This window comes from Rhamphochromis longiceps, linkage group LG11, assembly GCF_057381845.1.
Source record: "Rhamphochromis longiceps isolate RC_006_pf linkage group LG11, R_longiceps_female_GT1.1, whole genome shotgun sequence".
NCBI lineage: Eukaryota > Metazoa > Chordata > Actinopteri > Cichliformes > Cichlidae > Rhamphochromis > Rhamphochromis longiceps.
The window spans coordinates 31,269,373-31,413,551 of NC_140567.1; the positions used below are offsets into that span (position 1 = coordinate 31,269,373).

The window sequence follows — 144,179 nt, forward strand, 5'->3', positions numbered from 1 at the left end:
AATGACATAAGTCTGTTGGAAACTTTCCTCACCATAAGGACGAACGCTACACATGTCAGTCATTTATAATAAGGGGGGCGAAAAAAACAATGCACAGCTGCACAGCACCCATAAGTGTAGATTTCTGCTTGACCCCATCTCGATCTCTGAGTGGTCTCAGACCTAAATTAGTAGTTCCTTGCTGTTTGCACTGGCATTAGCTGACTGCAGGCTGACTGCAGAAAACTGTAACATTCATCTCCAACCTGTACACCCCGGTTCCTGATGTCCCTCCCTGTTAATCTGCTGTGTGACTCTTCACTCCTGATTGCCACACTTTAGCCCTAATTGAAGGGTGCAAGCTGAAGAGGTGTGGGGGCGTTTGTTGGCTCTGTTGCCATGGACACTGAGTGTTGCTAGGCAGCCAGAGGGATGCTGTGGAAGCGGAGTGCAGCAGAGCAGTGGGTCACTGTGGAGAGAGGGATGTGCACCCACACACACAGACCAACACACAAAACAGAAGGGGGAGACTAATAGGGAGAGAGGATGGAGAGGGAAATGAGAAGGGATGAGATAAATTGGATGAAGAGTACCTTATACTAATTGATTGGCTGCTGTGAGCACCAATGATTATTTAATATTGCAATTTAAAGCTGCACTCTATAAAATATGGTAAAATTGAATCAAAGTAGAGACAGAAAATAGGAATTCACTTTAAAAAGTGCCTCATCTTCACTGGCAGAGATGCTGGAGTCATCTTTTGCAAGGAATACACTATGCACATATGATGCTACATATAACCGGTCAGGCCAGATTAAAGTCTGGTATTTTCTGTATAGAGGAGCTAGGAAGTTTTACACAGTGTATCGAACAGATACAGTGAGATTTCTGTTCAGAAAAAGACAAAAATTTATTCGATTTCCTTTTCATTATGATCCCCAAACTTTATGATCCTGTGCTTAATGATGTGCACCACACCCAGCACACAGAGCTGAACGGGGAGACTAATAGGGAGAGCAGATATAGAAGAAATATGAAGGGATGAAATAAATTATATGACAAGTCCCTTATACTAACTGATTGGGTGTAAGGAGCGCCAATGGTTATTTAACTTCAACCTAAAGCTGCAACCTGCAAAATAGCCTAAACTTTGAATCAAAGCAGAGACAGAAAATAAGACTTCACTTAAAAAAAAAAAACAGGATCATTGTCTCAGTTATTGATAGAGTTAAGATAAATGAGTTAGTTAAGATAGAAGAGACAGGAAAAAGCTGTGCATTGTGTTTTAAGCATATATAAATGTCCACCATGTCAGACTGTGTAAATTCAAAACCAAAGCTGCATTGATAAATATAGTTCTTATTCACTTATTGGAGGACATAAATCCTATATTCTCTCTGATTTGATCTATGGTTCTGCTTCCACACACTACTTGGAAAAAATATCTCCTCTTTTCATTTAATTTAGCTACTCTAGCGCTTTTCTTCAGCGGTTAGTCTGTGACTGTGTCTGTTTGCAATGTCAACAGGCGGTTTCTGAGCTTGGCTGCTGAAAGGAGATGTCTGAGTCACACGGAAAATGTGCTGTGAAAACAAAAGTATAGGCTATAATTTGTATGAGCTACACAAGTCCCCAAAACATTTCCTGATAATTAGGGGCTGACATTTAGGTGCTAGACCAAACATTAGGCACAGAAGTTTAAATGATTTGCCCCACAGTCTTTCAGCAAATCAGAGTAGTTAATTTTTCCAGGCAGAAAGACAAACAAATTATTAACAGACAAAAATTCACATCTCGTGGTAAAAAGGTGCAGTACCTGTTTCTTGAAAAGTAGCTTGTTACGAGTATGTGAAGCAAGATTGGAGAGACTAAAATCTTTGATGATGTCCATGTATGTAGAGGACAACAACATCGGAACTTTGTGCTGAGAGTAAAAATTTTATTTCTAAAGATACTATATCAGTATATTTCTGTTCAAATAGTTAGAATTTCTTGTTTTCCCACTGCAGAACTGAGCAAACAATTCTGCAAAACTGCTAAATAAAACCCAACATGAGGAATTTCAACAACAAAAAACACACACACGACACCAAAGGCTTTGAAAATCACTCTGAGCAGGCTATGTGAATCTGAAGAACAAATCTACTGTGAAAAAGAGGAAATCTGGCTGGATTTTCACAGGCATAGCGAGCTTGGTGGTTCAAAGAAGACCCAACGAGAAAAGCAAAATCTCCAAAAATCATCATCTGGCAAGCAAGTAAAAAGGCACAGAGTAGAGAGACAAGTAAACAAGGAGGGGAGAAGATTAGGGCAGACAGATAAGAGAGAGATCAGGAGAGGAAAGGGAAAAAAACACGAGAAGTGAGACTGACAAAAGATAAAGAGCGATAACGAGTGACAGAGAGAGCAAAGAAGATAAGAGTGAAAAAGAGAAAAGATGGATGTTGAAAGTAGGGAGTCAGACTGGAAGCAGGTTCAAGAAATAAGACAAGCCTTAAATTTTATTATTTTTAATCTCAGTTCAGATTTGCTAGGCTTTTTGGTTTGTAGTGACAGGAGCAAAGTTGCAAATAATAACCAGAAACTCAGCAATATCTACATAGACGGAACAAAGTTTCGAAGTTGACAAAATTCCTGATTAATCTTTTTAGTCACCTTTTCATCTCTGTGCCTGAATCTTCACTGTCTTCTTTACTTGTCTTTCCTTAAGTTGCTTTCCCTTCCCAGTATTTGTCCATAACTCGGTCATGAACTTGTCACAGCAATGCTGTTGTGGTAGAGTCACTGCTGACGCTTCTGTGTAAATGTTGTCACTTTAATATACAGTTAGGTCCATAAATATTTGGACAGAGACAACTTTTTTCCAATTTTGTTCTGAACATTACCACAATGATTTTTAAGTGAAACAACTCACATGCAATTGAAGTGCAGACTTTCAGCTTTATTTCAGTGGTTTGAATAAAAAGATTGCATAAAAATATGAGAATCTAAAGCATTTTTAACGCAATCCCTTGATTTCAGGGGTTCAAATGTAATTGGGCAAATGAAATAACTTAAAATGTTCATTTTTTGTTTGTTTGTTTGTTTGTTTGTTTGTTTGGTTTTTGCTTTGTTTTATTATTTTCTTCAAGCCCTGTGTACAGGAGCTGCATACAAAAAGATATTTTGTGAAAAGGGTTGGCGTAATAAGCAAATGCTTCAGCCAATACCTTTTGATTAGCCTTGTCTCATGCTTTCTTTCTTTATGGTAGATTTTTGTTCTGTTTTCACTGTTTTTTTTTCACTGTTTTCACTGAGATTTGAATTTGAATGCTAAACAATAAAAATCAAAATGTATGTATGTATGTATTTCTAATACTTGGATAAAAATCCCTTTGCTGGTAATAACAGCCTGAAGTCTTGAACTCATGGACTCATGGACATGACCAGATGCTGTGTTTCCTCCTTCCAGGCCTTTACTGCAGCAGCTTTCAGGTGTTTGTTTGTTTGTTGGCCTTTCTGTCCGAAGTTTAGTCTTCAACAAGTGAAATGCATGGGTTAAGATCAGCTGAGTGACTTGGCCATTCAAGAAAATTCCACATCTTTGCTTTATGAACTCTTGGGTAACTTTGCCTGCATGTTTGGGGTCATTGTCCATCTGTATAAAGAAACTAAGCCCAATCAATTTGACTGCATTTAGCTGGATTTGAGCAGACGGTATGTCTTTGAACACCTCAGAATTCATTCGGCTGCTTCTCACCTGTGTCACATCATCAATAAACACTAGTGTCCCAGTCCCACTGGCAGCCATGCACACCCAAACCATCACACTGCCTCCACTGTGTTTTACCTATGATGTGGTAGGCTTTGGATTATGTGCTGTTGCACGCCTTCTCCATACTTCTTTCTTGCCATCATTCTGGTCGAGGTTGATCTTGGTTTCATCTATCCAAAGAATGTTTTTCATAAACTGTGATGGCTTCTTTGGATGTGTTTTTCTTTTTTTAATTTTTAAAAATTTTTTTTTTAGCAAAGTCCAGTCTAGCCTTTTTATTCTTGAGGCCTATGAGTGGTTTGCACCTCGCAGTGAACCCTCTGTATTCACTTTCACGTAGTCTTGTCTTTACAGTAGACTTGGATATCGATACACCTTCTTCCTGGAGAGTGTTGTTCACTTGGCTGGTTGTTGTGAAGCGGTTTCTCTTTGCCATAGAAATGATTCTGCAATCATCCACCACTGTTGTCTTCTGCAGACATCCAGGTGTTTTTGTGTTGCCAAGTTCACCAGTGCTTTCTTTCCTTCTCAGGATGTACCAAACTGTAGATTTTGCCACTCCTAATATTGTAGCAATTTCTTGAATGGGATTTTTCTGTTTTTGCAGATTAAGGATGGCTTGTTTGAGCTGCACTTTTGACTGCATGTTGTCTGTTCACAGCAAAATCTTCCAAATGCAAGCACCACACCTCAAATCAACTCCAGGCCTTTTGATTATGGCACAGCAAAGGAACTGCACACACCAGCCTATTAAATAACCTTGAGTCAATTCAATTACTCTTGTTCCCTTTTAAAAAGAAGGTGGCACATGTTAAGAAGCTAAAACTCCTAAACCTTTCATTTGATTTGAATGTGGATACCATCAAATGAAAGCTGAGAGTCTACACATTATATTCATGTCTATTATATAACTATAATTCAGCTTTAGCTGCATCTGACCAGACAAGCATATGTCTCACGAGGAACAAAGGATCACAGATGAGAACTGTGTCTTTCTATTTTTCATGGTTTTGAAATCATCACATAAATGCAACTTTATTCTACTCTTGCATTTCCCTCTGCATAGAAGTACCAGTAAATAATACATGTTAAGTCACTGAGGATGAATTATTGCAGTCATTCTGCTAAAAGGTCATTCGATTGCAAGGACCTACAGTGCTTAGATACTTTTCTCAGTGCATAAGAGGAAAACATATAGCATGTCTTCCTAACATGCAGATGAAAACTCTAATCTACCAGCTGGGTACTCTCAGGACCAAATGGTGAGGTCATAACCCATGAAGCGTCAACACAGAATCCAGGCTCGCAGCTTAAGTCTCGTGTTGGGTAAATACATGGACATCAAGGTCTGTGCATCTGTACTGCACATAGCATGTTTTATACTGATTTAGATGAACTGGGATGCCATACTATGACATTTATTTTCACCATCCGGCTCCCTCAAATGTTCAATAGACTACACAAGATTAATCTCCCACTGAATACTGAGGCAACATTTCCTCCTGTTTGAGTAAAGTTTGGTGAAATAGTTCCCAGCTTTGCTAGGAAAGTCTTTAGAGGACTGGAACAATATCATTCCCATGTTTCTAAAGATTTACATCTTTAGCTGGAACAAATAGGTCCAGCAATAAGAAGCAGATTAGCACAATGTTGATTTTAATACTTGGATTTCTTTGGAAAGGTCATGCGTCTTAAAAAATAGTATTAGAGAGCTCTAGTTAAAGTTAAAGGGACATATATAATGTCAGTTATAAATCAAATCATCCAGTATAAAGCTGATTTTATTTCCTGTACAAATATGGGATTTAATCGTGTTTGTGGGAGATCTTAGGCGAAGCTTTTTAAATCATCATGACTCATTCACTATTGTTGTTGTTATCGTTGCCTTGTGTACTGGGGGGGAATCCACATTCATTAATTTCTACACTCATTCATTCAACCTTTTCCATTAATGTATCCATTTACATTGACACTGCTGAGTGTTTTCATAAATTATACCTGGGAGTGAGAGAAGCAGAAGGTCAGCAGAGCGGCTTAAATTTGACTTATACAGACGCAAACAAGTCGTCCATCTGTGCAGCGATGTTTCACAGCGTGACAGGACTGTGAGAGGAAATGTGTGAAAATGAATGGAGCCTTAAAGATCAAGCTGTGCCAGGTTATGGTATCATATCAGGGTCCTCATATGGTGTCACCATCTGACTCTGACCTCCAATTATCATTAATATTATTAAAAGTATAAATAATAAAATTTTTAAGTTTGGAAAATGATAACTGTACAATCAGACCTTGACATGTCTGGTATTGTTTATTTGATTTCCTCATAGGCAGACTGTGGGTTGTTATAGTAACCATGCATCAGTTCACAGGCTCTCAACTTTACAGTCCCCTAACTCATGACTGTGTTACTGAATGCAAATATTTCCCTCTGTTGAGGAGATTATGATTTGTATAGTTTTAATGTTTTATTTGGGAACAGAATGGTGTGTATGTGTAAGTTTGGTGATGGAGTTTTTATTATGAATGAATGATGATTTTTATGAATTATTATGTCTATTTTTTTTATGCTTAAGGACAACAGATGGAAATTAGCCCTTGGCTATAATCTGGTATGTTTACATTCATGTAATTTTTTTTTACATTTATGTTCATTAACATGCACTGTCCTAAATAAAATAAATAAATAAATTTTGCATTCATGCCCTTCTGTCTGTAGTCACAATAGTTTTGAATGAATTCTGATAAAACTTTGCAGGGGTGTAGAGGGGATCAGGTTAATAATCCTTCAAATTTTACTTACATCCAATAGATTGAGCTGAAGGTAATTATACTATTATAGTTTTAAATAGAACTATGTTTCTTACTGCCATTGTTTGTATTGGCGACATATAAGCCTATAGGGAATGAAATATGTGGATTCTAAATATCATTCCTTTAGACCTCTGAGTGCTTCTTCAAGGTCAATTAAGGTCAAATCATCAGAAAATGTCTTTTATCTTCAAAACAAATTTATTGAATAAGTGCTAAGGAGGTGCTAACATTTAGGAAGTTATACTGGAATACATGGATTATAGATATCACATTATAGTTTGCATCCAAATATATTGTCGCATGTCACCTCTGATTCCACTTTTATATGTTTCACATTTCTTTCAAACATATCTTTAAATAAGTTCTTGTCAAGACAAAGAGAATAAGCTGCCTGCTTAGTTAGAAACATACTGTAGTATAATATTACATAATATCCTCAAGCTATTTAGTCCATTTGTTTACAAATGAATGGCTCCATTACCTACTCCTACATAATGTTTGTGTAATCAAAGCAAACATCTGTTATGGAACTCTTATTTGATTTTTACTGCACAACAAATATCTTAAAGTACATTTAAAAAAAGAAAGAAAACAAAATGAATATGTGGAAAATACAGTACTATTCCCTTAAAATTAAATACTGCTTCTTGACACTTTTGCCTCTTGGTCTTGGTCAATTTTCAGAAATGAATTTGTCTTGTGCTTATTGGGCTCCAGGCTGCATATTAACAAGCTCAATTTTATTTATATAGCATTAAATCCCAACAGCAGTTGCCCCACAATAATACAGAGAAAACAGAGATGATCAGAGTCTGATTTGATGATGGCACTATTTGAAGTGAAACTTCCATCCATCCATTCTCTAGCGCTTATCCTTTTCAGCGTCTCGGGGGCCAGGGTACACCCTGGACAGGTCGCCAGTCTGTCGCAGGGCTAACACATACACACAGACAACCATTTGCACTTGAAGTGAAACTTTTTACACATAATTTTAAAGAAAGTACAAAAAAAATCACATTTTAAGACAATCTGAGGAGAGGTTAAGGGATCAGCAAGCTCAGTGACAACTTTTCTCAGAAAGTCTTAAATCTTGATATAAACTTTTGAAAATAACATCCAGTAGCTAATTTGAGTGCAGACTAAAGGGGTTGTCTGACTAGCAATGAGCCTCACCTCTACACACCAGTACAGAATGCTGTCCATGCCGTCTTTTGTGAATACTTTATACACAAAAGATATTCTAATTTTTTATTCAGCACTCTGATTATAAGATTTAATATGCCAGCTCAGTAGCTTCAAAAATACTAAGCTAATTCATCATTCTGTCTTCAAAACATGCAGTGCTCTGAGAGGTTAACAATTTGGAGCTAGTGCACAAACATGGAGCAGTTGTCAGTATTCATCGGTTCATGAAAGAAGAGTCTTCTTTTGATTGCATAACACCGGTCATTTTCTGCAGTGTTCTCCAGCCATAGTGACCTCATGCCCTCCCAAACACATTAGCAGTCTTCAGGAGCATTGTGGGTTGGGAATTCAAGCTGATGGACAGTAGAGGGGTTACTGAATTCCTGCTTATATCTCTGAACTTTCTGCTAAATGAGACCAACTGAGCCCAACTGAGCCCTTTCCCCCCCACAACTGCAGTTTGCACAAACACGAGCTCAAGCAATTAAAATACCATGGCAACATGAAATATAATGTTGAGACACTGGCACAACTGACTGCAATCTTCAGATTCACATTAAAATAAAGGCATTTCTACAACTAAAGAGATTCTGATGTTTTCCTGTTTGTCTCTTTGGGATCTGGGACTCAGTGAAACATGCTTCAGTGTTTTGCCTCACCAGTGCACCAACACCAATTTTCCACCCCTTTCATTTATAATAATGACAAAAATTACAATGACTAGCCTACCACCTTCCCATAAGTAACCTACTTACGGTCATTGGTGGCCACCTTGAAAGAAGAAGCCTACTACAGTACAAGTACAGTACAAGACAACGACATGCCTATATTAAAAATACATTGAAGCAACTCTGAACTATTGCTTATAGGTTGTAGCAATTAATTTAATTTAAGTTTTGTAGCTTTTCTCTCCTTTGAAGTTGTTTATACAAGCTTTCTAACACATGTTAAACCTGGTGCAGGGATTTACTTCCATTCACACCTCAGAACATCAGTGAAACCCACTTCAGTTCCTCCTAAAGGTGAGGTTGAGATAACAGCTGTGTGCAGATCAGCCACGTTTTTTCCAACACCAGAGTGAGAAAACTGTTTTTCATGTACGACTACTGTCTAAAATGTCAGTGCATGCTGCAACAGCAATTTGTCTTCCCTGCAAAATATAATCTACCACAGACCAAAAATAGATAAAAAACAGCCACAGACAGGTACTGCATGAAGATAACATTTAACACCGGACTAGTGCTCAGTAGCCAGTTTGTTCAGCTTTTCTCAGTGTATGTGTATGTGATGCAGGTCTCTTTGTGCTTCATCTGTTTAGTGCTCTATATTATGGAACTCCAAAGTGTTCAAAATTAAATAAATAAATAAAGAGGTCAAGATGAAATAAATAACTATGTGAATAAATAAGACACAGATATGTAATGTGAGAATGATATTGTGAAATAATGGAACACATTTTGAAAAAAATGCTCATTATTGTGAAATATATTGCATTCTGCTATATAAATTTACTTATTATTGTGAAATATTATTTCATGGTCATTATTTTTCACAATAACAGAGATTATTCCTGAGGCATTTTATTTATTTCCAGCCGTTTTTAGTCCAAAATGACCTTTTTTCAAAGTCAGTCTTTATTTCAAAATCCCGTTTTTCCCGATGGTCTATTTATTTCATAATGCGACTTTTCAGCAGAATGACTTTGTCTGTCAATCAATGTAAGTGGGCTGGACCTTTGCACCTATTGGCTTATCGTTTACCATCGACTAGTTTTCCTGGATACCGGCTCCGCGGACGGCTGCTACAGCTAGCAACAGCGTGCTAGGTCAAAAGTCACGGAGGATGGCGGACTGGTGTGAACTTCAGCCAGTTCTGCTCATTTAAGCAAATCAGATAGAGAGGGATCATTTACCTGTAGATACTGTTTTGAGTCGTTTAGATGTTTCTGAAATGCTTGGGATGATAATTGCTCTTCAAGATGTTCGCATCGATGACAGCATTGTCAAAGGTTTAAGATCAATTCAGCACCGTGTTCGTTTGGAATACGCCGAGGAAGAACAGTCTTCAAATGTTGGCCGTCCACGTCTAGAAATCCCGGTGCAGCACTCAGGACTTTAGTGCTGTCCGGGATAACCGTCGGGGTAATTGCCGATACATTTTCTGTCTCCGAGCACAATTAGGAGGAAAATGACGGAGGATGGTCTAAGGTAAGTTTATGCTGTAATTGAGCACCTGTGTGATTCTGTACACAGCATTGTTTAGGTGTTGACCTTAATTATGACGTTTGACAATGAATTATTATCGCTTACTTTTTTTTTGTTACTGTCTAAACTAAGTGGGGCAGCTACGGCTAAAGCTATCGGCGCCATCTCGGCGTTGAGACACGTTTAGCAGTGTTAGCTGTTAGTGTGTTAACTCGGAGACTGGGGTCAGTGGAGCCTGTAGGAACCTTTTACACAGAGAGTAGACCCACCAGCTTTCCACAGTCTACTTACTTATCACATCTTGTTAGACAACAGGGTCATTAGTGCTTTAAATAGTACATAGTTGAATGTTTCATTGCTGTTTGCAGTTGATTGTTCTCTGATAACGCATAACAAGGTTGATGTTAAATAGCGAGTTTATTGAAATGGTTGTGTCTATTTCAGCAGCATTATAGATATACTTTCTCTGGTGTCTTCGGTAAAGCTAAAACAAGAATACATTTACATCCTTGGTTCTTTCAGCATTAATTGGAAAACTTTGAGATTTGCTGTGCGCCTCCCAAGCCATTCTCTTTTATCCCACCTGTCAGGTATAGATGGCAATACTTTAAACAAAGTTAAATTTGTTATACCTGAAGAGAACCAATCCTGACCTAGAATGGGTGAATGAATAATTAGTTGGTAGCCAATGCCTAAGCAACTCACATAGGCCCTGGCAGACTCAATAAGTCCATCTAGGAACAGCTGCAGGAAACACCTCTTCAGTTTAGATTTAAAACATGTGCATGCTCTTTCAGGTTGATGAGGATTATGGTGTGGACTGGACAGGACAACATAATCGCTGCCCATCAAATGAGATCACCATTCCTGAGATTCAGCTCCCAGATGCACTGAATGAACAAGACCCTGCTGTGCTACCAATACTTCAAAATCACTTGTAGAAAGACATTATTACATTTAATCAGTTTCTATGTCAGGAGGATTTTTTTTTTTTTTAATTTCTACAGCTTTGTAGCTAATACTGACTCAAAACAGCATAACCAATTTCATTTTCAACAAAACGGTGAGTGGCTATAAAACAGGATTTGTTTTATACAGCTGTCACTTTAATGATATTCATTTCTTGGTTGGATATACAGTACATGTCAACTCTGAGCAGATTTAATACAATGAACACAGTAGAGTAGTGTAACATCTTAATTCAAATAATTTTTTCTAGAAATTTTTGTATCAGTAGCGAGTATAAACAAAACATATTGTGTAATTTATAATGTACAGTGAACAACTGATTTTGATATCTGAACTCTTCATCAGTTTATATTAAAAAAGCCATAAATGCACACCTGTACTCTGTATTTTTCACTGTCAAGTGTATTAAAAAGAACTAGAACTCACTAGATTGTCCGTTTCTTTGAACACCGAGTACAGTAATGTGATGCAAGAAAGAAGAAATGGTCTAATTTTACCATGTGGTTATGGAATCAATCGTAAACCAGACCAAAACCTGAGTCAGTAGAGTTGAGACACACCTGAATGTCCATTAGAAATGACTCATAGGTACAGTAGTGTGCAGGAAGACGTAGTACTTCAAAACCGGTGGAAGACTTTGGAAGATTGCTGTTGACCACTTCCACAGTCATTTCTCGGCAAGACTTCCCATCCTGTCCAAAACTTGATGAGGGCTTTTTGTTGTGCACAAGATGTTGCAACAGAAGATTGTTTTAAACTATGACATCCTATATTCATTATTTTGAATCTTTTATGGAGAAATACCATAAAAGATGACCACTTACATACAGGGCACCAGACATTTTTGCCCCACTCAAATTGCTGTTGTAGCTTTTATAGATATTTTTATGTTAACAAAGCTAAAAGTAGTCTACATACAATTCTAGTGCAACTGATAATGCCACCACTCTTATGTATTGCATGGAGCAAATAACAAAACAAAATTATACTATAGCGTAGAGCTGGGCGATAGAACGATAACGATATGTATTGCGAAATAACTTTTTCTCAATAGAAAAATTAAACTATTGCGATAGACCTCACCGCTCTTGTCCTTTTTATAAAAAAATAAATAAAAATAAATATCGTGATATGAAAAAATCTCATATCGCCCAGCTCTACTATAGTGTACTTTGTTAATGACCCAAGATCACTGGACTGTATGTAATTTACCAAAGTATAATCAGAGAAAACCAATGGCAAAATACCTATCGCAGCAGACTTACCATTTTCAATGAAGGACCGAAGGTAACCTGCCACTCTGCATTTATCCTCGAGAGCATTCCTCTTCTTCCTCATCTTCATCTTCTGTGGCAGGCCACAGTCATTTTATAGCTTTACTTATCTTGTAGTCTTAAGAGCATCAGCAACATTAGGTGTATTTTTATTAAATGTAACCCAGCTGTTCAACTAACCCACGCATACAAAACAGTATATTGGTGTTTTGTGTCAACAATTAATGTTCATCCTTCATAAATTAACCAAATAGCTTTACTATTCAGATGTTAAAAGATGTGACCTGATCTTACCTCACAACAGGGAGCAGTCTCTGATTCCCTTGGTTAAAAAGTTGGAATGATGTCTGATCTTTCTGTCAGAAGCGGCCATACCATGGTTTCCTTAAGCCCTTTCCTCAGCTGCTTGACTTGACGACTTGTTTGTGTTATGACCTACAACGGTGAGACCAAACCAAAACTGAAGTTGGAGTCTGTAAAGTGACACACACTTTAAATGTTAAATATTTAAAGAACATCCACTGTACTAGTAAAAGCATTTTCAAATTATACCCACTTACAAAATCACTACGTTGAACTAAAATTGCTTTTTCTTTCACATAGATTACTTGTCTTCCATATTAGCACAGAAGATAAGCCACTTTAAAACAGTCATGAATAACTATTACCTACAACAATGTAAATAGTAATACAGACATTAACCCAGAAGACAATTATTTTCTCTTACCTAATTTATAGAATTCTTTGCTATGATAAAAAACAGTATTAAAAAAAATCTGTGACTAAACTGATTAAAAAGCTCATTTTTGCCAGACAGACAGACTAACCAAGCAATAATAACATATCGTTACTTACCCTGAACAGCGTTTCGTGGAGTGGAGCTAGCTGTGATAGCGTTAGCATTTGCTAACGTTAACACTGTGCGGTTGTGATGAGAACTTGGACCAGGGACCACTTCATCTCCAGTACACTGCTGCAATACGCAGACTGAGGTGAAGACGTTCAATCTAAGCGGTTAGCAAGTTCTCTGAGTAACTCAGAAACGGACTTGTTTCCTGCAGCCATGCCCTTCACAAGAATTGATACACCTGTAACGTTATTCGCGCCCAGTGTTTTGCATTTGTCGGTGCCTTAAGTTTATTTTGAGCTGCATACTGCCGCCAGCTGCATAGGAGATGCATTGCACCATTAAACCTAAATCGACAATTCATGTGCTATTACTTATGTCTGAGTAAAGGAGCAACCAATCACACAACTGGCTCCGCCCTGTCTTTCTTGATTGACAGACAAAGTCATTCTGCTGAAAAGTCGCATTATGAAATAAATAGACCATCGGGAAAAACGGGATTTTGAAATAAAGACTGACTTTGAAAAAAGGTCATTTTGGAATATAAACGGCTGGAAATAAATAAAATGCCTCAGGAATAATCTCTGTTATTGTGAAAAATAATGACCATGAAATAATATTTCACAATAATAAGAAAATATATATATAGCAGAATGTAATATGTTTCACAATAATGAGCATTGTTTTCAAAATGTGTTCCATTATTTCACAATATCATTCTCACATTACATATCTGTGTCTTATTTATTCACATAGTTATTTATTTCATCTTGACCTATTTATTTATTTAATTTTGAACACTTTGGAGTTCCATACTATATATGATCTCAAATGAATTATCGAATGAATTACAGTTAACAGGGCCTCGTGTAGTTAGCGTATTGTCTGTCTTGTCTTAATGTTGGTTTAAAATGGAGCACTGTAACAAAAAATAATTTCCCCCAGGGATCAATAAAGTATTCTGATTCTGATTCTGTAGCATCTTTGCTTCAACAGGGGGCGCCAAGCTAAAGGTACAAGTTGGATTGAATGAAAAGCTCTACTTACTTCTATTATTGTGAGAAGAAAAAGTCCCCACAAAAGCAGTTTATGCCGCTACAATGGAATCTGTGCAATCCAACAACGACAAAGTTAAACTTCTAAATAATGCAGTAACTTATATGTCAGCAGGATCAGTAGCTTTGATTATGCCACTTGTACTGCCTGACATGAGCTGCGTTTCCTGTTTTTATTCCAGACTCTATGGCTGCGATTGTTTGCTGTCATTTTTCCCGTGGCATTTCGCTGACCCCGGGGGCGAGCAGCTGACCGCTGGACTACCCAGCTGTAAGAGAGGAGGACAGCGGGACGTCCATCTGACTACTGCAATTCTCCTCCAAAAAACCCCACCGTATAAGCCTCTTATGTAAAGCAGAAAACACTGGGTAATCTCTCTCTCTGTCACTCCCTCTCTTAGTGTCTGAGCTGTTGTCACTATACTGCTACTAGTGTTTGTTAATTCATCACTTTGGTTCTTCCTTATTCAACTTTATCAGTAACAAGGAAATCTTATCTTCATCTTAAGATTTGTGATGTTGTATAATAAGCTTTACCAGCTATTCGGCCTTACTTTCCCTCAGTATGTTTTTATGTGAAATATTGTTGCTCAACATCAGCAAGTTTCACTGAGATAAAACACTGCAAACTAGAAGATTCCTGAACACAAATTCCTTCCCCTTGTGGGAAGCATTTCCATCTTGCTGCTGTGTGAGAGAAGTCAGCTGTCCACTCCCTGCTGTGTGCTGCTGTTGTCATATGTGGCATTACCATGCAATGTGACAGTGTAGTCCAGATTGTGTGGCACATTCCCTCTGCATGACGCCCACACATCACATTCAGGTGTGGGCCCGTGTACAGGAATACACTCACACACTCTTGGCATGCAGATGGTATATGCTGGTATGCTACATCATATGTTTTGTTCATCTTCAGTTCTTTTTTGTTATTCTATTTTAAATTATTTTACCTGACATTCCACTGATTTATTAAATGCTGGAAAGTAACAAATTACATTCATCCCAACATTTAGAGAAGTATTATTTCTTGCCAAGTACTTTATATTTCGCCCGGACTACATTTTAATGAACATTTTAGCTGTCAGTTACTTTGCAGGCATTTTGCAGATTTTTTATTAGTTTGTATGACACAGAAAATTCATCAAAGTGGGTCTTTTTTTTTAAAGTCTATTTTCTACGTCTCTAAGTCGGACTTTATTCCATTTTATAATTTCACGGGTATTAAAAAGTTACTGACAAACCGCTGAACTAACTTTACAGGACCGTGACGTCACCTTTTGTAGTCGTAACGCTATCTCATGCACGAGCCTTATTAGCCGACTTCTCGAAGCCAAGCCATTTGCGCCGTGCTGACGTAACGTGACGTGGTCTAACGCACACACGCCGTTGAAATTGGAAAGAGTAAAATGTTTTAACATAGAAAGAAAGAAGTCTAATCGGGAGGGTGCAAAAGTAATCTTCATGCAGGTGTTTCTCCCGCTGCTCCGCCACAAGCGCCAACTGACTACATGTGTCAAGGTAACGTCCCTATGTCCCCACTGTAAACATCGTGTTCCTCCGCCAAGAACGGTTAAGTAGGGCGGCGGAAAGTTACTGAACCCCACTCGGTGGACACCCAGTACAAACACAACTTTTCCACGCGGAAATCAAATAGTTAATTTTTATTCATTTAATTGCAACATGTATAATAGGACTGCCTATGCGAATAGAACAAATAAAGGACGTAGCCTAACATTTATCCAGGGACTGGATATTGAAAAGAGGCAGTATTTTGGCCTTTCTAGGTAAATGTACAACCTAAACATCTATTGTGCGAGAGAAAAAGATGGCACTCGATAATTTAAAACGTTTGTTTTTATTCGTTTCCCCGCGAAAATTATACGAAAATCTCCTAAATGGTGGGAGATCTGGGAAAGGGGGGAATTCAAAGCAACTAAAGCAAGAATTGAAAAACAATCAAAATATGCTTAAGTCGCATAAGCTCCAATTTTCCGGTTAATGTAGCCCACAATAACAAGCAGTGAGAGTGTCTTTGCTCTCAAAACAAGACAAGCGGAGGGATATAAACTCTTAACACATGATGTCGCCATCAGCCCTTCCTACTTCTCAGCTCACCTTCCAGTAACTCCGCACCGACAATTTCATTGGTCGAGGCATCGCGGACAGCCGCCCCCCATTGGTCGCGCACCTGTCAATCTTAAAGCAATGCCACTCAGGATAGATTAGGCACCATTTGCCATAACTAAATAGTTACATTGTACATCAAGTAGGAAGAATTGTTTTAATTGGTAGTCCACCGCGCTCGGCGGAGAGTTCATCTTCGTCCAAACCGCCTGAACGCGTTGAATGCAACGAAGTGTAACGCTTGAATCTCCCGTCTCATCCAACAGATGTGGACACTGCCCGGGTAAGTCACTCTTTACCAGCTTGTGTCCGCATTTCACGTTTGCCTCATTTTTTTCCTGCCTCTTCCTGTGTTTGGGCAGTTCTGGCAACTGCGTGTCCAGTCGCCGTGTTGTTTGTTGTTGTGGTGTTTGCATGTTTGTGTCGGAGTTGAAAAACTGCCACAGAGCCGTGGTTGTGGTAACTCTGAGGAGGATGTGCACGGTGCTCGTGTAAAACCTCCCAAGTGTCTGTCAGTGTTTGTATCAAGAAAACAGTTCTTCGTGTAGTTTGCTAAGTTAATGCCAGTGCCACAGTCAGAGCTCACTTCTCACTGCGTGCTCGCACGTTTCAGTCCCACAGACCTTCAGTAAACAGCATCTCTCAGCTGGTGGATTTGAGCGTTGTGCGCAACAGTAATAACACTCCATTAAGAGCTGTCAGAAACGATTTACGACAAGTGTCAGCCGGGTTTTGACGTGATTTCTCTTCATTTCTTCAAAGCAATTTCATTCCATGAAAAGAACGCATGTTTAGTTTATTGGCAACTTTTATTGCGCCATCAATTTCGTTTACGTGTTAAATGACAGGTTTACATTGCGGAGAAAGTGGGCAGATGAAGAGAGAAGAGCGCAGTTTTTGCTCTAGGAAAACTGTAGTGATTGGTGAAATTGTGTTTCTTTATCAAAAACCACATCGGACGCTTTCCCTCATATCCTTTAAGCTATCGCGGCTGTTGAATTATTTTATGTCTCTTTCATGAGCCCATTTCCGACAATTGTGCTCTCATTGCCGTGCGTAATTGCTTCTCTCCCGGGAGAGAGTGCCATCAAACTTCTAATTTCCCCCTGAAACCCGGAAACCATTTTACTCGTGGAAGCAGCCCGTAATGATGGCATCAATAAACCCAAATAAAGCTGCTGTCAAGTCAGCTCTGAGTTTTGCTTGAAATCAGAAGGGGCCCGTCTGCCTTCTTTTCCCACGCACAGCATCTCAGAGAGGCAGGTGATTGGGATTAGAGGGCAGCAAGACAATGAGAATATGTCCCTAGAGACGAGTCTGGCATGTCAGGAGGCAGGAGGAACAGTTATCTATTACATCATTATCTAGTGCAGCAGAGGAATGCACCGCAACACTGGCAGATGAGCGGTTCAACAATGCCTGCAGGTAAAGTCCAGATTGCCAAAAAGGTGTCAGTGGCTCTCCAGGGAGCCAGTCCAGGTAAGGGTGCTAGCGAGCGTCGCAGCAGCCAGAGGAGAACAGATTAGGTGTTCTCTGTGAGTCTTTGTCAGTAGGGCATGTTCGCCTTAGAAGCTTACACCACAGATGAGTGTTTGTCCTGATAAGACAGGTAATATGGAGATGGAGGGCAGAACTGACTGTGGGCATTAAACCACTGATGAATATATAAAAGTATCACGAATTGCAACTAAATTCCTCATTTCAAGTAACATCACATCAGAAAGCTAAAAAAAAATATATATATATAAAAAAAACCTTGTTAAAATTCACAGAAGAATTTGCTTATTTACTACTTAAGACCGAAAATAGATTTTATCTTGCTTTTTTAATCTTAATATGAACATGTCGTGCATCAAGACATGAAAGTTAAGTTCTAAGAAGTAACAAATTACAACTCTCAAGTGAAATCAGTCTTCAAAACAGAGTCAGAACGTCATCCAGAAAACTGGACCTGCCAACATCAGATCTTCTCCTGGTCTCCCTCAGCTTTCCTTTGGTCTAACATCTTAAATGTGATAGCTGCCTGAAAGTTTGCCGCTGTTTTGAAGCTGCCAGTATCCCAGTTTAATTCTTAGTATAGTTTAAGTCTAAGACGTAAAGGTGGTCACAGGTTTGGGTGTAACTGCAGCATCCCTAGCTTAACACCTGTATTGTATGCTGTTCTCCCCCAATCTCTAGCTTAGGTTTTGTACTAAAAACACTAACGTTTACATCAGCCATATCTTTTTAAAAAGATATGTGAGTAAAATCTGAAGTTGGACTGATTGAAAGAAATGCTTTTTGTGTTTCTGACATTATCAAAATGTCCAGGCAGCGATTATCCCCCTTACTAATGCATCACCTTATCTCTCTTATCCTTTTACTTCCATGCGAGATTGTGAGGTGTGACCCTGCTGGCTGTAATCCTGATTCTGACATTATCAGAGGTCCTATATAAAACATTGCCATCTCCTTCAGAAGTTTATTCCACTGCTGCACTCTGGTGCACCTTTAAAAGGAGGCAAAATAGTTGCTCTTAGGTGTGCAATAGAGTCTCAAAGTACTCTCCCCTATGCTTGTGTGGCCATATAGGAATACAACCCATGAATTGAGCAAAATTTATTTTGTAACCGGACTTGTTCAATGAAAAGAGGCTTATGCTTCAGATAACTTACAGTATAGGCTCAACTGTCATAATGGGCTTTTGTGTCCCTGAGAACTGTGACTGCCGGCAAATCTGTACATAGCTCTCATTCCCAGTCAAAACACCATCCAAGCTAGGATAGAACTTACAGAGATGACTTTTATCGTTGAAATGAATTATCTTGAAATAAATTTTGCTGAATCCAAATTAAGAGTTGAGATTGAGAACATGGGGAAAAACAAAACGAACAAAACCAGGTTTGGTTGAGGTTTTCCATGCCAGAGCTCTACCATGTGCTCCCATCGTGTGCTCTGTTGGACACAGTCAAAACACAGTGGGGGGAGTGTGCCCCCTCCTTCTCTTTGCTTCTGCAAATTCGAGGAAGTACAATCATTCTCTCCTGGTGCAGCTTCCTGCTGAACTGCAAACACAGGCAGTCAGCCGGCGCATTTTCCAGACATTGCAGAGATTGTCGGTGTCTGTCAGAAGCACAGTGACATAGCTGAACGTGTTTAAATACACAGCCCTGTGGTTTCTTGTGTGTACAGCATTTAAACATTCAGTTTGATGGCTTCGTAGGACGTGTCCTTATATGTATCAACGCATGCAATTGCATTAATGCTGAGGCTGCTGATTGTTTTTTCATACTTAACTAAAAAAAAAAGTTTAGTTAAGTGTTTGAAAATTGTGAATTGGCCAAATAATAAATTAATTTAAAATGTTAATTTAATTTTCAATATGAGAAGCTGCAAATCCTCCCTTTGGAGAAGCTGTGAGAAGAAAATGTTTTGATGATAAATGACTGAACCGACTGAGTTATTCATTAATTTCATTTGAATTTAGTCAGCTAATTAGTTCATATTAGGGCTGGGGTTGGACGACGTGTTAAAACTCTCCAACCTGCCGCTGTCAATCCAACAACTGGTGATAGCTGGCATGTTTGTGGACTTCCACACAGCGCTTTGCTCTGCAGTGCTCAACATTGACCAGCTCCAGCTCTCAACAGCTCTCCATTGGTGAATTTTACATGAGGCTCAAAAGCAGCAGTTCACATCTTCTACAGGGGACCATCTTCAGCAACTGGTCTTTTAATTATTGAATATTTACTTATTTTAATTATCAAGGAAGCAGAACACTCAAAAAGTAAAATAAAGTGGCAAAAATCTTAAAAAAAACCATTCAATGTTATTTTAATATATAAATTTATGTTTTGCATTGAACCACTGTGGTACTGATGTTACGTGTTATATTCTTTCTTATCTCTTGGACATAGAAAAGGCCTCTAAAGTTTAATTCTAGCAAATGCATAAATGAAGCAAGCCACCTGCTAAAGACACTAGTGCGCACGTAAGGATTATGTGTTGAAATAGCCAGCAGCAACCTTTTTAATAAATGACTCACGCTAGGCGGATTATTTTTTTCAAAATGATAAGCAACGTCAAAGGTTGTTGACAGACCTGCCTGTCATATGTAATTCCTGTGTAATTACCTCTAGGACCAGCCTGTTGAAACAATAAGAATGCCTAACCGATTGAACCTCACCTCTTTCTGCGGAGTTAAATTTTTTTTTCCCCTGATCAACTGGCCAGTCAACTCAATCTAGAAGTTATTTAACATTCAGTTCGTTAACATCAAAGGGGTGTGACTAGTGGAATAATTCACAGTATAATGAAATCAAGAGATGTTATCTAACGATGCCATCACAGTTTTATGAAGAAAGAATAAAATGCCTCTTAAAAGGAATGAGTTCTGTATTTAATCATTCATCAGTGCTCTGGTTTCCTTTTCACCACTCTCTGCCATTTATCCAGAAGGACTCAGAAGGTTGACTAATTTGAAATCAGTACTAACCAGCAAGTTGGATAATGTTTGTTTACCTTGCCCCCATTTACCATGCCATGTGGAGATTTGAAGTAATAACTTTTTGTAATCTTTCCGAGCACTTTAAGGAGGCATGTTGGTCTTAAACTGCAGGAGGAGGCATGAAATGTCATTAAAGTGCTTAGAAAAAAAAACCTTCTATTTACCAAGAATTGTAATGTGATATGACTAAAAAATGCACGAGGTACTAATGTTGCAAGTGTGTTTTCTTAAATTTATGTGGGTATTTAGATAATTGGGCTCTGGCAGTATGCCTGCTAGTTAATGTGCTAGTTAAACCTGATCATTAATTGAAGCAGCAGCTTTGATAAAATACGACCAAATTCTAACACTTCTTACCTACGTTGGGATAATGAAAGCTTAGACACTGTACCAGAGATTTGAATTAAACTAAGGAACAAGTGAGCAGCAGTGCATTTGTTCCCTGACAGATTTTCCAGAGCCCTCCATTAGTCAAGACCTTCCTGACTTTCATAGTGGAAAAGTCTGAGGTCTAATTTTCATTAATCAATTTGTTTGTTGGCTGGGCTGGGTATTGATGGGCTTTAATCACTGCTGAAGCCAAGGCCACATTAGCTAGTGAGAGCAGAAAATTACATCAGCATGCCGTGGAACTTAAAAACCCTGTTTTATATTTCAGCACCAAGGAAACTGAAGAGAAAAGAAATAAGAAAGTTGCTGAATAGAGGCAAGCTGTGCTACTGTAGCTACCATGTTGTGCAGGGCAAGTCACCTGCCATCTCATTGATTTGCCTGTTTACCCTTTCAGCTCAGACTTGGCCTTGTATAATAGTAGTAAAGCATCTGTGTTGGGTATGTGTTTTCCCTGTGTTTTCACCCTCAGCTGACCCACGCTCTCATCCCACGATGGCGCAAAAGCCTTTCTTGTAGGTTGGGTTAGATAAGCGTCACCCCTTCACCGTTGTCAAACTGAAAGCCTTGCACCACAAGCCATGCTCCTTTTCAAACTGATGGAGCATTTCAGCAGAAAGGAGCAATTACTACCTGCTCTGGTCCTGTTGCTTTCATGGCCTCTTTTGTGTGCTGATTCCAGGGCAGATTCTATCCATGGCTGTTCCCACGCTGAGCAAGGAGAACAGGAAGAACTCAGCCGCACAGCAGGCCTCTGCCTTCTGCTATTATGGCCATGATTCAATCATTGCAGGGCAATGCTTTAGCCTGGCACATTGAAAGAGGAAAAAAAAATGTCCTCACTCCCGCTCTGTTAATGGAACTTAAAGCCAAAGGTGTTTTTGTACCAAGAGGAGACCATCAGCCTTTTAATGTGGGAAGTAGCAGCAGCAAGCTTCACCTCACAATCCACTCTCCCCCTGCTGTGATTTTTAAAATGGCCTCCCTTCTGTGCTTGCAGCCAGAGAAGCCCCACGTGTAGTGGAGGAACCAGCCCAGGCGAGATTTGCCACTCCTCGCGCGGCTCATCGCGCCTACTGTTTGTTGTCTTTCCCCTGACCTCGAGTGGAAGAGTTCAGTGTGTTAGATTTTTAGATTTGATTTATTTTTAGTTATACATGCTCGGATTACAAGCAAAACAAAATAAATAGGACTTATCGAACAATGTTACATGACACAGATACAGTTTGCTGTTACTTGCGCTAAGTATTGCAAAAATCCATTTAACCAATCAAGCCAACATTTTCTTTGGCAATCTGGGGGCATCGATACTTGAAATACAATTTAGTGGTAGTAAATCGAAATTAAATCTACTGCAAAATTTCAAATCTGTGTGTATATCTCTCTGTAGTAATGCTGTGAAATATTTAAAATTGATTTTAACTTCACGAATGGAATACCAAAATAGCTTTTATTAAAGCGGAACATTTCCTGTCTACTAATGGAAGACCACGGGATGTGGCTGAAAGCACTGGAAAAAAACATGCGGACCCTGAGATAAGGCTTTTTGTTTGTTGTTGTTTTTTTTTGTCAAATTGCTATTGTCGTGGTTTGGAAAACAGCCTTTATGTGCAACTGACAAAGAATTTGAATTACAGAAAACTATCAATTGAACATTGCTGTATTTCTTAAAATGATTAAATAAAATCAGATATCAGGACAAACGGTAAGTATCTGCGATCGTGGGTTTGGTTATGCCAAAATTTGAATTTAAACAAACTTTCCAAGAAGTGTTACGTCTCCTGACAAGAACTACTGGCGATAAAGATATCAGGGAGATCTGAAATGCTTTTTTTGGCAAAGCATGACCGTGCTCGGCTCTGAGCTCTGCTGTAATTTACCAGCTTTTGTTTTCATACCAGCTGGGAACACTTGGATGAAAAAAAGAAGAGAAGAAATCTGATTATTCGTCCAGCATATGATTATCTTTTGGTCCTTTTTTTTTTTTTTTTTTTTTTTTTTTTTTTTACAAAAAACAAAACAAAAAAAAAAACAGGATCCACCTTTGTATTTCTTAAACTCTTTGAAACATTTACGTGGGATTTAGGATATTTCCTCATGGTTTACACGTGGCATTGAATATCAGTGTTCCAGGATCTCAGTGAAGTGAGAACACCATCTGTCTCCCCTTGTTAAAAGTACTATACCACCCCATAAAAGCATGCATTTATTATTTGGTTTCAAACATCGTCACAGATTGTTTAGATTTTTGTAATTTCTATTTTATGCGATGTTAAAGCAGTGAAAAATAAACCTCTGAATACATCAGGGAAAAGAGATATTTCTAAACTTGAGTTATTTTATTGGCAGGAACTAAAACTGTTTAAGACCTGAAATATCTTGTTTAGCCATATCAATTTTTACGATCTTTAATGTACCATTTAACATTTTACATAATTTTTTGTGCATGCAAAAGGTCTGCAAAGTCACAAAAGATAATATGTATGTAGTTAACCTTTGCCTTGCTCGCATGTCCATAAAGCTATGTTTAAAAAAACCAAAACAAAACAGAAATAACTGCAAAACAGGCAGACTGTCAGAAACTTTACATCTGATATGGAAATCAGTGTCTGGGTTACTGTATTTTCATGTCTCTGACCTGTCCTCAGATGGCTTGTTTGTGAGTAATCCATGACAATATAACACATATAATCCAGGAAATATTAACGCCATCCTGTAATGTTGTGACTTGTTTATGGCTCTGGCTTGAATGTGTGCACATGAATGGTGAGGTTTAGTTACCAGTTTTGTGTAACTAAACCTCACTATGCTATGTTCATAAAAATATGCAAACAATGTTTTTTTTTATGTCGCTCAGAACAGACTGGGCTTTTATGCACGAGCGATTTAAAGAAGCCAGAAGGTGAAAAGAGCTGCTGCAGCAATGGCGTGTTTTGGTTGACCACCAAATTAAAATCATCAACCTGTAAATTAAATTGATGTAGGCTTCTTAAATTGAAAAAGATATGGTTGGTGGAGTCTGTGTTGGACGTTTTTATTTATATATATATATATATATATATATTAGGGCTGGGCGATATGACCCAAAATTCATATCTCGATATTTTTTAGCTGGATGGCGATATAAGATATATATCTCGATTTTTTTTTTTTTTTTTTAAAGCCATAAGTTAAGAACAAAAAGAGAGTTCTTAGTCACACTGTGTCCCAGATGTCACACGGGCACTTTTATTTATATACAGCGTAGATGTACATGAAGAAATTACTCAAAAATAAATTATCAGCATTTATTAAATAATCATGGTCCATAAATAAAAGAAAACAATGTTGTTTTTGTGCATAACAAAAAGCTCACAATTGTGCAGTCAAAATGTAAACTAATAGACGCTGAGCATAATAACAAAGAGACAGATTTCACAGCTGCACCACGTCTCTGAACAGGTGCCATTTGTGGTCCTTATACACACACACACACACAGTACGTATCACTCCGCGAGGCTCCTCCTCGGTAGCCGTAATCCTCCGACAATCCATCAAGCGGTGCAGCTCCGTAGAATAGCAAAGTCATATTAAAACATTTTTTGACAGATTGCTGAGCGCTGTGTACCACATAAAATTGGTTCGCGGTCAGTAAGCACAACCAGAATTCATACATAAGGCGCACTGTCGATTTTTGAGAAAATGAAAGGATTTTAGGCCGTGCAGCCCCTCCTGGCTGCATGTCGTTAGCGCGGTTAGCTCGCTAACACGTTGACGCCGTCCAGCCCCACGCACGGTAACTCGCTAATGGAGATTTTCCGCTTTCATCTTGTCATTGCCTGCAGGTGAAGTTATGGGGGAGGTGGAGTTGTGTTCAGTGAAGGAGAGGCGAGGCCGAGTAACGTTGCGTAGAGACAAAAGTGGACGAAAGAGAGGCAAACCTGCGGCTCCACAAGTATAATTATAACGTAACATAGACTATATCGATATAAACGATATTGTCACATCTTATATCTCGTATGAAAATATATCGATATTTTTAAAAAACTCGATTTATCGCCTATATATATATATATATATATATATATATATATATATATATATATATATATATATATATAAATATATAAATAAAAAAAAATAAAATTGGGGCAACAGAGAAAAGTGTTTTCACTGATAATGAAACTAGTCACTTTGGGCAGCACTGGACTCCACCGGTATATGATGCATATGGTTCGAACACATGAGTGTTTTTTGTTTGTTTTTTAAATTAATCTTGGATGGTACTGAAGCTCTTATGTTGTCAACATGCGGACAAACAGACAGTTGTGGGTCCCCTTGGCCACCCAACTTCTGGAGTCATTCACTCATGTTGACAAAATTTCTGTACAGACATACAAACACCTGCCAAAGTACTCAAACCAGAACCAGGTCCCCTTCAGGGCCACATTTGGCACTGAAGACAAATGTACACAGACTCACGAGCTGAAAATATTACCAGCTTTGCTGTCGTGACTGGTGAAAATTCCCTAATGTACATACTGTAATTGTTTCCTCATGTAGCCTGTAAGTACTTGCCAACATGGTCTCTCTGATTTGACCCTTAAGGCCAAAGTGAAAAATCAGGGTACACAAAAGCTGTAACTGCAGGCCAACAAACTCCCTTACTTACACAGGACTAATCCCTGTCCTCCAGCAAGCTCTTAATTGGGCCACCATCAGCTGCTGATCTATGGGTTAAACATCAATTAAGGTAATGAGCACATAGAGAAGAGGGAAGAAGATCGGGTTGGGGAGATGTGGGGGGAGTCAGTCCGGAGGGCAGGGAGGTGATCAGGGCCCACCCTGAGGAAGACTGAAGTGTGTGTGTGTTTCTGTGAAGAGGTAGCTTAACGAGTGGAGTGATTTTCGAGTCGTGGAGTGGAGTGTTGATTATGGCTGTGCGGGATGGAGGCTGCTTCAAACAGCTCAATGGAGACTTCTTGTTAGTTTAGCTGTGTTTGTGTTGGACAGGCTGTGGTCTGGGTGAGATCCTCAGCATGTTTCAGGACAGTAATGTCTAATCTGCTCTTCAGAATGCAAATACTAAAATAACAATGATGTAAAAATCTTAATTAAGTTAAGAGCTAAGGTACAAAATATGACAAATAATATCAATTGGCTAACTGTTTTTAATTTGAGTATTATAAATTATTTAATTATTTTATTGCTCCTTACTCAGAGATGTCTTGTAATTTTGGAATCAAATATTTTCTTCTATGTAGTTTTAAACATTTACTTATTCTGTTTTTTCCTCTGAGAAACATTCCAGTAAGAACAATTGATTTGATTGATGATTTTATGATACTCTCTGAAAGTTCATTGAGGAGGAGACATCATTCCCATCCATACTGCTTGACTGACAGATGATATCTAAAAGGCACAGGACAAGATGGATATAAAATTAAAATGTAAGTTACTACTTGAAAAACCATTTTTCATCAAAGAGTACCAAAATAGTATAACATTGTCTAGTACTTTTGAGAAAATTAGTAGCTACATTGTAAAAAAAAAAAAAAATTCACATTTGTATGTAACTAGGGATGTGATTAGGAGTGTTGTCCATCTCCTCCTCAAAGTGTTAATACTATAGGTTGTTTATTTGAGTAGTAGTCCATGAATGTTAGAAAGGAACCCAAAAAGCCTTTGGTATATTTTTGTTTTGATAAAGGTAGCTAGCATTTGCATAAGGTTAGCATTAAACCTGTTTAAAACCTAAATACTTGAGATGGTCATTAGAGAAACATTCTAAGCTTTTGATGCTGTAATATACTGCAATTTGTCTTTCTACTTGTCTTCATTTGACTGAATAGTGAGAAGATGTTGTATCACTATGTGAGAGGTCAATAAAATGTCAAACATGTCTGCAAGAATTCATTTGAAACACTTTTGCCCCGTTAAATTCACCATTCAATATTTAATAAAACAGATGATTCAATCTTCAAAATACATAAATATTTTATAAGCAGACCTCTTAAGTTCACTTGTAGATTTAAAAGAATCCTAGAATGTGCTTCTCTTTCATGTCAGCAGTCATTTTTTTATTGCTTCACATCAGCTTGTTCAAACAGCAACCACATTTCTTTCTAGAATTAAAGTTTTAAGTTATAGTTTTGAATGCAAAACTGCAATCAGTCAATCAGAAGTGAAGTTTCTATCTTTTTTACTTTCCAAAAAATGAAAACATTTTCAGTTATGAAAACCAGACATCTCAGTATATCCAAGAGCTGGTTAACCTAAGTTTAAATGCATTAGTAACCCTCTATCTATTGTGCTGTGGGCAGAAATGTCATATTTTAGGTTCTGATTCTGATTGGCCAACTGGATCAAGAATCAAACTATAATCTTCTAAAAAATTATTTGCCACAGGAAATAGAAAAGTGCAAGTGACCATCAGAAAAAAGGTATATCAATGACTGGAACTATTAGAATGGACTTTCTGGGGCTCTGGAGCTCTCACTGTCAGTAACATATGAAACAGAAGCTCCAAACTGCAATGACATGTCTACAGACTCATCTACATGCAGGCGGCTAGGAAAAAAAATCAATGCCACTGCTGTTACAAATACCAAAACTAACCTTTTATTTATAGATTTTTTTTGTAACTTAATGCCTGTTTCTCTACAAAAACAATTTTCTAATTGCTTTTGAAGTAAAAGTAACTTTGCCTCCATCAAATAGATTAAAACTGGCAAAACTCTAATTTGGGATCCATTCTAAAATCACACCATCAGGTATTTAATGGTAGCTTTGGATACAAGACTATTTTGATACTTCTTTGCAGTTGATACCAAAACTTTCTAGCACTGAATTAGGTTTAATGGCAGGTGTAAGGTAATATTCATGCTGACAATGACCAGTTTCATACAGTGTGTTCAGTGCAGGACTGTTGTGATTATATTCTGTATGTGTTTTGTGTGAAAGGTAAAGGAATGGAATAGGCAGATATTGTTGTTGCACCTTTAAGCCGGCACCAGAGTCAAGTCCCAGAGACTGAATCAATGTCTGTGGGAAAGGGAGATCCAGTATTATGGTGCACTCTACACCAGACACCACGACTCTGTTCTGTTTCACGTCACACCTCTGATTCGGGTACATCAGCATGTTATCTGAAAACACACTGGAGCCTCAGTGCCATTTGTTCCATTCGCTGTGAACAAGCAAAGGTGGCATAATGAGAAGTTAGTGTCATTATAGTATGAAAGGGAGTTCATTTAATCCATTATTGATCCAATTTGCCAACCAATCAGTGTTTTCAGTTGAGCTAATGCTCTCGTGTTGGTTCCTGAATTGGTTTGTGAATAAGGTTCTGGGGATATTTAGTTCCCGGGGCCATTTAATCAATATGGCCATTACACTTTGTCCACTGAAGAGGAAACCTGTGAGATATACCTCTGCTCTATACTGATCAGCAAAATATGATGCAGAATATTTGGAAGTTTTGTTGCTATGAAAACAACTTGAGATGTTGTGGCTTTCTATATGGAAGGTGACTGCTGGTCTCACCTTTATATGTCACTCAGGGACTCTGATCTTATAGAGAAAGTTGGATCCCAAATTCCTGTTTGACAAAATTTGCTCTCTGTTGATTCTAATTATGACCTAAATCATAATCAGCCCTCTGTGGTTTACCACAGACTTTCCATTCATCTCCCTGATCAACAGCAGCAGAGAATTTCTCTTCCTTGTCCTCAGATGACAGATTCTGGGGAAGTAGAGCAGGAGGGTGGCCTGGACTTTAAAGAGACCTTCTGGTAATCTGAAAGGTCACAGGAGCCTGAGTGTTCTGCCAGTGCCCTTGAGCTAGATGCTGAATCCTGAACTACTTAATAGCACTGAAAAAAAAAAAAAAAAAAAGTTTGGTTTCAGCGCTGATAAAAATGTGCAATAATTTCCAAAGGTTGTTGATGTATACCGTGTTTGCTCGCTCTGTGAGATGCAATTATTATGTGAAGGTCTGGTGCATAAAAGTTGAAGAGAAATGGGAAAAAAACAAAAAAACTGAATGGTAAATCCCTCAGTTGTTGGCTTTTTTTTCCTTCTTGGCTAAAAATATCTTGTTCAGGGTGCTAAATATATTTGGTCTGCCTCTGAAGAAATTGCTGGAAAACCAGCTTTGGAGCCAAAATGGAAATCTGGGCTGACCTCGTTTTGACTACGAGGTAGAAGCAGATGAGAAAATAAAAACACTGAATGCACGTAACATTTGTTTTGATCAGGGATTTTGGAGTCTGCAGGTCTCTGCCCCTCTCATTACATTTCATCTCCTGGAGTCTGTGGTGTTTTGTGATCCCACTCTGTTGCCTTGTGCAGTGTGCTTCACTGTAGCACTTTATCCAGATTAAGTTGTGTTTTCCTTCTTTTAATACACTTGTTACCAAAGAAATAATCTAATGCAAAACTAGCCAAATGGATATTGTACAGAGTGTTCAGTGGGATCAAAGGCCACTGGCCCTGGATCAAGACACAGCCCGCTGCTTCTCTGTAGGTTTAATGCAACTTAAACCCAACACAATTTGCAGGATTAACCTTTAGTAACAGGGCTTGATGGGCACTTGCAGCACTCTCAGGGTTGCACTGCAGAAAACCAATCTTGGTTTGACCTTGACAAGGCCGTACTATCAAAATCCACTTGCGTTCAGTTTGAATCCATTTAGTTCAGCTTCTGACAACCTTCAGCATTACAGCCTTTTTATTTAAAAATTCTCCTATGCACTTAGTAAGCTTGGAGTTCTTAAACAGAGAAAAAAGAAAGTGAAAAGAAGAGAAATGATAAACTAAACAAACAGCACTTAGTAAAAGCAGAAATAATCAAATAAGCTGCTTGCACTGTTGCTTATTTAATCTAAATAACATTTTTGTGTTTATGAGATCAAAAAATTAGATGACTTGGACTCAACATATTTAAACCTCTAATATTAATGAACATTTGATTTAAATCCATAAACTGGAATACTTCTAATGAGTGAAACTTTATTAAATAAGGTCAACTTGATCTGTATTGTCTTGCTTCTGACTTTAATTCAAAACTTAATGCTTTCATACTCACTCCAGTGTCCTACTGATGTTTAAAGGAAATAAAAAAACAAGTGTCCTAGTTTGGATTTCTGTCTCATAGTAATGGACCTTGCTTTCATAGCATCACAAAATCGGCATTTTATAACACAGCTGGAATCGAAGGTTCCTGACTTCGCCAGAAATCCAGTAAGAGCAGCAGATACCAGGAGGATTACTGAGAATCAGAATCAACAATGGCCAGCAATCCACAGCATTATATTTAGCTTAGATTAAGGCTTCTCTGTTGAATGACTCAAGCTGCAGTCTCCTTTGTGCACACTGATGGTTCACTGGAGGTCTATCTGGTATTGTTGCCAGAGAACTCTGAGAACAATCCCTCGCAAAAAGATTAAAAAGGAAGAAGCAAGCAGAAAAAAAGATGAAGTTGGGACATGGATCAAGGAGCACACCTACAAGACCGGAGGAAGCTACAAGAGGGAAAAAAAAGATGTATAAGAGAAGAGATTTTTGTTTCAAATGTCATGCATCTGTTTTAGGAAAGTGTACTACCTCAGATGCATCATTCAGTATTCAGAAACACGGATCATTCTGCCTCCAGAAACAGAAATGTTTCATAATCAGAAGTCTTTTGCTGACTCAAAACTTTTGCCAGGAACTGTTTTGTTAAAGTGAACGCCAGATTTTTCAAACTCTTCGCCTTACAGAAGGAAGCAGTTGAAATGGGTAAAAAAAAGAGAAAGAAATAAAGTCACTTGTGGCTTTCATGGTACCGTCTGAATAGTTGAATTTACTATACACTTTTAACCCTGAACTATTTTGCATTTGGTGGTGTTGAGGGGGAATCATGCGTGAGTTCATTGTATGAACGATAAACTTGAAGTGACACAACCGCCTTGATGATACCCAGTGATTTCCATACTCTAAATTTTAAACCCACTATCTTGGCTTCAACCTTGTAAGCTTGATTTTCATAAACCTTATACAGTGGGGCAAAAAAGTATTTAGTCAGCCACCGATTGTGCAAGTTCCCCCACCTAAAATGATGACAGAGGTCAGTAATTTGCACCAGAGGTACACTTCAACTGTGAGAGACAGAATGTGAAAAAAAATCCATGAATTCACATGGTAGGATTTGTAAAGAATTTATTCGTAAATCAGGGTGGAAAATAAGTATTTGGTCAATAACAAAAATACAACTCAATACTTTGTAACATAACCTTTGTTGGCAATAACAGAGGTCAAACGTTTACTATAGGTCTTTACCAGGTTTGCACACACAGTAGCTGGTATTTTGGCCCATTCCTCCATGCAGATCTTCTCGAGAGCAGTGATGTTTTGGGGCTGTCGCCGAGCAACACGGACTTTCAACTCCCGCCACAGATTTTCTATGGGGTTGAGGTCTGGAGACTGGCTAGGCCACTCCAGGACTTTCAAATGCTTCTTACGGAGCCACTCCTTTGTTGCCCGGGCAGTGTGTTTTGGATCATTGTCATGTTGGAAAACCCAGCCTCGTTTCATCTTCAAAGTTCTCACTGATGGAAGGAGGTTTTGGCTCAAAATCTCACGATACATGGCCCCATTCATTCTGTCCTTAACACGGATCAGTCGTCCTGTCCCCTTGGCAGAAAAACAGCCCCATAGCATGATGTTTCCACCCCCATGCTTCACAGTAGGTATGGTGTTCTTGGGATGCAACTCAGTATTCTTCTTCCTCCAAACACGACGAGTGGAGTTTATACCAAAAAGTTCTACTTTGGTTTCATCTGACCACATGACATTCTCCCAATCCTCTGCTGTATCATCCATGTGCTCTCTGGCAAACTTCAGACGGGCCTGGACATGCACTGGCTTCAGCAGCGGAACACGTCTGGCACTGCTGGATTTGATTCCCTGCCGTTGTAGTGTGTTACTGATGGTGACCTTTGTTACTTTGGTCCCAGCTCTCTGCAGGTCATTCACCAGGTCCCCCCGTGTGGTTCTGGGATCTTTGCTCACCGTTCTCATGATCATTTTGACCCCACGGGATGAGATCTTGCGTGGAGCCCCAGATCGAGGGAGATTATCAGTGGTCTTGTATGTCTTCCATTTTCTGATGATTGCTCCCACAGTTGATTTTTTTCACACCAAGCTGCTTGCCTATTGTAGATTCACTCTTCCCAGTCTGGTGCAGGTCTACAATACTTTTCCTGGTGTCCTTCGAAAGCTCTTTGGTCTTGGCCATGGCGGAGTTTGGAGTCTGACTGTTTGAGGCTGTGGACAGGTGTCTTTTATACAGATGATGAGTTCAAACAGGTGCCATTCATACAGGTAACGAGTGGGGGACAGAAAAGCTTCTTACAGAAGACGTTACAGGTCTGTGAGAGCCAGAGATTTTCCTTGTTTGAGGTGACCAAATACTTATTTTCCACCCTAATTTACGAATAAATTCTTTACAAATCCTACCATGTGAATTCATGGATTTTATTTTTTCACATTCTGTCTCTCACAGTTGAAGTGTACCTCTGGTGCAAATTACTGACCTCTGTCATCATTTTAAGTGGGGGAACTTGCACAATCGGTGGCTGACTAAATACTTTTTTGCCCCACTGTAGGTGCAACAGACTAATAACATACAACACTGGAGCACAAACCTCTTGGACAGGATGTTCCAGACAACACTCTACATTATTTGTAAGATAATTCCATTAAAATGCTCCAAAAGGCAGCAATATCACAAAGACTTTTTAGAGGTTGAGTTCAGTAACCTAAATTAGAGGATGAGAAGCCTAGCAGAAAGCTCTGGGCTATAGCTGCCTGTGCTAGTATGTCCTAAGATTAAGCACCCCATAAGGTTGTTCTGAAGAGAGAAACTAGCTAAAAAGACCAGACAACTTAATTGTACCAGGCTGTGAAGAGGACATTGGGTGATATTTTGTTTGGGCTTCCCCACATTCCTTTAGTTTCTACCTTTAGGCAACTCCATGATTACAAACTGATTAAGTTTTTGGTTTTCATTCCTGCTTTGTTTTGTCTTTGCTGTTGGTGGCTCAGTTTAGCTGTCATGTTACCAAAAGGTCTGGGTATCATCACTGATAAATGACGTGAGATTAACTTGGTCTCTATGGTCCTTTTTGAGGATTCTAATCAGAGTCTGTGAAGGCTATAACACATGGGGATCTGAGTTGGTGGCACAGATCTGTGTGGTCTCAATTGGGATTGGAAAGAAACTGTGACTCCAGTCAGCATTTTTTTTTTTTTTTTTTTTTTTTTTTTTTGCCAGTCACACCAAGGAGGGAAAAATGTGATCTTTGTAAGACGGGGGGGAAGTAGAAATTGGGAGACTCTCAGTTGTCAGTTGTGAATGCAACCGAATTGCTGTGCCACCATACTGACGGGGTTACGATGGCGTGAGAGCAGGGGCTGCTGGCCAGCACTCCAGCACAGCTGAAATAGCAAGCAGCAAGAGCCAGGAGCTGAAACGCTACACCCAGGCTTCTCACACTCTCCTCGTCTCTCACTAAGCCTCTCTCCTTCTTTCTTTTTCCCATTCTCTTTCGTGCTCTTTCGGTCTTTTCCTATCATCTTTCTTATTTACTCTGTCTGTCTTTAATCTGAAATCTTGCCATTTTCTTGCTCTCCGTCATTATCATCTAGCCTCTATCTCATCGCCCATTCTCCCCACTCTTAATCAGACACCTCCCACACCTCTCATCCACTTCCAGTAAAGCCCAACGCGAGGTTACGGCCTCATTTGAATATATGAATGCATAACAGCCTCCTCCTTGCTGGGGCGTGGCATCGTTTTACAGTCACACAGCTGTGGCAGTGTTATGGGACCATCTGCACAAGGCTCATTAAGATAGCCATAAGCTAATGTGGAGAAAGAATATGCATGGAGGGAGGGAGGGGGGGGTGTTTATTCATCCTTGTTCCTCTTCTTTTTCTGTAGAACAGCCTTACCCCAGTTGGGATTATTTCCAGAGAGAGAAGAAGTAGAGGAAGGAGGAGCTTGAAAAATCCCCTTTCCACTCTTCCAAAGTTGCACACTTCCTTCTGCTTGTGTATTTGCATGTGATGTCGCTATGGCTTCAGGCGTGTGTGTGTGTGTGTGTGTGTGTGTGTGTGTGTGTGTGTGTGTGTGTGTGTGTGTGTGTGTGTGTGTGTGTGTGTGTGTGTGTGTGTGTTTATGCACAAACACTGGTATCTGTCAGTGACTGAGAGCATGAGGTTCAAAATATATCTTCGTATTGAAACTGTGCTGCTTCATCTTTTTATGACGTTTAAGATTTTATACTGTTTTACTAAGGGGAAGTGCAATGGAGCAGAATTTACCTTGTGAGGCAGCGGAGGTCTCATGAGATCATGATCATGAGAAAATCCATTAGCTACACACTTGAAGAAAAACCAAGTCACTTCTACTCAATCATATATGGGGAACTTCCAGTTAAAGGACAGAATGATTAGTACTTTCATACCACCTCTGAAGTTCACTATAGGAGACTGGCTAAAACTACAGGAAGTGAATAAGATGTTTCCACGTGATGATGAAGATGGTGAGATTTGGTTAAGAGATAATGGGTAATTAAGCTATTTATGCTTTAGTTGCACACTTTTTGTAATCATTGGGTTTAAATACACTGTGGGGGATTGATGTATAATATACTGTTCATGATAATTAATTTTAAATCAAGTTCAAGAGGTGCTGATGCCAGCCATTCTGTAATAACACTTTTGCACAAAGGAACAGTTTTTGATGCTGCTCCTTTTCTTGGATCTTTTTGTAAGAAAATAGTATTTTTCTTGTTTTTGGAGATATTAGAAAGGTCTTAAAAGTCACTAAATTTGTTCTTACAAAGGCTTCAGATACTCTGATGGCTTTTCTAAGTGCAGCTGAAATCCATGTCTCTTTTCTGATGTGCAAACCCAGCTCACGGCGTCAGCGAGGAGTGTTTTCGCGGGCAAAAGCACAGCCGTGTTTTCAGTCGATAGAGAGTGTACTTGTTTTCTGGCGGGCCGTGTCAGTGCAGGCATTAGATAACATTTTATTTGATGGTGTTCAATGGCTGACTCGTCCTCACCTCTCGCCCAGGCCTCTCCTGCTCTCCAGCCCACATGCGCTCCCATGTAAAGCCAAACACACAGACATCCACCCACTGACTCACACACACGCACACTCACAAACACACACTCCCGCTCTCTCTGCATCCTTCCTCTGGAGGATTCTGGCAGTTGTTTATGTTATTGAACTGGTTATCACATTACAGCTGGAACACCACCAGGCTCAGAGAGAAAGAGTCCTCCCGCTCTCTTAAGAAATAAAAGAAAGGCGGCGAGAGTGCAAGGGAAAAACAAGAGCAGAGGGAAGACTAGATAAGAATATGTTCAAATGCTTTTGCAGTGCACTCATCAGCATCACCATGTTTCTTTACTTGTTTTGTGGAAACAGAAACCATGTCTGTCTGTGATCTTTCCAGAATACTTTAACTACATTTATTAGTGATTTAACAACAGCCTTTAACTTCCTCTAAACTGGATAACCAGATGTGTGACTAACTGAATTGCCACTGCAATAGTTAAAGTTCTAATGAGTTTATCCACTGGTTAGTTGTTATGGCCAGACTGTAATTAATGACAGAAGAAGCAAAACTGGAATTCTATATTAGTGTCTGATGTCAAAGCAACAGATTTTGATCATTCATCACCCATTGATCCATCCTTCCTAAGTAGCTGTAGATCTATAATAATATCCAGCTGCTTTTCTATGTGCTTGCAACTGTCATAATTCACATACAACAGATACAGCTCAAAAATATTATTGTATTGTACTGTAGTTCGTATGTGTACTGTGTCACGGTCGCAGTGGCAGACCGTGTAGAGAGTGTGTGGAGGACTCAGGTGCAGACACAGGCGTGGACACGAAACTGAGTTGAACGAAAAGCGAGCCTTTATTGTGGCTGAAGACAAGGAGTGCAAACAGGGCAGAAGCGCAGTGACAAAACTAAACTATAACTAAACTGGGAAAGTGATACCAGGATAAACTATGAAGACACAGGAAATCATAACTATGAATACAAAAGACTGGCTGTGGCAACATGGAGGGTGGGAACACAGACGACGCGACACAGACTGCATGAAACATCGAGACTAAATACACATGAGGGATGATCAGGGGAAGTGGCCACACATGGGAGCACAGCTGACACACATGAACCTAACGACAGGACAGGAGAGGTGAAATTAAATACACTGACATTGAATACAGACTTTCAAAGTAAAACAGGAAACATGGAGATTAGACATGACATGAACTAAACATAACCACGCAGACATGACTCATGACAGGTAGACGCACGAACCAGGGAGACGGAGTACAGGGGAAGATGACAGAAGCGACAGCATGAACTTGACAACACAAGACACACATACATAAACACATGAAGGGCAAGGGAGGCTTAATACAAGGGTAATATAATTACAAATGAGCTGGAATAACTTAATGAACCTAAACAAACAATAAACATCAAAATAGACTAAACACAAAACACTGGGTCGCACAACCCAGGACCATGACATACTGAGTATGTGTGTCAGAAAAGTTGATACTCTGACGCTGACTTATATTAAAATTTGTCAGATTAGATACTCAGTTGCCACAGTGTAAATACCAGGAGTGACACCTTTGCCTCCTCCTGCTGACACAGAACTTCATAAAACACGGCTGCAAGAAGGCCCATAACCCTTTCCCTCACTAGCAGCTGAACACATGAACAGTAGCGCAGGTATCTTGGCAAAGCATCTTAAAGACTGAGGGCCTTTCACATAGGATGCATGTGCTGTGTTGGACTTTGCAACCAATTCTTTTCTATGCACTGTGCAATAGCGGCACCCTGCTGTGTCCAGCAAAGCACAGCACAAGTGGGCTGCCTGTGGAACACTTGTGCATCACACCATTTGCTATACATTCAATAGAAATGCAGAATGATATGGAGCAGGCATGATTAGTACATGTAAAAATCATGAGTGGCTACAAAAAAATACATAGTACTCCCCCCACCTTCAGTCAGTGCACGTCGCTTCCTTTATGAAAGCGACTTGGTAGCTCAGTAAAGCTTTCATTTCAATAACAGAGATTAAACAGTCATCATAAATGTTAACCTGGCCAGCACACACGCTAACGTTAGCCATTGGCGGTAACTCACATTAGCCGGCTAGGGTGTATAGCTGATAATATAATGATAAAATTAATGTCTGAATTGAGCAGCTCTTTATCAGTTCTGTTACTTGTTAATTTTCTCTTAAAGTTCCTGATTGAAGCCTGAGAAAAGTCTACCAGCTATCTCCTATCTTATGTGTTCTTCTCCTATTAAGTTATACAATCAAATATGACTGAATATTGGTAAATAACTCCCTGTTGTAGTGGAACCTTTTGGATGAAAAGAGAAGAAAAACTCTGCACTCGAAGTTATGGAAACTTGTTTTCTGCTCTGTTTTGCACACCCAGCAAGAATACATAATCCAGATATGTGCTTTTTCTTTTTCTCTTTCACCCCATGGTTTCTCATCCAATCCAAAGAAGTGCTGCGCTTTCAAATCCCCTCTCTTCTTTCCAGCTTTCCTCCTTTTTACAAACAGATACTTGTCCTAAATATCTCAGCTGCGCTTCACCACAATTCACTTTGGAGAGAACTATGTCTGACAAAAGCGTTTGGAGAATGTTCAAGAGGGGTGGTATCTCCAAATTCCTGAATAAGGCTTGTGTGACAGAGCTTTTCTGTCTCCATCAAAGGAAGAATTGCATTGTGTGGCTGCAGAATCTAAAAGCCCGAAAAGTTTCTCTCTCAACAATCTAAAGAATATTAATACTCTGTGATAATAAACAGACTTTAATGTGACCTTAGGATTATAAGATCCACATACAGTCAAACTGTTTTTACACAGTGGTGATTGATGTGAAAACCAGGGTTATTGTGGGTTAAAATGATTATGGATTAACATGACAGCATGGTTTTCTCCTCGCTGTAATGCCAGCACCGGCTTCACTGAAGCAAGGCAAAGGAGCTTAGTGCTTTTAGCCCGTAGTTCTCTTCTCTGGTAGCATCTGTTGTTACAGTCGGACAGAGCAAACACACACTCGAACCACTCAAACACATGCTGAAGGGTCATAAAGCCCTGTTTTTAATGTACTGAGGGGGAGACAGAGTGTGTGTCTGTGAGAGTAGGTGGGTGATACAGTATGAAGTAAGGGTTTTCACAGAGGACAATTCCTCTGGAGTCACAACAGGTGTGTGCGTCTCTGTGTGTGTGTGGATTGCAAAGGGGGAATTATGAGCCGGGTACTAAAAGGAGGAGGGGTGGGTTAGAGGACTTATGAAGGGTCCCCTCTGCCCCACCTGTAGCCTGTCAGCTGTTGTAAGCCTGTTAAAACGTCAGCTGTTTCTGAGGAGAAGTGTGTGTATGTGTGTGTGCGCTTGTGTGCATGTCTGTTAGTCAATGTCAGGGAGCTTGTGGAGGTTGGGGGGAGGGCTGGCTCTGTGTGGCACTCACCGCCCCATTGCACATCAAACGCCTTGTCCCCTCTGGGGATTTGTTAGTGCACAACACAGCGGCTTGTGCTTACGTTGCCTCTTTTCTGTTCATTGCACTTTGACTCAATTGTTCAGTTTAAGAAAAAAAAAATCAGAATCAGAAAGCATCTCTGAAACAATGTCTCTATTTTGTCTCTTTATGAGCAGCAAGTTTGATTCCTTACATGACAGATGTCTTTGTTTTGTTTGTTTTTTTGCAATTGAACCAAACCCTAAAACTTTAAATATAATTAAGATCTTACTGTACAAAAATGAGTCCAAAAGAATCAGTCATGATCAAAAAACTTCAAGTTTAAATGTTAGGAAAGTAATTTTCAATATTTAGTGCTATCTAAACTTTTATTTGTTAGACAGTAAGAAGAATGTGGTAGCAACTTTCAAAGGTGTGACTCATGACCTGACAGCGTGGTCCTAGAGCTAAGCAGACTGTGTTTCAGTTTGACATTGTGGAAACTTTGATAGCGCTTTGGTTTCAGCTGTTGGCTCTGACACTGATCTTTTAGTGTCGAGAAGTAATTTTGACCACGTCAGCTAACTTCCACTCTTTCATCTTTGTGCTTGATAGAATAGCTGCATGTATCATTTAAAAAATATGGTAAATTAAATCACATTTAATGTTCATCTTGAACTGCTTTTCTGTTTTCCTTTATTCTTTCTGTTTGGCAGTAGTTGCGTGTTGATAGATTCTTTGTGCAAGGGGGCTTATTTTGTTTCGTTTTCCCCTAACCAATCAGTAGCAAATGAACCGACAAACCACAGCTGAAGAAACGGTTTTAGTAGTTTCTAGGAGCAGTAACCTTCGAGATCTAAGCTGATTTGAATGCTCCTGAAACACTTATAGTAATGTGAAAATAAAATAGTGATATCTCTGCTTATCCTGATGTAAGAAGACATTGTTTACATTTGGCCCAGTAAATTCAGATTGGTTCATTTTTATTATTCCTCCTGCTATTGGTATGGAGGGCTGGGCCACTATATCAGCCAGTTTGAGCTTATTGTCAGTCCAGGTGGCATGAAATAATCCTCTCTGTGTTTGGCAAAAGGCTTTGTAACACTTCAAACATTTCAGTAGTACAATTACAGGTAATTATATGGCAACATGTAGTGTTTACCACAGGCATGCTTTACTTGCTTCTCCAAAGAGGATCTTGTTTCGTGGTTACACCAAGTCCAAAGCATGGACTGCAGCTCTGCTCTGGAGATCTGGAGGGCTCCTCTTACCAGAACCTGCAGCAGGTGGGGGCTGGTTTATGTGCTCACTGCAGCTCAAAGCAGAACAAAGACTGCCATTAGCAGCTGCAGAGCAAAGCGGTGTATGAAGTTGTGAGATTATCCACAGGCTGAGAGAGTCACAGAAGAACCAGCCCACACCACACCCCACGCCTCCATGTGTTCTGATTTTTTTTTCCTTCTATTCACTCAGCTGATGGGCTTCCAAATAATAATTTATAGTAAGTACAGACATATAATAAGCTCCCAAGTCACCAACATCACTAACAACCAATCGTATAGATTACAGGAGGTCAGAGCAAGTGAGCTTTGAAATCTGTGGTAATAAAGGTCTCTTGTTATGTAGAATGACCATTTAGGAGATAATTTTCCTCCTCCAGACCTCTCGATCTCAACAGCTCTTTGAAATTAACATAGGTGATCTTTTGATTCCAGATGTCTGCTCTTGTTGTGTGGGGTTTTTTTTTTTTTTTTTGGTTTTTTTTTTCCTTCAGGGCGTAAGCTGAATGTCTGTTGTCCTGCACAATGCACTATGTCATGCTGGTGTGGGAGTCACAGGTGTTGAGTGATTTATGGCTTTAATTTACTTGATAGATTAAAATATGATAAAGTTTCACGCACAGGTCATTAATTAGAATAACTGAGCCAGCTGTAATTTTACTTTAAATCGCTTGGCAGGGACATGGAAAAAGCTTACTACTACACTTTACATATTAAAATGTATACTGTACACAGGAAGGCATGTTGTTAGTCAACAGGGATTGATTTCCCTTACGAAGGCAATGGTACTTCATTGATTACTCCATAAAATAAGCAGAAATCAGAGCGCTGCTTAATTTAGTGCTTCGTGTTATATTAAAGACAGATTCAAAGGGGAGTTTGATGTTAATAATCTGTCCCTAAAACTGTTCCTGTGTTGGGCAGTGACAGCCTGGAAAAGCGGTGCGCTTGGAGCTGCAACAAGAGGCTTTTATGGGGTGGGGGGGTTGCAGCCTTTGTGGAGCCAGCTGAGTGAGGCAGACAGTTGAAGGGAACAGGTTGCTGCGTCTGTTGGGGCTTGTCTTGCTGCTCTTGACTTCTAACCTATAGCTGCGACAGCTCCAGGGGCTAGGAGATACCAAATTTCCCCAGATTGAGTGAGCAAGGGCTAGATTAGATAAAGACAAATACAATACTGGTCGGTACTGTGACATACAGCAGTCCCTAAAGGTGTTCCAGTGCAGTCTCGTGCTATTTTTAAGTAGCTCACATTCTGTGTGTAGTTTAGATTTATTTCTTTGAAAATGTTATAAGCTTATCCAACCATGGATATGCCTGAAAAACCTCAGTGGGTGGCCGCTTCTCCCTACTTTCCCCTGACATGTTGACAGTGCTGGTGTACAGTCACTCCTGCTCTGGTGTATTTTCAGAAGAGTAAAGCAAAAGATGGGATAATTTACATGGAAAAATATTGGCAGATACAATCTGTGGGCTACATCGTTGAGTCGTTGCAGAATTTTTTACACACGCCCTTACCAAAACCACTGACGATGCCAATTCTGACACCAGAGCCAGTGAATTTATGGTGTTGTGGTTGGTTGTAGACTGGACATTGACTCTACTTTGGTAGTGCCCAAACTACCTCAAATAGATCCTTCTGATGCAGAGAAGCTCCATGGCTTATCTCTGAAGATGTCCACAGAGGAAGTGATGACTTTAATTTCGCAGCTAGCAGAGACCATGGAAAGCAATTGCTGGCGACGCAAAGTGTGCAGGTCCCGAGTTAAACTTTTTTATGACTTGAAAGCAAGAGATTGAAGCGACTGCTAGTGAGAGTGCAGGATACCATTGATTGACATATAGCAAAGTTTTAAATGTATTAGAGGGTTACCTAGGCGACTGGAGTCTGGAATGTCTGGCAAACACGGTTGCCAGCTGTCAGCAACAAAGCAATGCATGACGAACGAATTACTTCCTGTGTGGACGCGCCTTAAGGGTGAGCTCAGGGCCCTATCGGAGCAAGCTCATTTCTGCAACTTCTGTATCTGTGATCTACGTGGCCGCATGTGAGAAAAGGAAGGAAGGCAGACTGATCAGTAAATGAAAAGCATTCCCTTTGAGCTCAGCCACAACAAACTGGAACAGTGATCATATCCGTCTGGATTCTGTACAGAACTCCTCCAGCTTCATTTAATTAATTACATTTTTAAAATTTTTGCTAATCTAATGTGTTTCAGTTGGAACTTGCTCATTTTGAAGGCAGTTTTGAATTAAAGTAGAACTCTAAATACTAGAGTGCCAAACTGGATCTATTGATTTATTAAGTGGCAAACAATTACTTGCTTTACAAATCATTTATCTTTTTCGTAACTTCTTGACTGATATATTGATTTACATTGTTAAACTGCACATCTTTATTGGTCCCACAAAAAGAGACGTCAATGGCTGCGGGAATTCTAACAACAGATTTCAACTGTTTTTGTCATTATGATCTCAACAATTAACCAGTTTATTATGACATAAAAGGATTTAGAAGAGTTAATGGTTTTGCCTCATTGTTTTGTACTTCTTCATTTGCATCACATCCCTACCTTAATGGCTAAAATCAGATGCAAAGAAATGAAAGCAAATTCAATGTGCTTATCTTATATTTTCTGAATAGACATACGTGAAAATAAATGGTGAAAATTGAATTGAAATTGGTTTGATCCACTCAAGATGCTTTAGGGCATCTGAAAACCTGCTGGTTTGAAATCACTAGATTTCTAACATGAAATGTAAGTAAAACGAAGATTGGCTCTGGATGCTGGCACAGATAATGTGGAGTAATTAGACAGCCTCATTGTTTGGATGAGTACGTTCTGTTGGAAATGTTCATCTTCTGAGCTTTATTATGCTGTGAGATTTGTCGTAAGGATGTGAAAATGTGGAAAATTCCTTAATAATGTAGGTCACATGCGAGAAAATGGCTCACACTAGTGCCACACCAAAGAAAAGCTTTGTCATTTTTTTTTAATTTACCCCATCCTCGGGAGGGAGGCAGATTTGCATAATCAGGGTATTCACTGTCAGACCCTTGAAAGCATATCATGCTTATTCACAAACCTATTAGTCATTTGGTACAAAGACAAAGTACCAAATAAGCTTGTCTTCAACAAAACCTCTTGAGTTTTTCTTTGTCATGGCACATCACTCAGGTGGCACACCTTTCACATTGAACAATACGCAAAAACAAATCTTTTTGCCTTCTCTGCAGCTGTTCCAAGGATTTGCAGTTACATGGATGGATGTTTATCATTGCAAGAGCTGAAGCTTATATGCTTTTGTGTTTCCTTTAAACATAAATACACTTGCCTCTGGGCAAAGGAGCTGCTTTCTTTTACTGCTCTGCTAAAGAGGAGAGAATAGATATCCTTTGCTTAGTGTTTGTGCCTCCCCCACCTCTCCTCAGTGCCGGATCCCCACCACATGTAGCCAGCACCACACAGTCTTGGCCCGCGCTTGCAGTCAGTTGTCAGTGAGAGCGGAGGTAGGCTCATAGATCCCCATTTTAGGCTCCGGGCCAACACCGTGTGTTCAACACGGAGAGCCCCCAGGCAGTCGTGCACACGGATGACAAATGTGGATGGCAAGCGGGGGAAAAAACCTGGAGAACGGGGCAGAAAGATAAGGCCATCTGAGCAACCGTGTTTGTTGTTGAAGTAATTGTGCCCTCAATACTCTGACATTAGGATTGTTGGGTTTAGTAGTGGTGTATATTTTCCTAACCATGGGCAGATTTCCTGTTCCAGATACACAAAGGGAAAATATTTTTTCTTCTCTCCTTTTACAGATTTATCCATATAAGTTACTGCTGCAAGATGAATATGGCCTTTGGAATTTTTGCCCCTTGTTTAACCCGTTGGGTTCTTGGCACATACGTGCCTGCACCCATACATGTATTCACTGTGTGTGGAAACTCAATGACACAACTGTTTAGCAGACTAGTGGCCTCCTATTTCCCACACCCTCCGGCCCCCCTTTGGAGATTTCAAGGTCAGGAAAGGGCACGGGCTGAGATTCATGTCTTGGGAAGCAGAGTCGCTGTTGCAAAAAAGTCACAGAGAGCGAAGCGTTCCTTTTACAGTGGTTGCTGTCAAACAACCGTATCTTACCAAGATCAGATCTTCTAGGATTTGGATATGGCATCAGATAAGAACCGTCAGCAGTGGTCCACATTGGAGATGATGGGAAGGTGGAGATGTTGCAGTGTAGCTGTTGAAGTTTAACAGCAGAATTTCAAAATCGCATATTGAACGGTAGGGCAGAAGGGCACAAGACATTACCGCTGTGTTGAATTCTCCGACAGCTGAGCATTCGAGTATATGTGTGTATTGCATTGCATTGCCTTTGTGTGTGTGTATGTGTCCAGATTTTTGGGGGGTGGAGTCCTCAGAGAGTCCAGAGGATCAAAAGGTATGTAGGCAGCTGCCACCCTGTTGCTAGCAGCTTATGATCCAAATGGAAGATGTATAGACACACGTGCACGAGGGATAGACTGGTGTGCAACAAGGATCTCACACCCTCAGTTAGGCAGCTAGTGACTCCCTCACTCATTTGGGACACATACATATAGCCATATTCTGTTTAGCCTATAAACTGGGAATTACAATAAACACTATGTCAGAAGCTTAGTAAAATTAGGTTTAGTTATCAAAACACAAGTTATTAACTTTTGCATTTGTCAGCTGACGATTTCAGCATTCCAACATGTTTTTTGGGGGGGGCATATTTTTCCATTGTTTGTTGGCAGTACATGGAAAAAAAAAATCTCACTGTATTATTTTACCATAGTGGAGCAGATCAATCTGGCTGTGATGATCACTAAAGTGAAAGTTTGAGTAAAATAATCAGATCAGATATGAGATAATAATAATTTTATGCTGAACAAAAATGCAGATTTTTTTGATAGTGTACTGCACTGTTTTTTTTGTTTTGTTGTTTTTTTTTTGTTTTTTGTTTTTTTGCTGTGGCATATAATGTCAAGTTTCGTATTTTAACTATCAGTTTAAACTTCAAGGAATGAGATTTATATTTAGAAAATAATCTATTGTTCAATTAGTTATAATTCAATAAAGTTAAATTTTGACCTACTAAAAAATTGGAAATGCAAGGATTTGCATTAAATGTGCTGAAATGCGGGGAAAAAAATTCTTTAAAGAGCTGACCAACACACACCTCATTTGCTAACATAGACTATGATGAATTGGTGGCAGTTGCTGAAGGCATATTAGGGCAAAGGGTGACCTGGGAGGGGTTTATGGGTAGAGAGTGGGATGAGTGTACTGTTTAATTGTGAGGAGTGAGGTAGAGTGACAAGAAGCAGCAGCAGAGGAGGGGGCTTGGTGGTGCTTGGGGTCCAGTAAGAAGGGTAATTTGGGGCGTCCAGAGTGAGGTGTTCCACCAGCAGTTGTCACTTCGGCAGTCGATGGTGGGTGGAGTGGCACATGTGCTGCTCTAAGCCGGACTGTCTTTCTATTCAGGACTTTGTATACCTCTGCAATCTTTGACTTGGACTACTTTGGAACTATTGACCTCAACATTGTGTTTTGTTTTCTGCTGTGTCATAGAACTTCCAAAACAACTTTTTGGCACCAAAAATCTTCGCTGGTAAGAGCAGTCGATAGAGATGTTACAGTTGGTTTGATTAAATTGATTTGATGTGAAATGAATGCTATGTTTCTTAAAACCATGAAGAGAGAAAGTCGTTTTTTTTTTTCTTTTAAGATTTCACACTACCTCGTCTCTGTTTAAAAGTCACGTTTTAGCTGAAGTTCTGAAAAAAGATGTTTTTCATGAACATTCAGAGATTTCTCGGGTCTCTAATCAGTCCAGGAAGCAATCAGTAGGTCTTTACGAGGTAGATATGGAAGAGTGCGAGGTGACTTGCTGTGTGGCCGGCTGTCCTTTGTCAGCTGCTGAACTGACATCTACCCAAGTCCCCAATGTGCTGAGAGAGGCTCAAGAGTGGAGGGAGGGTCTGTTGTAGTGATTTATGGTCGAAAGCTTGTGTTGTTGTGAAGCTCATAACGTCACACCTGCTCTTTTTCTTCCTTGAATTGAAGGCTTGCATGACCATTAATGGTGAGTTGAGTGCCATGACGCTTGTGCCCTTGACACCTGTTAAAACTATGTTCTGTACTTTACGTATGGTGAGATATATCGCATTGAATACAGCTGCTGGGGTTCTTTAACCTTTGCGATTACCCTGTTTTTACTGTGCTTTTTCCCAAAAAAGAAAAGGAAAAACACAAGGTTAATAGCAGGAGGTTGTTTTATCCTAGAAATAATAGGCTTATTTTGATTTCCAGGCTTAAATTGATTTGTCTGCCTTTGTGTTGTTTGTAGAAAAAGAATTACATCAGGAATTTGAAGGGTCTTGTTCTACAGATGGGAGATTATTACATGGATCGTGCGCTGCACTGTTGTTGGTTGCTCCATAGTGATCATCATTTAATTTTGGGATGATGACAGGAAATAAGTTTTCCTTTCTCAACATGGTTGTGATGTTTTTTCTCATTTCTACAAGTTTTATTGAGTTGGATTGGTGCCTTCTGCTTTTTAAACCAGTCAGAACAAGAGTGGATGGACTTGCAGGTCTCCAAGCAGCTGCTCCGCACTTGTTTTGAAAGGTTTCTTGACAACAAAGCCGACCTGGCTCGATCTCCTGTGACTAGATTGAAAGATGCCTCTCTGAGCTGAAGGAGCTTGTGCTTTCTAATGACCACACACACACACACACACACACACACACACACACACACACACACACACACACACGCGCAATCATGACTGAGTCTGTGTATATCTGTTACCAAAAATGTTTTCTATAGGGAGAGTGAAATTGTTGAAAGGACTACAGTTACTTCTTAGAACAGTGGTGTTTGTGTGTGTGTGCCACACTCCGTGGAGTGTTTATTATTACTGAGTACCTTTAGCATACTTGCGGTGCCCACATTACACAGTTAATGACAGATAAATAAACATAACGTTTGTGGTGGATGATAAAAATAGGTAGGTATTTTCATGCTGAAAAAAAAAAAAAAACAGAATTCCTCCTCCCACTCACCTGCATTCATGAAAATAAACCTGACAGCACTTGCGTTAAAGCACTATGTGTTAGAGCCAGCCGGTTGTCTTGATCTTACCTGTCTGGCTCTTGCATAAGGTCCCATTGATGAAAACATGTTCGACTAGTGATGTCAAACTATCGTACGCACGCTGACTCGGGCATGCACGCCCTTCGTCCTCGAGTGTCACATTGATGTCATTAGTGTTTTGTCTGGCGGGCATTCTTCTTTGTCACATACCTTTTGTTATTGTGCCGCAGCACATTTGAAACGATGGGAAAAGCTTTCAGGGAGGAAACCTGGATTCCACCAGACATCTCAAGAGTTGCATTTCAAAACTATTTGCCCTAATGAGGCAGATTATAGATTATAAATGATCTGATCTCAAAGACAAACAAAGCCCAACGTAATGGGTAGTACTTGAATGAATAATAAATTCATTAAATACTGCCGCTGCCAGAATAACTCTCATTTATAAATCAAATTGCAGCTGTTTAATTTGCTGTGATCCAAAAAAACAAAACAAAACACTGTATGTAAGAGCTAGTTCAATGTAATGGCACAGCGTTGATTGATTAGTTGTTTATTTAGTCATTATCATACCAGTTTATCATGTCATTTTTTTTTTATGTCCTAAAACTGTCAGTAAATAAAGAAATTTATGATCACAGGAGTTCTCAGCCTGAGGGGAAATTATCATGTCTGAAAAACAAATATATCCAACTTACAATTACACAAACAGTAAGAAGAAGCAAATTATGCACATTTGAGTATCTCCAAGCACTACGTATCTGAAGATTAAGTCATTTTAGATAAGGTTATTTGATCAAACAAAAATAACCATCAATGGCATGTTTAGCTGAGATTTTAGACATCGGTTTCAGTTCTTGAAAAAGCATCTAGAAGACTCAATTTGATTTACTTTAAGTGACTGTAATACACCTTTAAATCGATGCACGAAAACTTTAGAACTTGTAGTGACCTCTTATACATGCAAGGCCACAGCAGATCTTCAAATACATTTAAAAAATGCCTCAAGCCCTTATTAGATAATCTGAAGGATTTCTAATCAAGAAACAGTTTCACATTTTTCCTATTTGTCACAGTTCTTACGCGGTTACAGTTTATAATTTTAAACTCTTACCACTGGCTCCTCTAATCAGTCCACACCTTTCAGGAACAGGAGTGCCCCTGAGCATGTTAGGAGGTTTTATCTTTTGGTCATGATGTAACCCAACAGGCCAAACCACATTGTCCATGTTGGTGATGCAGTGACAGGGGTAGGTCTCAGATCGACAACAAATTACAGTTAAAGTATTGTATGGCCTGCCAACAAGTCCCCTATACTCCACATGGTTTCTAAAATTCAGCACAAAAGACATCTTTGTGAATCTGTGTTTGCACTCGCATACAGTATATACGTGCATTATGGGTATTATCGGGATATTTTTGCTGTATTCATGCCAGAGGCTATGAGCACAAACAGCAGATCAGTGACAGTTAGGGCGCCCTGTGTTAAGTGCGTAGGTGTGTTTTTTCTTTTTGTGCGTGCTGTTGTTTGTTTTTTTGTATACGTGTTTGGGAGTGTGTGTACGTGCTCGGGCAGACTGCAGTATTGATAGCGACCCAGCAGTGCGGGCGTGATTCACAAGCCATGAGGCACAGATCTTCTTACTACCCCTCCCATCCCATCTCATCTCTTGCCCCAAACCACCACCACCTCAGAAGTGCTGCCCTTGCACTGCATCAGCCCTACCCACTCTTTCCCACCTCTCTAAAGTCTCACCCATGATTGGTTAAGAGGAGAGGGGGGAAGGGGAGATCATATTCCACTGCCAGGGTTGGCAGCGCTGAAGCACAGGCACAATCACAATCATAAGCCAGGCTTCAGATACGAGGCCAGCAGCTCCCTCCTCCTCGTCCATCTCCCTCTCCTCCTCCACTATTTGTCACCATGCCCTCCCTTTACTCCACCTGCTGATATTCCACAAAATCAGCCATAGGGTTTTGTTGATATTGTAAAGATGCATGCTGGGTGATCTGAAGCTTGAGTGTGCTGGGAGCTGTGTCCAACAGTTGCCCGGGAACATGAGGCAACAGGCTGTAAATATCACACAGCTGGTGCTGGCAGAACACCCTCAAGGTTGGGCTCGCCGGGTCACATTTTCAGTGGCCCAGTTACACGCCAACCTTTTCCCAACCCCCAACCCTTCACTCTCAGCCCCATTGATGGTTCTATCTGTTTCCCAGCGAGGAGCAAATCTATTAGACTTTTCCTCCTCCTCTTACAAAACCCGATTCATTATTGTAATGCATCTTGAAGCTGGTGTGCAATGCATGAACCTTGGCATTAATGCCTTCAAGATGTCAGTGTCTCAGTGCCTATATGTGTTTGCAATTAAGACAGGAGGGGGGGGGGACTGGAAAAGACCAGGGGAAAAAAGTGGTTAGAATCCCAAGTGGATGCTTTTCATTTGTGCAAGAAAAATGAAATGTCTTCAAATTAATTTTCAGCTTACGAATTAATCAACCGATTAACACTGGTTTGAGCTCAGCCTGCCATTTAACCTTCAACCTTTAAATGCCCCTAACACTGGAGAGTTTATTTCTGGTCCTTCTGTTTTTAATGAGGCAGAAGAGCATGTTCATTTTGATCACTCTTCTGGTCTGCTACATCTTTTCTGTTTTTGGTCAAATTAAACCACAGGTGCAAGACCACCTCAGACACCTGCTGATTTGATTTCATTTGATTCCCAGTTGAACAGCGCATCTGATTGGATCATTTGTCAAATTGTATTTTGTCCAACTTGTCAGACCTATTTTGATGGAACCTTGAGTGATAAATGAATATTGGTAAATTATTGATCCATGTCTACCTCAAAGTGAGCCACAGATCAGTCATTTTCCAAGCCTGGTGCAGAGGTCATGACTTCAACAGCTATATCCAGGCAAACTGCACACATCTTGAAACATGAAGCCCTGAACTCCTGTGCAGATATTTAGGCTATGTCTGTGATATTTTGCCAGCAGGGCCTGCTTAATGATATTTTTATATATTTCATTAGCAGTCAATATAATTTTCTTATATTTATATCATGACAAACAGTCACTGTTACTGATAGTGCACTTTAGCTTAGCTTCCTTTAGAGGATCATGTATCTTTTTGCCAGTGATTGCAAAAACCAACAAGTTTGCTGGTTTGATTCTTTTCACGTAAGCTGTGCTACAGAGAGCAATTTGTGATACCTAGCTTTCTACTGATTTTTTTTTCTTTTTAAGTTTAGTTCTATGAGGTACTCTCTTATAGTCAGCATATTATGCATAGTAAATTGTGGCTGGCACATCACCAGCCACCATTTGTTACCATTTCCCTCCTGTCAGATCTTCTGGGAAAACTTATTTTAGGACCAAAAAACAAAACACATTTGACATCAATTGACCAGACAGTCCTGTCTGACACAAACTGACTATCAATCCCAGCATCAGTAAGAGTTATCGAAGTGTAATTTGAATCGAATCTTTTACGCTATTTAAAATTCGTGTTTCTTGACTGTGGCTTTAAAACACCCGATACTTTTCCACTTTGTGTTGTTAGCCAGAAGTCACATGAACCTCCCCGAAGTGCCAGCTACATCAACATTGGTAAACAGCAGCCAGTGATTCATGGGGCATTTTTTGGATTATGTATTCTTCACTTAAATGCCACTGGCTGGTGATTGTGTACCTCTGTTCAGGGTCACTGTCTGTTGTCTGAAAAAGACATTTTTTAGCAACTTTAATGGATGCTTTTTCTCAACAATAAGAGAGTTTATTGCCTCAGTAATTTTCTTTGAACAACTGTGTGAACATTGTGCCAGTGTTGTTGGTTTTTTTTTTATTTTTTATTTTACTTGGTCCTTAAGTTCAGAACAGCCTGTTTTTACAGCTTATTTTATTTCCTGTGTTGAATTTGTTCTCGGCTTGCATTTTTGTGCTGGTTTAACTCCTGGATTTGTGTTAGTTTTTTCATAACCATTAAACGTTATACGTCTGCTGGGTATTTAAATTGACCCTCATTACAATTGGTATAAGCACATACATATAGGTTTCAGACAATTCCCATGACATTGGCAGCTTTCTGTCCATAAAGCGTTAGAAACTGATTTTAGTCTAGGTTGATGTAATCATAGCTTGGGCTCGAATGGACAGCACATAGTGGGTGTCTGCAGTGGAGCTGGTTGCGATCAGCTTTAGCAGATGTTGGTGCTGAGTGGGAAAAGTAATGGATTTCTCTGTAGTCCTTTGGCAAGGCTCCAGCAGCCGAGAACCATCTTCACCACCACCACCACTACTCCTCCCCCTGACGGCCAACCCTCTACCGCTGACTGTTATCTCTTTGCTCCAGGCTGCTCCACTGCCACTTTACACACCAGGATGGTAAAGAATGGACATACAGGAAAACACACATAAACACAGACAAGCACAGAGACAGATAATACTCAGGCCTGACCAATATAGACGCGCTAGTGTTGTACTGGAGATTTATCATATGGGCATACCGATAACCTTCCCCCAAAAATGTTTTAAGCTTAATGACTAATGTATTTTCTGTTCATTATGAGCGAGTAAACATTCATCAGCTTAAAGATCATTGGGGAAAACAATGGTCATAACTTTTCTTAGGATCATCATGTTTCTTTTTAACCAGGCGTATTCTGTCTCAAACTCATTTTTAAAAATTAACTCAGTACAATGATATAAGAGTCAAGTTGGGGCAATGTCTAAATTAGCATTTTCTTACATGCCACGCAGTCTATGTTCATTCACACTAGTGAAAATGGCATATAACATACATTTGTAGTTATTAGCTGACATTGCAGGGTGCAGTGCGACACTAAAAAACCCGTGCCTGAACCCATAACAGCAGGGAAAAACTGCTGAAATAAAGCACTTATAGTGTATTTTAATTAAAACTGTCCTGTTTCAGGTTTTGTTCTGCTTGAATTATCACTCATTTCTGACCCAAATATCTCACAGTAGCTGTCAGACTTTAGTGTGCACACACAGAGATGGATCATCATCTGATTACATCATGCCGTCCATCGTAAAAGCCAACAGAATGCTATACTGACAGAGATCATGTTTAACCCAAACACCCTCTTTTCCTGCTACATTTTGTGGCATGCAAGTGTATCTCTTTCCCTCCAGGTTCTGGCACATTAAGCCCGTAGCAGAAACATTGGTCGTATTGAATTGGAAATATCGAGGGCAGTGTTAGCCTCGGGGGCAGCCAGGCAGGTTGTCAGAAGGAAGGTCAGTAGTTCACAAACCTTGACTGGCTGGGAAAATCTGGATGGCATGCCCTTTAGCAAGTCATTTAACCCCTGATTGCCCAAAGGAAGATTCTTTTATTTTTTTATTGTCTGACTGTAAAAGACAGTTGCAACATGAAGCTTCCAGCTACGGCTCTGCATAAAAGTGAAGCAAGTTATTGCAGAATAGAGCATTCTTGTCAACTTTTTCCTCATGAATAAATGTTAAAATCATAATATAGCCCCTGTACCTCGTGGGTTTCCACCCACATCATTGGAATAGAAGATTTGATGCTTTGAAATGTTTAACAGCCAGTAGTAGATGTCAGGGATGGTGATGCACTGCAATATTTTCTAACCATTCTTTTTATGGACTAATCTTTGTTACAGACTGTCCTAAGGCTGTGACCTGATGTGCCCTCTCTAGAACTTAGCTGACACATTTCTACAGTAACAGTATTTTTCATTTTTATGCTCTTTATGATGCTCTCTTAAGGCTCTTTAATTTGATGACCAGATTCTCAGTTGGCTTACTTTTCTGCATTGTGCCTTTTTTGTCTTTATGAAACAGCACATTATAATGGATTGCATTTTTTTTTTTAAATTGTCAGATATTTTGAGGCTGGTGGGTTTTTTTGGTACATACTATAGAATGTAGTGTGCATCTTCAAAGGACACTGAATACAACCCCAAACTGATGTAATTAAGAAGAACAGAAAAGAACTGACATCTTGTACGAATACCGTATTTCCCGGACTACAAAGCGCACCTAAATATTAGCCGCACAAGCTAAAATCAGGAGAAAATCCTGTTTTGTACATACATTAGCCGCACCTGACCAAAAGCCGCAGGTGTTTCAATGTTGACTCATCATATGTAAGAGAATATGCACAAAGGGAATTGTCAGGAAAGAGATGGCTGTTTGGAGACATCACTTTTATTAATATTTTGAAAAACAAGTTATGGGTACATATTTGCACATGTAGTACATAACAGTAGCCTACAGCACACCAGAAAAATAGATTCGGCCTACCTTTTAGGCTCAGGTGCAGTGACACAGCTTTAACAAGAAGAAAAGTCAGTCATTCACCACCATCTTTCTCTTCTTCCTACGCACTAAAACCACCAAAGTCCTCTTCTCCAGTGTCGGATACAAACAGGCTCAGGATGGCTTCGTCATCCACTCTTCTTCTCTCCTTCGTTGTCACTTTCAAAACCAAAGAAATCCTCATTGTCAGTGTCAGAGTCGAACACCCTCAGAAGGGCCGTGGCGGTGTCCTCCTCTCCATCATGCAGCAGTCCAGCCCTTCAAAATCCGTTGGTGATCGTGGATGTTTTCACACTTTTCCACGCTGTCAGAATCCACCGGTGGAGTTGGGCATAACTTGCTTTTTGGGCATAACTTGCAAGTTTATCGCCGCTCATCATCCACGACTCCCGCTGAACGCGTAGCGCTACTTTGAAGTTTGTTTTTCGCGCTACTTCGTACGGCACTACGTTGCCTGGCGGACGGACATGTGACTAACATACCACTCTTGAACCCCGATCCTTCCGCCAGGCAACGTAGTGCCGTACAACAGCGGAACACACAAAACAAATCGTCTTACGATATGACAAAAATCATGGACAATCTATAGAAAAGCCGCACCTGACTAAAAGCCGCAGGGTTCAAAGCTTGTGCAAAAAGTAGCGGCTTATAGCCCGACATTTACGGTACTTTTTTTCATTTCTAGATTTCTTGTGTGGTAGGGCGTCTCTGCTTTGGTACAAAGTGTATGAAAACATCTCGCATTAGAAGCCACAGAGCTTTATCAACTTCAAATTGCCCAATTTATCTAAAGAGATGATGAATTTTTCATCAAACCTGAACAGCCGATATTTGTGCTTAAAAACTATAGAAATGTAGCACAGCTGTACTTTCAATGATTGCAGTTTCCTTAAAAGTTCTATATTCCTTTTATTCAGTTTTCCTAACTCCAGCCATAATAAATTGTTAAAGACTAGCCTTTCAATGGCCTCTTGGGGAATAAAGCATATAAACGCATTAGGCGTTCCCCAGGGTGCTAATCTGGGTCCACGGTAGATTCCTAATTATCAGTGTTTATCTTTTCATTGTCCAGAGCCTCTCTATCACTCGTGTCTGCTCAGTGAAGTAACAGACACACTCCAGGCTCTCCGCTTCCCATGTGAGAGCAGAGATTCTGCCTGACATCAGACATGGGAAGCGAGCTGCAGCAGCATGAAGGGTAAAAGGTCGAGACTTGACCACCCCAGGCAGATAAAGCAGCCTTTTCATGTGTGATCAGCCCACAGCCTAAAGACAAATCCCTCAGTTTGCTGCCTTTGAACTTCACTGCAACTGCAGTGAGTCCCCTACTCTCTCTGTGGCTGACAAAGAGAGAATGAACGCACACCCTATTATTTTATTAAAATATTTCGCCACCACTTCTTTACTTTCCTTCATTTGAAGCTGAATGAAAGGAATGAATGTGCAACATAAAGAAATGCCTGCTCTTTCCAGGAGTACACTAATTAGGTGATCCAGGTAGAATTCATTATCCTTTGCTAGTTTTCCTATTAAATTGGTGATACTGAAAATGGAGACGAGGAGGATGAACGAAAGCGGATGAGATGGATTTTTATAAAATAATTTTGTTTAAGGGGCTGGAACAAAATATGTGAAAGATCTTGCCAGTATAATACATTCAGTTCCTGCAGCTCACTGTAGATGCTTAGTGTAAAAAATCGGGCTCAGGCAGCCTCCAGTTCTCCATCAAGCCTTTTTACAAAGCAATTATGACATTCATAACACTCTTTCTTCAGCCCCCTTCCACTCTTTCCCATCAGTGCATAATTCATAGGCAACTCATCTCCAAAGCTAAGCCAATTGCATCCTCTCTAAACGAGCATGCAGTGCAGCTCCCACAGCAGCACAAAAGGAATGTCAGTCTCATGACAGACTATTTCACGTTCTTTGTTTCATAAGAATGGATGTAAATAGAGGGCGTTCTTCTGCTGCTGCTCTCCCAGGTAGAGGGAATGCAAACAATGCTGCGGACCTGATGTGTGTACTTGCTGCTTTCCAGATGATTTAGCTCTGTAATTCTGCCACTTGGCTGCCACTGTGTGTGTGTGTGTGTGTGTGTGTGTGTGTGTGTGTGTGTGTGTGTGTGTGTGCGCGCACGTGCAGGCTGTGCTGTGTGTCCACACAATCTGTATGTATGTATATATATATATATATATAGAGTGCTATTTTTAAAGATGAACCGTAAATAGTAGTAACAGGGCCTAAAACGGTCTTTGCCTCTGTTGCCATTCCTGGGCTGCTGCCGTCTCATTCATTCATGAGTTTGCATGAATTTGCAGAAACACTCTGGGCTTTCTTGCTCTGACTTGCCCTTTTAAAATATGGACTTCGTGATGTACCCATCCTCTGTTTTTGATCAGGCACCGTAGCGTATCCCAGACCACCCTTATTTCATGGTTAGTTAGACGTATGAGTGAATTAGACACACGTTTTTACACTCGTCATCTTTCGCTGTTCTGCATGGAATTAGGTCAGCATTCAGTTTAGGTAATAAGGCGTAATGATATTAATGGTCAGAAAATGACATTCGCCATCCTGTCTTTTAAATATGAAGTGTCACTGGAGATCTGCCCACTCATTTTGTTTGCAGATGTGTCTGGTATCTTTCGTGAGAAAATCTGTTTGAAAAGACTGAAAATTGCATTTTAACCACATTGATTATTTATATGGATATTTCATGGATTTAAAGGGAGAATAATTCCCTTTAGCATAGTGCAGATCGTCATATTGTCTTGTCACTACTGAGCTTCCTGTAGAGAAATGATCAATGCATAAGACGGTGTTTTGAAAATGGGAAATGAGCAGAATCCGCAGACTCTCTAATGTGCCTCTGATCGGGGATTCACATTCGGCGTGTCAGGCGGCCTGGGCCGGGCAGCCGGTTGCCGTGGGCGACCAGCAGATCAGTGATGTGGCGGTGATGCCTCTAATGAAGCTGACACAGCACAGCCTCCCGACTCGCGGGCCCCTGAGGGCCTCTTGCTCTGCATGTAGAGCCACAAACACTCCCACCCCCCTCACCTACTCTTCATTTTAGCCAAATGTGCTTCTGATTTGATAGTGCCTCAAATGGATTGCTGCATCATTTATTCTCTTGTATATGTTGGGTTTGTAGTAGCTAAATAAGGTCATAATATACAAACAAAGCCTCGCTCTCCTTGCCCTTTTCAGAATCTCTGTCTCTCTCAGCCTGATAAATGTCTCTTGTGTTGTTTTCCAGAAGCTGCCCAGCTGAGGTGAAGGGGAGGGCAGAAGATCCTAGTTCAGCTTGAGTGTGGATGACCTGCCCCCAGAAACAGGACCATGATCTGAAAAGCGTGCTGTACACAGAGCCCCGTTCTTCCTTTCTTCCTTCTCCCTCTTTTTTTGTTTTTGTTTTTTTCTATCTTGCTGGTGAAAGCCTCCCTGCCTGGGTCCTTCAAACAGGGTCAGTGTGCACAGCGAGGGCAAACTGAAAGCGAATAGAGATTCAAAGAGGAGGAAAAGTAACAGCAGCCATCCGTGACCTCACATCTTGTCACTTTCCCCTGATCCTCCCACTGCAACACCAGAACCATGGGGAGGAAAAAGATCCAGATTCAGAGGATCACTGACGAACGCAACAAACAGGTTAGAACAAATGACCTGAACTGTCATGATATGGAAAGAAACTCCTGTTAAACTTTCCTGTTTCAGAAACCAAAATTAAAGAACTAAAGTTTTCAACAAAGTTAATATAAGTAGCTGGATAATTATAAATAGCTGGATTTGTGGATCAGTCCTGTGGTATTTGAAAATGAATCCTGTATTGACCCTGTTTCATGTGCATGCATAAGGAAATCCCAGACGCCCTTGTAGTGAAGAATATGATAAATGTCATGCAGTGTTAGGTAATCAAGATTTAATATTGAGTTTTATTTAATTTTTTCAGGAGCTTAATTTCATAAAAACTGGCATAATTATTGTAAGGAACTTGTAATATAAAATGAACACATTAAATAGCTTGTTTGCAAATGTGGTCCATTGCTATAGACATTATGTTGTTCATATAAGAAATGAATTGCACAGCTTATACATTATGATGTACATTTATAATAAAGCTGGACCTTGCAGTTGTTAAAATGGGGTAAGTATCTCTGCACAGACAACACTAGATGACTTTGATATGTCGCCGAGTGGGTTTCTTCTGCTGATAGCACCACTGTACCACAAGGCAGTTGTATTTGACCCATCTGGAGTGATCGTGGGACAGTTTGTGTCATTACTTTATCTTCTTCGGTCTCAGTTTCCACTTGCTTGAGAAACTTGCAGCAGAAAACACAGGCAGCACACAGTCCAGACATTGTTGTTAACTTTGTTAATGCACTCATTAGCTATGCTGTAGCTAAATGGTTACACTGAAGGCTAAAGACAAAATTAACAACCACACACATATTTGTTTAATTTCTGAGCTAAACTTCACGATCCAGTCGGGAGTGTTAAATGACCCATATATAGCCAGTAGATGCAGGCTTTCACTGAGCTGATTTCTCTGTATAGCTCTCATCTGTCCTGCTCAGATCTAAGAAAGAAATGATCATTTTCACTTTTCCAGCACTGAATTCCATTGTGGTGACAGAATACTTTAGCTCAGGCAATAAGAAATTCCCACAGGGATCCTTTCCGTTTTTCATATGTCCCATGTAGCATGAACAACATAGTTGCAGCTCTCTCAAGAGTGCCACAACAGAACAGTATAATAGCATTGTGTTTTATGAGGCTCATATGTGTCGGGGGGTTTCTCTGACACCTCCCCTTCCTACAGTGGAAAAAGGCAAGAAAAAAAAAAGTATGATATTTCCCCAAAAAACAGACTCGGTCCCTCTGGTTACATCAGTGGCATTGTCAGAGAGGATAAAAGGGTAAATGATCCATCTAAAATGAGTCAACTGGTAAATGGGCTTCGCTCCATTGAGCAGATTGAGTAATGGATTTGACGTGCCCACCTTCAAAAACAGAGAGAGAAGAAAAACAAGATGGAGACAGGCGTAGGGAGAGAAACAAGGTGCCTGACTGAATAAGACCCGAGCAGTGTAAAAGCGAGGTGGCCGTAGGGTTTGGAAAATCATCCTCAGTTTTCTTCTCATCAATCTTAGCAGGTTGCATTTCGATAAAGAAGAGGAAGCAGTGCCTGCAGGGGGTCGGTGAAGTATGATGACTTGTTATTCATCAGTACACAATTGGACATAAAGGAGGAATGGGTTGTAGCTGTTTCTGCTCGAGCAGCCAGTGTTTGTGTCAGGTGTTGAACAGTTTATCAATAAGGTGATGAACTCTGTGGTAATACATGATCATAATGTCACAATCCCAAATTAATCATTGACTGCGATCAAGCGATTTCCCCGCAGAAAATGATTTCTTAATCACTTTGTCAAACCAGTCAGCGTGATGACATTCTGATGCTCCTATCGAACCGAAGCTGTAGTGAGCATTTACATTTCACCTTCTCCCCCCCCCCCCCCCCCTTTTTTTTTTTTCTTGTTTATCTGATGTTCTCAGTGAGAGCAGTTGACACAGTAAAGCAGGATTCAGTTGTTCTCTCAATGACATTTAGTGTTTGATATGGAACAGACTATGAAATAAGTGGTTTTTAGAGGCTTTCTCTGTGTTGCTTCAGCTAATGAACAGTGCAGCTTCTGAAAGGAAATCAAATGAATTTTGGAGTACATGCAGCCCGTCACCCTCCTACATGTTGATTCAGAGATGCTGCCATAAGCTCTGCAAAATAAACAGCGTTCAGAGTGTGGGCCCCGGCTGGAAACATGACAACATCTCAAATACCACATTTCTTACAAAGACAAAGACGCATGAAAAAGAACAGGACTGGCATGTTGGAATGCTTTGATTTATTTGTTTATTTCTTTTTATGGAAGAGTGTTTGTCACATCAAAGATAACACAGAAAGAGTTGACTTTTCATTAACACTGTGACCCATTTTAGCAAGAAGATGTAAGAAGAAGAAAGATTCGCTGCCAGAAATCAAAGAATCCTGAATCGCTAATCAGATTTATGTTAAGCAACAGCTGTAGTGCATAGTGCAATGCAAGAATTACATTCATCATCGGCTTGTTTTGGAAATTAAATTTCAAGGAACAAGAAAACTCACTTAAAACTATTACTCCAGGGATGCTAGTATAAACTATCCGCTTAAGATTTATCTTTTTGTTTTGCTAACACTGACCCCAAAGTTAGAGATGATATTTTGATTCTGATTTTGCATCAGATTTTGGGGCAGTTGCTCTCCAGTACACTGCTTCTCCATCTGTTTTTCTTTGTTAAGTCTAATGAGTATTGTAGTCGTGCATTTAGCGTCACTATTATTAGTCCATCATACCAAACTGATTGGAGAAAACGTGATTTCACAGACGTCTCTATGATGTGTAGTTTTAAATATTAAGAAACCCTTGTGCCTCAACTCCCATTGCAAAGCATTTTCTGATCATTCAGATTAGAAACTGTTAAATAAAACATGCATGTGCAGTAAGCAAATGGGACTTTATCAGTTTATGGTTAATTCAGATGATCAGCTATTAGACACATCAAAGCACTTCTTTACATTTATGCAAATATTTATTGATTTTAACATTTAAACCAGCTCCTGATACAGATTTAGCATATTGTAATGAGTATTTCTGTATTGTCGCTGACTCTAAAAGTAAACTAATTTAAGCTTGTCGTGCCATTAATTTTTTGGGGGGTTTTTAACATCGCTGTTGAATTAATTGTAGGCCTGTAGATCAATTATTGGGGCAATTTCATGCAAAATGTTCCAGTGGGAATTCACATACCCATCTGTAGAAAAAAAAAATAGATATGAGTCAGGTGTAAACTAATCCTCAGCGGCACCCCCAGCCAACGTTACAGCTTTGATGCATACGTTCATAATTCAGCTAAAATCTGAACATGAACTTTTCCAAGCTAAAGATTGTTCTACAAAGTTGAGCATTTGCTTTTTGCTTCCATCTAGCAAAACATACAATTCTAAGCCATGTTTCTGAATCTGCATGATCTTTTACACATGAAAAAATCTCATGTGCAGTACTTTTTTATGAGCCTTGAAGCAGCTTTCAATAAATGTTTTAAAATATCTGTGAATGGAAAAAGGTAATTGTGCAGAATTTTTTCTTTCACTGCTAAATAAGTTGAATTTCAGCATTTCAGCTGATCTAAATTTTTTTCAAGTGTAGCCCATTGTTGAAGAATAATCAGTCTCCTAACTGAAGTAGTTGTAGTTATAGCAAATTTACTGAGAGTCCACAGGATTAACATTTTAGAACAGATAACTTTTAGTAGTTGTTGGAATATAGTCATGCATAAAGAAGTATTTAAAAGTCTAACGATTTATGAAGCATTAAGCATCAATCTGTTGTGTGGTGTCCGCAGCGATGTGGACATTGTATCGGCCTGCTCTCTTGAAGTGAGAAGTGATTGTGAAAGCAAAGCTGTTGATCTCCATTCCTACCCACACCTGTGGCCACAAGCTGTGGGTAGTGACCGAAAAAATGAGATACAAGTAGTGGAAATGAGCTTCCTCGGAAGGGTGTCTGGGCAGAGCTGCTGCTCCTCCATATTAAAAGGAGCCAGATGAGGTGGTTTGGGCATCGGACTAGGAAGCCTCTTAAGGCATCTGTGAGGTGGGATTTTTTTGAGCATGTCCTTCTGGCCGAAGACCCCAGGGTATACCCAAAACATGCTTGGGTAGCTTGAACACTTAGTGCTCCCCTCAAAAAGAGCTAGAAGAGGCTGCAAGAGAAAGAAGCTAACTGCAAGTTGACCCGAGCACTATCAAGAGCAATCTCGATACCATTTGAATTATTCTCCATAGTTTCTTATCTTGCATATAAATGGATCCAATGCCACTCTCTTAGACTGCAATTTGTAGCTCTCATCCTGTTCTGTAGTTCATCGTGAACTGTAGTCCAACGTGCAGAAAAACCCCTGTGCTGAGATAACCCACGTTGGAAAGCAGATCAAGATTCAATTTTGCACATGCACTGTAACTCTAAACTTCTAGGCATTATTCAACAGAATAGCACATGAGAAAACAAATCTCTAACACACTAATATTAGACACTTGATGTTTTGTTTTTTGTTTTTTTTACCTGTCAGCTATTGCACCGATTTGCACCGATGGCACACATAGTTGTCTGGTGAATTCATAGCTAGCAGAGGGATACTGTGTGTACTGTATCCTGCACACTCAACCCAGGCGGCGTTCTGGCCTAAATCAGTATTTCCAGTAGTAAAAACTCTCTCTGAAGTGGACTATCTCCTGCGGTGTGCTGTGGAAAAGCAGAGCTTTGACAAATGGTCCAGCATCATTCTCCCAACATTTTCCAGAATTCATATGTGGAAAAAAATGAAGGACAATACAGTGTAGCGATACCATAGGACAAGAGAGACTCTGGAGAAGCAGCTGATTATTTTGCTCGTTTGTTTGTAGCACAGTTCTTGGCAATTAAAATATTACTAGAGGAGCACCTTAATTAAAAGTGAAGAGGATATTGTAATGGCAATTTACAGTTCAATTCTGTCTCTCTTTTACACACAACAAATGCAATTCCAGTAGATACAGTTTTATTTACAATAACTTTTGAATCGCTTAACATTTTAAAATAAAAATAGCATATCATTGTTCTGTAGATCCTTGAAAGCTCGTACCTGTACTGATTAGTATAGTGAGACCCGGTGTATTTATTTATTTATTAATTAATTTTTTCCTCAACTGTTCAAACTGTATGTGTGAGCGAGACTGTAAGCTAGCAAATGAAAGAGAGGGTTTTGGCTACAGGAAACAGCAAGAGGAGGTTGTGGTTGTCAGTGGTGGTTTCCTCATCCATCTGCCACACAACCACAACCTCGCCAAGACACATGCACGCACGCACACGCACTCAAATGAAACCACTCGCCCCCTTTCTTTCTTACTCTTCTCACTGAGGATGTCTTATTCTTCAGTTGCCATTGGTTACCTGGCAATTCAGCTCTTAATGTCAATTACCTCCAGCTTGTTTATCCTTTGTGGTAAACAGCAAGATTGAAGCTCAGACCAAAAGTCACTACCCCACTGCTTACTTTTTTCTAAAAAAAGAAAGACGGACAGAGGTTTTGTTTGGGATGTGGGACTGATTTTGTTTGCTTTAAGCACTGGTGGATGACCTTATAATTTTTTTAGGGAGCAGTTGTTGTTTGCAGTGGCTTCTCTCTACATTACCAGTCTTGTCATCCCGCACAACTGTAATTTCCTCCCTTACCAACATCGCCACATAATTTATCTGCTCATTCTGTGTGTGTGTCTGTGTGTGTGAGACAGAGAGAGAGAAAGAGAGGAAGAGGAGTGGAGAGATATGTAGATAGGCAGAGAGATAAAGATGGGGAGGGGGTGTGGGGGGTGAGATGATGGTAGCAGTGTGTGATGAGGTGGGAAATGGGGGGCGGAGGGGAGGAGAGGAGTCGGTTGCCCATGGATACGACCCCGATATAATTTGATTTGTGGCAGCAGGAAGCAATGAGTGAGCGAGTGCGAAGGGAGGGAGGAAGGGAGGATGTGGAAAAAGCAAGAGAGAGAGAAGAGAGGAAGAGAAAACGAGGGCGAGAAAATAAGAGAGGAGAAGGAGGGATGAGGGAGGCTTAAACATGTCGGGTGCAGAAAGGAGCAAGAGATGGAAGAGATGAAGTGATTGTAGGAGAGAACGATGCACAGATTGAAGGTCTCACTTGCTGCTTTTCCTGCTTTCATCCTCAGTGTCTCTATCTTATCTCTACCACTCTATTTGTTCTCTCTTTCTTTCTGTATTCAATTCATTTCAATTATAGTTTCAGTTCAGAACTCAGCTGCCAGCGGAGCATCCTTCTGCCACAGAAATGTGGCCTCTGTCGATGCAGGTAAACCCTAAAGGCAGTATCAGAATATCATTAATACGTTTATTTGGCGACAGATATATTATAATGCATTGTAATTACCATAAATGGACAAAAAAAAGCTCAACACTCTCATTCTTAAACATAAAACCAGAAGATGGTTATTCCATTAGGGTTGCAGTTTTGCTCTTAAAAGCCTAGTAAATGCGATTAAATTTTGATGAAGACTTTTTTAAAGGTCTCGAATATCTGTAAAAAATTGCAGTGAAATCAGTGCAACGTTTGTAAAAACACTTCACTTAATATTAAAAATGTCAGAAATATTCTTGATTTTTTTTTCCAATTTAAAAGCAAAAAAAAGTAAACCAATCAGTCCATTACTGAAATTAATGTAAAATAGCTAAAAATCTTCAAGGTCAAACATGTGACTCCCTCTCCCTCAGTAAACGTCACCAATCTCCAGATGTACAGAACAAAAAGCTTTCTTAGAATGAGAATCAAAGATTTAAAGGGACTTTAGGACTTAAGGTTACATAAGAAAGTGCAGTAAACTGCAGGAAACTTGTAAGCATGCTGCACTTCAGGTCACAGCCACAATCATTGATGTCACAGCAGGTTTTTGGCTTGCACGTCTGATGGAAAATGTGTTGATGTCATTCGTGGGTGTGGCCTGAAGTGCAGCATGCTTGAAATCTTTCTGCCTCTTCAACACCATCTGTGTACACATTGACTTTTATTTCCATTTCTCCCATATCAAATGCTCGATATTGTAGCAGTACCTGAAGCTTTTTCTTCTTTTTCTTCTGCTAATCTTCTTCTCCTTGCATGTGTTTGTGTTTGTGCAATCCTGTGTGTTTAATCCAAACAAAGCCAAATCTCTCTGGATTGTAAATACCAGTTGGTTATAGCGGGGAAGCGCTTCTAAAGCCAACCGGCAGACAACAAGGGACCCTGTGCTTTAGCAACACTCCCAGTTCTGTTCAGCTTGTTCACAACTGAGCGGGCTTAAGTGTGTGTGTGTGTGTGTGTGTGTGGGTGTGTGTGTGTGTGTGCGCATAAGGGGAAGGGAGAAATAACGTGTGAGAGAAGGAAAGTGCAGAAAAGAGAGCGGGAGAGAGTGTGTGACATAGAAAGAGAGCATGGAAAAGAGCATATCATAGTGTGAAAGTGACACAGAGCGAGTGTGACGGGAGAGAAAGGAGTGTACGGACTGAAGTGAAAGTCTGTGCACAAAATACAATCTGAGTACTTGAAAGAGCATGTTTAGACATTCTGTCTAGGAGTCTTTTTTTTCCTAAAAATGTCTCTATCTTGTATGTTTAATACACAGTGCTTCCATGCAGTCAGTCTTGCTTTGTCTCAGATACCCAAACCATACGCTTCAGAGCACGATTTGTGCCGTCATTAGAGTCTGGAAGTGCAAAAAGCTCAAATTACACTTTCAGTTTAACTGAGAATAAGCTGGTTTGAATGGCTCTGGTCCAAAATGATATTAAGTCAGGTCTTGAGGGGGAAAAGCTCAACATTTGCGTAAATGTGCTTTTTTACTTTCCTGCCAAGATTGAGAGTCACAGTGAGGTCAGATAATTTACTGTAAAGCTGCAAGTTGTCAGTTTTACTCTTTGGTTTTTCATCAGATAAAACAGGATATAACATGACAATTAGAGAGCTTTAGGGGAGCTTTGACAGATGCTAGCTGTCGCTTATTCTACAGTCATATTTAGTATCAGTTTTACTCTCAGCATTTGACAGATTTCCCAGTGTGTTCCTTTCAGTTTCATCATGCCTTGTGTCTTATTTGCAGATTATAGGTTTTTTAAATTCTGGTGAACAGATTTTTTTTATTTATATCTATATGTTTTTATTCAAACACATTCAAAATGTGTTGTATTTCAAGCTGAAATAACAAAATCCCTTTCACTTGCTTCATTTATTTTATTTATTATTTGTAAAAAAAAAAAATGCTGAGTAGAACTTGTGTGCACCGCCTGCATCCTTTTCAAAATATTGGCTTTAGTTTAGGTTTAGTATCCAGTTTGTCTTAGCGTTAGTATGCGATTTGGGTTGAATGAAAGAAATATGGTTATCAGCATGTATTTTTCTTTCTTTTTTTCTGTAAATGGTTGCGACCTGTACATTTTGACATTTTAATTTCGTAAGTGAACATTACTCTAAACAGACCCTGAAGAAAATTTTCCTCTCGTGAAAATTGAAATAGATCTTTCACTAAAAATCTATAATCTGTGGCTTGTTGCCAGATCCACACTCTAGCTCCGTGGCCCACATCATCATTCAGGACCAAGAGACTCCATGAAAACCTTCTTGCCTTAGAACAAGAAATAAAATGTCAGAATATGTAGATAATGCCCTTGTTTTCATTTCAGTTTAACTTCATTAATAGAGTGTCGTTTATAATGTTATAAAATTACAATTGTTTTAGGGAACTATGAATAATTTTACTAAGATTGTGTTAGAGCTCTCTCAGCTCAGTTTTCGTTTTTGTCATCAGGTGACGTTCACCAAGAGGAAGTTTGGTTTGATGAAGAAGGCCTACGAGCTGAGCGTCCTGTGCGACTGCGAGATCGCTCTCATCATCTTTAACCACTCCAACAAGCTGTTCCAGTATGCCAGCACTGACATGGACAAGGTCTTGCTGAAGTACACAGAGTACAACGAGCCACACGAGAGCCGGACTAACGCTGACATTATCGAGGTAAAGCGTGGAGACGGGAGGGAGGGCAGTGGGTCAAACAGCAGGAAACAACTGCGTCTTTAACACCTCAAAATCTTTTTAACATCCTTAAAAGGTCCACTTTCCATTTGATTACCTTTATTTTAATTAATTAATACATTTATTTATTTTAGCAGATGCTAGGCTTAAAGTAATCTTGACCTAGATACACTTCCTGAACAAACTGTGTTGCCTTCTGTTGCAATAAGGCTTTGAGTATCATAGTTTATTGTACATCAAGTCATTAAAAGGGGAAGCTGGACATTTTCAGATGTGTATTGATTAACTTTCTTCCCAAGAATAAGATTAGAGATTGATATCACTGTCATGCCTGTTTACTTGTAGGCAGGTTAGAGGCAGAGGGTGATTAAGGTAGCTTAGCTTAAAAAAAAATCTGCTGATGTGATATATTACATCATGTTTAATCTATAAAGAAGCCAAAGTCACACTAACCTTCAGTGTTTGTAGCAATCTAACCTTCTTCTAAATTGTTATGCATTATAAATTAGGCTTTAAGAAACTGAAGTGGTTAAACACTGCATTTTTAGAGGTGTCATTACATTTTTTAAAAAACTTTTTATAACCCACTGTTCTTTCCTGAAATCCCTTGTTACTGAAAAGTAACTATATATTTTAGTATTTCTTTACTATTGCCCAGTTCAGAATTGTGGAGTCCAGTCAGTCCCAGTGCTGTTTATGGTTGGATTCTGGCTCGGTGCCTTTGAGCTTAATGGGAGTAGAGAGATAGGAACAGCTGGGCCTCCCCATCTTATCCCCCGCCCCCCTTAACACTCTGGCTTTGGTCGTATTGTTACCTGGAGACCTCTCTGACAACAACAACAAAACACCAACAAGCCAAAGGACAACGCCTAGAACCAGTTGGAAACCACTTCAGCATAAAATGCCCACCAGTTAGAGGAAGAAACTTCTGAGAAAAAAAATCTTTGTTCATTTACATATTTACTAGAAGAGAGGTCAACGGGTTAGGTCAGCAGAGAAAGTGTGAGGGCAGTCCGTCAGTTCCATTTTTATGTTTTTGTAATAGGAATCCATTTGCTTCCTAACGTCTTTCCTCCCTGTGGGAAAAGGCTTCGCTGGAGCTTGTCAGGCGAACATGGAACATATTCACATGCCTTGCTGACCCTTTTATACATAAGGACCCTCTTATGAATTCAACACGAGATGGTTAGGTATGATTCAGCGAGCCGTGTGCACTGCAGTACAGCACTTACGCTTCATATGGAGCGTTGACTTAAAGCTGGATCTCGCCTGGCTTTGAGGTTTTTTTTCTCACTGAATATTGCTGCAGGAGTTCACGATCAGTCAACCACAAACATTGTCAACATGCAGTCACCGCCATGGCTTTACTGTCATGTTGAATGCTCGGGCTAAATCGTATTTCAAACAACGCACAGCAAAACAGCAAGGTTTGAAAAAATGAGATGGCTAGCTCATGAATGGATTTAGGCCATTATTAGTTGGGCACTAGCATTACCTGATCTGTGTCAGCAGCAATTTCCCAATCTGAATTTTTTGTCAAATTGCCCTTATGATTTTGGAATAAAACCTTGTGTTGGCAATGGCCTGAGAACAACAACATAATAGAGTGGGAGTGATTCCCTCTTTTATCAGCTGCTTCTAAATTGCAGAACGTAGTCCTATAAAATTGAGATTGATACTACAGCAATAAATATTATTCGAACCTTTTGTTCTCCACTAGTTTTTGATTCACTACATTTATGAAGTAAGCGATACCAACCTGTGTCCCTGGAGTGATGAACTTTGACAGCAAATGATGAGTTTTATTTCCCTTTTTCAGGCTATTTCAAATACGTTATTGGAAGAAACCCACAGGCTGCAAACATTGTTTGATTCGATTTATGAAGCGCTCAGAAGCTCATCTGACCTCTAACTGCTGCTTTAAGGCGTAATTCTTTTTCAAGTTCTCTCAAACTGTCCACAAACACCTAAATCAATGGCTAGCTACAGTTATGTGCTAAAGGTGTTTTTGAATGGAGAGCGCTATTTTCCATTGTAGGAACCTACCTGAAGGACTCATTGATTGAATTCAGGTCCTGGATCACAAAAGTCCCAGCTCTGGGTTTGCATCTGAGGATTCTCTGGCTGTGAGATTAAATCCTCTTTCCAACAGTTTTCCTGAGGAATTTCTGATTATAAAAAGCTTTTCAGACCAGAACTGTTGGGAAACCATTTTCCTTGAATACAAGAGAGGGTCATACTTGAAGCTTGAATTACTTCATATATAGCAGAAAGTAAATTCCACATTCAACTAGATCTGATTTCCATCTGTTTTTCTGTTGATGGGATCATTTGGTTCTCATCAGAAATGGCCAAAATAGCACTCTAAAATCACACATGGACAAAAAGGAATTTGCCAGCCTAGCTACATTAAGCCTAAAGAAAATGCAATGAATAACAGATTTATCTAATTTATTTCACAAAGGGGACTTTGTCTGAACATACTCCTAAACTTCCTGAGTTTTGGGATTTGTCATTATTGGTTATTATTTGGTTGTGTAGAGGCATGAAATCTTTGGGGCCTGAGCAGAATGCTCCTAAGGGGAATTTCATCCAATAAGGGCTTGCATTCAGTAATTGCTGAAATCTCAGTGAAAGTGTTGGTGAAGCAGTTTTGTGTTTGAGTGGGCTGAAGGTAAGACTGAGAGTTTGAGGCCATAATTTTCCCTTCACCTTTCTGTCTGTCAGTTTCTCTCTTCCTTCTACCCTTCCTGGCTTCGCTTCCTCGTAATCTCCTGATTCACTCGGTCACGACAGTTTTTCCCTTCTTTCTTGTCCTTCTCTTTCTGTCTGTCTCAGAGTGTCAGCAGTAAAGCCTTTCTGTAGGCTGTATCTTCAGCTGCAGATGGCTCTTAAGTGTGTGTGTGTGTGTGTGTGTGTGTGTGTGTGGGCGTTGGGCTGCTCCGGGCCACATCAGCTCAAGCTCCACTGGCTCTGTTTGTGTGCGTACATGTGTTTGTGTTTTCGAGTGTGCCACTCTGTCTCATTCTGTCTCTTTTTGTGTGTTCATTAGTGTGTGTGTATCTATGTTTGAGTGTGTATGTGTGCATGCATAAGTCCACCTCTTTCTGTTTGCACGCTCTGCAGTGGCCCATGAGAACGCCTCATACAATATTCAGGCTTGGTGAGCCTCTTGGTTGTGTCAGCTTCTGTGTGTGTGTTTGTGTGTGTGTGTGTCCTACATGGGAGCTTCCTGCCTATACCGGCCTTTATACTGCCTGCCACCCATTCTCTTAATAAGTCAGGAGGCATTAAGCAACATTCGCCAGCATTTGTCCTCAACTGTCCCCTTCCACAGATGTACTGCATTAAACACCACCTTGTTGGGCAGGTATCAGTGTCGTTTGCCCCTGACATTTTCCATGAATTCTTGCTATTTCACATTACCAGTAGAGTAGCATGAGTCATTTCAGTATTAAAAATAAAACCCTCAGAACCTTTTTCAGAATACGTTATATAGTGTACTGCTAATAGCTGCACAAAATAGCAATTAAGTAAAACTGCAGCTTATTTAAATGTGTCTTTGTCACTTTTTGTATGGGAAACCTAAATCTCCAAGGTAATGAGTAAATACAACCATTGCATAAACGTAGTGGAGGGAAATGTGTAATATTTAGCTCCAAAACAGGTTGTTGAAAAGCAGAACCATTGACAGCTGTTAAGGAGCTGATATTCTGCATTAGCTGGAAATTGGAAAACATTTGGCTGACAAAACATTTGAAAAAAAAAAGATGATGCAACACAGTGGTAAACATGCCCCTGGTCCTAATTTTTAAAGCATTTTTGCTGGCATAAAATTCAAAATGAACATCACTGACAATAGCATTTCTCAGTTTAGTTTAGTTTTTACTTTAAATCACTTACAGGCTTTTAATCATTTGCAAATCATTGAATTTTGTTTCACACAGTGTAATCACCTTTTTGGAAGCAGAGTTATTGTAAACATTTGTCTGTAACGAACAGTGTATTTGTTGGGGACTTGTTGGCAGATAAATACACGCTGGGTGCTCAAGTTAGGAATGTCCATGTAGAATTTGGTCAAAAGAAAGTACTCAACAGTGTCTGTGTTTGTGGCAATGAAAGGAAAAGTTCCCCAGTACAAATGTGTGGTTTGCTGAAAGTTTTTGGATAAACAATGGAGCTTTGTGACACAGCGAAATAAGATAGATCTGGCTTTGGATGCCCTCAAAGTACTTGTTACTAGAATAAATATAGTGTTGGTTGTTGACTGTAACAAAAATAAAGAAGATCATCACATGTATCCTTTTAATAACTCAGTTTTGACTAAGATTTCATTAGATATTTTCTTGGCAAGTTATAAGGGACAAGAGCCCAATGTCTTTACTTCTCTGAAGGGCTCTTACTGTGAAACACTAGCAGGAATTATTTAGTTTTATTAAATAATTGCTGTAAAGAAATGCAGAAAATTTGCAAAGTAAAAATGACCTAAATCTGTTAACATGTTCTTGTCCAAAAGAGAACCGCCGTTTAAACAGCTTGAACAGACTTGTGAATATTGTAAAATACTTTTTATCTCCATGTGCAATAAATGATAATTATCATTTTGTACATTTTGTACATTTAAATGCCGCAACTGTGACTGGACGTGCGTTACAGAAATGCTAGACATAGAGGGTGAGGGGCTTTCAGTGGCGCCCTGTACAGTCGAACAGTCAGTGTGACAAGATTGGCGAATTATACAATAATTATTAAAGATTATCTGCACTGGCACATGGTGTAACATCGCTGGTCAAGGACAGAGCTGAGACATACCGAGTGACGGAGCGCGAGAGTGAGGGAGAAGAGAGAGGGGATAATTGGATAGTCTCAAAATGTGCCCATTTGCTGCTCTGCCTCTGCAAGTGCTTTTGAGTATAAATTATGAAGTGTGGATATAGTCACGCAGGCACACGCAAACTGATACGTGCACGTGCGTACACAGTCTATGCTTCGTGTATGTTGCTCTGTCTATGCTGTACATGCATGCACCTCTGGGCCTAAATGCCTAGATGCACTTAAGTTCATATTGAGGTGTGTATATGGGTGTGGGTGTGTGGACTCTATTCATCACACAGTTAGACATTCCTTCACTTCAGTGCAAGCTTGAGAGGCTGTGCATATGCACACACAGCCTCTCTCTGAGATGCACGTGCTGCTTGAAAGTGTGTGTGGGCAGCCTGCCTCTCCTGTCAGAATGTGTTAATCCGCTTGACTGCAGATCCCAATCAGGGCAAAGAAGGGAAGTGAGCGAGAGACAGACAGAGGGAACACAAGCGAGCGCAATGCTAAAAGAGTGGGGATGAATAGCTGAGGAGAGAAAGCAAGATGGGCGGAGAAGGGGGATGCCCTTTTTCCTTTAAGCGGCTCAGGGAAGACAGATCTCACCAAGAGCTTCAATGCTCGTGCTTAAGGACTTTGGGCACCGCCCTGATCCTCCTGGGCTGCAGCCAGGGGAGACTCACATATTGCGAAACATTACTTGTCAGTATTTTCCTACTAAGCAACAGATTGAGTTTGTTGCTACAATAGCCCATAGCGCTTCAAACAAATAGTATACAACCCCAGATTACCCCACTTAGTGCACAGTGAGAAATTCACCCCTCTGCAGAGTTGCATGCCCACTTCTCCTCTGACGTCCTCTCGCAGAAAGCTGATGCCTGTGTTGTCCCGTAGATGCTCCTCATATAATCCTTCTTTGCTGTCTGAACTCTGTGGTCCTCCTGCTAAGACCTGCCATGCCCAAGGTCCTAATCTGGAGTAGAAGGGGTCATAGGAAGGTTTATTGGTGCTTACATTAGTGGTCACCACTCTTACTGGGATTTGTTTCTTCCAAGTTTCTGAATCACAAAACTTGTGTGAAAGGCCCAAAGCTCAACCATAATTAGGATTTTTGGATTTATTTATTTGTTTTACGTTACAAGTAGAATTGTAATGTGTTCTCCCTTTTAAATTAGATTTTTTTGGGGGTTTGTGACCTGATACATTCACACAACTTGATTTGAAACCAAGATATAAACTTGTCTTATGTTTAGTCATTGCCTCAAAATTATTCAAATTTATTTCTTATTATTACTTCACTGTTTTTTGCAGTTGAACTTCAAGGTTAAGGAATGCAATACAATGCCTTCAGTTATGGTCAGTATTATACCACACATTCACAGCATTGTGTTCAGAACAGAGATCCTGACCTTATGAAATAATTAACAGCCCTGTGCTGAAAAGGGGCCAAGATTTCATTAAAACAATATTAAGTACTGGAAGTCCTTGATTATAAAATATGTGACTCACTCCCAGAATGAGGCGTGTTATGGAGATTCTGAATGAGGAACACGTACTCCTAGAGGGCAGAAAAATAGGCTTCGAAATATTTTGTTTAGTTGTCATTAGTGTAGGCGGTCATATATCAATAAGACTGATTGGCTTACAGGTCATCTGTAGTTGACGTAGGGCATCATGCACGATCAGCTTCCTCTGATACATAGCAAACCATCCAGAGGCCTCTTGAGGGCTAAGTGAGAGAAGTCCATTATTTTCATGGACAAATAATTCCAGTGAGAGCTGGAGGGGTAATGGCTGTTTATGCAGTGATGGTTTTTAATAAACTAAATGGTTAGAAATTAAAGGAAGTCTACAAGTCATAAACTAAACTTTGTCCAAATGTTTAAATGATTATTCCAACCTAACTTCCTGAATTTTATACTTTAATTAGAAAAAACCCCACTTACTTAGACCATCACAATGCATAACATATAGTTGAGTTTTCATTTACATTTTCATGTTAAATGCGCTTTTGACCCTGAAATTAATGCATAATTAATACTTCACACAGGGGAGCACTAGGAACAGGAAGCATAATTAATCTAAATACAAAAGTGACAGAGAGCAGGACGAGGAAATGCATTTACGTTCTTTTCTGTTTTATTTTATTTTATTTATTGATTTTCTGTTTTAACAAGGCGTTCAAAAAAATACATTCTGAACCCGCACGATAGCGAGTGTGTGTTTTTTTTTTTTTTTTTTTTTTTTTTTTTTTTTTTTTTTTTTTTTTTTTTTTTGTGGGCAGCGAGGACATGACTTCCTCACGTCTCACGGCTTGGCAGGTTACTGACATGAGAAAAAACAAGTGCTGATCTATAATACAACATCTGAGGAGCCTGGCAGCCACTGCTGTGCTGAGACTGTGGATACGATGCCCCAAATGACTGACTGTAGGGGGCTGCATGCGTGAGAGAGGGAGAGACTTTCTTCTGCATTTCTGTATTTGACAAGCCACAATGGGAGGTGACATTACAGTTTGCTTTGCACTTACCAGGCCTAGACAGCAGGGACTCTGCCTGCTACCTAAGTACTTTTGGGACCATATAACCTGCACCGTCATAGTCCAAAAGAAAGCCTAACAATAAACAGCACATACTGTACCGGGCAAATAAAAGTGTTAGACAGTGAGATTAGAAAACTATAATAATCAGTTAAAGGAAAGATTTTTACATGTCTCTGTTAATATTCTGTTTATCCTTCATGATCATGTTTGTCACTAAAACATCCCTTCCTAATATACTTCTGTTAGAAGTGATGAAGAACAAAATCCAGTCTTTGGTTCCTGAATAGATTTCAAAATTCATCCAGTCAAGTGGCCACCTTCCTTTTACATAGATTTTGATTCTGTGCTGACCTGCAGCGCAGCAACACTAAGTCAAAGTGGGGAATTTGGTACTCGTATGTAAAGTAAATGCCACTTTAGAAGTCAGTTGTATTTTTATCTGTCTTATTTGCCTTCATAGCACTGAAATCGGTTTGTAATTCTCAGATAAATTTTTCTAATGAGGAGTGATCAGTGGCCTTATGAACACCAGACAATAGTTTGGTGACTCACATCCTTTAACTTTAGTTAAAGTACAGTACAAATCAGTGATTAGTCCGACCCTCCTTTGTTCTTAAAGCAGTTGTGATTGTTCCAGTTGTTTTGGAGGACTGGCCAAAGTTTCTGTGGATTACAGCTGATTCCAAGTTAACTTGATGATGTTGAGATTAGGTTTGTGTAGAGGTTACGCTATCAGTTGCAAGACTCTTTGTTCTTCTTGATAACAAAGATAGGTTTCATGGTCTTTTTGCCATGTTGAACAATTACTTTATCATAGATAAGAATTTAAACATCTAAAGTGGCTAAACAGGAAAACTGTGCAAGCGGTGCTGTTCGGCAGTTTCATATCTGGGCCTTCCCACCTCCCAAAGTGTCCTTGGGCAAGTCACAGAGCCCAGAGTTGCTTTCAGAGGCAGTGTGTGTATCTGTTAAACTTATACATGGCTAGATATGGTGACACCCAAACACACATGTATGTTTTAGGTAAAGGTCTGTTTTTCTGGCACCTTCCAAATGAATGTGACGATAAAGCTGATAGAGGCAAAAGTGAGAAAAATAAAAGGAAATGCAAAAAACCAGGAAGGGAACCTGATACACTCAAAGTATTATTGCCACTGTTATCAAACGTCAAATACTGACACTATGCATGCAGTCGTACAGTGACTTTCACTCACGACTTAGACACATAGAGGCTTCAAACACATTTTCAGAGTAAGGGATAAAAGGTTGGAGCAGGAAAGAGAGAGGAAAAGGGAAGGAAATTATGATGGGAAAAGCTCTGGGAACAAGAGACAGGGCAAAAGAGGAATGGAAAAGAAACTGAAACAGAGGAGAGAATGAAGGTTGATGAGAGGAAATGAGCGACTGGGGAGTATTGCGTATGGAGACATTTCAAGGAAGCAATGGCGAGAGATGTTAAGGGTGGAAAAACACAGAAGGACAAGTGCGAGAGTTTGCACTTGCACTGTGAGCGAGCGAGAGCTACGTTAAAGGTGGTGGGCTGAGAGATGAGAGGCCGAGAGAAAGACAAAAAGAGACAGGACAAAGCAGCAGCAGCGTTTCATGGAGAGCTGGAAACAGAGGGCGGGCGGACAGGCGGGTGGGCGAACGAGCGAGCCAGAGGGGAACGAAGAGAGTGAGGTGGGGGCGGGGCTTGCGAGCAGTCATAGCCAGTTAGAGGCTGGCGTGGTGCTCTGCAGGGTGAATCTTACCCTGGCAACACAATAGAGCGAGAGAGCGAGAGGGAAAGTGGGAGAGAGGGAGACAGCGGACAGGTGAACAGATGGCTGACTGAGAGACAAGCTGATCAGTGCACAACAGAGGGGTGTGTGTGAGTGTGAGCGAAAGAGAGAATGTGAATGTAATGCAATGTAACACAAAATGTTCAGTCTGAGAGAGAGTGGGAAAACAAACAAAGAAAGTGAGAGAGAGTGAGAGAGGGGGAAAGATGCCCATGTTTACACTGTAATGTTCACAAAATATCAGTGGAGTTTACATGAGAGAAAGACAGAGAGGCAAGCCTGTGATGTCCAAAAAATATCAAGTGTGTGTGAAAGCAAGTAGAGACAGTGTGAGAAGGAAGCCTACTGTACGTCTGTTTGCATCCATATGTCAGTGTGTCCATTAGGATTGTTGCTTTTTATATGAATTTGAAAGTGTCAGATGGAGAGGAAACAAAGGAATATTTGACCAGTGGTAATCCGTTCAGATTTTTGATTTATGGGTCGGGCGTTTTGTACTTCAGTGGAACTGAAATGCAGTGTCATTCTGACCTTATTCCATGGCCTGCTTCTTTGGCAGAAAATAGAGTAAGCTAGCAATCTCAGTGGATAATTACGGCCTCAAATTAGGAAAAGCAATAAGCAGAAGCATTTAGACTTCAGTACTACGTGCTGAAGAAGTTACAGATGAAGGTAAGTTTGTATGCCAACTAACTGGTGAATCTATTGCCACGATGGCATAAAGACAATGAAAATGAATGAACACTGTCCTTATTGGAAGCATTAGTGGAAGCATTGTAAGAAATGTTTTTATTGTCCTTTGGGGGAAATGATGTTTGTGTCAGAGTTAATAACACATGGCGCCTTAATAGCATATGCATGATAGCTGCATCTTTATGACAAATAATGCCAGATTTAATCAAGTACAGAAATTCAAATGGGACGATTTTAAGAAGATCGAGGGCATTTAGGGAATTTTGTCCAAACCCCAAAGACAGTTGCATGTTTGGTCTTATTGTCATTATTTTTGTTCTTATTATTAAAAAAAAAAAAAAAAAAAGTATATAATCACCAAATCATTTGTATTTTGGCCCTGTTCATCATATCAACTCTAATGAGGACTGATATTTGACGACGTTTTGGTCGCAGATCTATGAATGTAGGATCAAGGTTTAATTTAACTAAAGCTTAAATTGAAGGAGATTAATTTTTTGGTTGGTGTAACCATCTACCTTTAAATTAGGCTTAGGAAATGCAAAACTGGAACTTTGTCTCTCCTCACAAGTATCAAAGTACAAATGTGTGTCACTACATGTGAACAGTGCACCAACATGGCTCCAGTGTCATCACAGTTTTGTTTGCAGGCTCTTTATCTCTTTGTGTCCTGACAGTCAGGGCAGGAGGTCCACGCTTCTATCACGTCCTCCACACAGCCCTCTGTCACATGCCGTCATTTTCAAGTTGAAAGTTGTTCTATTTTTATTTATTTTATGTAGTTCTTTTATTCTCTCAATTTTTAGGTCAGTGCGCACACACATCTGCCTCAGCAGAGTGTGTTTTCTATGAACTGTGCACAACAAAGCGCATGGTGGCTGCTCCTGTGTGTGAAATTTACATTAAGCTGCAGATCAGAGCACTTACTTGTTCTGGTGAGAGTTAACAGCTGAATCAGGAGACTGTCTCCATGTTGGAACAAATCTTTCTAATAACCCGTTTCTGTGGGTAGATAAAAAAGCAGCTTTGACACTGCGATAATAATAATGGCTTTGGTTTTTAATGAGATTCATATCAAAGAGCAGTATTGTTATTAACACTGAAAGTCTTTTTACCCTTACATCCAAATGGCATCATTACCCTCTTGCCCTCACCTGTTTTTAGGATTTCAGGCTAATACATCAAAAATGAAAAGAATCTCTGTCTCTTCCTCCTCGGGGTTTAGTCTGGAGCTCTCGATACAACGACTTCCCGCCAGCTTCACTTTAGAGGCTGAATTTCATGCAGTTGAATCATTCTCACTTAACAATGATTGTGTGCTGTGCACTCATGTAACACATGGTTAGGTTTTAATCAGACCGCCACTAGACTATAGTCGCACCTGACACGGCAAGTGCTTGTTAATTAAAGAAAGTAAAGGGTGCATGAGATATTGAATATAATATCTGTTGGGTGATACATGTAACAGTGCCCTGCATTATATGTTGTGTGTAATTGAATGTCAAAAGATGCCAGTGGTTTTATTTGTTTTACATACTGAACTACAAATTAGGTAGACTACATGTTTTTGTTCAACCCCCAAATTACACTTACATATGAAAAAGGACTGTTTCACAATACTGTGGAAAAACTATGCCCAACCCTATGATTCAGTAGCTTGTAGAGCCATTCCTAACAGCAGTAACTTGAAGTAATCACTTTCCGTGTGACTATGATTCTCTCACATCGTTGTGGAGGAATTCTGGCCCACTCTTCTTTCCAGTGTTCCTTGGGTTCATTCAGGTACGAAGGCATTTGTTTATTCACACCTTTCAATGAGGTTCCATCACAGCATTTCAGTGAGCTTGAGGTCTGGTTTTACTGCACCATCGAGACACCAGATTTGCTGGTGTACTTGGAATCATTGTTCTGTTGCATGACCCAGTTCTAGCTGTTTAATCATAGTCGACTCAATCACTGAAAAATGCCCTGGTCCCATATCTGCAGAACAAGCCAGAATCATCACTGTTAGTATTTGCTCTGTGTTCATATGCTGTGTTTGGTTTTCTACAAATGTGGTGCAATTTGGCCAAACATCTCCACACCTAAGTAGTTTTCTCCCAGCAGCCCTTCAAAACCAACCATAATCATTCAGTGTCTTTGTAATTGTAAAGTCGTGACTTTGGCCTGTAGACTCTGAGATGTAGCTCTTGTTGTTCTCTGTGCTTTCCACGGTCTCACTTTGGGGGGAATTCGCTGGGATGCTCACATCTGTATGCCTGCTTTTATAGAGGTGCTCACACTTGCTGATGATCATCTAATCAAGCACATATGATTAGCAGCACCTTAATCTCATAATACCAATGGAAGCAATAAGAGCTTACTTAGTTTTTCACTTTTTTCACATGACTGCACATTACAGTTAATACTAGAAACTAGATTTACGAGCTTTTAAAGAAATTCTTTTCCTGTGATTGCTTGTTCATTAAACAGCCACTTTCCTATGACTTAATGATGCTTCTTTTTTGTAAGACACTGAAGGTCATTTGATAATTCTTGAAATCAGTTGATTTCTACAGAGTGCTGCTTAAAATATAGTGCTTCGCAGACAGATGCCCCCTCCCCTCCCCTCCTTTTTCTTTTTTTTTTTTTTTTTTTTTATTCAATAAAAAAATGTTTTGGATGGAATGACTTGCTGGAGTGAGAACTAGAGTCTTTTTTCTTCTTTTCTTTTTTTTGGCCATGGTTATAGTCTATTTTTCCTTTGGGATAGATTTCAAGGCGAGGGATTTCTTTCTTTTCGCACCACTCAAGGCTAAAGCTTGTATTTGGACCACAGTAGGATCTCCAGCTCCAGTTTAAGATCCATTTTGCTACGAGGATCTCTCTGCTTGGCTCTGTGGTCAAGGGCCCACCAGGCAAAGCTACTTAACAGCAAATCTTGTTTAGCACAATCCTCTCAAAATAAGAGCCTCTATCTCCCTCTCTCGCCCGTCGGTCTCCCTCTTCCATTTCTCGCCCTTTCCAAAGTGTGCGAACACTGACGCAACCTGTCTGCCGTTAGCTGAAGTGCTAATACCAGCACATGCTTCCTAGCTCACCCTTTACCCTTTTGCTTTACTTTACCACATTCCTCAGTGCAAAGCTTCACACCAATTACTAACACTGTTGATTAGCCAACGTGTGCACAAGTGTGATGCCTCGCTGTATCTTCTGACATGCACATAGTTTATTGGCCTTGTTCTCTCAGACCACATCCTCCGATTTGAAAGCTTTCTGCGGTTGGAATAAGACTCAGTAGTTTTTCAGCCCTTTAAACCATAACTTCCTGAGTGCACCTGCTGGATAAGCAAGTACAGTTTCTTCCTTAATAACTTGCTTTCAGGTGGGTGGCAGATGTTACGAACTTTGACCTCACAAATCGACAGAGGATTTTCAAAGGTTGAAGTTGAGAATGTGTGTTCTGTAAGGCAGCTTTTCTGCTCACAGAAGGTGCCGCAAGGAAAAAAAGACAAACTCTTTTTATGTCATCATCAGGGTCAAATTGTTCCATCTGACCTTAGCTGGCTCATGTTTATACAATGAATAGCGTAGGAGTCAGCACATTTTATGCAATCAAGATGTTCATTTGTGTTTGAGAAATGAAAATCTTTCACTGTGTGCTAATTTCAATATGTGCATGGAAAAAATGAAATGTAAATGTGCTTCCTTCTCCTCCTCTACCCCTCTTTAACCGCTTCAGACGTTGCGAAAGAAAGGCTTTAACGGTTGCAACAGCCCTGAGCCCGACGGCGACGACTCCATCGACCAAAGCCCGCTAAATGACCGCAAGACCGAGGACCTGGACAGCCTCTTCAAGCGCTACGGCGTGAGTACAATCACATTTTTGTCACCTTATCTAACCTACCCTTTTCTTCTTCTCCCTTTTTTCTTTCTTTCCTCTCTCTCTCTTTCTCTCTCTCTCTTTCTCTCTCCCTGTCTGCCTTCTCTTCTTTTGTTTGGGGATCGAAGGCTCTGAACAAGAAAGAGCACCGGGACTCTGAGAGCCCAGACCCCGAGGAGCCCTTCTCCCTCACCCCCCGCACTGAAGAGAAATACAAAAAAATTGACGAGGAGTTTGATAAAATGATGCAGAACTATAGGCTGTCAGTGAGTACCTCCCACCACTCTGCGTAACCCTGCCCCCTCTTCATGTTGGTACCTTGCTGCTGCCGCTGACCGGACAACCGGAGATTTCCGGCTGCTGATGGTGGCCTGACTACTCACAGAGCACTCGCCTTCACCATTCCCCACTCCTTTACCTTCTCTACTTCACCGCTTACCAATAGCACCTATCCCCATCCCCCAAATCACTACCCACAACCACCCCACCCCACTGATGGTGTGTGCTTCAGCAAGAAATAAGAGCAGCCAAGTTCATAAGGGAAGCCTCTTAAAAGTAAAATTTTAACTAATGTTCACATTCATCATTAATTAATGGAATGGTATTATTTTTTTGTAAGAAAGCCTAAAGTTGTGTTTCCAATGTTGTTTGGTCTTTTCAACAACCAACACGAATATAATAACTTTAAAGTAACATAGCTCAGATAGACATAATTTATGGGGTACATGGAGATTCGTTTTCTGCAGTTAAATTTCCTAGGACTCATAAAAAAGACAAATAATATTCTTTTTTTGCTGTTTTGTTTTGTTTTTTGCAGCGCTGCGCATGTGTAAGACAGAAAGTGATCCTTAAAAAAGCAGCATGACACCAAATAGGGCATGCTAACTGTGATTATTCATCTGAAGTTACAGTCATCACAGTGAAGCACATTCTCAGGAGTATTATGGCTTTTAATACAATGTTTCTGATGCCTCTGCAAGTTCGCAAACGTACAAGAATAAACAACAGAGGGAGAGGAGCGATAACTAGGTCCCTGGTTCTCACAAAAGTTGGCATAGCAACTAATATTGCAAGGGGAAATCATGTTTTATGGTAATAATCAACACGTTTGGAGCATGCCTTCGAGCAGTCAGATTTTTTTTTTTTGACTGAATGCACCAATTGTGTAATACTTAGCAACATTAAAGAAAGAGCGTTGCAATTTCAGATAGTCTGTATCCACCAGGGCTGTGTCTGTTTCTCAGATAACACATAGAAAGCCAGAGTGCAGTTGATAACCGGCTGTTATTAGCAGCATTACTGAGGTCACTTTAGTCCCAGTGTAGTCCTGTTCCTCCGATGGGCTCCTGACATTATCCAGGTTCTGCCTCCTGACTGGCGCTCTGCCAATCCCCTTTTACCGCTCTACTTCTTTGCCAATTTCTCTGTGATTCATTTTTTCCTCTCTGCTCAATAATGCCATTAATGTCACTTTAATGACTAGCACTTAATTTACAGCTCCTCTTCCTGTCTGCCGGCCCCCTGATTGGTCGCTTGGGATGGGACACAGTCACTTTGAGGTTCTGCAGAATAGTTAGGCAGTAGTTGTTTACTACAGTCACACCTTTGGTGTTACACCTTTATGGAGGGTGGAGGCGTTTTTCTTTTTTCTTATTGTTGTTCTTTACTGTATTAGGCTTGTTTTGTGGTATGCATGACTAGTCTCATAATCATGCTGTAATTGTAATTGTAATTGTTCATATGTTTATGAAAATAGGACTGTGAAAAGCAATATAATTATGAACAATGTATAATGTATGCATTGTCAGCTACATATCTAGTTTACAGCTAGAGCGATGGAAAGACTATGCCTTCGCCTGGTTTTCAGTTTAAAGGCTTGAAACACACTATTTGTTAAATTAAAAGCAGTTTTATGGACAAAACTAGTATAAAAAACACACTGGTGGTTTGGAGGGAAGAAAAGGCTTTCTTCAAAATGACATCAAGTGCTAATGTTAATATTAATTTACTAAAATCTCACATACATCAGAGCATAATGGAGAAAATGAGCTGCCTCTCAGATTAATCAGCTCAGTGAATCTCTCCCCTCCTGATATCCACCCTGCCTCCATCAGCCTCTCTGTGCTGTGTGAGACAAATAGCTCTAAAAAGACTTTCTCAAAAGAGAAAACCACAGAAGAAGAAGAAGCGGATTCAATCTACTGCACTTAGAGAGCTACAGCTCTTGGCTCATGCCATTTGTATGCTAGCGTAACGCTGCTAGCAAATGACTCTAGCGACAAGCTGCCCCGACATCACTCTGCCCCTCGGTGTCCCAGTCAGCCTGCCTACCTGTCTGGTTTTCCAGCACACCTTTCACGGTCAACCAGTAATCAGAAACATGCAGCACCACCTGCCACTCCTCCCCTCAGCATCATAATCCCCAGCATGACAGATAGGGGCCGGGATATACAAGCTTAATCCCACTTGTACTCAAATACCTCCCAAGGTAGGAAGAGAGTGGTGAGGGAGAACGGGCAGGACACTTGGCTAAACGAGCCCCCAGCTAACGTATCTTTTCCTGTTAAACTGGCACTGTAGTAGGCAAGAGAAAAGAGCTTTGGGTTTTTGTTTTTTTTCTCCTAACCGGAGGGCCCCTGGTTTGATCCTTTTCTGGCTCTGAGATTCTGGGCCAGGAAATTGAATAAGAAATAGATTTCTGCCTTTTAACAACCACCTCCATGGTGCCTTTCAGCAAGAAGCTGAATGTTTTGTCTCCTGTATAAGCTTGGTATGAATGTCAAGTGAAACATGGTGTTATTGAAACTGCTGCACACTTAATCACATCTAATTTAGTTTTGAGATTAGTTTAGCTTTGAATTTCATGCCATGAAAGCATGAGGACTCTCAGCATCCCTATTAATAGTTTCTGTTAAGAGCTGCAAATAAAACAATTTTCAGTGAGAATCAGATGTTTTGGAGAAGGTGAGCTGCGAGTCATTCAGCCTCTTTTTATTTATTTAGGATCAAATATTGGTGACGTCAGAAAGAAATTAGAGTGAGGGGGGCATAGAACTAAACAACTAAAGCTAATTTACTGGTCAACTGCTGGGACATCTAAAGGTCCGTCAAACACTTTTCCAATGTTGCATCTGTGTTCAGATCTGCAGCCTCTTACAAATACGATGCGACAATCCTACAGTTGAAAAAGGGGAAAAAAGAGAAAACTTTCAAAGGCTTTCAGGACAAGAGGGAGGAAAAGGGAAACTAGGCCATGAGTTTAATTCATTCTGATTTACCCTTGCATCCAGGAAACACACCCTTGTTGAGAGAGCTCCTCCGAGGGAAAATAGGTTAGCCTTCTCTCCCCTCTTTTTGTTCTCTTCACACAGAAGAGGCCTTAAGCTTCCTCACATGAGCCTCTGGAAAAGCTCCTAGTCAATTATTTACCTAACAGGTTCTTGTTATTTTTTTCTATGGTTCCCATCCTCTGTGCTAAATCCACAGGATGAGGAGCAGTACCCAGTTAACCCTCCTCTCTGCAATTAGGAGCAGCAGTGTTAAATGGAGTCAGAGTGGGCAGATGTAAATTCTCTTGTAATTTGCCAAAGACATGGATTAATTCTCAGTGTAGCACAGTGGAGAGCAGGGTCAAGACAAATTTAAAATTCATATTTACAGAATAAATGAAGAGGTTTTGGAGTTATGTCACCAATCTCCTAGCAACCAGAGGCTGATACAGATATGAAGGTCTTGTGGAATGGTGGCGAGCAGCAAACAGTCGATGGCTAAATGTATTACAAAGTACCAATAAAGAGACAGACAGCTGAAGAGGATTGTTTTTTAAGGTATGCATGGTACTCTTGAGTCATTTCTCATTTTTCATATTCAGTCAGGATAATAGGAAGTTGGTACAGAAACATGCAATTACAAGCTTGGAAGGCAATATCTGGTATAACTACTAAACTCTCTTACGCAAGCTTTCTTAGAACTTCTTTAAGTAGTCGTCAGGAATAGTTCTCCAGGTTTCTTGAAGGACATTCAAAGCTCTTCTTTGAATGTTTTCTGCCTTTTGATTTCTGTTAAGATGATCCCACACTGCTTCAGCAGTGTTTAGGTGTTTGGAGGCCAATCCTTGACTTATAGTGTTCTAGTGTACATTGTTCTATTCAGCTAGACGCTTACTGTAGATATATTCTACTGAAAAATAGTGATTTTACCAATCAGATGCTTTCTAGATTGTATTGCATGGTGGGTCATATTTTTTTGTGTTTCTTTAGTTGAAATTAAATCCAGCCCCAAACCATGATATAGTGTCCACCATGTTTTACAGATGGCCGTACATGTAACTAACATACATTTGAAGCAAAGATTTTAAGTTTTGATTCATAAAAGCTGTGGCCACTGATTTTTCAGTCCAGTCCTTGTCTTATTTGCTATACCTCAGCTTTTTATCCCTCTTTTATCCTTTTTTCCCTACATTCAAAATTTTTGGTGAATCACCTTGTTTGTGAAAAAATGCTGTTTTATGCCTGCCAAATATATTACTTTTGAGAATCTTCTGTAGTTCAACTGTTAAATTTGGGAACAAATTATGTTTTTGCAAAAGACTGCTGATAGATGGTTGATTGATACAACACTGGTTCATACCTTGGCTTAACCTTGTGTTTGAATGATTCATAGGTCAGTTTAAAGTGGCTTAAACGATATTTATAATTATTATATTATTATTAAAAATTGACTCTGCTTCTAACGTCTAATTAGATTTTTTCAAATCCTATTTTTCATAATTCCAAATCACCACAAATATACCATCAAGGTCACATTGTCTTCAGTGATATTTTCTGTCCTGAATGCTATTACTTATTGTCAATTTATTTAAAACCACAGTTCCATTATTCCAACTTTAAATCTGTAAATACAGACTGCAGTCCATCTTTCTCTCTCTCTCTAACCGTAGTTTAACTGTAGCTTAGTAAGTTTTAGACTTGATTGATGGGAAAGTAGAGCGTTTCAGGCTCAGGTAAAGGTGACAGTTTGATTGCTTTGTATTCGGTAAAAATGGCCGTCAGCAAAGACTCCAGCTCTGTCCTCTGTTTGTAGTTGTTCTCCCAGTAAGAAAAAATATATAATGAAATCTATTACTGAAAAGAAAAAAAACCATTCCCAAGCACTGTAGGGATAAACTCTTTCTGGATCCTTATGCTCTGCGTTCATACACCTCTGGCCCACTTTGGATTAACCCCACCTCTGTCCACCCTTTCCCATTTATCCATGCCCTTCCTTTACCTTCTGCTTGGCCTGTGTGCAGTGGTGCAATGCTGTTAGCCGTTCTCTTCACTCTCCCTGTTAGCCACTTACAGCTCTCTCTGTACAGCCTGCTTTGCAAACTTCCTCTTTGTAGGCTGAAGAGTGAATTTTACATTTCATGTATTTGGAAGATTTAATAAAGATTAGTCATTTTTCAAGGCTAACATAGCGAATAAATTGAAAGGTTTTTTGTGGAACTATAATTTGTTGTTTGTTTTATGAAAAAAGGGCCAGTTTTTACTCTGTTTAGACTTTGTGTGACGAAAAAAAACCCTAATTATAAAATAATGAATAAAGATGATTATTTTTGTTGTTGAGGTTTATATAAAAAGACCACTTTATTAGTTGGGAAAAAGTTGTTTAGTTGTTTGAGGAAAACCTATGATCAAGTAACAATTTTTGAGATTTGACTGAATAAACTAGCACTTGGTTTGGTTTCAGTCCCATAACTCCCTTATTTTCGTGTGATCTCCAATGCAGTGCAGAGGGAAAAGAGGTAGAGATCAAGGGCAGGAAGGTGCCCTCGTCCTCCTTGATATTAAACTGGGTCCCAGGCAGTTTGAGTACAGTACAGTGCAGCGGTGGCCCATATTCTATATATAGAAGTCCTTATTTCAGATTGAGTTGGAACAGGGTGAAATGGGTCGGACTGCTGGACAACCCGAGGTCCTTGCCCCTGATTTTCCTTTTTTTTCTCTCTTTTTTTTGCACTCGGGGACGTCTGGTCATACACTTCATCAACTCAGGTGACGAGACTGATTATTTCTTTAAAAAAAAAAAAAAGTGCAGTTGATACGTTTTTGAACAGAAAGGTGGACTGTCTTCAGGATTTTTGAGAACAAGAGTAATATTGTAAAGCCCATTTTGGTAGGCAAGCTCCTGCTGAATATTTCCTTAAATCCCCAGTGATGAGCACATGTCAGTGGGGGTGGTGGGATGCTGCTGGAATGTGACAAGCACGCTATGAAATGTCACCAATAACCCGATGCAATAACCTGCTGCTGCTGCGACAAGTTTTAACCTGGCATGAAAAGTGAAAGGCGAGACAGCTTTTTGGCCTTTTCACCAAGTCACCTTGCATGACAACTGAGTGAGTGAGTGTGCGTGTGTCTGCGTTTGGGTGCGTCTGCGTGTGTTTGAGATTTGATGTGTGTGTTTTTGGTTGTTTTGAAGAGTTTTATTTCCAAAACAAAATTGTGTTCTTTTAAAGCACAGTAGAAACAGCAAACATCAGACATGTCTGATACTTTTGAATTGATTTCCTGCCTCAAGAGTGAAGCTTGACAAACAAGCAAAGAATCAAAAAATCTTCACCGTGACAGAATACCAATGCAGTGTAGGTAGATTTCAGTTATTGAGGATCATTTTTAATATCTTACGGGTATGATTTAAAAGTTATTACTAACTGCAAAGTTTTAGATCTGAAACATATGATATGATATTCAGAATTCATGGACTCCTGTTTATTGTTCATTACTTTAGCCATTAAGGCTAATGATGATAAATGATTTCTTTGAAAAACAAAGATCTACTTAAGAAGTTATTTTTGTGTCAGCATTTGAGCTTTTTGAATCTGATTTTCTTTAAACAGGTGAAAATATCTATCAGTGTAGGAAACAAATATTCCCAATGCTAATCAGTTTTTTGCAATTTTTTTTGTATACTATTTTTATTCTTGTGCACTGACCTGTTTTGGAATACAAAGCTCTAGTTTTGGGAAGAGTGATTTTTTCCCCCCCTCTGTATTTATTTATTTAATTATTAACTGTTTTTTAACTTTAAAAAGTGGAGACATCAGTCATTATGCAAGGATTAAAAGTTCCTTCTTCGTATGTATATTGGATGTACAATAAAATTTACAATACAAACATTTTTCTTTAATTAAAATCAAATTTTGCAACAGCACTGAAAGCTGCCCAGCAGAGCAAAAGGAGACAGTCTTAAAGAGGAGCCAAATTCAAATCAGATAAAGTGTTTGGGGTAAAAAAAAAAATTCTACTTTTCAAGTAATTCTGAACTACTGAAATAATTCACTACTGTATTATTTCACAACAAATTGCCCTTTAAATGAAAAATATATTTATCAAGGTGAAATAAGCTTGAAAGAATAGCTACAAATTCTTGAAACAATAATTAGCGTGCAAAACAGAAGATGTTCCACTTGCGTTTCTTTTTATGTTGTTGCTTTAAAGTAGGACTCTCCTTTGTTGTGTAACTTTTTAAAGTTTCGTTTTGGGAAGACTCTTCTCATTGTGATCGGTTTTATTGCTGCAGCTGTGTGCGTGCGTGTGCGTGCGTGTGCGTGCGTGTGCGTGTGTGTGCGTGTGTGACCTGCAGGCTTGTTTGCACTGCTGCTGATCACTAACTGATCACCTGTTCATTATTTTTTTTATAATATATAATTATATGTGAGGGTGGATAAACATGGCCACACTCTAATCTTTGCCCTCTTCCTGTCATTCCACCAGTCTACAGTCCCACAGCCCACCTTCTCCATGCCAGTCACCGTGCCAGTATCCAACCAGAACGCAGCGGCAGCGGCGGCCCTTCAGTTCAGTAACAACCCTTCCGGCGCCCTGGTCACCACCACCTCCTTTGTCACCTCCACCCTCACAGATCCCCGGCTCCTTTCCCCACAGCAACCCGCTCTGCAGAGAAACACCGTGTCGCCAGGGTTACCACAGCGGCCAGCCAGTGCAGGTAAGAAACAGCATGAACAAAATAAAATGCTCTGTTTTCTGTGTGGATTGATAATGTGAACTTATAATAATCATCTGAAACATCTTCTCATACATAAACTTCCAATTTTAATACCAGCAGCTGATTGATCGATCAACAGTGTAGGTTTTCAATTTGCAGTTCTAAACATTGATTGGGTTTTGTCAGTGAAGGATCCTCTGATGCTAGGCAACTGATGAATTTTACTTTTTTTGAAAACATCGACAGTTTTGAGATAGACTGAAGAACAAAGAAGACAAACTGACAAAATCTCAAAACTTCTTCAAAAGATAACTAAAGAAAAAAAGCCATTAGACTGCCACCCACACTGCTTGATTGACAAGTATTGGAGAAAACATGGAGACAATATTTAAAAAGAAAATGAACAGACTAGAAATTTCTGGCTACATTAAGTCTTTATAATATGATTTTATATATATATATATATATATATATATATATATATATATATATATATATATATATATATATATATATATATATATATATTTTTTTTTTTTTTTTTTTTTACATTTTAAAAAAAAAACTTTTAAAATCTCATATTTTGTTGTTTTCGGCTGCACCCACTAAAAACCTCTTCTTTTAGTGGCTGCAGCTTGCCACTGTTTCTCAAATGTGTGCATACTTGTACCCCTAATCTAAATAATGCCAGAAATACATCATTCTTAAAATTCTGCAATTCTTTGTTCAGTAAAATGGCCGATAACCATTTGACATTCAGTGTTCCAGCTTTTAATGCAGTTCAGTCGTAACCTTGTGTAACCTTAGAGTTCTGTAAAACCTGACAAGTGTAGTCATGTTTACTGTGAAAGCTCACACAAAGAGATTATCATATTTAATGACAGACAAAAATAAAAAAACTGTTTTTTGAGGGGAAAAATGCAACAAAAGTAACAGTAACTGGAAAACCTTTTGACCACTGCAGCTGCCCCTGTGTCATAGAGTCCAAGTCAGATTGAACCTCTTAGAAAGACTCCGTGCAACCACGGTGTCATTATACATCTTCTTCTTATCGGTGTGGTGCCAGTGCAGTTTCACAACCAGTTTTGCATTGCTGTCTTTGGAAATCAGCCCACATTTTGTCAGGTTTGATAACCGGTCATTATACATTGTTACTCGAAGAATTTGAGGTGATTTCCATGGGTGTAAAATATGGCATACAGATTCTGTAGGCTGAATCTGCCAGACGTTGATGATTTCCCTTCTCTGCCGATGTTGATGATGGGGCGCGCCGGATTTGTGGTGCGGTGCTTCTGTGGGCTATTTAGTCTTGACAGTGCGAGAAACCAGTCGTACACTGGCACCAACGCCATGTCAGTGGAAAATGTTCTTAGTGTCGTTGCATGATGATAAAAATAGTTTGCCTTGAATTATGTCTTTTTGAACATTTGAAATACAGTTTAGCGGTTTTTATTTATTTTGAAGGGAAACATTATTGAACAAAGAGGTCTTTCAGACATTGCTGATTCCATTAAACAATCACTTAGTCTCAAGGATTTTGAAAAAGGACTTTCAGTAACTACATGACCTGCAAACTGTTGTAAATATGGGTCACGCCACATTGAATGTTAATTAGCAGCATCTGTCAACACTCTGTGTTATGCATATGAGGCTCAAATCCCCGTGTAAACCTGTGGCTGGTGGTTCTCCGTCGATGTTTGGCCTACTTTCCGTACAGTTGATTTTTATCGGTTTTCAAATGTTTCGTTTTGACATTTAATAATTGTATTTTTTTTCCTTTTTCTTTTTCCTTTTTTTTTTTTGCATCCCAAGCAGTCAGTCTGTGGACAAACATGTTATTGTACTGGTTTCTAAATTTCTCTTGTAACTGAAATGATTTGAACCACTTTTAAACTCATGGTTGTCATAGTGATGTAGTTACTTAAAGACCATTTCATAAAGTGCCCTCAGTCTATGCAGAAGCACGGTTTATGTAACAGCAGCGTTTTAATAGAGAATCTTCTGAGTCGACAAGCAGCAAAATGACCAGTGATGTGTTGTGCAGCCTGCATGCTCCATCAGTCTAAATAACTCCTCTGCTTGTTGAAATAAGTGCACACTACCTATAATGACAGACATCCATCATTTCTATGACTGGTTGGCTGGTACACCGTGCGCCTGCTGCCTCTGTGTGGCAAACCAATCCTTCAACCTCTGACTAAAAGGATTTGTGCCCCATTTTTGCGACTCAGACAAGGTTACTTATCAAGCTTTGTTCCGACCAGCGTAATCTCATTGCAAGTCAGAATTAGGTGATGTAACTCGCAACAAATGCATTACAGCATCTTTCATAACATGCCGTTCTCTGAGGCAAGTGGGTTTCACGTAGCAGTAATGGACGCCCCTTTCCTCCCCTCCCCTTACTCCTCATAACCTCAGCAGTGCAAATACATCGCTGTACCCTTTTATGCATCCCACATTATCAGAGTTGCATTGGGTTCATTGTCTTTGCTTATTGGTGTTTTTCCATGTGTCTGTCCAGCCAGATTTTTTTCAGTCACCCCTAATGACCCCAAATTTCTAAAGCGCATTGGAGCCAAAGAACTGAAATTGCACCAACCGAGGGAAAATAAGTGTCAGTGCAGAAAAAATGCTGCCTGCGATGTGAGGAAAAAGCAAGCATAATGTTTGCTAGAATGAAGATAAATGTATGTAGCTGTTGCAGTGTATAAAAATGTCTCGGTTTCCTGTGCTTAGAGACAAAGCACATGAGATTTAATTTTATGACAACAGTGAAATTACTATTTTATGCGTTTTATGCTTTTGGTTATTTGGGAAAAATACTGAAAAACTCTCTCACAAGTTTGTGTTATTACAAACCTGCTTTTTTAAACATTTAGCAGCAACACAGCTTCTTTAATGATATTCACTTTGATGCGATGCGCTGTTGGTGGGGCTAAGCTAAAACAAAACAAAATAAAAAATCAGTTGTCACACATGCACATTTCAGGAGAATCAGAGCAAAGTATTTTCCACAGTTGTCCTTGCTCACATGTGACAGACAGCAGGAAATGGTCGGCTTCAGACACCTTCGCGCTACTGGAAATACTCTGTGTGATTTAGGCGGGAGAGCTGCTTGGATAGAGCGTGCAGGAGGCAGCACATATGATGCTGTGATGTTCGCACATTGGTGTTATCGGACACAGAGCATTTTAAAGACCGGCTTGTGAATCTCTGAAGATAAATCTCTCAAACCTACACTGCAAGGGTAAAATGTGTTTGATGTTTATTTTCCAAAGTCAGGATTTTTGTTAATATCACTGTGGGTTTGTGCCGATCAATAACCGTGAGAAGGAGAACTCATCTACTTATGATTAAAGTAGAATTGCTTCAACATTCACACATTTATAGTAAATTAACATTAGAATAATGTCTCTAAGCACTCCAGTAGCCTCATAGTAATCCTATGAGGAGAATGAGGAAATACCTTTGGATATAACATTTTGTTTATTCTGATGATCTTAAATATGTAACAAGAGAGTTTGACTGGCAGTTAAATACACTGTAAACATGGACTGTCTTCCTCCCAATGAAGAGCTTTCATTTTTAAATAATATTGTACTTTTAATTAGCTTTAGGTGAGCATTTAGTCTTTCAGAGTTTTTCCCTTCAAAATATCACATAAGTGCCATTGAGAAGTAATGAAACTAACACTTAAACATTAACTGGAAATGCAGAATTGAAACCAATTATGGTCCTTCAGTGAGTGAAATGAGCATCGATTGCAGTAGGACTTTTTAATGATACTTGATTTAATGATTTCATTTTTCATGCATCATTTTAGATTAGTGCTACTCAGATTAACTGTTTGATGTGAGGTAATATTTAGCGTTATTTATGTGACCGTGGTGTGTTTTCCTATTATCCCAGGTGCTCTGTTAGGGGGAGACTTGGGGAACTCTAATGGAGCGTGCCCGAGTCCAGTCCGTAAGTAAATGTTTTCTTTTATCTTTTTACCTTTCTTCCCAGTTTTGGTACAAAGATGCGCGCACGCACGCACGCACACACACACACACACGCGCACACACACACACCTCTTTGCTTTCTGTATTTTGGCTGGACTCTTTAAAGAGACATGGTTTCTGAAACTGACGTAGAGACAGAGCAATGCAGAATATTTTGTGTGGCAGCAGGCTCACACAACTCGGACGCCAACTCAAACAGCTACACACACGCACACACACGAACTCACAAATGCAAGCACAAGCATGAAACACCTGTTGACTGGCGACAGCTGAGGGTCACAGTACAAGCTGCTTGTCAACAGTCCAAAGAACAGAATGGGTTTCAGGTTGTGAGGGAGAAAGGCAAGCAGAGACTTTAAAAAGAGGAAAAGAAACTGTTGATGTTACAGAATAACTTCTGTGAAGCTTCTCAGCTGTTTTTTAAATTCAAATCTTCGGCAATATTAGAAAGCCAGTCTGGGGTCTACCGGCTTTAATGTGACACATGAATCTCAAAGTGAGTTCGAAATTTCATTTTTAGTGCCAGTTTAATGAATTATGAAAATTGAGCCGAGTACTGATAAATGTATTTGAAGCAAACTGTAAGTTCAGGTTTACTCAGATTCATGATTTCTATGGCAGCTTAAATTGTGGTGCAACTCAAGGTATTGAATACAAAAGATTGAATCCACTACTGAATATGTTGTCATTGTTATTATTATTATTATGACAGTCATTCACTTTTAATTGGCAGCTTTGATATTTAAAAAAAAAAAAGAAATGTAAAACACCCGATAGCATGTTAAAATACTCAAATTATGATACTGTTAATGAGTTTTTAATTGAATTAAATTTTTCCACTATTTTTTATGTACTGAATGTGATGCTTTTTCTTGTCGATATTATTTTGCTGTGGGTAAACTGTCCTTTTTAAAAGGTGGTGTGAGCTATGCTAATCGCACTAAAGTGCCGTGTTGTTTCACTTCATTTATTCAGCCTGACATTGTGCTGATGTCACCTGGTGAGGGTGATAAGGGTCTTATTTCTACTTTATTTTGACCCAAACGATCAATAGTCAGTCTCACTAATTTTGGTTTCATCATCGTGAGTACTGTGGTACATTGAGAAGAGAGTTTAGAGATTTATGTCCCTCTAAACATAACACAAGTGTCATTGAAAATGGGCGAAACTGCCACTTGGATATTGATTGGCAATGCTAAGCGACACCAATTATGGCCACTTAATGCTGCATCCTGATTGGTGGACAGAGGCTGCGTGTATACGGGCATCTTCTGTTTTGTTATTGACCCTTCAGTGCATCAGAGGATCACAGTGAAAGAAATGAACAACAACATATACTGACCAGCTCTCTCTGTCAGCTCCGTTTCCTGTTTAGTATCTAACGTAGACATCATCAGTCACTGTTTCTTTTGTGACGCACTTACACCCACAGACTTCATATGCCAAACTGCATGCCACTTTAAATTGTGCGGGTTAGTCCAGTGAAGTTCAGTAGGAGTCCCTCGGCATCTGGCAAAAATGCTTTGTTGATCTTGTCACTGGCGTGAGACGGTAACCAAGGAAATGAAGCAAATCAAACCAAAACAAAGCTAAAGTTTATCAAATTTAAAAAAAATTAAAACAATGATTGTGCCATGCATCACTTCTCTTTGTTTTTGTTCTTTCTAATATTAGAAATCAACAATAAAAGTATAGCCACTGTTTTAAAATAGTATTTGTCACATACGGACACAAGCAAAGTGTCAGAACGTGATTAGCTGGGAGCTAGAGTGTAATAACTTAAGCACTAGCCAGTTTAACAGTCGTTGTCAATGAAGCTCTTTCCATCCATGCAAAACTAAGACTCTTATCATTTAGGATCATTTCTTGTCGTCTTCTTAATATAAAAGTGGAATCGGACGTCTGCTCAGCATTTGTACTGTATATTAATCCTGACCTACAAAGCTTTGATTGATTGATTGTTTCTCCAACCAAGGGAAACAGACTCCAGTGATCACAAGACCAGATCTGTTTTAATCACTGAACAAATCGTAGGAGTGATTCAATGGTCTGTAATGAGGCAAGCTTAAAAAAAATGAACAACCAGTCAAATCTTGTTCTGGAAATCTGAAAAATAGGATTAATGGCGTCCACCCCGCACCTTTCCAACGTCATCTGGCGCTGAAAAGAGCAGCCTGTTTAACTCCCCTCACTTAAACCACTTCCCGTGCTTACCCACCACCCCTCACCCGCAATTCAACCCTCTAGCTGCACTGCTTCCCTCCCCCCCTTTTCATGCTGTCTCTCTCAGCTGTTCCCCCTCATCTTCTCTCTAGAATAATCTACCGCCCCACCCCGCTCACCACCACCTTCAGCACCTCCCCACCCCCCGATCCAACTGTCCCCTGTCTTGGCAAAGGACTCTCCTCAGAGGTGACTTTGACACTAGCCAGAGCTCTCCCCTTAAATCCCATTAGCTGGGAAAGATACTGCCAGCAAACCCATAGTAATAGATATGGTGGAAAGGTGTGGAGCTTTTTTCCTGTCTATATTCACTTGATAAACGCATTGTCTCAGGGTAAGGTGGGCCAAAATGAATCAATGCATTTATATTAACTTCCCTGCACTGTATGAGAGGAATACTCGAAAGCCAAGGCTCAATATTGATATTAGTTTTTCAAAGCTATTAATGAAAGTGTGGAGACTTTTCTTTTTTTACCAAGTGTTGCTAAAAGCAAGTCATCATTCAATAAATAAGCATTTAAAGTCATGTCCTGACTAATAATGCTGTAAATTGGACTTGTTATTGAAGATCAAAGAGCTGTTTTTAACAGTATTTCAGAAATGAGTCATTGTTAACTTTATTAAACTCTTCACACATTGTATTTTTCTTGTAAGAATAAGCCTTTGTTTAGTTGTCAATGGCTGTGCTGAGTTGACCCTCAGAAGGTAGGTGGATATCTGTGTTTCGATTTGGATGAATGTGACCACGAGGACTTCTGTAAACACATCACGACTCCTTCGTGTGTCGAAATATGAAACCTCGTTGTACCAGAACTCATCTAAGGTTACCTGATCCACCCGGATGGCTGCTCCACTCCGTCCTCCCATCTCACTCCTTCATCTCATTAATCACTCTCTGCCTGCTCCTTCTTCTTCTTTTTATTCATCTTTTGTGTCTCCCATTACCATCCTGACAGTGTTACCTATTTTTTTCCCTCCCTTCTTCCAGATCTTTTGTTTCCTCTTTCACTTTATGGCTGCTCTCCTCATCCCAGTTTTTCTGTCTTCTTTCTATACCTAGGAGTCTTATTTTTTGCTTACTTTCTTACTTTTTTGTACAACCCACTCTTTTCAAGTTCCTCACTTCTTCAGATTTTTCTCCCATCTTCTTCTTTTCTCTGCTTTACTCCTTTTATCTCTTCTTCTCCATTCTCTTCTTCTCTCCTCCCTTCTTCCCCTCTTTTTTTTTTCCTCTTCCCCTCCCCTCCTCTTGAATCTGTCATTCTCAGCTGTTGTCCAGGGAGTCAGTGCTACGGGAATGTCACCATTGACGTCACCCAGCATTCCACACATTCCCACGCCCAGCCTCGCGTAATAAGAGACATCACACACACACACTGACGGTAGTCACACATGTTCACCCGGACACTGACAAGAACACATGTAAAGTATATGGAAAAGTGCATTCGAACAGTCAACGTACACAAATAAAGCCACAGATGTCTCAGAGCGGTTCTGTGACTCATGCTCAGAATAGGACTTATATTCATGTGAGCTTCTGGATGCTCAGTGTAAACAATAAATATAAACACACGAAGTATTAAAATACAGTCACTTCACGACTCGGCACGAAAACACGGGGTCCACAACTCAATAAGCGTATGCTATTTTTAACTGCTTGGAATAAAAAACAAAAACAAATCTGCAAGTTTGAACTCTTCTGTTAAGTCTAACATTTTTCTTGTAGTTCTTTTTAGGAAAACATAAAAATTATTTAGTTTCTGTTTGTTATTATATTAGAATGTAAAAGAGATACTGAGAGGGTAGAAAACAAGCAAGCATGGAATTAAAACAAAGACCAGAGATAAACACAAAAGAATTTCTTTTCTGTTATTCAAAATTCACATTTCTTTGTAAGTAGGGCAGTTTTTTCCTCTAAAAATGTGTATGTTTGTTTTTTGCCTTACCTTAGTTGTAGGTTTTTATCTTTTTTTTCATTTTTCCATTTTCATTTGTGCCCTCGATTCAAATGCATTCTGTGGGCAAGGCAGAAAGCTCCAGACCTCAGCAGATCAAGACAAATTTCTATTTGTTACTAGATACAGCTAGAAATATGGGATTATACATCCTTTACTTCTTCGGTTGATTTTCACAGTTACGTGTAAAGCTAAGTTGTTTTGTGTTGCTGGTTATGTTAGAAAATAAGTCAGATTTATTTGTATTGTAGATTTCAGTTTTTTAAAAGTACATTTTGAAGGTCAGGGCCAACCTCCAAAGCTGAAAAGTGAAGGCAAGAGGACGTGGCAAAAACTGACATTTCTCTTTTGACCACTTGCGGCTAACTCCAAAAGGAAGTCTGCTATAGACTGCTGTGTTAAATTGCCAGACTTTACAACAATTGAAAGCATGCCTATAGCAGATGCTGCATTGTTTTCCCCCTTTATAACAGCTCTGATTGGGGTGGTTTTTTTGTAACTCATCCACTTGAATTAATGAGTTATGGTGTGGCCATGTTGTTTCATAGGCTTCCTAATCAGAATCTGCTCCTCTAATTCATTTAATCCACATAAGGTAAATATGGAAGCTTGTTTCCACCACTAAAAATGTATATATTTATATCTATAGTAGAAAATTTTGAATTAATAACTCAAAATTTGGAAATGCCTAACTCCAAATTCCAAGAAAATTGAAAAATTTCACTAAGGTATCTCAAAATTTTAAGTTAAAAACTTGAAATCTCGAGTTAGTGCTGCCAATAAGGAAGCTTATCTCCATGTTACCTGGATTTTGATTGTGCGTGTCTGCACCATTTGCTTCCGTGTAACAAGGAAATTACTTCCTTCACTGAGATTCCTGATTGGCAGAGCTAACACAAATTTTTAAGATGCCTAACTCGAAATTTCAAGTTATTTTCTCAATTTTGTTTTTCCAGTAATTAAAAAAAAAAGAATTGAATAGTTAAATTCTGTCGTTCAAAATAAAAAAAACAAAATGAAAAAAGAAAGCATGGCAGCATTCAAAAAGCTGATGTTGATGTTTCAGAATTCAGAGTTCCAAGGAAATGGGGGACCATGTTTTATACTGTCTTTGTGTTTTATTCCTTGCTGTTACATATTTTTCCACAATTTACCATTTTTCATCCCTTAGTGTCCAAACAAGAATGCGTCTGGAGTCTTGTAAAAATGACTTCAGTAAACACAAAAATGTGTCAGTAATCTGCATCTCCAAATTCCAGCTAAAACCAACACTTGTCTAGTATAGTGTAAGCAGATATCCATGCACATACAGGGCTACACAAGCATCTCAGCACTCCATCTTTATTTTCTCTAAGGGGATTTGGAGTTGGCTTGAGGGCGAGTGAAAAACGCGTCACAAACTCGAGCAGAGGCTCACACTCGTATTCACATTGTTTGTAACTCCTGACTCTGGATCGCCACGACGCCACCACCCTCTCTGTTTACACAGAGCCATGAACACAATGTGAACAGCAACAGATTTCCATCAGAGACATGCACAAGTGCTCGGTGCACATTGTGCAGCATGAAACACACGGAGGATCGCAGAATTTCCCCGAGTCACCTGATGTAATGAGGGTTCACTGTGCGTCAACAGGACACAGGTGTTCTCACTGGTCAGATGATGCTGAAAAACAAACTCTTCTTTTTCCTTTCGCATTACCTCTCTACCTTCTGTCCCTCATTTCCTAAATGCTTTTTTTTCCTTTCCTAGCCTTTCTGTTCATCTCTACTCCTCCCTTATTATCTTCTCCTCCTCTGTTGCTACTTATTTCCACCCCCCCGCCTCTGTAACCAGATACCCTTTCATCCCTATGTGCTTCATTCCTTTTTCCTAAGTAGCTTTCTTGCCACTCCTCCTGTATTCCCTTTCTGTTTCAGTCATATCTAATATGTGGTCACTTTATGCCCTCTGCTTCTTGTCTCATTACCTCATTACCTGCTGGCATCTTTTCTTTCCTCCTTCTTCCCCCCTTCTTCTGTCCCTGTTGCTTTCAGTATCTCCATCCTTATCCTGTTTTGTCTTTTCTTTACAAATGACTTTTCAAGCCCACTTTCTTTCTTCCTTGCTAGCTTCCTTTGTCCTCTTGTCGTGGTCATAGTTTGTCTACTTCCTTGCTTCCCGTCCTACTTCTTCCACCATCCTTTTCTTCTTTTATCATCTCGTATTGCTTCATCTCATTCTTGTCTTTTGACTTACAGTACCTTCTTCTGACATCCTCTACTGTTATCTTCCTGGCTTGTCTCATTCCATCTGTTTCTACCTTGCTGCATTCTGCAACATCTTTTTTTCCTCCCAGCATTCACATGTCCTTCCAGTACCTTCTCTGTCCTGTCTCTCCTTCCCTCCTAATGATTTTTTCCATATACCTTACTCTTTGGTTGTTCCCTGTCTCCTTTGTTCCTGACCATACTGGTTCCTCCTTCTCTCCTTTCTCTTTTCCCTCCCACAGTTCTGAGTAATTTCTTAATTCTCCTTTTTTCTATCATTTCTTGCCTTCCTTCTTCACACTTGAAATTCAGTTTAAAGGCTAATAGTTTTTTTTTTTTTCTTGTAATGATCATTTTCTTTTCTTTGAGGGGTTATTGAAGATTTGTTTTGTTTTCCTACTTGGAGGAAATAACATAAACTATATGGTAATACTATACAGTGCAATTATTTAAGCTCTGCTTTATCTCTTTTTGTTTCCAGCTTTCTTTCTTTGTCTATATCATGTTTTAGGGCCAAAGAACAAATCTGATACTGCTCTGTCAGGAACTATCCAGACCTGTCAAATCTTCTAGGACAAGAACAGGTCTGCTTAATATCCCCAGAGTCAAAACTAAACATGAAGACTCAGCATTCAGGGTTTTTTTCCTTCATATATTTTCAACAAAGTCTCAGATAAGTTCAAGTCTACGGCAGCTCAATCAAGTCTGAGGATTTTTCTATTTGCCTCTGCCTCTGATTAAATTTAATTTGGGTAAATTTGGTCTTATCATGTACTGCACTATAGCTGTATTGTAACTTTATTTTCTTTCATAATGTTCATCTAATCCTATTTAGGTTATATTTAATCATATTTTACTCTTTTTAAAATCTATTTGTCAGGGTCTACTTTTCATCTTCATATCTTTCTTTTGTTTTTGTTTTTTTATAAAGCTCTTTGTCTCTTTGTCTCACATGATGTCTAAAGGTGCTTCACATTAAGAAGCTTTGCCTTAACTTCTCAAGCCTCCTTCCCTTTTCCACCATTTATCCCTCTATTACTCCTTCCTTTGCTCCTATTGTGCTTTTCCTCTTTCCTCCCTCTCTGCCCGGTCTCCCTCCCGCTGAGCTGATAACAGAGGTAGTGTTCGCTTCTAGTTGTTGTTGTGAGGTTTCGTTTATGGGAGGTGTGTGTGTGAGACTGAGATGAAGCAGAGTCACATGCCACTGTGTCTGGAGGCAGCGTCATGGAGAACTGCTATCACACATATCCCTTGTCTGTCCAAGGGGAATACTCTGTGTGTGTGTGTGTGTGTGTGTGTGTGTGTGTGTGTGTGTGTGTGTGTGTGTGTGTGTGTGTGTGTGTGTGTGTGTGTGTGTGTGTGTGTGTGTGTGTGTGTGTGTGTGTGTTAGGGCTGGGAAAGTCCCTGCTGTCCCCCTTTTTATATACTCTGTGACTGAGTCTCTGTTTGAGCCTACTTGTCTTTTAGCCTCGAACAGGCTGCTGTCTGCTGGAGCCTTGTTGTTATGACAAGCAGATATCCTCCATCTTCCACATCACCACCAAATCCATCGTTCGTTTTAATTTTTTAAACTTGATTTAACATGAATAGGCAACAAAGGTAAACACAGTAGACAAAAAACCCCAACGACACCCATCTTAAATACACTACACAACCTACTAATAGAAAAGAACGTAAATATGGGAGAGGAAGCAGCATTGTATCGTGCAGTGTTTTTCTGTGACAGAAGCACGTCACGAATCAGGCTTTGTTTCTTAGAGTAACTGTTGTGTGGCAGTGTTCAGGTTTGGAATGTGGCAGTTGTGCCATTTCAAAGGAGGGTGCGTTCAACAGGTGTAGCATGCTGTAATGTGGCCAGACATGTTACTGGAATGCCCTGATCGACGTTAAAGATCAAAAGAACAAGGGGGAGAGAACTTTTACACTGCAAACCAGAAGTTATTTTATCTTTGAATACTGTCAACAAGCCTCATGAAAAGACTAAAACCAGTTCATTTAACCTTAAACGTAATTAAATGTATTGTGCATATTTAAGACCTTGTAAAGCTCCACTGTTGAAATTATTAAAAACTTATCAGTGAGCTACTCATCTGGACTAGATGGCCTTAAAAAATTATCTTTGACTTTTCATACATTTCTCATTAACTAAAACACAAAACAAACATTACCAGACTTCCATGTGAGATCAGAACAGGTTTAATTTCTTAATATGCACTCTTTTAAGCATCTTGTGTATTGGATAATTCTTCATTTTTTGGCAAATTGACATCTGTTCATTTTAATAAATGATTTGGAAGGAAAGCCTTAAGAGATGAAGTTAAATATTATATATAAAGTCCCTTAGATCAATTTACACATAGTTAGTAGGGGTGCAACGATACACAAAATTCACGGTTCGGTTCGGTTCGATACTTTGGTGTCACGGTTCGATATTTTTTCGATACAAAAAAATGTTCATGCCTTTTTAATTTGTCATTTATTAAAATTATAAATATATATTTTAACTCAAAAGTACAGTTTTTGAATTTAACCCTAACCCTTGTGCGTGTTTTTTATTTTGACAGCGAATGCGCACCTGCGGACCACTTATGTGCAGCCCTGGTTATTTAGCTCATCATATTGCAGCCACAGAAATTCTTTTGTCCATGAAACCATAAAGCTGCACTTTCTTTTTGCCTCATAGTCTGATTTGTCATAACTTCTCCGTTTTGTGGTAAGCTTTTCTTTGGCTGTCACTTCTTCACCCTGACCTGTCTTATTTGGCTCAGCAGAACTGAAATGCTTTTACACACTCACTCACATAAGCTCAGCGATTCTCTGCACGATCAACCTCTCACATGTTTAAGCTTGCTGCGGGAGATTTCACTTGTCATGTTTGCATAGTAAGCTAACGATTAATAAGACGATGTCAGAGGAATTGGTGCACAAATTATCATCACTCACAGATCAGTGCTGTCGCTCTCTATACACAGTTCGCACGATTGCAAAGTGAAAGCAAAAAAACAAGCGCAAATTCAAACGCGACTTCAATATGTCACATATTGACAGTGGCTCACCGATGCCAATGACATAATTACCCAGCTACATTTCCGAAAGAATGCAAAAGCATTGACATATATTTTTCCTACAATAGCCCGACGGGCAGGGAAGAGATAGATTTTGGTAGCCCGACTGAAAAAATCGCTAGCTCCGGGACGTCGGGCTAGCGATATTGCGAGCCCTGTATCTGATTGAGGAATCACTCATCTTTGGAAAAGAGAGTTTATTACAGAGAAATGTCTCTTTCCAAAATAAAAGCTATACTATCCGCTTCTTCTGGGCTATATTCTCAGCAGCATAAGGAGAATCATGTGCTAACAGCTGTCTAAATGACTCGGCTAAAGTTAGTAGCATGCTTGCTTTTTTTTGTCTGCTTCCACTTGTCTTTGCACTACGATGATGTCGGCGTAAATGTGCAGTCATATTCGTTGTGTTCCCACTAGTGCTTTCAGGTTAATCTCGTTGAAATGACCTTAACGCCACAACACGGCAAATCTCCGTTAACGAGCTACCGCCGATCACTCCGTGCATGGGGCTAGACGGCCAACACGTTAACGAGCTAACTGCGCTAACACACTAGTTCACACCAATGTAATTGAGCATTGCATGGCACATTCAACATACTGTTTTACTTTAGTCCATGACTCGCTTACCTTCAGGGTCATACGTCACATGAAAACCAAAATAATTCCAAACGCCAGATCTGAATGACGTTCAATTTGCCTGTTGCAAGGAGAGCTTAACTTCTGTCTCGCTAGCTTGCCCTGCGCTCTTCCTTCTGACTATGCTGTCTGTGTTGAGCGCTCAGTGGATCTGCGCTCAACAGTGCAGCCTAGGCGGAGTAGTCGAACACAGATTCACTGAGCGCTCAACACAGACAGCATCGTCAGAAGGAAAATTGATAAAATAAATTACAAATGTTGTATTGTTCGATACATATGCGTACCGAACCGAAAGCACTGTATCGAACGGTTCAATATCGATACGAATATCGTTGCACCCCTAATAGTTAGGTCTGTAAATATTTTTGTAATGATCATTTTTTCCAATTTTGGTGAATGAGATGCAAAAAAGATGTTTTTTAAAAAGCTACTGCATGAATTGTAAGGACATTAAATGCATTTGTATACATTGCCTTGTCCCTTCATCTGATTTTCAGAGTATTCACTGTGGTGGTGTACAGAAGAAAAATGACAAAAACTGTTATTTTCCAAAACCTTATGGACCTTAGTTTATATAAAAGAAACATTTTTATTTTGTTTTTCTCAAAAAACAGTTTATAATATCATGTATTGCTACAAGTAATAATTTACATGTGTGTAAATACAATATAATGGTTTTACACATGTACATTATATGCAGTCACAGTATTGAAAGTACAGTGTAATCGTTAAACTGCATGGAAGATTTTTGACTGTGTCATAGAGACCAATTTAGCAATAATTCAGTGGCAATGAAAGCTAAGTTTCTAAGGAAGTGGGGGTTTTTCACAGTGTTTCACAGATGGCAGGTGTCCAGAAAGATTTGCATGTTTTTGTTTTAACCAAGTGCCAAGACACGTAAAAGTAAAAGAGGAAATGTGTAGAGAGTGAGTGTGAACATGGAAATAAAGAAATAACATAGATCTGGAGAGATCATGACATGGTTTTGATGTGAAGAAGCTGCAGAGAATCATCTTGCAAAGAAAAAAGCTGTTTGAGGTACAGAAACAATGATGAGCATGTGGTGCGACAGAGCGATCAACTCACTAATGAGAGCTCTCTCACACACGCATGCAGAGCTGAATATACACATCCAGGCAGACAAGCACAAAAAGTCACTAGTTCACAGGTAGAAACATAAAAAGCATCAAAACAGACAAACACACAACCTTCTTCTACACTTCCTCTGCACTGAACCTCACTTTCTTTATTTGTTTCTCTCCAGCTAATGGCTACATCAGTGCCAGGGCCTCCCCAGGCCTCCTCTCTGTATCCAATGGCAACAGCCTGGGGAAAGTAGTCCCGGCTAAGTCTCCACCTCCACCCAGCCCTCAGATGGTCAACAGCCGTAAGCCGGACCTGAGGGTCATCACCTCACAGAGTGGCAAGAGCCTCATGCAGCTGGTAAGGAGATCATGAGTGGAAGCAGTACTTCAGTTCAGAATTAGTCAAAATTATGCGATGAAGGCTTCAGATGTTTTAATCTCTCAAGTGTAATACAGCCAGTCTCTCAATGATGAGTATCAGTAATCTTTCCTTTCTTTTTGTTACGGTGCCTTTTGATGAAGCCTATAATATATACAATAGGGGCCTGCCTCGTGGGTGAACCATTCATATTTTCTATCCTATTCAGTTTGCATTGATAGTCCAAACCTCCACAATGTTGAATGAGCAACTTGATGAATCTAGATTTTAAATGTATTACAAAAATGACATAAATGCTACAGTGGGAGATTTTTGTCAGGATCTTTGTGCAAGTCACTGTCCAGGAGGACCTCCTGTCTGCCTCCAGCAGTATGTGTCATATCATGAAAACATATTTCCACGACTGCTACTTCTCTTTAGCCACTTCCAGTTTGAGTCATGCAATGAAACTGCCAAACCATTTCATCTTTATTTCTGCTGCTGCACAACTTTGCGGGGACTCGCCATTGGCAGCTGAAGTAATAATTGTTTGGGTCACTTAAAAACGACAACTGACACAACCCAACTTTGAACATTTCTGAGTTCTGACAGCAGGAATTAGAAGTGTTTAAAACACTTTACCCTTAGATTCCTTTGTTCTAAATCTAACTATAAAGATGAGTTACTTTATATGAAAACTCTGGTTATTAATTATTCCAGCGATGCGAACAACCTGTCCACATTCATCAGGCTGAAGAAAATAGTCTACAAGAAGATTGTGCAGGTGATGGACTCGGCAGTAGTCTGGAATAACTGAGAGGCTTAGAAGATGAAAATAAAAATGTTTCACGTGGTTCTCACATGTGTGACATGTTCACAGATTCCTTTTTTGCTGTGGCCACTGTGCCTTTTAATGGCCAGAAAGTGAAATAATTTATGTAATTTAAAATATAATAATGTCTGCTCTCCTTCTCTAAATATGGTTCTAACTTTCTCACTATTACATAATTTCTATTACTACAGCCAGAAATCTGTAAACACAATAAAGCAACAATGTCCATCCATACATGGTGTACAGTCTCTAACAAGGCAGACAGACAGATCCGCAGCTGACTTCTGGATCCAGTCTTTCTCCTTCACTTTTCAGTATCTTATTACCATGATATGCATCTCTATAATTATTCTCAAAGTAACCATAACATGTTCATATCTCTACACCAGTTAGATTTTATAGAAACTTAACAGCCCTTTGTTTTTTACTCTCCCCTCTTCCACCGGCCGTGCAGACTGAGGAAGAGCTGGAGTTGGTGAGTGAGGTGAATAGACTTTTAGAGTTTTAGGCTCATGGATGTGGTGTGTGATCTCACCGAGCATGAGTGTGACACGGTCAGCAAACGCATCACTTCAGGGTTGAATCAGTGGCACTGGTGTTATGAGAAGAGTAGGTGTAAAGCCACTGGAGCATCAGAGCTACACACAGACAGTGGAGAAATCATCTGTTTGCTTCTTTTCCTGGATGAGTTTGACTGTAAGGGTTATGCTTCACTACAAGCTTCACCACAAGATTTGTAAATGCCAACAGAGTTTATGGCTTGATTAAAGTCATGAAAAGACTTGAACTTGTGATGTTTCAATCCTACAAGACTTGACTTGAACTTCAAGTTTGTCAGGGAAAGTCTCGGAACAATACACAATACAAGAAAGGCAGGCTCTGCATAACCACATACCTTGCATGCTTAATTCATTAGGCCCAAGGACTGAAAGGACTTTAATATTCCATTTATTTGACAGACATCATTTTCTTAAACGGAGAACTAAATGCATATAGATGGCTACAATACGACTAGACTGAAAAGCTTTTCATGAGATGCGCTCTCAATTATGCAGAACATAAAGTTTTAAAAGGCACTGTTTAATTATTTTAAACGTCTTTAGACTTTATTAGCTACAAGCTTACCACGAGGCAGAGTTTGACCAGTGGGGAAAAAAAAACAAAAACAAAAAACAAAAAAAACGCTTTCTTTCAGAGTCAGATGAAAAGATGGATAACATTTCTATGTGATGCTATGTAAATATAAAGTTACATCCAAAAGCTGCTTAATGATAATCTCTGTATTGCTTTCTAAGATGTGATATGAAGCTTCCATTTAGGTTGGCATTAAGACTGGAAAAAGGTGGTATCAGCTAAGCTTAGCTGCACACTAGTGATAAACATCCCTAAAGCTGTGTTATAGAATTTATCGTGTATGTTTAATCTGTGCACAAATCATAAAAGTGTAAATCTTCTTTTAACAGGAGGGTTTTTTAATATTTCTTAGCTAAAATAAGATTCATAAAAACATGACAGGTTGTCCGTCTCCTTAAACAACTCTCTGCAAGACTGCAAATTAATGTGTATTTACCAAAGGTCGTAAGAGTCTGGGAAACATAACCTAAAATGAACTTAGAACTTAGTGTTTGATATAATTTTTTAAAAAGTTTATATATAGTATAGAAGAAAAGCAATCGATTAAGCAATAGATTGTGTGGAGAAAATGCCAGATATAGCAACTATAATAAAAATGTAAATAAATAATGCATTTTAATATATTTATTTATTTATTTATTATATTTTTTTGATTTGGCTGAAGGTTCAATAATCACTCTTTATAAAAAAAATTTACAATTTCATGACAGTTTTTTCATGGTTCATTCTTTAAAGGGTTAAATCTCAGTACTCTTTGTAAAATATTACCAAAACATTTGAGACCAGGTATTTTCTTTTACAAAGACTGTGCTTTTTATCCTTTGAATTGAAATATATTGAAAACAGTCTTGGTCTTTTAGCACTTGCATTTTCACGATTTCCAGTTTTTGTTATTGATGGAGTATTATTGCGAATTATTGCGAAGGAAAACCTGAAAGCAAATTGAATTTTAAAATGTGTATATTTAAGGGACAGTTGAGCCTAGCCTAAAGTGACATTTGTGAAGCACAAATAGACTGTAGAGAGAAAACATCAAGGGAACCGGAGCAACCACCTGACTCTCTGCTGTGTGTGAAAGCTGCTCAGCATGTGCATGTTTGGTTTCATCCGAGTGTCGATGCTCTGAGGATCAGAGTGAGGAAAGCTCACAAAGTCTCCAACCTGGAACACAGATGGACGTGTTAGACTCAGATACGCTGACCTCTTCAGTCCACATACACACACACACACGCACACACACATGCATGTTGACAGGTTCACGGGTGTTTCCTTGCATAAATATACCAATACCCACCCCTCAGAGCAAACGCACACCTCACATTGTTTATTCATGCCTTGCATTCCTTTCTGTACACACACACATGCACGCACTAAATAAAAACACGTCCTTACACACATTCAGCCCCTCTCGTCTCTCTTCTGTCAGCCTTGTCGATGCATGCGTTCCTGTCAGCATGATTCTCCAGCACAGCGATGCCTCTCATAACACCTTCCACCGTGATGCTACATAACACAAGCACCCGGCCCTGGCGACAGCATTGCCGTGCCAACGCCACCTTGAGATGCGAGACATTTCTCATCTTGCACGCCGATGTTAAAGTGTCACAGAAAAGTTAAAACACCTCAGAGAGAACTGAGGTGCTTGGATTTTCTTGCTGGAAGCGGATATGCTTCTGGCTGTGGCATGGTGAATAATGAATCTTCCAATGCCCTGCACAGGCGCAAGTGAAATCAACTAAATGTTTATTATATTAGATTTTAGTTATTAGGTTTTCTTTGCTTCTATCTCTTAATAAAACCTCTAAAGTGTCAGTAAAACTCAGAGCTGGAAGTTAATTAGAGTTGCTGCACTTGTACTTTGTAAAGCACAGAGTAGAATGCAGGAGATAATGTGTCTGTTTTTATTTGAAATAGAAGTAGAGCAAGCTGTGGTTTTAGTAAAATTATTTAAGTAGTAGCTGACCTTGGGTACATTACAGTCTCTGCTTCCACTCTGCTGTACAGTGAAAAGCACATGCTAACCATTATCATTATTGCTGTTGAAAATGGATGAAGTCATGTGCCGTGAACCTCTACACTCAGTCCATATAAGGAGAAAAAGAGATGATTTGTTGTGGATCCAGACCAGGTTTTCTCACGACATGGAGCCGCAACACTGGATCTATGAAACCATTCTGGCTAAAACATCCATCTGAGATTTATAACCAAACCCTCTCTTTCAAATACTGCGTGTCTTATCAGAGATTCCTCAACATGAAAAACATCAGAAGGATTTGGTTGTGAATTTAACAGTGCAAGTGTTTTAGCATGGATTAACTACACTGTGCAGAGAGAGACTTGCAGATGTTTATACCAAGAGGAAATGTTGCATATGAAAATCAACTTGCTACTTGTCAGTAGCTCAATGCAGACTTTGTTTTTAGAATCACTTCTTCTACTTCACATGCCCCAATGTTCAGCTTCCTCTGTCCATCTCTCTGTGTTCCCAGAATGCTCAACGACTAGGCGGCTCCCAGGTGGCACAGCCACTCACCACACCAGTGGTCTCCGTGGCAACACCCAGTCTCCTAGCGCCCTTCTCCGGCATGCAGACGGCCTACAACACTGGTGAGTTGTGGAAGGCAGCAAAACTTGGAAGTCTTGTAGTGTGATGCCACAAACCACTATGAATATTCACTTTGTTCATTGTGTGAGAGCTTCTGGAGTGATTCTACTTCAAAGGTCTCCATTAATATGGATTAGCGCTGATTAATATTGATGCACCCGAAAGTTGTATGATGTAAAACAATCCCCCTCACCCCTCCTCTCCGTCTCCTCTCTCTGCCTTTCTCCCTCTGCGTCTCCCCCTCCATCCCTTAATCTCAGAGTACCAGCTGACGAGCGCAGATCTCACAGCGCTCCAGACGTTCACGCCACCGGGGCTGGTGCCTGGCAACATGGCTGCTTGGCAACAGCAACAGCAACAGCAACCAGCAGTCTCTCAGCAGCAGCAACAGCAGCAACAGCAACTGAGCTTGGCATCACTCAGCAACTTGGTGTAAGCTCCCTTTTCTTACTATAAAACACCGTTAATGAGATGAATCCATTAATCTTACAACCTTTAACCTTCTCCTTGAAATACCTGAGCAGTAAAACTTTTACAAGAGCCACACATGTCACATGATCCATTACACAAACCATAGCACATGGTCGTATACAAAGCTGTAACATCACCCAAGCTGCGGTTTATTCATCTTCGTGGTGACCTAGATACTTCCCCCTGCTCAGCTCCACCTCCCACTGCGGTCCCAGTCTTTAGCTTCTGGTTGCAAGGCTTTGCTTCTAGCTGCATTATGTGGCACTCTAGATTTAAAACTTTAAAGGTGGACTCACTCTTGGACGTTCCCATTTTTCAAGTCTTCCTAATTTTCCAGCTAATAGGTTACTCTTAGAACAAAGTTTACCCTGAAGAATTTGAGCTAATTTGTAATTAAAAAATAAATCCCTGCAGCTGGTCTGAGTGCCCTCAGACCTTATATTTTGCTTTGCTGTAAAGCAAAAAAAGCCTGGAATCATCACTAGAATGATGGTCCGTCTTCTTACTTTAGTAGTCCCATTGTTCTTGGTGTCTTGATGGCTATCCGGTGATGGATACTTCTAATGCATCTGTGAAACCACAGACTGCCTTTGAAAAAAACAAAACAAAAATAATGTGTATGTTGGTGCGTATTAACAGACACACTAGGCTCGATTTGCATTGCATGGTTAAATTGTGCTCTAAGGACGTTCTTATCTCCTTCAGATGACCAGATCTATAACGAGTCAGACGAACTTATAAATTCCAAACAAGCGAGGTCATTACAGAGCAGACACACACCATTAGTAGCTGAATCAAGCCATCATATTTTAACTGATTATACAGCACTCAAAAGCTACTTTGTAAACAGTTTTTTTTCACAGCTCAGTGCAGTACAGGAAGCAGACAACTGATGAAGAAAAACAGCTCCTTAAAAAGTTTCTTAGGTTTAAAACAACTAACTTACTTTTGCAAACACAGCTACAAAGGTGGGTCCGTTCTTTGAGTTCAGTGTTTGTGTTTGGGAGTATGTTTCTTTATTATTGAGACATTCTTTGTAAGTCCTTCTAACCGAGGTTAGCTTTTTTTTTTTTTTTTTTTTTTTTACCTATCTTCCCTTTGTTGGTGCTTTGCAAGACCATGAAAGCAATTTAAAAAGTGAAATGTCACGATATTATTTTTACACTTGCAGAACTGATGTGACCTTTACCTGAGTCTAATCAACTGCATTTCTACTTTACAAATTAAGTTGGTACAACTAAGTCTTTATGTGACCATTCTGGGTTTGCTAGGTTAATGTGTGGGTGGGGGAGCAGCTTGTAACTGCCTCTTGTTTTGTCCTCCCTCCCCCCCTTTTTCTCCACAGCATGTGGGGTGCAGAGAAACAGAATGCGGAGATGGTTAACTGCATCTCCAATTTTGCTGCTAACCTGAGGTGAATGACATGATAGCATCTGGTGCTCTGCCACACTGTTTATCTGTCAAATTATTATACTCCCACAGTGAATTATGAGTCTATAATAACTTGACAGTTTGTGACCAAAATAACCAAAAGAAATACAAAATTGATGCAATTACATGACAAACACAATATCAGCCAGTCTTCTCGTTCCATTTGTATGTTTGATGTGATGCCTGTTGCTTTGCTCTCTCCGTGTATCACCGCTCGTTCACTTCTGCTGAGGCAAAAGCACCTTTTTTCCCTCTCAGATTATCATTTGACTAGTCTGGTTCTAGGAGTTTTTATGCCACCTAAAGCTTAGATCTGAAGCTCTTTGGAAGTGTCATCAACAAAGAGGAAGAAGCTTCAGTGTGACAGCAGCAGCACCTTGCTATGTTCTTGAATGGAAGTAGTCTCTGGGTGCTGCTTTCAATTCCTAACACAAAACCAGCGCACAGCTCTGCGCCACCAGCATTGTTAGTGCATTAAAATTTTACTTTTCAGCCATTTAGCTGTCACTCTCAGCTGACAGTCAGACAGAAGATTGAACTGCTCAGGTACACGTTGGTCTGAATTTCCTACACTAGTGGGACTAAAAGAATAATTTAGAGCTCGACGGTATAGAATCACTGTCAAGTGCAGCTATTTCTTACAAAAAAAAAAAAAAAAGACGTGTTTATTTCCAGTTGATATTTAATTCCCTGTAAAATACTCGTATACACACAGACAGGGGCGTTAAAGTGCTGCTATCCTCTTGTTCAAAATGTATGTATCTCAATTAAACATTGGCTTCGAATCTTGATCACAAAACAGATTCAAAATAAAACAAATAAGAGAAATGTGTTTTTTGTTGGTTTTTTTGTTTTTTTTAAAGACACTTAGAATAATTCTAGCTGTCAGGAAAGAGATTGTTATTTGTTCCTCTGTCTGACAAGCTGAAAATCATCCAGGAAAATATGATAATGGGTTGTTTGTTAGTGTATACAACAGCTGTGACTCCAGGGGGTTGAGCATCTTTGAAAAAGCAGCATATAGTTAACAGTCACCACCAGCTCATATGCAGCAGAACTCTTCATATCGCCTTGTAAATGTTAACAAATGGCAGTCCAGATTGTATGAAATCCTTCTGCAAACAAATCAATTGAACCACTTGGAGATCCTGAAAAAACAGCCAGCAGTGATTTCCTTGAGCGTTGGCTGTAATAATACAACAACTGTTTCTTATACCGACAGCAATATGGAGCATTTTTCATATCAAAAATATTCTTAACATACTAATGATTTTCAGGAATTTTGTAGGAAGATAAAAGCTCAAAGTTCAAGTATGTTCAAGTATTTGCAAAAAGAAAAGAAACAGAAGGAGCAGGAAGTTTTACGTTTGAGCTCATGGAACTGCGGAAAGTTGGCGTTTTTGCTTTGCTCTACTCCTTAATTGTTTGATCGCCATGTTTCATCGCTTTTTGAGCTACTCTAACAAAGGATATCTTTCATAATAAAATAACCAAGACATTCCTCAAAATACGAAAAAGCAGGATCTCCCATTTTCTGCATAATCATGCCGCCCAGATGCTGACTGTGGCAGAGTTTCAGCAACCTCAGGTGTGACACTGGAATTGACACCAGGCGGATTTACAGTGTTGTGTGTGGGATCAGAATAACAGAATCATTGCCACTGAAAACAAGCAAGCACCACAGAAAATGTGGGATGCTTTCCCAGCTTGCCAAACTGTTCTCTCGGCAAAACGGAAAATCGTGCCTTCCTAAGGACAGCATGAGCAGACGTGGGCTCTTCTGCAGTCCAGACTGCTCTGCTTTGTTTCTGATTTCATCACACCGCAGCCTCACAGCGAGCAAACAAGCTCCTCCAATCAAATGGTGATTGACAGCTTGGCTGCGAGCCTCGCCTTCGCTGTCGGCCACACTTTTCCTCACCACAGGCTTCACAAGGAAATGATTCCTGTCAACTTACTCTCTCCATTTCCCTCGTTTTAATCATCCCTTCTTCCACTAGTTCTGTCATTCTGCTTATTTCCTGCTTTCCTGGTCAGGCTCAGTTAATTTGGTGTACACCTGTTGACTCTCATCTTCGACCTGACTTCCTAATCTAAATGTTAATGTCACGGCTGCCCCTAAATCCCCTCGCTGCGCAGCCTTGCATTCAGCTTGTCTGTGTTTATGGAGAAGTGGTCTCTGCATACTGGTTTTGCAGGACATGTCGCCATGGTTTGTTTCCTCACTGAGTCGATGTGTTATCAGCAGACACAGCCTCTGTTTGGGACATTCACAGGAAACAAACAGACCCACTTTCAGGGGTGGCTGTTTGCTAGTACACAAGTGATGTTTTAATGTACATAGCTACTAATCAATCAGTACGGAGCTTAAAAAAAATTATTGGTTTCCAACTCTTTTTTTTTTTTTTTTTTTTTTTTTTGTGCCCAGCTTTTCTTTTTCGTTATACTTGTTTCCTAACTCGTAAACACAAACTGAAAAAAAGGAAGAACTTTTGGAGACGGTGCACACTCTGATAAATTGCTGAGAGGACACACTGTTTGTTGGCAGGGCATGGTGTGTACATGCTGTCAGAGTATGAGCAGTTAAACCTCCTGGTGGGAATCAGTATTTTCTCAAACCCTAGATTAGAAACCACGGGGGATTCATTTTACATCCCTCTACCTGTACAATAAAAATACAATTTTATTTCTATTAAGTGTGTGCCATGTGGGTAATTTGTTTATTTATCCATTACATTTATATAAGATGGTCACATGTTAGATTGTTAAATTGCAGAATTACTTTATGGGGCTCAGAAATCTTTATTTAGCAACAGCAAGCTGATTTTTGGCACCACGTGGACTCAACTTTAATAAGCAGACTTTAATAAACAGACTAATTAGCATGAATTTATTACAATTTCACAACTGACGCAGAGGCAAAAGAAAGTTAAAGAAGAATAGAATTTCAAAAATGACTTTAAGTATAAAGGTCTCTGCAAACTACACAGAAAATTAGTGGTATATTCCTTTAAGGAGAGTTTGTACTACAGATTGCCAATTTGCCTGATCCCATTTTAGGAAACTCAACCATTTCAGTTTTACTGAAAGTGTCTGTAAAAGTGCTTTGCATGTGGATCACATTTTCTCAGCACAGGCTTAAGCACTTCTTGCTTTTCACGACTCTGCCTCTAACAACATCCCAGCCTGACCGAAGCAGCTGTTAAGGCCCTTTGTTTTTTGTCGTAAGCGTGTCTGGATTGACCATGACTGGTCTCCGTCCCACTGTCTCCCTGCTGTTTTAGCTTTTTAAAACTTGCTTGTCTCTTTTTCCACCTCCCTCCACAGCTTGGCTTCTCAGCCCAACTTGCTCTTTGGTAGGGAGGAGGGCCTCTGCTGGTATAGTACTCTTTACACTTAAGCCACACAGCTGCAGCATGCCGCTTTCCCAAAATATCTGCTTCACAAAGGAACCTTTTGGTACTTTAACTCCAAAACAGCAGTGGTTAGTAGTAAGAAAGAAACAAAAGTATCATGGCGTCAAGCAGATAATATTTCCTTTGTTTTTAATGTACCACCAAGATGGTTCAACTAAACTAATCTGACAAAGGAACTGCTTGCAATTACTAACTGAGGAGCTAAGATTCAGTAATGGACATCCTCAGCAGAACACCATTTAGAAAGCTGAACTCAAAAGTAATAGTCAAGAAGTCAGCTACGCCAGTACCTGTTTATTCCTTCATTCTGTACTTCAGTTTGTAAAATGTTTCTGTTAAGCCAAAGTAATACTGATAGCATCACTGTTACATCACCAGGGCTAATTTCTCAGTCCTGAAAAAGCTCCTGCTGAGCTGATGAGTAGGCCTACTCGTGATTAGTAAACTGATCTTGATCTGTAACACCCCTTAAAAAGATCAGCAGTATTAATAGACTAGTATTTCATTGATAGTGCACAGGTCAACAGTCTGATTGGAGTTAAAATTCTTGAAAAGATGAACTTTTTTTTTTTCTCTTCCCAATTCTCATCCTGAGAAAAGCAGAGCATTTTGGGAAACACGGCTGCAGCTCAACAAACCGCACTGTAACCAAGTGTCTGCTTCTGGCTGTGCTCACCATGTTGTTAGTGCTCGGGGGTAGCCTGCCGCTCTCGCCTTCATCACTGTCACTGGACTGTTGACTCAGCCGTTTTCACTCGCCATAGCAACGGCACCCCTGTGGCACCATCATCCATCTACCTGTACCGTCCCGAGCCACGACACGCAGGTTTGATGAAGTGGGTACGAGAGAGACGGCGTGAGCATCGTCCTACCAAGGGATTTGTGTCGTTGTGTGTGTGTGTAGGTGTGTGTGTAGGTGTGTTTGTAAGACAGTACGGGAGGGAAGGAGCATTTTTATGTAAGGCAGGAAGAGTGCACAACTTTAAGTGTGTGTCAGACAGAGGAAGACAGCGAGCACATTTGAGTGCCACGGACCCAGATCGCCTGGAGGAGTCCTATCTTAAATTCCCCTCTCAGTCTGCCAGTAATTGAGGGAATATTAGAGATACAGTGGTGCAGATGGCTCATGATATGACATATTAGAACACACCCAAGGGGCGAAACGCAGTAATTGGGAGCTTCAAATTCAGATCCACCATGTCAAGCTGGAGGAGAGGGAAAGATAGAACGAGCCCAATCCAAAAAATCATGTCGACTGCGTTAAAAGGAGCGAGCCACACCGCAGCGTCAACAGTCGGTGTCAGCCACAGTGACAGGTTCGACTCAGCCTCCAGCCAGCGGAGGAGGGTGAGGTGGTGCTGATCAAAGAGTTTTGGCAGGTAGAAGCAGAGATGGTGACAAAGACGAAAGCTTTTTGGCATATAATTGTCCTGAAGATCTTAGGGCAGCGCAGTCAAGGAGTTAGGTGTGGATTGGTTCATTTGAAAACCTGTGAACATTTCACGTGTGAATCTAAATATTTTCTGTTTATCTGGAAAATACGTTTTATGCTGATCTAACTTACAAAACACCAAGTGAATACAATTTATCATATATAACAATAGAGCATAATTTACACTCTACTGTGACGCTCTTGGTTGGCGCTACTTGGAGGTTTAAGAGAACTGCTGATAGATTTGTAAACTAATAATAATCAAGTCAAATCAAATGTGACATAATGTTAAAATGTTCCGGGGGGAACGAACAGCACAAGAGAAATTTTGGTTTTAATGCTAAAAAAAATTATGGACAGCATGAAAAAAAGCCATTAAGGAAGGAAGATCACGCTGCTGCTTTAGTTGTCTATTTGAATATAATACCGATGCCGCTCTCATAGCATGGACCATATCGGCCGGGAAAGATGCTCTGTGGCATATGCAGCTAAAAACGAACATGGCAATGACCTTGCACACGAAAACAGAATAGAAGAGTGGAGGATGCGTAATTTGTGACCTTGTGAAAAAGATGCTCTTTTGAGTACAAGGGAAAGTAAAAGTTAGCTGCTTTCTGAGAAGGAATCAGGGGCGCACCTGGCAGAAAAAATGGACAGATGGAGATAAAAATCCACAAGCACAAAGGGAGATTTGCTCATTAAAGAGCTGTGGAAGTGGCCCAGGCATGGAGGAAAGCAACCTTACCAGATCAAGTATGACAGGATAGTATAACAGTATAGTGTTTAAAAAAAAAATAAAAAAAAAACCCTGAACCAAAAGCCTTACAGGTTGTGTGTTAATTGTAGTCTTGGTTTGCACTGCTCCTTGGTGTGCCTAAAATTTTCCCATAAGAATAAAATACAAAGTACAGCAAAGACAAAATATAACTTTAAAATAGACATGTAAAAACATTTCAATTCCAATATTTTTATATTTTTACACTGCAACAGATTTTCCCAGTTTTTTTTAATAAACATAATTTTAGCAAACGACAACTAAAATATATTTAATTTCTGTCGTACTTCTTATCATATTTAAACCCTTCAAAATGTGTGATGTGTCATTCTTTCATTTATTTTAGGAAACATGTTCTTTAGGCCCTTTAATAGCTGTTGTATCACAAACAAAGATATAAAACAGAGCAAATACAAAATGCAGATGTTCTTGTTTAGCTACTTGCATCCACTGAATAATGGCTTGAGTATCTTTTTTGATGCTCCAGTATGATGTTCAGCTGTAGACCTTATGGGATCAAACCTAATATCCGAGTGTTTCAGCTGCATGGCTTACTGAATTTGCTTTAATGTGCCCTTAAATGTAGCCTTATCTGTTCTTTGTGTCTTTGTTCTCCATGTGCTTAAGTCCACACACGCCTTCGTGTTCCGAGTGTATAGTGTTACCTGGGTGCCTTTTGCTTGAAAATCCTGCTTTTCATTTTACAAGTCCAGCATATGTTTACTGAATTCTTTGATCCATTCATTTTAAAGCGACCATTCTTTTACAGTTTTGGCTGAGCTCTGTGTTCCATCCCTGCAAACTTTTGTCTAATGAAGATCTGCTCTCATGTACTTTTGATGGATAATACGTGTAGTTGTGTAATTTCATACTGACATAATGCTTCTTGTTCTTTTCTTTCTTCTTCTATCCGTCATTTCTCCAGGCAAGTGGGAGTACAGGGTGCCGCGCTGACAGTCAACACAAACCCCAACGTCAATATCAAGTCCGAACCCGTCTCACCAAACCGTGACCGCAGCACTCCCAGCTCCACCAGTGGGGTGGCTGGAGTTGGAGTGGGCCAGAGTCAACTCCAGGGACAAGGTCTGGTGTCCATCGCCTACCCTGGTACTCTGCGTCTTGAAGCGGGAGGCCAAGGCCGCTCACCTGTTGACAGTCTCAGCAGCAATGGCAGCTCATATGAAGGCAGCGACCGAGACGATGGCACCCAGGGTCGAGGTGGGGGTCTGGATTATCACCACCAGGTCGGCGCCGGAGCCCAGCAGCCCACCATGGTCCTTCTGCGGCCCTCATCAGCAGAGCCTCAAGAACAGGATGGGACCAACGTCAAGAGAATGAGACTGGACACCTGGGTCACATAAACGGATCGATGGACAGATGGAGGATGGAGATGTGTACTTGTGGATTGTGTACATGCCCCACCAGCTCCAGCAGCCCCAATATCCACATTGCATACGCACAGACAAAATCCACCCACCACCAACCCAGTAACCTGCTGTCTACACAGTAAACCTCACATGGATACATACATGACACAAGCATGCTAACATACTCGCACATGTGGACACTCACTCGTATAGCAATGTGCAGTCACGTTTGAACTGTAATGTATTCTCACTGACATACACCAAACCCAACAAGACCAGGAATTATTTATCAAAAAAAAAGACCATGCTGCGCATCATTCAGCTGGATTCGGATAGAAGTGAATGAGTTTGTAATCAGGCTGCAGTGGTTAGGAACTGTGGCCTGATTAAATTTGGCCACATGGACTTCTTGACAGTTTCTGGAAAAGCAGACAAGCCAAACTTGGTTTCCCAGCATGCCCCTGCCATGATTCACGGCTGGTGGCAATCTCTCACCTTCATATCTTTACTGTCTGGTAGGTTTTGATCAAATATGACAGCGCTGTATTAAAACGGTGCCACCAACGAGTCCACATCGATGTACACATCCGCCCATCCACAGTTGTATTGCTATCACTCTAGATTTTTGTTTGTTTTCTAAGAGGAGCAGCTGTGCTCTTTTTTTTTTTTTTTTTTTTTTTCTTCTTCCTTTTCTTTTTTTTAAAGCGTGGAGTTTTGTCCCTCTGTCTTGACTGTTGACATTTAGAGTTTGGATTCATTTTGAATATGAAGACACTAAAAGAATAACTTGCCTCCCTTCTCAGTCAAGTCGGCGGCTCCATCAACATGGCCGGCATTGGGTCCTGTACAAGAATGGCGACCACCAGGGGTCTTTATTTAATCAGAACCACGCAGACCAGCTGTAAAACGAGGAACGTGATTTGTTGCCGAGGTAAAAGACTGCTTTTCTTTGAATCAGGGACGAGCTGCCACAGCTCAACGACACATGACGCAGATTCTCCTCGTTTCGCCCACATCGTGTCAACTACAGATGCTGAGAAAGGTGTGTGTTTGGTTTGTTTGTGTGCGTGTGTGTGTATACGGGTTTGTTACCTCAACTGGTTGTTTTCTTTTTTGCTTTTTTTTTTTTTTTTTTTTTTTTTTTAAACCAAGTGAATTTGGATAAATCTTCACTTTCAATTTCATCCTTGAACACACACCTGCAACGCACACAGGTGAAATTATTTTTGTGAGCAATTCATGTTTTGAATAGATAGCTGATGTTCAAAGAGGAGAATCGTGAGGTACCATGTATATAAGCAATCTGTAACCTTTGTGGCTTTTGTGTGACAGGGATAAGGTTTTTTTTTTTCTTTTGAAGGTTAAAAAAAAAAAATCATATTCAAGTATATATTTAAACAGCTTCAGGCGGTAGCAAGGGCAGCTCTGCATTTGGGGCAAGAGACTAGACCAGACGACAGGGATTGTATATATAAACTATATATTCGGCAGGATATCCCTTAAGGAAGTGGAAAAAAACAAAAACAAACAAACATTGATTCTCAGTGGATCTGTCTCTGTTATATTATTATTATTTATGTGTGTATATAAAGTGTAATATGTGGACGAGCCCAGAGAGGGTGTTGTAGAGGCAGGAAGGGAAGACGTAGCCGTGGTGACTCGGACTGTTTAGAGTGAGCAATGATTAGGACTCTGTTGCTGATGGAGGGCACTTTACCTTAACTCCCACCTCTGACACGCACGCACAGCACGCACACACTAGAGTTAGACTGATGTATTTGGCTGGATAACAACCTAAAAATGGCAGGTACATGTAACATATTGCAATTTTTATTTATTTCTCAAAATTCTCTTTTGATGTAGTTTAATTTAAGTAATTTACAAGCTACAGTAAGGGTCTCAGTGTGGTTGCCTAATTGGAGCAATTTAATTAATTAAATTAATAATTCAATAATTGCAAGAGTCAATATATTAAGTTAATAGATTGAAGCAGTTTTTTAAATGAGACTTCTTATTCCCATTTCCAGCTCCAGATTTTCAAACTTAAAGTTTATCAGGGTAGCTTTGCATGACTCACAGTTCAAATAAATCCTTGTATATCTTTTTTGCAGACCCTCAGTTTATCAACTCTGTGAAAGCAGCCTCACCTCTCCCTTTAAGCCAACTACTTTTTCTTTTCTATTTGCCTGCCCCTCACAAGAAAAAGACTTGGAATAGCAGGTAGGTGGCCATGGCCAGTGCTTCGTGTCTCAAATGACTGCTGCAACTGGCTTTGTAAAGAACCAAGAGTAGAAAACAAAAATCGAACATTTAGGGCTGAAAGGATTGGATATGTTTAGTGTGAGCTGCATACGTTGGATAGAAAGCAAGGAAAAGGATCATAAGTCCAATTTAAGGAGTTGTTTACATTTTTTTTTTTCAAACAAAAGAGTTATGTTGTATAAAAATTGGAACAGAAATTTTCTTATAGCTGTGTAGCACTGTCTACGTCAAATTCAGTTACTAATTGTAAATCTTTCAAAGTCATTGCTGATGTAGTTTCATCTTTCAAATGAATCTTTTATGGAAGCATTTATTTGAAACCTGCTAAAAACTAAAGATTAGTAAAAACAAAAAAAATGCCATTCCTATTGTATCATTTAGCTAAATTAAACTTTACTGGAATTTTTCCTCGTGCAGCGACTGCCAAATATTGGGTATTTTGTGCAACTTGATGCAAAAGATTATTATCCGCTACCACCATATCAGTCAAACTCTAGAATAAATACATAGTTTATGATTAAGCAAGCCAAGGATTTCCCTGATCCCTCTTTTTTTTTTCTTCTTCTCCTTTTAGAGGTTTACCTTTTCCTCCAATTAAAAGCCATGTTTCTATATTTAAAGGATCTCTCCTTCGCCTGTCACTGGTTGGCTGCAGTTTTATATTATGAGAGTTTAAGAAGACTATGAAGGAAAAGAGAAGTGAAGGATGTAATTTTTCTACTCTATAAAGGTGGCAACGGTTGATTTAGGTTTTTCTTTTTCTTTTTAAACGTGGTGGTCAAAAGTGCAAATTCATGTATTTATTTTTCCTAAAAGCACTCTCAGCCTCCGTCCATTTGCTTGTTAAAAGCACTGGCGTTTGGGTGTCGTTCGTCGCTAAGCCGGAGGTTTCAGAATGACTCTTGATCTTTTAATGACTACCTCCCAAATCCAACGCAGACTTGTCGACTTTAGGTTTTACCGCATCCAGCCACCACATCCTTCTCATGGGCAGGCCCTCGTCACCTCTCTCTCACCCCTGTCACTCACTTGGTTTTTTTTTTTTTTCTCCCCTCCTCTCTGGAAGCTTAATCTTACACCCAGACAAACAAACACACGCACACATTTCATTACACACTCCTCTTCTGTTTACTCCGTCCAGATAGCGGGTGTCAGCGCTGAAATGACAAGTCAAATTATTTTGGGGTCATTTCCATGAGAAACACAACCACCACCAACCCCCCTCCCAACTCTATTCGACTTGCAGCTTCATCCCACACACTACTGCCATCATCCGCCCTTCAGTTCATCAGTGATTTCTCATTTCCTTTTTCTCCGTCTGTCACTCACTCACACCCCCCCCCCACACACACACACACACACATTCATCCTCTGTGACAAGTCTGAGTGTCAATATTGCTTTTCTGAGTGCTTGGCAGAGTTAACATAAATCCCCAGAGTGTAAACACTTTGACTGTTAAGACTGTTGTGCCCTGAGCTTCGAACAAAAAAAAAAAAAAAGAGAAACAAAAAAAGTCTGCAAATTGTTATGTTTCGTCCAAGAAATGAGATTGTTTGTGAGCAGGCAGGTGAGAGCCCTCGTGAAGCCCTAACATGTTCTTTAGAACAACACTAGGGGTCGCTGTAATCACACAACAGACAATCGTGCTGAGAAGCCGTTCTAAGAACTTGCATCCCCCCCTGAAAGAGAGATATATGCTCCTGTACAATGATGTTTAGAAGTCTCACTCACTTTCCAGTGTTAATTTGTGCTGGTGACAGTCTGTTTTTAATTGTTCTCTGACAATTGATATTATTGTTATTATTATTCTTATCATCATTACCACAGCCACACTGATAGTAGCTGTCATGATGATATAGGTTTCTGCATTTTCTTTTTTTTTTTTGTTGTTGTTGTTTTTGTTTTTTGGTTTTTTTGTGTAGGTTAGACCTCTTGTTTTCTTTGGAATTTTATTTTATTATATAAGAATATTCTATAAATATATTTTTGTTTTCATTTTTTGGGATTTTTCTTTCTTCTTCAACAAGGGTGTTACTAATGTTGCACGATTTTTATAACACGTAACAAGCAACACACGAGTAGTGATATTAGTTTCCACGTGTGGCTGTGGATGGAATCGCTGATTGAGTCGACAAATCGCTTCAATGCTGCAAAACTTTGAGTCCAATGTACAAACCTCTGAGTCTAAAGGGGGTGGGGCAGCGTGACACGTCTAACTTATTTCTGACCAGACACAATTATGTCAATGCATGGGCGTTTCAAAACAACAGAAGTGTGAATCATGTTATAGGAAATAAAATGTAATATTGACACAAAAACACATCACACAGGATTACATAAAAAAAAAAAGTGAAATTAAAGAAAAAAAAGTTTAAATAAATTATAGCTAATATATTGTGTTCGGCTAGTCTGCTTTTTTGTTGTAAAGATAATTTTGTTTTTGTTTTTGGAGAATGATATACAATTTGTGTATATTTTCATAAATAAAGTATGCACTGATATGTTATTACAAATTCTATACTGCTTTTACAAAAAAAAGTGTTTGTTATTGTACCAAAGTATCCATTGGTCCCCTCTTACCCTCCCCTTTTTGCGTATGTTTTACCGTATTTTATATATTAAATAGACGAGTTGACCTACAGAAAAAAGTTTGAGTTTGTGTAACTTATTTGGATTCCTTTTTTTTAGTCTGATTTGATGCATCATGGTGTTGCCACCACTAGAGGGCACCAGAGTGTTTGGTATTAGTGTTTGTCTCCAGTTTTCAGAGGCTTAAAAGTAACAGGACAGACCAATATGATTTTAAATATATGGAGTGATTTTAACACTTGGATGAAACTTCTTTGTTATCAGTGACTGATTAAGTGTAGATGTCTGCATAGCAATGGCTGTAATACCTAAACAGTTAATGCAACAGTTTTGTTAAAACCTGTTAAATTAAAGCTACAAGTCTGTGTTTCAGACACATCTTAAGTTCTCATTTTAAAAACAATGTGACAGTATACAGAGTGCGTGTCATTCTCAAAATACTTATGGACTTACAGTACTGTACAAAAGTTAGAAAAAATACAAGAGTATTTGAGTCCGGGGAAGCTAAATATAGAGAAATGAGGGGTGGCCTGAGAGTTTTGCACAGTGCTGTAACTGCCACTAAGTGCAGAGCAATAAAATGTGATGTGTGACTGCTCCGCAAAGGAAAAATATTCACAGCTTTTGTGGGGTTTTTCCACATTTGAACCCAATGATAAAGGACAGATAAAGCTAAATGTTTCAGAAAATTTCTTTTATTTATATTGAGCCATCTGAGACTAATCGCATATATACATGAATAGAAAACTTACTCTGTCTTCCTCCCAGAGTCCAAAGACATCCATGTTAAGTTAATTAGTGATTTTAAATAGGCTGTAGGTGTGAATGAGAGCCTCAATAGTTGACTGTCTCTCTGTGTTAACCCTGTGATAGACTGGTGATCTGTCCGAGCTGTACCCCACCTCTTGCCCTATGACAGCTGGGACAGGCCCTAGCTCAGCCACAATCCTGAATTAGATAAGCGGAAGAAGATGGATGGATGGTGCTTAAGAACAATTTGGCAGGGTGGTTTCCTGCTCCCTGTTGATTCCAGTCTAGTGTTTAAAGTGAAGTCATCTGTTTCCAAGAAAAGTGGCACAATACACTAAACACTGAGCTGAAGCTTTTAACCATTAAATATAAGAAGCAGCCTGCCTAGTGGATGCAATCTACTTCTAAAGAGGGTTTTAAAAATATGTTAGTACATTTGAACTTACTTGACTTTCTAAAACAACATGCTGATTTCCTGGAGTTAAATCGCAAGAAAACAATTTGTCCAATTATCTTAATATAACAAGCAATTATTCCTTCATCTCAACATATGTCTCAAAATCAAAGATAATTGCTTTGTGATGATGGGTAAACAAAGCTTTACAGTATGTGGTATCAAAGGATAATTATTTGGCGATTACAGGAAAAACAATGTATGACAACTTTAATGAGCTTCAGAAACACAAGAGAAATAATTAGACGCACACCTTCCCAAGCTCATTCTACTTGCCAGTGTGTTAAAGTCTATTTTTATTTCGCAGCCTACAAACTGAGAGTGCAGCAGAGTGATTTGCAAAAGTGCGATTGGAAGTACATCTGGAAGATGTGATGAGCGTATAAAATTATATTTGAAACAAATTAACAATACAGCTAAATAAATGTTTCTACACATGTCTATATTATCCATAGTCAGCTGTTGCTTTGCACATATATATCCCACAGTTAACAATTTGTGTTAACATCTGTATCTGGAAAGCAATAATGCTACTTGGTGGCGCCATACTGTATGGATTCACACATTCGCCTAACAAAAACACACCTGCTTCAGTCTCAAGAGGAGATCCAATTCCCTTGGGGATTGTGTCAGGAAAGGCATCTGGCATAAAAATCTGCCAGGTCAAATATGTGGAGCTACTTTCCATGAATAGCAGCATCTTACACAGCTGCTTTCAGGAGCATTTGCATGTAGCTATGTAACTGTAGATCACAATGTGCCCACGAATTCAAATGATTTCAACGTGAAAACATGCCAACATGAACTTTTTTCTGAGTATTTTTTTTTTTCAAGAAATAAACCTGAGGGATAAATGACGCAATCGCAGAAGTGCCAAAACCTGTAGTTCCTCACTCGAAAAGCCTTAGTGTTCTCCACTTTGAAGAAATCCAGTCTGCACAGGTCTGCACAACAGATCGCTACATTCCCTGGACACTTTATGAGGTACACATTGCTAATAATGGGATGGATTCTCTTTTGCTTTTAGAATTCCTTTAATTATTTGTGGCATAGATTCAACAAGGTGATTTTAGTTCACATTAACATGAAATCATCAAAAATTTGTACCAAGCAAAGTGTTAAAGAAACTATGCCAGTATTTAATATTGCTGATATATAGTACCAGGCTTGTACAAACCAAGTAAATGTGTATTTTATAAACCCCAATATGGATATTTCTCTCTCTCTTTTTAAATATGTTTTTTAAGATGTTTCTTTATATGAATGTACAGTACAGCACTAAATTGATAAAGAGGAAGATCACAGCCTGCTTTTTCTGTCAGGGGGTAGAGTAGTGATGTCTGTAATTAGTCGTAGCATTCCTTTTTTCTTACGAATGGGCTTCAGGACAAAAAGACATTTAAATAGTTGGTTGGGTATGTGAGACAAAAAGGGGATACCCACACAATTGCTCAACCAACCCAACTCAGGACTGCTTGAACTGACCGCAGGCTGTCATCTGGCACGTTCAGCTGGCTTGTCCACAGCAATGATCAGGTGCATGTCTCAGATAGACTCATATTCTCCTGGCTCAAGAGGCTGCTAATAATAACCACACACGCCCTCAGACAGATCAGTCAAAAGTCATATTGGACAGTCCAGGCATTGTCTGCGAGACATACAACCCCACTTCCTACTGCTGAGTCATGAAGGCAGCCATTTTCTGACTGTAATCATATCTTTCTAGAGCTTACTGTTCACTGTGTGATTTGAATATGTATAGTAAAAAAAAAACTATACGTGTGATTTTTAAATTTTGTGTTCAGAGTGTAATTTGAGGTTGATCAGAAAATGAGAAGTGAAAGAATTATGACTCAGCTTCTTCCCCTTTACCTCTTATATGTGTCTCTGTGTTTATGGGAGTGGACTGTCGGGCAGCTAAAGTCTAACTTCATTTCTGTGCACTAACTGAATTACTGTGTGGACATCTGGCAGAAACACACAAAGCTATATCAATAGAGGAACTGAACCACCTCTCCTCTGCCTACGCCTCATTCACCTAACGCTGAACTGGACATAAAATATTATAATATCTAATAATCAACTCATAGAAACATGAAATGAATATGGAGATATGGATGTAATTTGTAGGACTGTATAATTCTTGTATATATGTATAATATCAGATGAGATCACATTAAATGGTTTCTGAAGCATTTAATATAATTTTATTAAAAAGTGAATGGACATTTGAATCTGTCATTTTGTGAAGACTACAATAGCTTCTACTACTATTCAACCAGCTGAATATGAACTCAGAACTACAGGTCACAACTTTTGCTAATATTGTTCTCGTGGAGGATTAGAGCTTTGATTCCTGTGTCATTCCTGCAGTCTCACTCATCCTAGATTATTAAAGCAACTTGCAGCTGTCATCAGCAGATTGCACAGCGCGGTGCAACTTCTGTTCTATTTTAACACTGCCTGGAGCCTGATGGTTTGATAGGTAGGATATGATAGTGATATAATATGCTCAAGAGTCTTTAAGCCTTGTCCACACACAGATAGATGCTTCTGTTTAGGCAGGACAGAGCAGGGTTGAGATGCATATGGAATATTTGTTTTAGAGGAACAAGGTGGAGAAAATGAAAAACAAGTGTAATACTTAGAGGAGATAAAGAATAGATCATTGGAGTGCAACAAGAACCTAATGACTTACTAATAATATTGGCTTTAGAGGGTCTTATGAGTTAGTCAATGTAACAAAACATAGAAAGTTAACATACTGTGCATGGTCTGATCTCCAGAAGTGTAACAAGAAGTAGCAGCACAATACTGACCACACCCAGCTAAAAACATTCAACTTGAGTTTGCAGTTTGGGTTTAAGGAGTTGGTTTGCATGACTTTAGCTTGTATAAGTGGGGTAGGTTTACCTCAGGTGGTGGAGCAGGTCATCTACTAAAGGTTGGTAGTTTGATCCCTGGCTGCTCCATTCTGCTCTCCAATGAGGCAAATTGTGTAAAGAGCCTTGAGTGCTCAGAGTATAAAAGTGTTATATAACATCATATATAAGAATTAGTCCATTTACCATTTAAATTTTGCATACAGGCATTGTTGTATATGTTAATTAACAGGAAATTCATGCTGGAACTCATCTCTGCTGACGGTAACATGATTTTGTTGTTTATTCAGTTGTCGGGTTTTAAGCTTGTCAGAGACGTGTGGGGATTTGTGTTTTAAGCATTTAGTTTATGTTTTATGTGATGATCAGGTTAGACTAATTGTAAGCAAATTAGCTTTGGTTTCTAAATTATTGTAGCACATTAATAAATTACAGTTATGAGGTCAGTGGCCTGAGTGTTAACAGGACAAATATTTCTTTAGTTTGTGACAATAAAAAAAACAACTGCGTAGAGAAAGTGTTTAAAATGTAAAGTGGGTGAGAGATTCTCTGTTGAGAATCTGAACCAGCAGTTTCACCTTTTTCATTGTTTTATGATAATTTATTCAGCACTGAATAACACAGCAAGACATCTCACAACTGAGCAAGATTCAGTGCTTATATTTATGGTCCCCAGAGAAAAACTATTCATTGATATTATTGATGACATCCTTTGATACTATGCAAGTTAACGCTCTGTGCACATCACCATTTTCCATTTGGGGGATTGATTAAGGATAAAATTAAAGATAGCATAGCATAATATCTAATAGCAATATTAAATTGATTGTTTGAATTTGAAAAGCAAATTTATGACCTCAGAAAACAGACACTTGAATTTCTTTGGCTTGTGTCTCATGCATTTATTTTAAAGACAGCTGCATGTGACACAATGGATGAGTGTTGATTTATCTCTTGCTGGACTTTAACATTGGCACCATCTGTTTACTTAGGCTATATGGCTCATATGTCCATGATGTCTTTCATGATGTAAAGGTGGTCTGAAGTGGGAGAAACCTCTTCCTTCTCAGTCTGGCTCTGTAGCTGGCTCCTCCATTATTCATACCAATCAAGAGTAAATCAATGGAGATGGATGGTGGTTAGCAGATGACAACTGGGGCACATGTGTGCAAGTACTACCACAAAGAGTTCAATTCTCTTATAATGGATTTGTAGAAACACACCTCCCCCATGTTAATCAACAGTGACCAATAATCAATAATTGGTCACAGCTGGACCTTTGGTTACCAGTGTTAAAACTAACAAAGAATTTCACTCAAATTGTATGTATTCCTTTAAGGTAGTTGCCCTTTAGAGAATAAAATTATGGCAGAAATCCAGAGAAAGTACCTGTGGTTCAGTTTGCAAGAAACTGGAACACAGCACAAATTAAACCCACCACAACTGGCTCTAAAAGTATTTTGTGTTTCTTATGGTCTGCGGGGTACCCAAACATGCTGTAGTTGTGCTGATAACTTACCTCAAACACAACAATACTTCATTAGTAGCCCAGATTGTGATCACTAGGGAGCTTGTTAGTCAAAACTTGGAATGGAGTATACACATGTTGTTGACAGTATGTTTAACCCTCAGCAACAAGGTTTTTCTATGTTAAGCTGCCAAGGAATATAATGATTCATGCTGCCATCAAAAGACAAATCCAACCACGAAGATGAATAGTGGTCACCGCTGATTTGTGCCAAGTTTCTTCAAATCTGAAAACAGAGACAGGCTTACTTTAACTACACAGACACTTGCATATGTGCAACGTCAAAATTTAAAAAGGGGAGATACCAATATGTCACATTTTAATTATTAAACATAATGTGGTTTGTAGTCATCAAATAGCAAAAACTATGCTATGTGAATAGCTTTGTAACAGATCTTAAATAATGAAATAGTGAAATAAGTGAAATTAATGCACAGATGGGACACAAGCCCAAATCAACTCCATTTAGCGAATGTCTCAGCTTATGTGTAGTTGCTCTTGCTGTTCTCCTCTTAACAGATTAATACATTTCTTCTAGTTTTATTTAGTGACTGAAGAGAGAATGTCTTTGGTAGAACAGCTCTATTGATGGGTGGAGAATAGGAACATGCCAGACAGCTGCTGTAATGCCATTCCAGCTCTTCAGCTTTGTCATCCTGAATGCAACCGTCCGCAGTTTCCTTCCTAACTGAATCTCCCATTGGGCAGATATGGGCAGTGAGGAGGCGAGCACCCACTGAAATAGCCATCATTGTTCGGTAAACTGACTAATGAAAGACATGAGGGGGGTAGGGGGAGTGGGGGCGGGGTTGTGAAGGAGAGGAGATGAGGTCATACATTGTTCTCTTTCGTACTTTTCCCCTGGTCGCCTCATGGGATGGCTGCATGCTTGCGGAGACCCTCGGTGGTGCTTTGTTGTCTCGCCTGCTTCGAGGTCAGTGAAAACTGGGCTGTTGCCAAGTCCAGGCACATACGAGCTTTACTCCCTTCTTCTATGCAAACCCCAAAGGAAATGGAGATGGATGTTGCTGGAAGGCGGCAAGCAGCTGCTTTTCTTGACCTTCTCTTAAGAATACAGCTGTACTCTAAAGGAAAAGTTCAGCACTTTTGAGAGGCTTGTCTCATTCACATCAAACAGCTTTTTGTTTGATCTGATTTAAACCCAAATAAAATCTACTGGTCATTTATTTGTTATTAAAAGCTTAATTTTCTTATGTTGGATTCTAGCCTGCAGGAAGGTTCTTTAAAAATGTGTAAAAAGTTAATAAATTCAGGTGCTAACTGATATGTTTTTGTAAAAGGCTAATAAGATGTTAATAATGTTTACCAAAAACAAACTTGACCATTAAAATATTTCAGTTTAGCTTTAACCTTTACTAGTGATAAGTAGGAGTATATTTACACCAGTAAAAAATGTCATTGTGATGTGGAATTAAATGCATCGATGAGGGGCACTGTGCAAGCAAATAAGTTCAAAAAGACAAAAAGACAGAATGTCTAGAAGCTATTGTTTATTTTGGAACTGGAACTGTACCGTAGTGCATTATATATTTTCATGAATGGAAAAACCTTTATTCGTTGAGATCAGCCAAATACAAACACAACTATCTGCTTATCTAAACTGATTTATGCCATTTTACCACCAGTTATTCATTTTACATGTGTAAAACATGCACCAAGTCAACTCTGGTCTAGTTAAATGAAATAACTCACTAACAGAAACACTAGCTGCCTGTCGTTTCTTTGAATAGTAGCTCGACAAGTAATTCTACCCTTCTGCTATTATTGATTCCCACTAGTCAGTACAATCAGATTAGCAAACAATCAATAAATGCTTTGACTTTCAAATGACATTCTTTGTTCTTTCATCGTGCCGTTCCCTCATGCAAAAGCCCCCAATCTTTTTCCACAGCATGCACACTAATTGACTGAAACCTTTAAACAATTAGGAATGAGGAAAACGTGAAACACAGCAAATGCTCAGTATGTTTGTAGACAGAATTGGCACATTGGTGGTTAGCGTCACTAAGGAGCGCACCAAGGCACAACTTTGGTTTTAAAGAAAACACACTTTTGACTAACACTACATCTAAAACTTCACACAATTTTATGCTGGTTCCTCTCCAGATGACCACAATTCAGCTTCAGCTTCAGACTCCTCAGAATGAACCAACTCCCCCTCGCTAACATTTCTACCCAACACCTGCTTTACTTGTTTATCCATTTGTTCGTGCTCGCTCTTAGTAGTGAGCGCTGACTCAATATCCACCCTGGACTTGCCGTTAAAGGCATTCTGGTTTTTTGTAATCTCCCAGACTAGGTTGTCAACAAATCCCAGATTCTCATTAGTTTGCTCAGCTGCTTCATTGCAGGCATCAGCTGGTTCACCGGTGGCACCGCTCTCTAAAGAGGACACCCAGAAGTCACTCTTTATGCCAGAGGAAAAGAGACCATTGAGCCCATTGTTTGCTGGATCATTTGCCTTAAAAATACCATTTTCATCAGCTGTACTTTCATTGGGAATCTCAAGGGGCTCCTCCTGGTGTATAACATCACCCTCGTTTGTGGTTTCTGGCACTTTTTGACATTTATCATCATATCCAATCTCATCCCTGGCTTCAGAATCCTCTCTTGGGTCTCCTAGAACTTCCCATTCAGCTTCAGGAAGCTCCTGGCAATCTTTATCACTCTCATCTTGTTCTTGAGACTGACCGATAACTTCAAGAGGGAAAGCATCTTTTACCTCATCCTGAGCTGCCATATCCTGCACATTTTCCTCATCTGTTGTCACGAGTAACACAGAATTTGGATCCACTGAGTTGTTGATTTCTTCCATCTCAGGACTGCTCATAAATTTGCTAAATCCAGACTGATCTTCTGCTATATCAGCATGCGTCACCATGGACACATTAGGCCCACCCTCTTCTTCTGTTTTCTCTGGGGTATCTTTCACTTCTTGATCTTCATAGTGGATGTCCTCTACATCCACAGTGTCTATGTGATGCGTCATATCCGCCAAATCACTGACACTTGGGTTTTCAGAAGTTTGATCTATAATTGTAGTGGAAGATACAAGTTCATGGTTCACCTTTGTTCCAGTCTCACAGTAAGACATGTCCTCTTCTTCCTCTGTTATCTCACGGTCAGACTCGTCATTCGTGTATAGCAGTTGGTCGCCGTCTTGCTGCTGCGCAAAGTGAGCACTATAGCTGTCTGTGCACAGATTTTCTAATTCCTGCTCCACAAGTTTGTCCGTTTCCAACTCTTCGTCATAGGCTACATTTGCAGGTACCATGTGTTCTGTTAGTTCTTCAGTTTCTTCATCTGAATGTCCCTCACGGCCATCTCTGATCCCTTCTTCTGCACTTTCTTTATCATTCACCTGGATAACGCGCTCACTTACAGTTGTACCGTCATCATCATCCCCATCTTTGATATGAGTGTAACTCAGATTATATTCATCATCCATTGTTTCTCCCTCAACTTCTTCACACAGATCTTCCATTGTTCCAAATTTCTTTGCCTTGCTTTCACTCCACGTTCCAGTTCCTGTCTCTCCGATCTTTTTTTCCTGCTCACCTTCACTGGACTCACTCTCATCCATGTGTGACGCCTGAGTGTTGGCATCAGTCTCATCGCTTTTGTATCGGATCAGAGGACGAGTATCAGCCAGAGTGTTATCCTGAGCATAACTGTCACCCTCCACCTCAGTCTTCCAAGACATGGAAACATTTTGAGAGTCTTCATCATCATCATCTCCTTCATTATCAGGAAGTGGAACGAGTTCTTGCTCTAATGCAGCATGCTCTTGGTCATCTGCTTGCTTGTCAATCAGGGAAGAAGTCATAATGTTGCCTTGCTGTACAACTGTAGCAAAATCCTGCATAATGCTTCCTTTCTGCTCATTCACTTGTTCTCTTGCTGATATGTCCTCCTCTGGTTCAGCATGTTGTCCTTTTACTTCATCATTTGTATTGCAATCGTCTTTCTTTACATCAGTCTTCCTCTCTATTACACTATCCCATGTATCCATCTCTTCTCCATCAGGGTATAATTTATCTTCGACATCCATTTGGTTTGTCTCTATCATAGAACAACTTATTTCTTGTTTTATTTCAGTTGGATCGACATCATTTGTAACATTTTCATCTAAATTTTTATCAACAGCTTGGTTAAAAACGCATTGAGATTCTGGGCTGCAAGGCCTGGATTCGGGTGTCGGTTCAAGCACTGCCTCTGTTTCAGAATCTGAACTCTCTTCTTGAATATGCCCTGTATCTTTGCCTGTACACACTTCCCTTACACATGCATCAAGTGGATCCTGTTGCTTATATTGCTCTTCAGCTTCCCCTAACAAAGCTACATCCTCATCAGACTCATCTGGGAAACTGCTGGGCTCTTCTTTCAAATTTGCATGATATGGTGTATAGCTGGGTGCTGTAAACTGGTGACGGCCAACTTCATCATTAAAGGATTGCTCAGTGCTGAGGGTAGATTCAACCTGACAACTGACAACTGACTCAACAATTGGCCTTTCATCAGAGCATTTAACATCAACATCGTTCCAGTCTGCTTCCTCGTCCCCTGATGGTGCTTTAGCATTCGTTTCTGGCTCATTAGGAGGCGACAAAGGCTCAGCATACGTGACTTTTTCACAAACTTCCTGTGGTCTGAAATTTTCAACAGCTCCATCCTGCATTATTTTTGGATAAGGGGTTTCCCATGTTTCTGCCTTTCTTGCATCAGGACATTTCTCTGAAGTCTTTGGTGTTTCATTTGACGTTACAGGTTTTCTACTTAAAAATAGAGTGGTAGACATTACTGTTGGTTCTGCTATGCTGCGAATTGATGAGAGAGAAGTGGTTTTGCGGCTAGCAGACAGCTGAGTCTGGTAATTCTTTTTAACCCCTTGAGAACTGAAAACTGCATCTGTGGAAGACAAGAGCGCAGCTCATGAATACACAATGACCTTAGCTACTGTAATAATAATGATGTACAACAATCATTTCAACACGTGTCATTTAAATGTTACTAACCTAATCCTTTAATCCTGACAGTTTTTCTACATGCTGAGGTATCTCCACAAAACATTAGTCAGTGTGTGTACTTTTCTGAGGAAAACTGGCATCTACAATGCGTTTTTAAATGTGTATTGAGTATGTGTATTGTGTGTTGTCAACCGGGTTTGGACACTAATGGGGAGATATTGATCGCAGTTTCCTTTCTCTGCTGTCTAAGTTACTGGAAAGCAAAGCCATATGGCTCAATAACCTTTGGGGACTGTCATAGCTGGCTTGCATTACAAGACCCAAAGTGCCTACCTCAGCTCAGCCCTTTTAGTCAAGCCCCCCCCCCCCCCCCCCCCCCCCCCCCCCCCCCCACCAGCACCAGTCTCCAGTGAGACTAACGCGATTACAACTGAATCAAACATGTCTCCCTCTCTGAGGAGCCTTTACTTAGAATAATTTCAGCTATACTTAGAGAAAAATGATGAGTTTTAAAGTAGTAAGAAGAGTGGACAAAAGCAAGAGGATTAATGTGACATGCTGTGGTTCTAAACAAGCCAGAGGTAAAATCAGTGGTGATGATGCTGCGGATGTGTTAATACAGTTTACTTTAATTACCTGTGATAGAAATGTTTCTTGGCTGATTTAACACAGACACGTCTCCCCTCAGGCTTTCACCATCCAGCAAAGCTCTGTGGAGATGGACAACAAGACACAATTACGTCCTGAGGTTCCAGGATAAGATTTGGAGGATGCAAACATGATGCTGCACATTGAGCTGTGGGTGGGAAGAGGAGCGAAGGGAGACTCTAGCTGTTCTCAAGCAGAAAGAAAAGACTGAGGTCTGTTGTTATGGTAATGAAGGAAAGGCAGTGCCATTGAGGAGCCATCTGCAGTCCACAAACCTCCTCACATACACAACAACAGGGGGGACTCTCATGAACACACATACGATGACAGCAGATTTTACAAGCAGCTCATGCAGCACTAATACAACTGTTTCCATTCTCATGTTTGAACCACTGTTGTTTCCATTCCAACACATACTTAAATAATTAGCTCTATTACAAAATAATTTCTTCTTTTTGGCATAGAATCACAATTGAACATGGTATAAATGACATTCAGATTTGTCCTCTAGTAATGTCCTGTCTCCATCTGCTCCCCTACGCTGTAATTCTAGACTCCCATAGCTGAGAAATTGGTAGCTTCTCACTAAAGGGTGAGGGTCAATATTTTGAGGGTGGGGTGGGGATGTGGGCTATAGAGCTTCATAATGGATAAGTTACTCAGTTCAAGGCAACAGAGGCTGCTGCTTCAAAGAAATGACCTTCCAGACAGGCTGCTCCCTCCGTGGGCATCTTTTCCTTTGTCAGTTTCTCTAACTACTGGAAGAGACAACATATACCCTGTTACTGAGCTTCTAAGTGGGTTAAATTAATCATGCAACTCATCGTTTACATGGTAAACTGAGCTAATAGCTAAGCTGTATGCATGTGGAGTTTGAGTCAGTTTGCAATTCAAAACCTATTTAAGTAAATCTTTAAATCATATTTTTTCCACGTCAGTTTGGTTCATTCTTAGAGTTTTGCAGGAAAGCAAAAACACTGATTGTTTTGTGCATTAATAACCAATTTACAGACAAAGACTCTTTCTGAAAACTGATTTTGGAAATATGATAATTTAGCCATTTAGTGAGATTCTTCGAACACCTATCAAAAACACATGAAGCTGCACTTGCCTCTAAGCAAGTCAAAATCAACTGCAAGGTGCAGCCCCAACTGTCTGACATCAAGCAGCTCAGTGTTTCAGATCACCCTACCTGGTGAAGCAATATTGTTTTTACATTGCACTGTAAAGCACTGATGCTATATAACAGCAACCTGGATACGGGACGTCTAAGTCAATGCACAGGCCGACTTCTTTAAATAGAAAACGTATGCAGATCAGTCTAATGTTTCATTTTAAATCACAAAGAGCATGAAGCATCTTCAGCCACAGATAATACAGAAGGAAGGGGGGCTGGCAGACACAGCATTAGACAGTCTCTTTATTAATAAATAAAACAGAAGACCTTCTGCAAACTGTGTGAACCTCATGCAATAGTGGCATTGCGAAATCAGGTAGTACTGCTGATGAAATAATGACTCACAATAAATTTGACAGAGATAAATATGATAATTTTGTAACCACTAATCTTATATTCTGTTACTGAAGCACACAAGACAAACTTTATTTCACTTTGAAAGATACTCCATGTGCAAAGTAACCCATTTTTTTTGATACATTACACACTCATGAAAAAAATAGTAAAAAAAATTCTAAGGTAAAGTACACTTTAGCTTCTACTTCTACTATCGGGTAGAAAAATAAGTGTTAAAGGTGCTTTAGAATTGACAGTGCAACAGGCAGTTCAGTGTACCTGTATGTTGCTACTTCAAGACCTAGAGACATTTTCAGCTGCGTCAGGCCTCGGTTCTCCATTATGATATGATTGATCTGTTGACCAAGCTCATGCTTCTCCACCTCTAAGGACTCCAAGTGCTCCTGCCAAAACAGGAAGCAGAAGAGGAAAAGGAAGAGGTTAAAAAAAAGCATTGGAAAAGAATTCAGTGTTGTGCTATATTAAGCAGGAATAAATCTCCTTGTTCTTTTGCTTGTTATATGTGGTGGGTTGTTTACAGGCTTTTATTATTACTGCATCTAAGTTATTCAACCTGTTTTACTTATCACACTAGCGTGCTTTTAGATTTACACACTGTTACAAGCAATATAACTGCCTGCTAGTGATCTGGGACCTCAGTGAGAGAAAAAGAAATGCCATAAAAAGTATTTAGTGTAGGTGCTTCACCCCTCAGACCTAACTGTGACCCAGAACTAATCCCATCAACCCCAGCCTACAAATACGTAGCCCCCAGTTGCTTTCATAACCAAATGTGTTCATTTCATCAGCATATAAAATGTGGATGCCAAGGGAGCAAAATCCCTTGGGGGGGAGAGGACTCATAAATGCTTCCAAAAGCCTTTAGTGGAGCTTCTTGCGTATTTTGCTGGAGGCCTTGAATATTTCCAGGAAAATCTATATTCAAATAAAATGTATCTAGTATTCTTGTTCTTTTTACTGAGTATTTGATCTCTTAGGACATGGCTAGTCAAATGTAGTGACAGTAGATATCCACAGACTCTATTTTGTCCAGCTGTCACGAGTCACATGTTCAAATTCCACTGTGGTTTGTCCATTTGTTATCTTAGACTGTGACATTAACCACAATGACTTATTGCATATTTCACAACCAACACCCAATGATTTTGTTGGCATTCTTTTCCAACCAGTCAGAAGTTGCCTAATGTGTGAATATGCGGAACAATTTTCAGTTTCAAAGGGTAATAATTGGATTGAATATCATGTACATTCAACTATTGCAACTGTTGTAATAACTGTTGCATCCCAACATGTATGGATTGTTTCACTCACCTGGAGCTGCTGCATCTCTTGGCTGTATTTGTCTGTCTGCTGGGCAACAGTTTTCTCCAGATGCTGTCTGATTTCCTGAGCTGAGATGATCTCCTTCTCCAGGGCTTGGAGCTTCAGCTGGCTCTCACGTTTCTCCTGACCCACTTGGGTCAAACGGCTCCTGGCCTGGTTAAGTGACTCCTCTAACCGAGTCAGCTGGTCCTGATAAGCCTCTGCTGCCTCCTGCCATGCTCTGGTGGCACTCTGAGAGTATTCATGCCCCAGCTGAAGGAGATTCGGTGTATGGTTGCCCTTTTGAGAAAATGTGTAAGATAATGTAGCTCTAGAATGGGTCAGTGTGGCTTCCAGGTGGGCTACATCCTCCCCATGTGTTTGGATCAGGAGTCTCATCTCATGCTCCAGCTGGTTGACCTTCTCTCTAAGCCAAATCTGTGCCCTCTGTTCCTCCTCCAACTCCTTCCTGCTTTGCTCCAGCTTTGTCTTGGCCTTCACTTTTTCTTCAGCCTCCCTCTGTCTCCACAAGTCCAGCGCTTGAAGTTCCTCAGTCAACTTGCCAACTTCCAGCTCTGTGAGGACCCTATCTCTCCAGACTGCATCTACTTCCAGTCTTGCCTGCCGCAACTCTTCCTCCAGGCCTCTTCTGCGTGTCAAAGCACCTTGATTATTGTGTCTCATAGCTTGTATCTCCTTTGCAAGCAGCATGTTTTCCTCCTCTAGGAGTTTAACTCGGTTCAGGTAGGTCCCGAGTCGTCGATTTAGGTTCAGCATTTGCTGCTTCTCCTCACCCAGGTGGTTGGTGTGGGTGGTCCTTTGTAAACTGTGGAGCTCCATGTCAGTGTTAAAAATAAGAGATATGAAAAACTGAAGCCTCACTCAAAGGTATGCTGATTAGAAATTGGCAACTGCCTATATCCCTGTATCCAGGCCTGAGACAGCGTGAGAGTGAGGCTTCTGGGAGACCCCTGAAATGTGACTGTCTGCAAGAGGGTTTCCTTTCATACTAGGCTTAATGAAGGGGCCGGGCACATGGACAAAAGGGGAGGGGGGTGGAGAGGGAGGAGACTCAAGGCTGGAAAGGGAGAGGAGGGGAGGGGAGAGGAGAGGAAGATGGATGGAGTGACTAAGTGGGATGAAGGAAAGCAGATATGAAATGAGATAGAGGGTTGGAGTAGCAGGGGTGGATATAGCAGTGAAAGGGCAGAGAGAGAAGCAGTGATCTAATTTATAAAATTAACTCTTTCACCACTGGCACTTTTTTCTAGCTGAATTTGAGCTGAGCCATGGAACCTTCCATACTTCCCTCTCCTCTGTATCCCACTTTATTAGGAATTTAAACCTTTAAAGGACTCAGTGTCAATACGTTTTTAGTTTAGACTTCACAGTATTAAGCAGACTGAAACAAGTGATCTTGAAAACCCTAACCAACAGTTAATACACATTTTTATTTAAATAAATCTGACTAAATTCACAGTGACGTATATGAATCGTTAACCCTGATAATGCAAAAATAATATGAGCTTATGAAATCCATAACCTTATTATGGAACAAGGAAGATCAAAGATAAAATGTGTGTGTTAGCAAAAGTTGAATCAAGCTTTGGTTTGGTAACTATGAACTTCTACAGCTACAAAATAGTGAGAGCCTGTCACCATCTACAAGAAATCATAATTAGGCCGATGCCAGAAAAAAATTTCTTGGGCCGAACCACAGGAAGAAACATATAGTCTATGGGCCAAGTTGGAAATAAACCTACTAATAACAGCACAGAGGGATGATAAATTGAATTGCTTTGCTTCACAGTTTATATAAAATCAAAATTTAATGTCTAAGGTACACATTAGGTATCTGTTAACAACATATTCACCGCTCACAGTAATAGTATTATCTTTTCATCACACTGTAAAGTGTTTGAGGTTCTTCCAGCCAGACATGTATGCAATTACATTTAAAGCCAAAAGCAGAAGTTGGTGTTACAAACAGACTTAACATAACTCAGGAAAAAACAACTTCTCTCATGTATGCCCTGTGGTTCAAATACAATACTCTTCTCCGTCTACGAGTCACAAAAAACCAAACAGAAAGACTGTAAGGATGGCAGAGGACGAGGTTAACTACGCATCAGTTGTATTTAAACCTAACCAACAACAAAGATCAGAAGGTAAGTTAAGCCTTTCAAATGTACAGCGTAAAGAAAAAGAGATTCATAAACTCAGAGTACTTGTGTAGTCTTTTCAGTATAATGGATGTGAAGATACACACTATTATTTTCACTTCCTGTTTAAGCAACCTGCACCGAAGAATACAATGTGACCAAAAAATGAAAAAAGATTTCAGAAGAATGTAATGAAGCATATTTAAAGGTTTTTAAGGCAGTTGATCCTTTCTTCCTCTTAGGCAATAGTTATAAGACAGGGGGGAAAACATGGATTAAAGATACTGTAATGTTAAGTCCAAATAATGAAATGAGCATTAGAATGTCTTGTTATTTGATAACTTGTGATTACTAATTCATTTTTAAACCTTTCAGTTAAAAGGGAAGAAACAGTGTATGATGAAGTAAAGGTGCAAAATAAGGCAACAGAACAAACTCCTGTCACAAATGGTGAGTAGTCAAATGAAAAACATGAAAGCATTTCTTCATTTTTCCCCGCCTGGTTCTTTTGCCATCAGAATTGTTGTCTAAAGGCCAAGAAAGATGCCCAATGGATTCACTCTACCAAGTGGACCATCCCGGCCTTGCCATATTGGTCCATTTGAAAAGAAAGAAAAAGCGAAAGAAAAAGAGATTAATCAACTCAGGGTATTTATGTAATATTTTCAGTATAATGGATGTGAAGCCACACACTAATATTTTCACTTCCCATTTAAGCAACCTCCACCAAAGATTACAATGTGACCAAAAAAAGAAAAAAGATTTCAGAAGAATGTAATGAAGCATATTTAGAGGTTTTTAAGGCAGTTGATCCTTTCTTCCTCTTAGGCAATAGTTATAAGACAGGGGGAAAACATGGATTAAAGATACTGTAATGTTAAGTCCAAATAATGAAATAAGCATTAGAATGTCCTGTTATTTGATAACTTGTGATTACTAATTCATTTTTAAACCTTTCAGTTAAAAAGGAAGAAACAGTATATGATGAAGTAAAGGTGCAAAATAAGGCAACAGAACAAACTCCTGTCACAAATGGTGAGTAGTCAAATGAAAACCCATGCAACTGAAAACATTTCTTTTGCAATATTTTATTTTAATTTTTCAATATAGAAAACCCCATCAACAAACAAATAAATACAGCTCAGGTGCTAAGGCAGGGCAAGAAGACAAGAAATAGCACAGTAATAATAAAAACTACCAGTATCCAGAGTAAATCAAATATCATGCATTTGTAACAAACAGAGAAACCACAGTGCCATGACACATGTTCATATAACCAGGGCTCTCCCAAGGTAATTAAAAAACAGAGTCCAGGATTTTGAGAAAACATTTACTGCAGAAGTTTGTAGGTATCGAATATTTTCCATTTGTATGACTGATAGCATGTAATTGAGCCAGACATTGAAGGAGGGAGGAACATCAGACTTCCATTCCTTTAGGATAAGTCTTTTCGCAACCATCATTCCAAGATCGACTGGTACCCGCGTAGTTGCAGGAATAGTTCTGGAATGTATGCAACCAAAAACTGCAAGACGAAGATTCCGGAAGCTTTAGAGTACCAATCAAATAATCTTGACCAGAAATTAGTCAATGAGGGACAATGCCATAAAGCATGAGCCAGTATTCTATCTGATATTTTACATCTGTCACATATGGGGGAAGTTGAAGAATACATTTTGTGTAGTCGAACCTTGGAGTAGTGTAGCTGATGGACAACTTTAAATTGTATTAATTGATGTCGGCTGTTAAAAGGGCAGGAATTAATTTTGGATAAGCACTTGTCCCACATTGATTCCAATATTTCTATACCCAGTTCATCCCTCCAAGCGTCTCTTATCCTCGTAATCCACGCCTCAACACTGTCATCAAACAAATGTACAATTGTAGAAATCAGATGTTTGGAATAAGGAGGGCTCAGGAGCACATTAAAAAAGTTGTGTTAAGTTGGACAAAATGCCTAAGCTGATTAAATGATGGGAATGTCTGGTGCCAGAAGGTCAGCACTTTTACATTTGAAGCCCAATAATAATGTTTGAATATTGGTAAACTCAGACCTCCCTTCAATTTGGATTTATGTAGATGTAGTTTTGAGATTCTAGGATTCTTGTTGTTACATATGTAAGAAGTGATAATCAAGTCCAACTCCTTAAAGAATGAGGAAGTGTCAGCCTATTTGTCTGACAAACTTGAGATTTTGAGTTAGCATTAAGTGCTTATGAAGTGCATTATTAAAAGCTAACTATTCTGTGTTTTTAAAGTCTAAAAACAAGTGCTTTTAACAGTTTGATTGCCTCATATGAATTACAGAAAATTTTCAAGATAGCCTCATCAAAACCTTTGCGATTTGTATTTTTCTGCTGTGAGACAGTGAGACAAAAGGAAACAAAACAAAACCAAATTGTAACTTTGAATAAAACTTATAAAACTTATAAAACTTAAAATTATTCAGAAAGCTAAAATTATATATTTCTATCTGTTGTTTAGCTTCTGCAGAATTCTTGCCCGACAAGAAATCAAACCGTAGATGTCGCCACTATCAGCAGTTGGCTTGTTGTTTGGGCATGCTTTGTATAATTTTGGCATTGGGCATCATAGCAGTCAGTGTCTACCGTAAGTATGAAAACATTCATACATCAGTCACACTTATGGTACTTTCTCTTTCTGATTTTGCAGATCTGTTAGCAAGAAATTTCACAGAAAATTATGCTAAACAATATTTTACAATTTATGTTTCATTTAATTCAATTTAATGTTTCAAAATGTATCTAAAGATACAATTATCCCAAACAAAGCTGTTATTTGACATTGGAAATGTTCTATAGTAACATAATTGGTTTTAAGGTGAGGTGATACACAAGGAAATACAACAGCAGTCATAGGGGAAGTCTTTATGCTGTAACTGGTGACACAACCAATGTAGTTGTGGACTCTGCATTTAAAAAATGAATTCCCAATAAAAATGCATTTTATACTTTTTATTATCTGAGTGGATTTAATTCATACTAAAAGATTTAAATAAATCTAAAAAAGACTAAACTAAAAACGTTTAATTAGAACAGAAGAGGAAATACTTTAAACAGTAGTAAAATGATAATAAATGAATAAATAAATAAATTGAGATCCACCATATTCTAAAAAACAAATTTTAATTTTGCAGATGTCACATTAATTTATGAGATTGATGAAACTGAGCTGAACCAACTGAAAGAAAACCAAACAACTTTAAATGCTGTCAATCATAACCTGACAAAACTCAACAACCAACTCAGCTCAGACAATGAAGACTTGAAGAGGAACCAAACCAAGCTCACACTCCAGATGAACAACCTGACTCAAGTCTTTAATGTCTTAGATAAAGAGGTGACAAACCTGACAAAAGAAAACCAGAAACTTAAAGGGAAAAATGAGGAGCTGAAGACTCAGAATAAGGACCTGGAGGCAGAGAAGAAAAACCTAACAGAACAAACGCAACAGATGACGACACCATGGGATGAGCTCAATGTTAGTCGAGCTCAGTGGAGCATTGATGCCTACTGTCCCCGAGAAAATAACAGTATGTTCCAATTACATTACCTACAATAATACCAAATTTAACAGCAATATGCAGTGATGTTTATTAATTGATCTCCATCTTTGCAGACAGAAAGTGTAACGCTTGTCAGAAGGGCTGGGAATTAAATTCCAGCTGCTATGCAACTAATAATGCTGACCAAGGTGAATGGAAAACCTGGGAAGAAGCTCGAAAAGACTGCAGAGGAAAGATTTCAGATTTGGCTGTTGCAATTAATGAAGAAGAAATGGTAATGACAGCACAGAGAGACTCTTTATTACAGACTTAGTTAAATAGATCTGAACTCAGTCAGCGGTTTAAGCAAAGTATTTAAATATCTCTGATCATTTTCCCTCTGTTTTCAGAAAATTATTCGTGAAAAGAGTTGGCAAAATAATGAAAACAAAGGATACTGGATTGGCCTGAGAGTTGAAGATGGGAAATGGAAGTGGCTGGATGGAAGGAATCTGACTAATAAGTAAGAGACAATTAAAATATTTGCCAAATTTGGAATAAATTAGTTACAATGTACAAGTGTCCATCAACCTTGAGCAAATTTGTTACTTTCCTCAGCTCCTGGATCGACCAGTCATCTCCTTCTGATGGTCACTGTGCAATCTCTCTCCAAAACCAAGGATTTAAATCAGTCAGCTGTGATGAGAAGAACCAATGGATCTGCAAGAAGAAAGCTTTGTCTGTTTGAATGCTGCAAAGTAAATTCTTCAGAAGACTACTGGATATTCAGAAACTACTATATTAATATTGATGTTAATATCAATAAAAAAAATATTAATGTAATTTATAAATAGAATATTAAAATGTGAAGACTGATTTATGATTTTTGTATAGTTTTAATGCCAAGACAATCTTGCGGGTCCTTGTTTTCAGTTACCGTCTGTAACCTTGTTAAAATGTGCTTAATTCCTAAAATTAATTCTGAAAAACGAGTTGACGTTTTACCGAAGCACATCTGATCTATTAAAAGCCTGGAGGTTATAAATAAATGGTTTAACATGTGACCCATCTGCAATTGAGCAGGTAACAACCCAGAACCAAAGAACCAAGGTCACCCACAGTAATAACAGACACAAGCATTGATTCAATAAATGTCCTCACATCTAACCAAACACAATATCATACCTCTCACTGTATCATACACATGCCTGTATGTGTAGACTAGGCTCAAGAAAGTGAGATAGGATGGGAATAATGGAAATTCTTTTCAAACATAAAATCATAGAAAAAATATTGTTTATTGAGGTGCATGTGAATTTACTATGTTTTTTATAGAAAAAAAGAGCAGTCACCTCCAGTGTCTAATTTAATCTCTCCAAAAGTTGATTCTGTTCATCTGGACTTATTCTGTTCATCTCGACAAATTTAATCTAATCTAATCTAATTCCTTGAATTATAGCTTTATAAATTTTTTTTCTTCCATTGCAGTGTTTGTTTTTGCAGCTGACAAAACAGCAGCAACTGAACATGTTAACATGTGAATTCAATTAATGCTAAGAGGAATTAAAGCACTTTTGAAAGCATACGAGGGTCCAAACCAGTTAAGGTAGATGAGTGATTTTCTGCACTTTCTGACAGTAGTTGACAGAAAATACAGTCCGGTATGTTGCAGAACAATTACATCAAAAACAGAGAACCTCACTGCTGAGAGACGTTCAATGTTAAAAACTCAGTTGAGTGAGACCGATCATGTTTCAGTCACTGTGGACATTTAGTCAGACCGAAGGATGAGGGGTTTCCTTGGTATCACTGTGCACTGGATACAGAAAGAGACAGAGAGGATGCAGCGGAAATCCAAACTGCTGGCCTTTGACCACTGCAAAGGATTACACACTGGTGAAAGAATCTGTGAGAAATTTGAAGCTATATGTGATGAATACAACATCAAAGATAAACAAGACTAAATTATTAGTGACAATGCTGCCAATATGTGGAGAGCATTCACTGTGTGCTTCCCCACTGAGCAAGCTGAGGAACATGATGATGACGGTGATCATCTTGATGATCCAGAGCTCTGGCACGATTTAACCTTTGGAAGATCAGGAAACAGTAGGTGCTGCTATGGCAAAGACACAGTGCCTGCAGTGTTTTGCATGCACACACTTCAGCTGGTGGTGAGAGATGGTTTGTCAGAGACCAAAGTGGCATCTCCTTCACTTTCAAAGTTATCTAAGCTCAGCTCTCTACTGCACACAAGCACAACATTCAAATATGTTTTTGAAGGTGAACAGAAAGGGATCCGTGCTGCTGTAATCACAAGATGGAATTTAACACTGAGACAAGTAAATGCAGCTCTCCAATGTGAACATCTAAAACTCTGCGCTGTTCTTGAAATGGCTGGGCACAAGGAGTTATTATTCACAACACGAGAGTGGAACCTGTTGAAGGAGATGGTGGACATCTTGAAGCCTTTTGGAGACGCAACAGATTTGACACAAAGTGGGAAAATAGTCACGATCAGTGTTGTTGTTCCATCCGTGCTGTCCCTCAATCACCACCTTGAGAAACTGAAGCCTCAAGTCTGTTTCCTGAGTGGTCTGGTCAGGAGTCTCCAAGCATCTTTGAACAAAAGATTTCTTGGACTCTTTATCAGTGTGCGAATGGCTAGAGCAGAAGATGGGATCACTGCCCCCTTTTCAGATCCAGTGTACCTTAAAGTAGCTGCTTGGGATCCAGCATTTTCTCTGTTGTGGGTGGAACACCATGTGTTGGGCAGTTGTGACATAAAGACAGAGGTGACACAAAAAGCTAAAGGTAAAGATTGAATACAGTGTATATTTTTTTCTGTATTTTTTTGTCTAAAATTGTA

General features: G+C 39.6%; 4 protein-coding genes and 1 long non-coding RNA gene across 12 annotated transcripts in view; 4 read left to right on the plus strand and 1 right to left on the minus strand.

The window, feature by feature from the left end:
- Nucleotides 1–9,054: 9,054 nt before the first annotated feature.
- On the plus strand, nucleotides 9,055–11,327 carry LOC146659552 (uncharacterized). The gene is made up of 2 exons (XR_014913812.1): nucleotides 9,055–9,936; nucleotides 10,731–11,327. It is a non-coding gene; the product is annotated as an uncharacterized LOC146659552 (long non-coding RNA).
- A 33,891-nt stretch (nucleotides 11,328–45,218) lies between these two features.
- Nucleotides 45,219–120,436, plus strand: mef2d (myocyte enhancer factor 2d). 8 transcript variants are annotated; one of them, XM_085423643.1, is made up of 12 exons: nucleotides 45,219–45,536; nucleotides 56,595–56,983; nucleotides 65,760–65,963; nucleotides 79,537–79,662; nucleotides 87,435–87,666; nucleotides 91,576–91,632; nucleotides 103,064–103,242; nucleotides 104,529–104,558; nucleotides 107,698–107,815; nucleotides 108,074–108,245; nucleotides 109,630–109,698; nucleotides 116,264–120,436. In XM_085423643.1, exons 2-12 carry the CDS (start codon nucleotides 56,930–56,932, stop codon nucleotides 116,697–116,699), a joined length of 1,677 nt encoding a protein of 558 aa, XP_085279769.1. In that variant the 5' UTR covers nucleotides 45,219–45,536; nucleotides 56,595–56,929; the 3' UTR covers nucleotides 116,700–120,436. The 8 variants fall into 8 exon arrangements, with proteins under 8 accessions (XP_085279769.1, XP_085279767.1, XP_085279768.1 ...); XM_085423641.1 differs by lacking the exon at nucleotides 79,537–79,662 and adding an exon at nucleotides 79,806–79,943; XM_085423642.1 differs by lacking the exon at nucleotides 79,537–79,662 and adding an exon at nucleotides 79,806–79,943 and having other exon boundaries at nucleotides 104,529–104,549.
- Nucleotides 120,437–128,669: 8,233 nt separating this feature from the next.
- nes (nestin) lies at nucleotides 128,670–136,638 on the minus strand. The gene is made up of 4 exons (XM_085423650.1): nucleotides 135,653–136,638; nucleotides 134,600–134,724; nucleotides 132,796–132,869; nucleotides 128,670–132,100 (listed from the first exon to the last, which is right to left on the minus strand). The coding sequence occupies exons 1-4, from the start codon at nucleotides 136,481–136,483 to the stop codon at nucleotides 129,279–129,281; spliced, it is 3,852 nt and encodes a 1,283-aa protein (XP_085279776.1). The 5' UTR covers nucleotides 136,484–136,638; the 3' UTR covers nucleotides 128,670–129,278.
- A 148-nt stretch (nucleotides 136,639–136,786) lies between these two features.
- Nucleotides 136,787–142,477, plus strand: LOC146659555 (uncharacterized). Its single transcript, XM_085423651.1, has 8 exons — nucleotides 136,787–137,811; nucleotides 138,181–138,255; nucleotides 138,766–138,840; nucleotides 140,290–140,415; nucleotides 140,963–141,358; nucleotides 141,445–141,605; nucleotides 141,721–141,833; nucleotides 141,929–142,477. Exons 1-8 carry the CDS (start codon nucleotides 137,745–137,747, stop codon nucleotides 142,056–142,058), a joined length of 1,143 nt encoding a protein of 380 aa, XP_085279777.1. The 5' UTR covers nucleotides 136,787–137,744; the 3' UTR covers nucleotides 142,059–142,477.
- A 1,283-nt stretch (nucleotides 142,478–143,760) lies between these two features.
- Nucleotides 143,761–144,179, plus strand: part of LOC146659556 (uncharacterized) — an 846-nt gene continuing 427 nt past the window's right edge. The window contains exon 1 of the mRNA XM_085424174.1: nucleotides 143,761–144,124. Within this exon, the coding sequence (XP_085280300.1) occupies nucleotides 143,761–144,124 (364 nt within the window). The remainder of the gene's footprint in view (nucleotides 144,125–144,179) is intronic.

What these genes read in the sequence shown, in the direction of transcription:
- mef2d (XM_085423641.1), top strand. Translation starts at nt 56,930, where the DNA reads ATGGGGAGGAAAAAGATCCAGATTCAGAGGATCACTGACGAACGCAAC. An exon ending in GCAAGAGCCTCATGCAGCTG is followed by an intron (nt 103,243 to 104,528) that starts GTAAGGAGATCA and finishes CCGGCCGTGCAG; the next exon opens with ACTGAGGAAGAGCTGGAGTT. An exon ending in GCAGACGGCCTACAACACTG is followed by an intron (nt 107,816 to 108,073) that starts GTGAGTTGTGGA and finishes CCTTAATCTCAG; the next exon opens with AGTACCAGCTGACGAGCGCA.
- nes (XM_085423650.1), bottom strand. Translation starts at nt 136,483, where the DNA reads ATGGAGCTCCACAGTTTACAAAGGACCACCCACACCAACCACCTGGGT. An exon ending in AAGAGATGCAGCAGCTCCAG is followed by an intron (nt 134,725 to 135,652) that starts GTGAGTGAAACA and finishes CTGTTTTGGCAG; the next exon opens with GAGCACTTGGAGTCCTTAGA. An exon ending in AAGAAACATTTCTATCACAG is followed by an intron (nt 132,101 to 132,795) that starts GTAATTAAAGTA and finishes TGTCTTCCACAG; the next exon opens with ATGCAGTTTTCAGTTCTCAA.
- LOC146659555 (XM_085423651.1), top strand. Translation starts at nt 137,745, where the DNA reads ATGGCAGAGGACGAGGTTAACTACGCATCAGTTGTATTTAAACCTAAC. An exon ending in ACAAACTCCTGTCACAAATG is followed by an intron (nt 138,841 to 140,289) that starts GTGAGTAGTCAA and finishes TCTGTTGTTTAG; the next exon opens with CTTCTGCAGAATTCTTGCCC. An exon ending in CAATTAATGAAGAAGAAATG is followed by an intron (nt 141,606 to 141,720) that starts GTAATGACAGCA and finishes CTCTGTTTTCAG; the next exon opens with AAAATTATTCGTGAAAAGAG.